This window comes from Nicotiana tabacum, chromosome 11 (genome assembly GCF_000715075.1).
Source record: "Nicotiana tabacum cultivar K326 chromosome 11, ASM71507v2, whole genome shotgun sequence".
In the NCBI taxonomy this organism is placed as follows: domain Eukaryota; kingdom Viridiplantae; phylum Streptophyta; class Magnoliopsida; order Solanales; family Solanaceae; genus Nicotiana; species Nicotiana tabacum.
Genome location: NC_134090.1, coordinates 128,675,001 through 128,819,179, shown reverse-complemented (window position 1 = coordinate 128,819,179; position 144,179 = coordinate 128,675,001). Strand labels below are relative to the sequence as shown.

At 38.7% G+C, this 144,179-nt stretch overlaps 2 protein-coding genes and 1 long non-coding RNA gene across 12 annotated transcripts; 1 reads left to right on the top strand and 2 right to left on the bottom strand.

The window, feature by feature from the left end:
- Positions 1-24,348: 24,348 nt before the first annotated feature.
- On the bottom strand, positions 24,349-26,487 carry LOC107818226 (aspartyl protease family protein 2). The gene has a single exon (XM_016644179.2). The coding sequence runs from the start codon at positions 26,236-26,238 to the stop codon at positions 24,577-24,579; it is 1,662 nt and encodes a 553-aa protein (XP_016499665.1). The 5' UTR covers positions 26,239-26,487; the 3' UTR covers positions 24,349-24,576.
- Positions 26,488-63,230: 36,743 nt separating this feature from the next.
- Positions 63,231-106,412, bottom strand: LOC142166368 (uncharacterized). 2 transcript variants are annotated; one of them, XR_012696740.1, is made up of 5 exons: positions 105,768-106,412; positions 100,233-102,058; positions 99,121-99,308; positions 66,185-66,248; positions 63,231-63,408 (listed from the first exon to the last, which is right to left on the bottom strand). It is a non-coding gene; the product is annotated as an uncharacterized LOC142166368 (long non-coding RNA). The 2 variants fall into 2 exon arrangements; XR_012696739.1 differs by lacking the exon at positions 63,231-63,408 and having other exon boundaries at positions 63,425-66,248; positions 105,768-106,410.
- A 10,906-nt stretch (positions 106,413-117,318) lies between these two features.
- Positions 117,319-122,799, top strand: LOC107810044 (oxygen-evolving enhancer protein 2-2, chloroplastic). 9 transcript variants are annotated; one of them, XR_012696346.1, is made up of 7 exons: positions 117,319-117,728; positions 118,419-118,651; positions 119,728-119,778; positions 119,882-120,146; positions 120,721-120,754; positions 121,406-121,504; positions 122,669-122,799. XR_012696346.1 is itself a non-coding variant. In XM_016634773.2 (6 exons), the coding sequence occupies exons 1-4, from the start codon at positions 117,476-117,478 to the stop codon at positions 120,140-120,142; spliced, it is 798 nt and encodes a 265-aa protein (XP_016490259.1). In that variant the 5' UTR covers positions 117,319-117,475; the 3' UTR covers positions 120,143-120,146; positions 120,721-120,754; positions 121,406-121,693.
- Positions 122,800-144,179: the final 21,380 nt, after the last annotated feature.

Sequence of the window (144,179 nt, the reverse complement as noted above, 5' to 3'; positions counted from 1 at the left end):
AACCCTAGCTATAAAGAAATAGTAAACTAAAGATGAAAGAAAAGAAAGGAATAAAATTAACACAAGAAATCGAGCATACCAGTTGTGAGATGTATAGTTAAAGATTGACTCCTGAGTAATTGAGATTGAAATAAACAATATGAAGATGAACACTACTTTTAGGTTCAGTGAAAAGAAAGGGTGCAAAAAGAGTAAAAGGTCTAATGACCTATTTATACTAAAAGTACAAGGACCCACAAACTTTACCTGGTGCGGCCACTGAATTCCACTGCAGTCTACGCTTTATCTTTTAGAAGGGCTGTTAACATGGAGGAACTGCTGTGAGCAGAAAAGTGGGCGCGGCCGCGAAACAAGTTCCGCTGACCGCAGAAATGCCACCTCGGACGCGGTTCAAACTTCAGAGAGTTCACATTTTGGATTTTTCAAGTCCGTGCACCCTACCAAATTATGCCCCCGCAAAAAAGCTTCCGCTGACCGCGAAATTTTGAGCGCGGTCAGCGGTCCAATTGCATACTTAGCCACTTTTTTAGTATTGTCCAGCACTACATAAATATTTCCTACACAAGTCTCACAACCAGTTAGTCCAAAACAAATCCTACACTAAGAAGAAAATAAAAACAAAGAAAATGAGAAAGAAGAAAATGAAAAACGCATGGGTTGCCTCCCAATAAGCGTCTGATTTAACGTCGCGGCATGACGCATGTTACCATCATCATTTGAAATTGATCAAGGCCACCACGTGGCTGTCAGCAAATTTTCCCATGTAGTGTTTGACTCGGTGCTCATTAACTCTGAAAACTTCACCATTTTTATTCTTCAAATCAAGAGCACCAAATGGAGTTACATGTACCACTTCAAAAGGGCAACTCCATTTTGACTTGTGCTTTCCCGGAAACAGTCGTAACCGGGAGTTGAATAATAGAACCAAGTCACCCTCCTTGAATTCCTTGCTCTGAGCATATTTGTCATGTAAGTACTTCATCTTGTCCTTATACAAGGAGTGCTGGAATAGGCATGACACCGGAACTCATCTAGTTCATTAAGTTGCTCTACCTGGAGATTTGCTGCAACATCCCACTCAAGATTTAAACTCTTTAGCGCCCACATGGCCTTGCACTCTAACTCAACCGAAAGATGGCAAGCCTTCCTAAATACCAACCGGTACGAAGACATACCAATTGGAGTCTTATAAGCAATCTTGTAAGACCACAAAGCATCATCTAGTTTCCTTGACCAGTCAGTCTTATTTACAGTGACAGTCTTTGACAATATGCTCTTTATCTCCCTGTTCGAGACCTCAACTTGTCCACTAGCATGAGGATGATAAGGGGTTGATACCTTGTGTTTGACAGCATACTTTGCAAGCATAGTGTCAAATTCCTTACTGCAAAAATGAGAACCTCCATCACTGATGATTGCCCGAGGAGTGTCAAACCATGTGAAGATATTTTTCTGGAGAAATGCCACCACACTCTGGGCTTCATTGTTGGGAAGCCATGGCCTCAACCCACTTGGAAACATAATCAACGACCACCAGAATATAAGTGTTTCCACACGAACTCACAAAAGTCCCCATGAAGTCTATGCCCCACACGTCAAAAATGTCAACCTCAAGAATAGTGGTGAGAGGCATTTCATCCTTCTTGGAAATTCCACCAGCTCTCTGACACTCGTCAAATTTCTTTACAAGCTCACTAGCATCTTTATATAGAGTAGGCCAATAAAAACCACAGCTAAGAACATTTGAAGCAGTTCTCGCCCCACCATGATGATCACCGTAGGGCGAGGAATGGCAAGCATCAAGAATAATCATTTGCTCCTCTTTCGGAACACAACTCCGGATCACACCATCATTAAAAATATTGAATAGACAAGGCTCGTCCCAGTAATAATACAAGCTTTCCCATTTAAGCTTCTTCCTTTGGTTAGAAGAGAGCTCACTCGAAACAATGCCGGTCACAAGAAAATTGGCCACATTGGCGAACCAAGGCATACTATTCAAAGAAACTAAGAGGGGTTGTTCATTCGGGGATGCATCATTAATTTCAAGACCATATTTGGGTCTCCCCTCCTCCTCCAAGCGGGACAAGTGGTCCGCACTTGATTTTTACTTCCTTTCTGATCAACAATCTCTAGGTCATATTCTTGAAGCAACAAAACCCATTTCATCAATCTAGCTTTAGAGTCCTTTTGGTAATCAAGTGACGAAGTGCTACATGATCAGTGTGAACAATCACCTTGGCACCCATGAGATAAGGCCTAAACTTCTCCATTGCAAACACAATTGCTAGCAACTCTTTCTCTGTCACCGTATAATTAACCTGGGCATCATTCATAGTTTTGATTACATAATAGACCAGATGAAATATTTTATTGATCCTTTGCCCCAAAACCGCTCCTACCACAACGTCACTAGCATCACACATGAGCTCAAATGGCAAGCTCCAATTGGGTGTGGTGATGATGGGAGTGGTAGTCAATCAATACTTGAGAAGCTCAAAAGTCACTCTATTGATACCCAATTTTTTCTTATATATTTTTAATATGCATAAATATTTTCAAAATAGCATATATATGCATATATAAGCATGCACAAGGTTTTTATAAGTTTTCTATAATTATAAAGATTTTAAATTGATTTATTTCCTCCCCTTTTACTCATAAAATCCCCGATAATTACCCCTCAAATTATTATTGTGGTAATTTAGTCATCTAAATTCTATGTTTATCCCAAAATATTGTTAAAATATTTTTAATGCATTTTTATAATTACATTTTTAAAGCTAATTTGCATATAATTGTAATATTAGCCTTATTAATGTATAATTACGTTTTATATGCATAAAATTGATCTTCTATATTTTTAAATGTTAAATATATATTTTAAATCATTTTAGAATACAAAATTATTTTTCTAGGAATTATCTATTATTTATTATAAATTATATGGGGATAAATTGGCTATTTAAAATCTAGCTAGATTGCATTTCAATTTTAGCCTCAATTTTAACCCAACCCCAGCCCAATTTCGGATTAAATAACCCGACCCATGCCCTAATTACCCCTACCTGACCCAAAACCTATCAAATCCTAGCTGTTGATCTAAAATATCAACGACCCTCGTTCGTTCTTGCCTTTTTAATTCCAAACGACCCCCAACCCTAACCATTTTTCCAAATCCGCCGCCCTAAGATCATCTCTTCTCTCAGTAACTCTCAACCAAACCCTAGCCCTTCAACCGCCAACCTCTCCTCTCTGGTCATCTCCGGTGACCTCTCATTATCTCCTAAGCCTCCAATGGATTCTCTCATGCCATGCCTGCCTTCTCTAAGGTCTTCAAGGGCCTAGGGCCATGCCGACTTGCATCTAGTGTTAGTCACTTGTCTGTTCTTGGCTACTCCGGTGTGATTTCGAGCAAAATCATGTTGTATCTGTTACGATCCATGGGATTCTAGACAAGTTGTTTCATCTCTCTATTGATTTCTTCTGAAACCCTAATTTCTTCCTATATCTCTTAGATCTGTACAGATCTAAGATGATTTGAGTTTGTTTCTTTAATATTTTACACTGTACTTGGAACTCTTTTGCAAGAATCGTTGATTTCAAGTGTTTTTTACATTCTTCTAAAAATTAGGGTTTCGGAGCTTCTTTTAAAATTTTGTTTAACTGATTCTTTGTGTTTAAACTTCTACTTCTTGCATATTTTTGACCGATTCTATGATTTTACTACCTCTTTAACTCGTCTATGTTGAAAGCCCTAATTTTCTAGGTTTCTTCGTTTGGTTCTGTGTATTAGCATGACTGATCGTTTCTTGTTTGAGTTTCTATGACTATCTTGCCTCGATTATGTTCCTACTGAGTTTTTAGCCTAACTCATATCACTTCTATGTGCTTGTGTCCATCTTGACTATTCAAGACTTGCTTCTTTCTATCAGTGTTGTTTAACCTTCGTGTTTGCTATGTCTGGTTGTTCTTATCTTACCCTATTATATGCTAAACACTAAATCATGACTTTCTCTTTGAATGATTGTGGATTCCCTATTTTCATGGTTTGATTGGAAGACCTTCCTTTAAACCTTCGATTCCTACTCTTTCTATTCAGATTGATTGATTTTCTTACCTTGTCTGCATTATTATTTTATTCCTACTTATTACCTCCTTAATTAGAGTTTTCTAAACTTAGCCCTAATTGTTTACCCTATACTTACTGAATTTGAAATCTTTCCTTATTGGTCATATATTGATTTCTTTCCTTATTTGTTACTTGTTCTTACCGTTTGAACTGATTCCCTTAACTTATGGGAATACTATACTGATTTTGCTCTATTTGGTTCTGAGTCCCATAATTACTGTACTATTATGATTCTTTCCTTATTGTACCTAGTTTCGAACTACTATAGATACCTACTTTCTCATTGACACAAACACGAACACATTGATTCAAAAAACTTGCTCTTTCATACTAAAAGCTTTCTGCTCTCTTTTGTGTTACTTACTACTGTATAAAGTCAGCCGGTTGCAAGCCAAGGCTAACTACTGGTTTCTCTTTCACTTTGTGCTTACTATCCCCTTACTGGTATGTTCCAATTTTCATTCAAGTCCCAAAACAATATGTTTCTCCTATTACTTCAATTTTTCATGTTTCTAATATGCTTCTATCTATGGTTTTGTTGTTCAACCTGCAATTAACATGTATATTTCACTGCCTTCTTTGTTGCATGCTATATACCCCTTAGGATCCCCCTTCTAATATGACCCAGTGTGACTATGTTTCTTTGATCCCTGGCATGCACCTTCCTGTATGAAGTAATTGGCTATCCTAAGCCTATTGATTCTATATTAACTCTATAGTTCATGATATACTTTAAAAGCCTTGACCCTTTTTAAGGCTCCTCTGATTCTGTACCTATGTGCATTTGTGCTTACTATGTGCCATATGCTTACCCAAAATCCCCATTACCCCAAAGTGGATGTGTGCACCTATTTGACTCCATGTATTGAAGTGCTGATGAACCTCTTTCTGGTTCTGTATTTGATTTGACTTATTGTTAGCACCTTACCTTTTTAAACTATCTTATTTAGTAACTCCCTATGTGTTTTCTTACAAAACTATTTCAAGCAAATCTCTTTTTAACACTGTTTTCCCACTAAAACATTTCAAACTATGTAAGCACTCTCACTCTACTCCTAAGTCACTAGGTTATGCCCCCTCCAGTGTGTGTACTGCCTTAGGATCCTCTTGAGAACCCTCTAAACTCTGGCACAATGAGGCTTGCCCTTCCACTGTACTTACTCATTTGGTTACAAAGTCTGGGTGTGAGCACTGTCCGGGATCCTAGATATCCTTAGGGAACTCTGACGCACCTAGACAATGATATTGTCTATGAAATTGGCATTTGAGGCTATTGGAGGTCTTGAGAAACCACTTGGGCCTGCTTCAGGCTCCCTATAGTGTAGCTTCTTCTTTTCTTTTTATCTATTTATGTAATTCATTCATTTGATTTGTAATAATTTGTAAATGAATATTGGGGTAACTAGTGAAAAAGGGTGGGTAGTTACATATTTGTGGGGTAATATGGGTAGAAACCATGCCTATAGGATGTTATATTTGCTATGTTTGCCTTACCATGTTAGAAATCATGCTTATATGTTTCAAGTGGTTCCAATAATAGAAATCATATTTATAGGTCTTAAAATCAACTTCACAAGTAGATGGCATGCCTATAAGATATGATCCAGTTCAACTTCTGTTATGACGGGTATTTACATGTGTTTTCATTTGTTATCATGCGTACAAGTTTCTAACATCAGCTCTTAAACAATTAGATGTCATGCCTATAGGAAACAACATCAGAAGCTCCACCTAGATCTAAAATCAGTTTTGTTTAAATAAGTCAATCCAGTTCTTGAGTAGTTTGCTTCGATGTTGGTCTAATTAACGGTTTGTTTTCCTGAAATGAATTATCTCAAATACTTCTTTAATTCACTATTAGAAAGTATGCCTATAGAGACTCAAGAGTCATTTTTAAAATCTGCCCACTGTTTTACTATGTCAAGCGTAATTATCATGCTCTTAGGACGCCACTATTCAGTTTGTAGGCAAGCCTATAGGACGTTTTCAAATCCTGCAGCTCTGAAACTGTTTCTGCTACTTAATGTTGTTCTAATTTTAACAAACTTAAAATCAGTAAGCAAATGGATAGGGCCATCACTTTTGAGTTAATAAAACAAAAATTGCATATCTCATGTGTTCTGATATTCGCCTAGACATCATGTCTAAGGATAGTGTTTAACAATATTTCCCTTATTTTTGTTTGAGTCGTGCTATTTACATGCATTATCTGTGGAGGTGAACTTGAGCCTCTAGTTACTTCTTTTCTGCCTTATGTGCTAAGGTCCTATTTGTTCTTGCTTGTCGCCTTAGAATTTTCTCCTTTTAAGCACCTTAGGGGTCATCTAGAACTGCCCAGATTTAGAGGTCCTAAAATACCTCCAGGGCCACAAGGAAGGGACGGGTAGTGCACGCATAGGCATCATCAAGTTTACTAGCATGCTTTAGGCTATAACCACGGGGTGGGAAGGGTAGATATGGGATATGATGACTACGCGCTAATATCACGTGTAGCCCCTCATTGATGAGTGTTTACCTGACATTGTGTGGGGTGATCCTGTAGGCTAACCAACTAAGGACCCCTCCTTTCCCAAATCCTTTCTATTTAAAACTTTGTTTTATATACAACTTGTTCAAAATCTTTGTCATATTGTTTGAGTTATACAACGTCCAACGGGCTTTACTTGCAAATTATTTGATTCAACTATTTATTTGTTAATGGACTAATTTGTAAAGCCGGGACCCACCATTGTGGACCGAGATGGGTGCCTAACACCTTCCCCTCAAGGTTATTTCGAGCCCTTACCCTAATCTCTGGTAATGCAAACTAGTCTAAGAGTTAATCGCTCTAGGTGCCCTAACGCACCATAATCCGTTAGGTGGCGACTCTTCAAATACCCAATTCCCAAAAGGAAATGAGTTATTACCCCCATGAATGTTGAAACTCAGACTTTCTCAGCGGAGGAAAAAAGGGGGCGTGACACTCATCATTAAACACAAACTTTGCATCCATTTCCAACAATTTGCACAAGGTATTCACCACTTTGGAAAATCTTTGATGAACCTTCAGTAGAACTTTGTATGCCCAAGAAAGCTCCTCACTCCTTTGACGGAAGTAGGAGGAAGAAGTTTTGAAATCACTTCAATCTTCACTTTGTCTACTTCGATACCGTTCTTTGAGATCTTATGGCCGAGGACAATGCCCTCCTCGACCATAAAGTGGCACTTTTCCCCATTAAGCACTAGATTTGTCTCCTCACATCGGGTCAATACTTTGTCAAGATTACCCAAATATTCTTCAAAAGAGTCACCCACAACACTGAAATCATCCATGAACACTTCCAAGAAGTCCTCCACCATGTCAGTAAATATAGCCATCATACACCGCTGAAAGGTAGCCGGTGCATTACACAAACCAAATGACATCCGGGAAAATGCAAAGGTGCCATACAGACATGTGAAGGTGGTTTTCTCCTGGTCCTTTAGTGCAATCATAATCTAGTTGTAGCCTGAGTACCCATCCAAAAAGCAATAGTAGGAACGTCCAGTAAGTCTATCCAACATTTGGTCAAGAAAGGGCAATGGAAAATGATCTTTGCGGGTCACTTTGTTCAGCTTCCGGTAGTCCATGCATACCCTCCATCCGGTGACAGTCCTAGTGGGAATTAACTCATTTTGCTTATTTGTGACCATAGTCATTACCCCCTTTTTCGGCACACATTGTACCAGTGAAGTCCATGAACTATCCGAGATGGGATACACAACCCCTGCATCTAGCCACTTGATAACTTCCTTCTTGACGACCTCTTGCATAGCCTTGTTCGACCTCCTTTGATGTTCCACGGAGGGTTTGGCATCATCCTCAAGTATAATCTTATGCATGCAAAAGGCAGGGTTTATCCCCCAAATATCAGCTAGAGTCCATCCAATTGCCCTTTTCCTTCTTTGAAGAACCTCAAGGGTGGCATCTACCTGCACGTTAGTAAGGCGCGAAGAAAGAATAACAGGTAAAGTTGAATAAGGTCCCAAGAATTCATACCTCAGGTGTGGAGGCAAAGGCTTCAAATCCAATACGGGAGGTTCCTCGATTGAGGGCTTTGTTGGTAGAGCCTTTCTGTTCTCAAGATCCAAGGAAAGTTTACGAGGCTCATAGGAGTAAGAACCCATTCCTTGCAAGGCATTGACATACTCTACCAAGCCTTCATCCTCGGTCACATCAACAATACCGCTTCCAAAAGATCCTCCATATTGATCATGGAACTCGTTTTAACAACTATCACCTTCTTCACCAGATCCATAAAGAACAAACCTCAGTACTATTTGGATGCCTCTTTGATTTGCACACATGGAAGATAACTTTTTCGTCACCCACTAGGAAGGTGAGCTCCCCTGCTTCCACATCAACCAATGCCTTCACCGTTGCTAGGAAAGGCCTTCCCAAAATTATCGGCACCTCATAGTCAACTTTGCAGTCGAGAATCACAAAATTAGCAGGCAAAATAAACTTGTCAATCCAGACAAGAACATCATCAATAATACCAAGCGGCCTCTTCATTGTTCTATCAGCCATTTGCAATCTCATTGAAGTAGCTCTCAGTTGATCAATACCCAAAGTTTTGAATACGGAGTAAGGTATAAAATTTGTACTTGCTCTCAAATCACATAAGGCCTTTGCAAAATCCGCACTCCCAATGGTACATGGAATGGTAAATGCGTCGGGATCTCCAAGCTTTGGAGCCATCGAGTGCACAATGGTATCACTTGATGAGTCATTCTGATGGTCTCACACTCCATAGATCTCTTTTTAGTTACCATGTCTTTCATAAACTTGGCATATAGGGATTTGCTCAAGAGATTCTACCAAGGGCACATTGATCGATAAATTGTTCATCATCTCAATAAACCTCTTGAACTGATTTTCATTCTTCTGCTTTGTAAGTCTTTGAGGGTAAGGTGGAGGAGGCCTTGGCAAAGGAGCCTAGGCTTTAGGCATTACTATTTCCGGTATGTCTATTATGTGTTCCCTAGATGGATTCACATCATTTTGAGTCTCCTCCTCATTGTCATGAATATCAATTCTTACCTCACCATTCACATTCTCTACATCCACTTGCTCAACAACTATAAGATCATCTTCATTTTGCACTTCGACATCATCACTCACAACTTCCTTTTGATTGGAGGTACTTTCTTCACCACCTCTACCGCTCCTAGTGGTCATTGCCATTGCATGCCTGATATTGTTTCCAATCTTCGGATTTACTACCGTGTCACTAGGTAGTGCCCCCTTAGGGCGAGTGTTTAAAGCTTGTAAAATCTGACCAAGTTGGACCTCTAGATTGTGGATAGAAGTATTATGGGACGCCAATTGGGCATTGGAGTCGGGGTTCTTCTTCATAATTTGCTCAAACATTGACTCAATCTGCCCCATCTCATTATTGTACGAACTAGGACCTTGGGACAGAAATGAAGGCAAGTTGTTTGGTTGTTGAAACATTGGAGGCCTTTGAAAACCCGGCCCCTAATTACCTTGATTACCGTTATTCCAACCCCCTTGGTTGTTGTTGCCACCCCAATTGCTATTGTTACCCCAATTCTGGTTGTTGTTCCCTCAATTATTGGAGTTGTTGTTATTATTATTCCAATTTTTTTGTCCTTGGTTTCCCCAATTCTGATCATACAAAACCTCTTCACTTTGCTCACAATACCCATCATCATGGTTGTAACCACTACTACCTTGCTCATAATGATCTTGATTGCCTTGAATTTGTTGCCCATGTTGTCTCCTCTTGTTTACCAATAGATTAACACCTTCCAGTGCATTTACTTGCTTTGGTCCTTGAATCTACTAAAGTTGTGCTTTGGCTAACTGGTTCATGATTGTTGTCAACTCAGTTATGGCTTGTCGGTGGTCTTGAAGTTCCTTGTGAAGATTTATGACATGAGGGTCCCACCGCAGAACATTCGCCCCACTCTGCCAGGCTGAGGAAGTGTCAGCCATCTCATCAAGAATCTCACAGGCCTCAACGTAAGGTAGCTTCATAAAATTACCCCCTGCTAGCTGGTTTACCATACATTGATTGGTTGTGTTTATACCCCGATAAAATGTATGTTGGATCATTGCTTCAATCATATTATTGGTGGGGCATTCCTTGACAATAGTTCTATATCTATCCCAGATTTCATGAAGGGGTTCATTTGGTTCCTATTTAAATGCTAAGATCCCATCCCTTAATGCAGTCATATGTCCTGGTGAGAAAAACATGGCTATAAACTTGTCGGCCAACTCATCCCACGTAGTGATGGAATGGTTGGGGAGTCTTTCGAGTCAGTCCAAAGCTTTCCCTCTAAGTAAAAAAGGGAACAATCTTAGTCTCAATGCATCCTCCGACATATTTGTTTGTTTGCTTCCCCAGCAGGTATCCACACAGCCCTTTAGATGTTTATATGCATTCTGATGGGGAGCGCCTATGAAGTACACTCTTTGCTCCAATAAGGTCAACATCACATTTGTAATCTGGAAATTTTCCGCCCGGATTCGAGGTGGGACAATTGCACTTGCGTAACCTTCATTTGGAAGCACCCGAGGAGCTACTCGCGGAGGAGCTGGGGGAGGGTGTGGAATATTTCCACTGGCCTGGTGGCCTCTTCTTTGAGCTTGAGGTACTAGAGGCGCCTCATCTTCACCATTATCATCTACCTCCTCCCCCGGGAGAACGCTTCCGATAGGATCATTATTTGCCATTTTGTACTTGAATCGATTAACTCACACAAGTTAGTAAAACAGAAGGAAAGAAAAACAAGACATACAACTAGTCAGATAGATGGCCAAAACAGTTTAACTCCCCGGCAACGGCGCCAAAAAGTGATCGGTTCCAACCCTACACCACTATATAATGACAAGGAGTGGTCGATGCAACTTTTACCCGAAGGGTCGGGATCGATTTTGTTAATATTGGTTGGGAGTTGGGTTTCTATCTAATCTAGCTCTGTGTATTGCTTTTAGTTGCACTTCTAACCATGTTTGGATTTGTTACTATTCTATTTTTAATGCTCCTGATTGCTGAAAATAAACTAAGTACAATGTTTTTGTAAAGTTTTCTCAAGTGCTAAAAAGCACTAGGGAAGTGACTTACACCTAGGCGAGTTTTTAATGAGATCTAAAATTTAGGACAAGCTTATTATATTTGGGGTCGCGATATAACCATTACACAAAATTACTCTCTCTATACCTCTCGGTACACTACTAAAAAAATCTGGTTTTAGCAACGGCCAAATTCTGTAGCTAAACAGAAAAATCCATTGCGAATCTCATTTAGCGACGGATTAGCGACATATTATCAAAAAATTCTGTTAGCTACGGGCGATTTAGCGACAGATTAGCAACGACGTTCGTAGCTAATTCCATTTTTTTTATAGTGGTAGTTTGAGTGACTTTGCCCTAATTGGCTTTCTCGAGCTCAATTGGGTGTTCAAGCAATACAAGTAAAATTGCTCAAGTCGGGTATTAATATCTCTAGGTTTAACCCTTTAATTGGGGCTATCAATCTCTTAAGTACACACCAATTCCTTGTTAGCCTAATTTTCCTTGACTTAGTCCCTCTTTCTCAAGAAGAGTCTAAGTCATAAAGGCATAAATCAGTATTTCCAAACACCAATTCTACAATTAAAGCATGAATTAAGCTACATATCACTAACCCATAAATAATTAAGCCCTAAAATAGAAGACCCATTAAATACCCACACTAGGGTTGGATCACAACCCTAGCTAATTGGCTTAGCTACTCATAATAAAGGTAGAAATCAAAGATGAAGATGAAATATAAGCCATAAAACTTGATTACAAGAATAAAATATAAGAATAATAGCTAAAGCTACTCTAAAATTACTCAAAGTGGTAAAATACGGTTATCCACGAGCTCTTTAATACAAAAGATGAACTAAAAGTGTGAACAAGATCTATTTATACACAGCTGAAATTACTAGACAAAAATAACCCTACAGAGGTTCAGTTGTCAGCGCAATACTGAGCGCCTCAGCACTTGAACTTTCGCGGCCACGCAAAAGCAAGTGCGGACTGCGTTTCTTCCATTTTGGACTGGGACTGGGCTTGATTTTGTTGGGAGCGTAAAAGAGACCGCCTCAGCGTTGTCTTCAACCACGGCTACGTAAAATGTTCGCGGACCGCGCTCTTCATTTGAGCTCAAATTTCCAGGCCTCTAAATCTCTATTTTGCCCTCAGCGGAATTTGCACCGCATCCGCGTCGAGTATTCTACTGCTGCGCTATTTCACCGCGGTCAGCGTATCTTTTTGCATCCAAAACACCTTCTCTGAACCTCAATTACGTTGTGAGCGTAATTATGGCCGCATCAGTTGTGGACCTTCCGTGGCCGCCCTTTTCCTTCGCTGTCAGCGCTTTTATCTCAGCTTTGAACTTGTGCAGATTTAACTACTTTATGAGTTGGTTATGACTTTATTGCTTCATTTTGACCAAACCTTGAAAATAAGCACAATAAGTTAGTTTTCGGGAATACTTTTACACATTTTTTATCCAAAACCTAAGCAAAAGAGAGCATAAGATAGGGTAGAATCCGTAGTTATCACCCGGTACCCACACTTAGAGAAATTAGCGCTTGCTTTAATAAGCGCCTCTAGGAAATTAAAACCATATTTTCAATGTCAACCAATTTGTGTTGTAACCACCTACCCCTTTGCAACATTTTGCACAAGCCCACTCTTGGGCCGATTGGCCAAATGGGATGTCGAGATCAGCGGGTACTATATTGAGTATCAACCCTGAACGGCCATCAAGTCTCAAATCTTGGTAGACTTCATAGCTGACTTCACGCCACCCCTAGTACCCAAGGTCAAAAAGGAACTATTATTAAAATCGGGTACATCATCGAGGGTGTGGACCCTCTTTGCGGACGGCGCTTCGAACGTGAAGGGGTCCGGGATAGGCATCGTTTTGAAGCCACCCACAGGTAATATGATTAGACAGTCTATCAAAACTTTGAAATTAACTAACAATAAGGCCGAGTATGAGGCCATGATTGCAGGTCTCGATTTAGCTAAGAGCTTGGGAGCGGAGGTCATCGAGGCTAATTGCGACTCCCAACTTTTGATAAATCAAGTCAATAGAATTTCAAGGTCCGAGAAGATCAAATGCAGTGGACAAATTGCAGATGTCTCTATATCAATTTAAAGAATGAAACCTAAAACATCTACCTCAAGAACAAAATAGCGAGGTCAATGCCCTTGCAAATTTTGGGTCGTCGATCGAGGATGATGAACTTAGATTGGGACTGTCGTACAACTTTCAAGGTCAGTAATTGAAGAAGGACACGCCAAGATAAACTCCACAAGTCTAACCTGGGGTTGGAAGAATAGTTACATCGAATACCTAAATAACAGGAAGCTTCCATCAGATCCTAAAGAATCAAGGACTCTACGTAAGGCCGCATGGTTCACCTTGGCCGAGGATGGAACACTGTATAGGAAAACATTTGATGGAGCGTTAGCAAAATGTTTGGGACCAGGAGACACCGATTACGTTCTGCGAGAAATTCACGAGGGCACTTGCGTAAACTATTCCGGTGCCGAATCATTAGTTTACAAAGTCATCAAAGCAGGATACTGTTAGGCCGATATGGGAAAAGACACTAAATAATTTGTTTAAGAATGTGATAAATGTCAAAGGTATGCGTCGATGATCCACCAACCCAGAGAGCAACTCCAGTCAGTCCAATCCCCATTGTCGTTCATGAAATGGGGGATGGATGTCGTTGGCCCTCTACCATCGGTCCCAGGTAAAGTTAAATTCATTTTGTTTATGACTGACTATTTTTCTAAGTGGGTTAAAGCACGGGCCTTCAAGAAAGTCAAAGAAAAAGAAGTTATAGAATTCATCTTGGATCACATTATATACCGATTCGGAATGCTTGCCGAGATCGTATGCGACAATGGAAAGCAATTCGTCGGCAGCAAAGTGACAAAGTTTTTCGAAGATCACAAAATAAAAAGGGTCTTGTTAACACTATATCATCCTAGTGGTAACAGAGAGGACGAGTCGACAAACAAGACCGTCATCAAAAATTTGAAGAAAATATTGAACAAAGCCAAAGGAAAATGGATAGAAGTGTTGCCCGAGGTCCTATGGGCGTATCGAACAACGTCTAAATCCAGTATGGGGGCAACACCATTCTCTTTAGTCTATGGTGCCGAAGCTCTGATCCCGATCAAGGTCGGGGAACCTAGCTTCAGGTTTTGGTATGCAACGGAAGAGTCAAACGGCGAGGAAATGAATACGTGCCTCAAATTGCTAGATGAAAGGCGGGAAGCCGCCCTCGTTCGAATGGTCGTGCAAAAACAACGGATCGAGAGGTATTACAACCAAAGAGCCAATCTCCGACACTTCTAAACCGGGGAGTTAGTCCTGAGAAAGGTCACCATTAATACTCGGGACCCAAATGAAGGAAAACTTGGCCCGAACTAGGAAGGATCGTATCAGGTCCTCGATGTTGTCGGAAAAGGATCTTACAAACTTGGCACGATGGGTGGGGAGCAATTACCAAACAATTGGAACATATCACTCTTCAAACGATATTACTGCTAAGGTACGACCATATCCATTTTCATTTATATTTTATACTAAGTGATTGCAGGTGTTCGACCGAAGATATCGAAGGATCCTTCATCATAAAGTCCTTAGGTCTGAAAGCTCGCGTTACACTATTTTTCCCTTAGACCGGTTTTTGTCCCAAATGGGTTTCCCGATGAGGTTTTTAATGAGGCAACCATTGTTCATGCTAACTTAGAGCAACTCGACAGTATCCGAGGCTTCGTTACAATCAACCTCAAATGCTAGGGGGGGCGTCACCCTCAGATGTTAACTTTGTTACAAGGAAGGTACTTCATGTCAACAGGGTGTCGATAGGTAAAACTTTGTGAGGGCCAAACTGTCAAACTAACTGTGCCCATGTAGATTACTCGAGCCCTAAAGACAAACATGTACTCATGTATAATCTATTAAGAGAAGTATTTTTCCTTGCCGAATATTTCATGCCTTAGAGAAAATTTTACTTTACAATTTCTTACTTTTGGTTTGTTGTGGAAACAGGCTTAAGGGCTGATCACAACTAAAGTTTGAACAACTTACCCCGTACTCGGGGACTACCGTCCGAAAAATCAATGTAACCAAACTTCTAAATCTTGAGATCATAAGACCTTAAAAGGGCAACCCTCGTTTTTAAAGGCCACAGCCACCCTACTCGGGGACTCACATTTCGAACAAGTTCGAAGTATAACTGGGAGACAAGCCCAAGAGGAAAATACCAAGTCAAAGGCTACGGCCAAACCAACACAGTTCGGAGATGTTCGAATTCCGTAATAAAATATGCCTTTAAATATTTTCATTAAACCGATTTAAAAGGCTACCCTCGGCAAATTTATAAAGGGTTTCGAACACATCAACCCTCGAAAACCCTAAGGGGTACCGGATTGTTCGAACTACTGAACGAGCTTATTTCACACTAAGGCATAACGAATCAGAGGGTTTCGATAACACTAACCCTCAAAAACCCTAATGGGTAGAAATTTATCTCGTGCTAAGGCATAACAAATTTTTACATGATTAACTTTCTAAGCCGAAAAGAGGGAAAGCCATTCTTTTTAAGGCCATATCGGCCTAATTCAAAAGCCTAAGGGCCATTTTATTTTTGAGTTCGAGAAGTCAACCTCACTCAACTAAAACTTAAGGGTCATCCTACTTTGAGTTCGAGCAAGTACTCACTCGATTATAAAGACTACATTAGTCCGACTTCGACCAAATTGTCTAAGCTTTGTACTCGTGAACAAGGCATGAACGAAATAGAATTATCACTAGGTAGAAATTGAAATAAAGACAAGTCAGAAAGCAAAGAGATCTTTTATACATATGAAAATATTTACAAGGACCGATCAAGGTCCTTCACAAAAATTCAAAAAAGAAAAATCCTAAGTGCCTAATTTTCCTTGGGACTACATCCTCGCCATCGGGATCTCCTTCGCTCTCAGATCGACTCACACTCCTGGAATCATCTTCATCAGAAGAGAGCAATGCTTTGGCTTCGGCCTCAAGCTCTTTTTCATTCTCGATTTCGACATCAAGGTTAAATCCACGAGCATGAATCTCCTTAAGAGTCTCTCTTCGAGATTGGCATTTGGCATGCTCGGCAACCCAGTATGCTCGAGCCCAAGCAGCATCGGAAACTTCTTTTGCTCTAGCTTAAGCGGCCTCGGCATTAGATCGGTAGACAGCCACGATCGCTTCAGCATCGGCCTTAACCATCTCAGCCTCTGATTTCACCACTGCAATCTTTGTGTCCAACCGAGCCTGTAGCTCCTCAATTTTTTTTTGGTTTATTCTAAGCTCTTCTCTTTCATGCCTTGGAGTTGGCTTTTGGTTGAGGATAACTAAGCTCGAGCTACCTCTTTCTCCAAGGCAAGGCGATCCATCTTTTTCTTCCACATTGAAGTCTCTACCTTCACCTCATCTACCTCTCCTCAGAGTTGCACAATCGTTTCATGCAGCCGTTGGACCTGTGAGATCGAATCATTAGCCATCACTCCTAAACCGAGGCCATAAGCATCTAAGACTTTATTTACCTGCTCGGTCAGTTCAGTTTGCTCTTTCTGGGCCACGGCCAACTCAGCTCAGAGACCTTTGATTTCTTTTTCTTTTTACTCACTAAGAAGCTTGAGAGCATTTTTCTCCTTGGTAAGCCCTCGAATTTCAGCTTCATATCGGCTCAACTCTCTTCATGACTTAAAGAAAGCCTCATGATGAAGTACCGAGGCCTACACAGATAGAAGGGAAAGTATTAGGCAAAGTGAGAAAAACACAAGTATGAAGATTGGCGTCAACAGAAAAATTTAGGGCTTACATGATTCAAAGCTTGTTGGGCCTCATTGAAGAGGCATGGTGCTCCCACCTCGTCCATCAGAGCTTGATCCTCCTCTGTGACCAGACCTTAAATGTAACTGGCCACCCTTACGAGGGCGACAAAAACTTGTGCATCCTCCAGGACCGTAATAATAATGGTCCATTTGCACTCAGGATCAACACTAGGGGCTGGGAACTGACTGTTCAATCTGAAACTCGAGGAAGATTCGCCCAAGTTCCTCCTCTGTACGTCCAACTCATTCAATCCAGCGACATCATCGACCCTAACAAAATAACTTTGGAAAAGGTCCTCCCCTCCGAGGGCACCTTCTAGTTGAGGGGCCTTCATAGCCTGAGCCTCCCGAACTTCCCCTTTTGAGAATAAAGGAAGCGGTGGGGAGTCTCCAATCTCTATTTTTCCCAAGAGAATCACTTGGGGCGTTCTCTTCATTTTGAAGGGCGTCAGAGCCGGCCTCTTTGGATATACCTGCCAACTACTCATCTCGGTGGGAGGCATCTTCAGTCTCTAATAACTCGAGGACTTTGCCCGGGTCCTCTTCCGAGACCCCCTCGGTTTGAGGCTAAATTTCTCCAACCCTCGCCGACTCAGAGGCCTTTGGGGCCTCGGTATTCCTCTTCACTCGGGCCACCATCTCGGAGCCATCGTCCTCATTTTCTTCTTCTTCTTCTTCCTCTCTTAGCCGCTGAACTACCTCCGCAGGAAGGACGGCAGTGTCTTTCCTCGGCTTATAAGCCTTACTTTTCTTGGGCTCTGGGTCCTCGGAGGTCGAAACTCTTTTCCTCTTCTTATCCTTCGCCGATTTCGGGGCCGGGGTGACACCTCTTCCTCCCCGGACAGGGGCCTCATGACAACATTTTCTCCGAGGCCTATATGAAAGGCAATCAAATGAGTATAAAAAGAAACATTTCAGCGAAGATCATCAAATATATGAAAAGGGGCTTACCATGATTTTTGGCCTCCCATCGGCCCTTTGCCAAATGACGCCATGAGCGCTCAGCATACAAAGAGGTCGAAGCCGGTTTCCTAACCCAACTCTCGAGGTTAGGAATTGCACCAGGTATCCAAGAGACTGCTACATCATAGAAAGGGATGTTGATGAGAAGAAGTAAAGGAAACGAAATGATAAAGGGAAGCTATAGGTGGAATTGTACTTACGCTTCATATTCCATTTCTCGGGAAATGGCATCTTCTCAGCCAGGATTAGGAAGTCTTCACTCAAACGAACTGACCCATCCATCCTCGATCCTTGTCCTCATCTATGCTCGAGAACAGCAACTTGGTAGCCCGACGCTGAAGCCTTATTAACCCGCCTCGATAGAGACGGGGGTTGTACAACTCGATGAGATAGTCTAGGGTGAAAGACATCCCTTCGACTTTGCTCGCAAAGAATCAGAGCAGAATAACAATCCGCCAAAAAGAGGGTTGGATTTGACCTAGGGTATTTGATGTTGACGGCAAAAATCGATGAAGACGGGATCGACAAGGGTCAGTGTAAATACTTAGAAATCCTTTCACATGGGTAGTTGTGAGCACCTAATTTTTGATAATATTTAATTTTTTATCACTTCTTCTATGTAAATATTTTAGGGGTTTTAACCAACAATTTTTAGATTTGTTACACTTTTTATTATAGGGTAAAATACAAAATTTAAAAGGTGAATTATTACTATTAATATTATTTTATTTTTATTTTTATTTTAAAATAATAAAAAAATTCCGAAAAAATAGTAATTTTTTTTTAAATTTTCAGGAGTGATTTAAAAATAAGAAAAAGGGAAGTATTGAATAAAAAAAAGTAAAAGTAGGTGGAATTCTCTTTTTAAAAGTAAAAGAAAGTTGAAAATTTAAAAAATAAAAGTAAAGTTTTTGGAAATTTAAAAAAAATAAAAAGTAAAAGAAAGTTGAAATTAAAAAACAAATATAAAAGTATCAAAAATTTAAAAATATTTAAAGTAAAATAAAGTAGCATTTTTAAAAGAAAAGCAAAAGAAAGTGGATTATTTTTTTAAGAAAAGTTAAATAAAGTGGAATTCTCTTTTAAAAAGTAAAAAAAAAAGTGGGATTTTAAATAAGATAAAAGTAATTAAAGTTGGAATTTAAAAAATAAAATTAAAGAAAGGTGGGATTTCTTTTTATAAAAAAAATAAAAGCAACTTGTAAGTGGGATTTCTTTTAATTAAAAAATAATAAAATAATAAAATATTTTAAAAAATAAAAACTGAAAAATCTCGAAAATTTTGCTATAAATAGAAGAAAAAATTTGAGAAGAAAAAAAGAAAAAAAAAGAAGAGAGGGGGAGGAGAGAAATTTAGGTTGAAGGTTTTCATTAAATATTTCTTTCAATATTTTGGTCCTTGAATCTTGGGTTTGAAGAAGAGTTGATAGAGATTTTGTTGTTGTTGCTGTATTGACTCTACAACTTTCAGATTTTATTCATTTGAATTCACTCTCTTGTAGGTATGTAATTCAAGCTCTTGAGTTAAAAAATGTCGGAGCATCTTTATTGAAGCAGAAGTAAATTGATTTGGTTCTTTTGATAAAGTTTCTTTCGTATTGGATCTGTTCGCATGAATGATATTTCTTTGATTGAGTGAATTGAGATTTGCAAATGTTAACGTTATTTTAGTATGTTCATGACTCTGTCTCGTTTTTGTTTTTTTTTTTACTTTTTTTTATTTTTCTTGGCTCATGACTTGTAACTAGCAGGTATTGTTTTGTTTATATTTAGATTTCAAGATCATGTAGCACCATGTTCATATTTTGAAATTTAAAGAAGTATGTGAAGTTGAACAATTTGTCAACGTTAAGATGTAAAAAAAATAGATTGCGTTAGTGGAATGATCTAATCTTCAATTTATGTTATTGGCTGCATATTTTCTTAAATTAACCATGTGAAGATTCAACTTCTTTTTCTTCAAAATGGTACTGTAGAAGTTATAGTGGTGACACTACAACTTTCTCTTTAGCATAGTGTTAAATAAATTAATTACTTTACGTGTTCTTTGTTATAATCAAGTTTAAAATGCATTTTTGTATGTCCATGTTTGTTTTGTTCCTTCTGGTTCATCCGAATAGTTCTCAGCATGATTTCTTTTTCTTTTTGTGCTCATATGGTCATTTAAGATTCATTATTTTGCAATAAAATTTTGTTAGTTTCTTTCTATAATTTGAAATCGAAAGTCAGTCTTTTGAAGATGATATGGAGATGAACCCAAAGCTGGCACCTATCTTTTGTTATTTTCACATAAATGTCAACTCCACCTTTCTGAATTGTAGTATGCTATAACAAAAGGCTCCAGTGATATACATGTAGCTAACCCATTTCTTTAGGTCTTTTGTACTTATTAATTATACCACTCCATCCACAATAAAACCTCAAAACGCATGGCCCTCATTTAATTAATTTTAAATCCATAGAATTCGAGGCATGCTATTTAGCGTATTTTCTATGGCCCTCGCAAAGTTGAAAAATGCGTAGTTGCTTTAGGCGCGTAATTTAAAATTACCTTCCTAAACTCGGGTGTGCATTTCATGTGACCCAAATCCAAATCCCAACAACGTTAAATAAAATGTGTCGTGGACCGCGGGTGCATTTATGTGACGTGGTTCAAGACATATTTTAAATGACGTTGCAATCTTCCTAAAAATGAATAAGAGCGGTTAATAAGTTAAAATTTAACCATAGGCTAAAACATGTATTAAAATCAGATAATAGGCCAATTATAACAGTTGAGCGACCATGCTAGAATCACGGAATCGGGGAATGCCTAACATCTTCTCCCGGGTTAACAGAATTCCTTACCCGAATTTTTGTGTTCGCGGACTGTAAAACAGAGTCAATCTTTTCCTCGATTCGGGATTTGTACCGGTGACTTGGGACACCATAAATTATCCCAAGTGGCGACTCTGAATTTTTAATAATAAATGAATCCCGTTTCGATTGTCACTTTAAGTTCGAAAAAACTCTCTTATACCCTTTCCGGGGTGTAGGAAAAAAGGAGGTGTGACAGTAGTGATGTCTTCTTCGGGGGCCGGAATCACCACCTATTTATCTTCCCAATGGTAGTCTTTCATCATCTACTCAAGGTCATCCTCAGTTATCGAGCATATATATCTCGACATTGGCTCGCATCTACCAAGGAAGTTTTCTCGAATTTAAAGTCGGAAGTAAGTTCACACCCCCCGAGAACACACTCCTCAAAGCGTGGCTCCACCGATGTTTTATCGCCGGCCGACTGCGATGAAGAAGCTTTTTCTTTTTGAGGAACAGTTTTTTACATTTTTGTATAAGTTTAAAGAAAGAATAAGACTTGGTGTTTTGAGGGAAGGTTGATAAAGAAACCTAGAGATTGTGCAGAACGGAAAAGCTTAAAGGATGTAAAAGCTTTGAAGATTAGAGCAGAGATCAAGAGTAAAGTTTGGGCAAAGATAAAGAAAGTACATTTATAGGATGAAGATGGCGGTTCAGAACCAATAATGGCATACCATCAACTGATGCTCATTAATGACTTCGGGAACTGTACCGATGGGACATTTCAGTCGCTTCCATCGCTTATATCATGAGTATGACGTCATGACAGGTCGAGGTACAAAATCGAAGGCTTAATTCATTTCTTCTCGTTACACCCCAAGAAACGAGGGGACTATCTGTCTACGGTTAAAATCGGACCTATCTGATTTTACTCTTTGATCGAGATGAGGGAGTTGCATCGAAGGTCGACCTCGCAGTGGATCAGACCACAGCACGAAGACAAGGTACCGAGTTCGAGAATCGAAGTACCTGTCGAGTTCGAGGCCAGTGGCGATCGACACCAAGTAGGGCAAACTTCGAGCAAGGTGCAATAATAGAAAACCAAGATATCCGTGACCGGTCGAAGATCGTGGCGGAAATCCCGGAATGGATCAAATCAAGGGCGGTTGTTTAGGCTAATCATGGAATTTACTTTCGTAATTAAAATTGTATCATAGATAGGATTCCTCTATTATATAAAGAGGGTTCTAATTATTTTGTAGACATCTTACACTCTAAGATATAAAAACAATATAACGCCTTTTCTTTAGTTCATATACTTGTTCATCAGTTTGTTATATTTTAACTGTTCTTGCACAAATCATTTCGAGGGTATTCGGGCTCGAGGGCTGAATTTCGTTCAAACGCTGGTTTGCTTTATCCTATTGTTGGTTTCTATTACTAATCTTTACATTTATCAATTGGTATTAGGTTAAATCACATGTCCTTAAAACCATATTATAAGTTTAATTGTTATCCATTTTTAAGGATAAACGCACCCCCGGCTCACGATCGATCATCTGCTTCATCTTTATAATCCCCGAATTTTCCGAGAGGGACTAGTCAAGCTCGTTCGTCGGGAGAAGAAATCTCCATTCTCAAGCATTGACGAAGATAGGGACCGAGGCTGGCAGGGGAGATTCGTTCGAGTCAAAATTGAGGATCTCATTCCTTCCGAGTTCCTACCGTTTCCTGAAAAGTGAAACCTAGCCCGTAAGTTCCTCTCCTTCTCGAGTATCTATAATTTCTTGTGAATTTCTGTTCTTCTTTTTCATTGACCGTTTCTATCATCATGCAGCAGTTGCTCGAGTCCCCAATGCAGTTCCCCGCTTCAAAAAGTGGGTCGAGGGGATCTGCACACAAATATCGTATTTCGAGCCCAAATGACGCAAGCTCTCGAAGGGCAAGTGGGAGGCCCATTCCCATGGTGAGTGCTCTTCTCGACCAAATTTACTTACATATTCAACTGTTTTTCTCTAAATCCCTCGTTTTCTTTATAGGTTTTCCCAATACTGCTGTCATGGAGCGTAAAACTCTTATTCATCAAAATTTAGCATTTTTTGGGAGAAATAAGGCTTCGAAATTTGGTAGAATAAAAAAAGGCAAAATGGCCTCTGGCCACTTAAACTTGTAGCTGTTTGTTATTCCGGTATATAAACTCACACTTTTCTCATTTTAGCATCTTTACTTGATGAACTGAGTACTAATAAACACGTTTGACCGTTGACTATGTTTACACGGCGACTACATAGTTGACATGGCCAAAATGGATGCAAATCATGTTAATTAGGTACGTGAATGAATTAATTTGATTAAAAAAATAATAAAATAAAAAAAGAAATATAAAATCATGGGAAAAAATAAAGAAAAGGTAAAAAATGAAGAAACCCTCCCCTGTTTAGTTCTTCATCCCTGTTCCGTTCCCAGCGTCCTCTCCCCTCCCTCCCTTCTGTTTTCCCACACCCTCAAATTCCTTCACAACCAGAAAATTATATCGATTTGGTTATTGCTCGTCTCTTCTTCTTCTTCCTTTTTTTTTTTTAGATTTTGGTGACAAAGAGTATTGAAATGGTGGCGTTTCAGATCTGTTTGGTCTATTGTTAGTGGGCTTGTTGAAAAGGAGGTGATGAAGATAAAATGGTAAGGAAGGTGGCAGGCCGGTGGCAAAGAGGTGAAGCAGTGACGATTTTGGGTGATTCTTTGTATGGTCGCCATTTTTTCAGGCAGCAATCTCGCCGGAGTAATTTTGCGGGTCTTTTCGAGAGTGTTATAACCCATTTTTAGGCTAATTTTTTTTACTGAGGTTTGATTAGAATATGAAGGATCAAATTTGAATTCTTACGATTGAAAATGGTGGATTCACCGAGAAAAATGGTGGCCCGGTGTCGTCCTAGACTGAGAGAATGGACGGCAAATAAAACTTTTGTGAGTAAACTAATTTTTTAAAAAGTGGGGCCCTTAAATTACACATGGCAATTAATAAGAGGATAAGTATGTGACATATCATTTGTGTCATAGCGCTTGAGGACCAGGCATAATCATATGTGTTTATTAGTGTGCAAATATATGAGTTAAAGGTGCTAAAATGAAAAAAAGTATAAGTTTATATACCGAGATGACAAATGACTATAAGTTTAAGTGACTAGGACATCAGACAAAACAAAAAAACATGACACCACTTTCAACCAGAAAATGATGCATGCTTCTCATTATGAGTCTGGCCTTTGTAGCATTCAGAAGATGCTATCCAATTTGACTAACAAAAGTACTACCGAAAGAGAATTTGGGCTATTGTAAGCGGCTGCATGAACTACAACTTTACCTACAAGCCATTTTAAGTACCCATATTAATTCTATGATTTCTGAATTGACCATTCAATCTCTGGGCTGCAACTCATCAGTAATTAAATGCAAGTTATTTTTTGGAGACATTCCTAACTAGAATAACCAGGTTTAGATTGGAAAAGTGTAGTAGTAAATTGTAAAAGCAGTCATTCAGATATGCGAAAAGCTCTTAAAAGTTTCCTTATATAAATTATAATCAGTTTCTGTCAAACAACATATAATCATATAATCATCTAAACACCTAAAATTAAAGGGGAGAAAAAGATATAACCTACATATTGTATCTATACTAGTTCAAAAATCAGCAAAAAAATAAGCACAAACCTTAACCCCCAACTATGTTTACAGTTTTCCACCTTCAACCCGAAAAAGCTAAACAACACTATCAGGCATCAGCACATCTTCTTGGTGCAAATCCCAGCCTTGACCTTTTGGTGTCATATAAGATATGAAAATTCTGCTGTTGGTAGTTGCCAATTATCGACATGGCCGAATGAGGAGTTCCTAAAATTGCCAAACAAACAATGTCCTCTGGTTCAAGTTTGATGAAGTAGTTCTCTACTGGAAAAGTCCATATAGCTCCATCACCAAAAACTATCCCAAATGAAGGCAATTCAAGTTTCTCCACTCCAGAAACATTGTAACATGGTTTCAAAATTGGAAAATCATCTAAAATAGGATAGCGCTTCACCTTGTTAACAAATGCCTGTTTTATAATCTCATATGCTGGTTCTGCAAAATAGCTCAAAGTGGTTCCTGAATCGATGATCGTTCCACCAACACCTTCTGTAGACAAATTCCATGTCTCCTCAGGTATATTCAGCACTTCACCTCCAACTATAACTGATTTTATCTGCACATAATAGAATGTTTCCAAATGATTTTCTTTCCCACCAACCAATGAAGTGAAATTCAAATTCAGGTGTTTCAAGAGTTCCTTATCTTCACCAAAAATCAACTTGCTGCTTACACTAGAATTGCTGTTCCTATTAACCAAACAATACGAAAAGGAATGGCCATATAAAGATTGAAGCTGAGACGAAAACGAAAGAGGTCCTCTACCAAGTCCTAACAAACCAGCAGCACCATGAAATAAGCCTCTATTCCAATGTCCACAACCAAACATCACATTTTCCACTTTCTTGATCTCTGAATCCCCATTAGGGGTTGTGAGATTAACCGTGAACGTCTCAAGCGCGAAATCACCAGTCGTGTTCGAGCTGTCTCCATACCAATAGTAATAAGGGCAAGTCTGGTTTTCAGACTTGCAAGGCTGTGGAGGGTCAGGAGATGAAACAAGGTGACACCTCGGATCATCGCAACTTATATTCTTGAAAGAGATAGAATCCTTAGGATCATAATGAGGACCATTTTGTTCAAAACAATCATAACAAGGAACAGATTGAATCCAATTAAGATCACTACCAGTATCAAGAATCAAAGAGAAGTGTTTAGGAGGTGTACCAACAAAAACATCCATGAAATACTCCCCTGAACCATGACTCACACCTGACTCTAATGTTGCCATGAGCTTACCTGAGAATTCAAATGAAGAAGATTGTGTAGTTTTTTCACTATTTTTTGTTTGCCTTGAAATAAAGTTCTGATTCTTTTTCTCTACAATCCTTGTATGCAATGTCTGAATTCTACCCAAGTCCCTTGTTGTGGACTCAAATATTGAGTCTTTGGCCTCTATATTTTGACCAGCTGATCTGTGCCTTAAGTGAAACTTGACTGCTTCTCTTGGCTGGTTTTCAGATACCATTAAATCTTCATCTTCTTTTTCATCAGAATTATTTTCTTCTTGAGTTATTACATGGGTGGTTGTTGATTTCTTGGATGTTCCATAACTGCAATCTGAATTTCCAGAAGCAGTAACAGAGTTGAAGCTTGGATGTTGAGGGAATTCAATACCAGAAGCACTAAAATTCAGATTAATACCAAAATTGTGAATTTCTCTTGAGGCTACAAAACCAAATGAAAATAACCTCAACAACACCACCAAAATAAAAATACTAAACTTTGTCACCATTACTAGTCGGAACATTTTTCTTTCAGATTATATAAATAGAACTGTAGCTACAATAGAACCAAGAAAAAACTACATAAAAGAATTCAGCTGCTTGATTTTGATACAGTTTGTCTAAATCAAGAAAGCCAAAAAAAATGAAGGATTGGATAAAAATGTTGTAAAAGTTAAGGAACAAATGGTATTTTGGTAAGAAGAGAAGTTGGGTTTGGTCATGGAACAGACCAAAAGTCAGGAGAATTGGGTTCATGTGTGTTGCTTTGCTATAGAATATAGAGCTTTTAAAAGGAGTTTGATTCTTGAAAAACGACTTTCAACGCTGGCTTTTCAATTGGCCAGTTTCCCTTACGCGGTTTCTTTCGTTGCTCCGATAATTTTAAAATAAAAAACAAATTCGTTTAAACTAGTTCTCTCTCCGTTTCAATTTATGTAAATATGTTTGACTTTAAAAAAAATGAAGACTTTTGGAATTTGTGGTCCTAAACAAGTCAAAAAGAAGTCCAGAGTATTTGTCTGGTTATAAAAGTATTTCATTAAGGGTAAAATTGTAAGTTTAAGCTAAATTGTTACCAAATTAAGAAAGAGGTCATTCTTTTTAGAACAGACAAAAAAGGAAATAGGTTCACATAAACTGGAAGGGAGTAGTACTTCTAATTACTCCTTTTCTCTAAAAAAAATTGACACTATTTTTTATTGATCCCTTCAAAAAAGAATGATAGTATATTTTTTTTAAAATATGGAGAAAGTTTAACTTGAGCTTTCTATTTTACCTTTAATCGCAAGTTTTTATAGCAGCATAAATATTATTCTTCGGTTCATTATAATTGATTTTCCACCCTTATATATTTGGTCCAGAATAAAAAGGCAGCTCCTGCCATGCGTAGGGTCCGCGGAAGGGTTAGACCACACGGGTCTATTGTACGTAACTTTATGCTGCATTAAGTAATTTTTCAAAAATTAAGAAGGTACTCTTTCCGGTCCACAATAAGTGACCAATTTGCTTTGGACATATCCATTAAGAAAATACTAAATTCTAGACGAAAATAGTTAGTGTGATTAAACTACCCTTCATTAAATGTTATACCATAGTTATAGTAGTGCTTACTTCTCTTCTCAAATGTGAGGAGTAAATGACTTTTTAGGGATACGTATATAAGGGTAATTTTGAAAAAAATATATTAATTTTTTTTATTATATAAATGGACACTTATTTTACACCAAAATTAATAAGCAAATTGGTCACTTATTGTGGACCGTATGGAGTATTAGACATATTATTTTCTAAAATTTACTCGTCTAGTAAATGATGTGAATAAATTTCTAAAAGAAACTTCAATACTCCTCAATTGATGTCGAGGAAAGATAAATGGTAATTTAGTCAAATAATCTTTTTAATTAATAATTTAAGTAATGTTTTGATGGGTGTGGAAAAACTAGTTGTTGTGGATTAGATGGAGTATATCATTTTCAAAATCATAAATTTTAAAAGTCCTTATTTTATTTATTAAACAAGTCAATTATGTCAAACAGAAGGAATATATTTCCACCTTACAAAAAAAAAAAAAAAAAAGAACTAATTTTTAAAAACTTCTTAGTGGAGAGTTTGGATTATTTGACGGGATACCTCATTTTGGACTTAATTATCATTCTCATGGTTTGGAGTTCAAGGTTCAAGATTTAGGGTTCAAAATTCAGGATTCAGAGTTTAGGGTTCAACATTCATAATTTGACTCATATTCTATCTTACTTATATTTCTTTTTTTTTTTTTTTTTTGAGGGGGAGGGGTGGGGGACGAATTATATTAATTTATTTATTTACACATATGGAAAAACTGCATAAATCATTACTCATGAGATTAAATTACTATTACTCAATAAGTTTAAGTGGTTACAGACTTCACCTTGAACCACTTTGGTGTATATATTTTTCACCTGAAGTTTATCTATCTTCCTTTTATGCACAAATCATAAAAAACTCACCTAAGAAATATCTAAATATAAGTGGGAAAAGTTCAGTTGCTTTTACGACGTCTAATTACTACTCCCTCCGTTTCATATTAAACGAGGTAGTTTGACTCGGCACGGAGTTTAAAAAAAAGACTTTTGAAACTTGTGGTCTTAAAAGCTTAAGAGGTAAAAAAATTGTAGGGTCATGATATTTGTGAGGCTATCAAAGCTTCTCATTAAGGGTAAATGAGTAAAATGAACGAGTTTAAAGTTGAATTATTTCCAAATTTAGAAATGTGTCATTTATTTTGGAACAAACTAAAAAGGAAAGTACCTCATTTAATATGAAACGGAGGGAGTACTACTTAATTTTAGAAATTTAATTAAAAATGCTTTAATCAAATACAAGAAAGTAATTAATCAAATGATTCTTTTATAAAGATACATCTTTTAGGAAATTTTCACTTTAACTAAATATAGCCATCTTTATTTTCATGGTTTTCTTGTGTTTATATCTCTTATTGGATAGTCCCTTCTGTCCAAAATAAGTAATTTTTTAACTATTTTTCTGTGATCCAAAATAAGTGATTTTTTCAGATTTCAAGAATGAATTAAATTTTTTTTCAACATTGTCCTTGAAGTTAATAATATTGGAGTATGTGTTAGGAGTGTTTATGTGAAGAGATAGTAAAAGTTAATATGGTCAATTTTATTGTTAATTAATGTTAAAAGGTAGATTTCTTAATCTGCCTGAAAATCGCTAAAAATCACTTGTTTTGGATGGGAGGGAGTAAAGAAATTGACTGCATTAACTACGTGGGCGTATTTAATATCACAACTACTTTTACCGTCCACTCAAAGGAATTGGTGTCATACTTGTCTAAAGATGCTTTTAGTTAATTTTTTTCTTTGTTATTCTTTACTTCCAATAAGGCTTTTGACATGTTAGTCACACAACACGTTGTAAATGGTTCTAAATTTTGGACTTTCTTCTCTTCAAAATTCCCATTAGCACACATTCTTTTACAAGAAAATTTTGCTCATTCTGCTATTTGACAATTGTAGTATATATGAATAAATTTACTTTCCAAAGATGGAAAATGCCCTTTTAAACTTAGATACATTTAAAAATGAAAGTCATAGGGCATATAGTACATTTTTAATATTTGTGTTGTCATCTTACTTTATATGTATTCCAATTTAGTTTTCCTTGAATTCTCTTACGTACTGTTTAGACAAAAAATTAATCTGTTTCCACTTTTCCATTCTTTTTTTTCTATTTTCGTTTTGCAAGTGGAACATTGTTGTAAAAGGAAAAATGGGAAACAATATTAATTACACATTATCTTGATACCAAATACCATTAAACTAATTTATAAAGAACGGGAAAGCCACAACTAGATATCTAGATTGTTATAGTTCGAATGGTAATCTTTTGACCAACTGGACTATTTTCTTGGAAACAGCCCTTTTATGGCAATTATTCTTGTATAAGGTATGATAAATTAGGTGCACTTACCTACTAGTAACATTCTTTATACTCATACTTGTTTTTCTGACTCGGCCGTTGATAAAAGAAGAATAAAGTAAGAGGGAAAAAAGGGAAGGGATAATACAAGGTAATCATATGGTGGGCACAATTTCAGAAAATACAACTAGTAGTCAACCAAAGAATAATTTAATTATTCTGTTTTAATCTTGAGGAATAAATTACTTTTATATGTACTCTTAACTAACACCAGCAGGATATGAATTTGACAACTTTAAATAAAATCCTTGTTGAAATATTTAATTGAGGCTCGTTTTACACTCAGTGAGATTCACTTTTGTGAAGATAAGTGGAAGCTGCATATGTTTCAAGCGGTTTGAACATGAAAATTTCATAGTGGGTAAAGCAGCATTTGGTCTTGACTTAAAATATTTGAATTCACCTCTATTTAATTAAGATATAAACTTCCAAAAGATATTCTCAATCGTTTGCAAAAGTACTCAATCACAATAAATAATAATTTTATAAAATTTGGTTTCAATTTCAAGCATCGAAGCTTTTTATTGATTGTTAATGAAGCTTTTTAATAAATTTTATGTATATTAAAAAGTTAAACTTAATTCAATATTAAGAAAACTATTCTGGTCAAATATAAAAATTGTATATGTATAGTATAAAAATTTGGAGACATACCCTTGAGTCCAAAGGTTTCAGGTTGAGCAGGACGAAGACGGAATACCTTGAGTGCAAATTTGGGGCAGAGCCGACGGAAGCGGGAGTGGAAGTGAGGCTTGATTCTCAAGTCATCCCTAAGAGTGGTAGTTTCAAGTACCTGGGGTCGTTTATTCAGGGGTCCGGGGAGATCGACGAGGATGTCACACACCGTATAGGGGTTGGGTGGATGAAATGGAGGTTAGCGACGGGAGTCCTGTGTGACAAGAAAGTGTCACTGTTACTGAAAGGTAAATTTTATAGGGCAGTGGTTAGGCCTGCTATGTTGTATGGGACCGAGTGTTGGCCGGTGAAGATCTCACACATCCAGAGGATGAAAGTTGCAGAGATGAGGATGTTGAGGTGGATGTGCGGGCATACAAGGAAGGATAAGATTAGAAATGAAGATATTCGAGAGAAGGTGGGGGTGGCCCCATGGAGGACAAGATGCGGGAAGCAAGACTCAGATGGTTCGGGCACATTCAGAGGAGGAACACTGATGCACCGGTGAGAAGGTGTGAACGACTGGCGGTGGTGGGTACGAGGAGAGGTAGAGGGAGACCTAAGAAATATTGGGGAGAGGTGATCAGACAGGATATAGCGCGACTTAGGGTTACTGAGGACATGACCCTAAACAGGGAATTGTGGAGATCGAGCATTAAGGTTGTAAGTTAGGGGAAATTGTGATGTCTTTTTTACAGCGCACTAGAGTGAGACTAGCCAGTTAGAAATTAGTCTTAGAATGTTATTGATCAACTACTGATGATGTGCTTTATCTTCTGTGTATTAATACCTTACATCTTTCTCGTATTTCCTATATCTCTTATATTGCTGTTACTTTGTTTTTTATGGTATTTATGTTATGTTATGTTTTTTATGGTATTTTATGTTGTTTTATTATGAGTATATTGATAGTACTAATATAGTGTCTCTTGTTGCCTCTTCGAGCCGAGGGTCTCCTGGAAACAGCCTCTCTGCCCCTTGGGGTAGAGGTAAGGTCTGCGTACATATTACCCTCCCAGACCCCACTTGTGGGATTACACTGGGTTGTTGTTGTTGTTGTATATGTATAGTATAAGTCATTCTCTACTGCAGGGGCGGATGTATGTTTACCCAATCGGTGTCGGGAAATTCTATGCCAAACCTCAAGTACCTTCTATGGAATATAGCAACCTTCGGTGTAGTGGTGAAGCGTTCGGAGGAGCGACCTCAACAAAAAACATTTTTTGTTTTTAAATTTTTTAGCTTGGTCCTTTTGAAAAAGTAGAGTTTATAGAGAGTTTGAACCCTCAATCTCATCTTCAACAAAAGTCAATTAAACTTGACGACTTCCACGTTCTTTAAATGATAAAAAAATATTTGACTGCATAAAGGAAGTTATTTAAGAATATATGACATAATTTGAAATTACAGTTTGAAGATTATTCTACTTTTGCAATTTGCAAATTTTGGAGATGCATGCTATCGCCGTTCTAAACCATATTTTTGGCTATTTCTTAATTAAATACCGATACCACTTATAAAAAGTTGTACGTACGCCTCTACTCTACTGAAGCTTCACCTAAAAATTGAAGTTTAAATAGCACCTGAATTAATCATCGTCGTTTGATGACAGGGTGAGAGCCATGGAAATAGAGGATAAGAAATAGTATTGTTGTATAGGTCCAAATTTGGACGACCACGGCTACTGACAAATACGATAAGAGACGAGATCTTCATGACACAACGTCCTGTGGCCGTTGAAGATAGCGACAATCGACAGCGGTTAAAGGACGCATGACCTTTGCAGTAGTATAGGCCCAACAGGAGTCAGTAAGAATATACTTTCGAATATTCTCTATGATATGTTTTTTAGGGTTCAGGAGGGGATTGTCCCCTATATATAGTGCATAAAAACCTTTATAAAGGTGGGAGGAACTTTTGGCTAAGAACACGAGATCAAGAAATACTATCCACCTTGTTCATCCCTTATATCTTTTATTCTAGAACTTATTATACTTAACTGAGATTTGTCTCTTCATCTTCTTTAATTGATTTAATAAAAAAGATCTCAATATCTTTTGGGTCAAATAATTTGGTGCCGTCTGTGGGAATTTCTTTAGCTAGGATTATAGTTTCATCTGGACTCCTGAAAGGGATAATCACTTCTTCCGAGCTTGGTGCAAACCAACAATGGCAGAGAAAGGAGATGCGAGGCAAAAATCAATAGTAGGCGTCACAACCAACCTCCTAGACACCATCAACGAAGACAACAGAGAGAATAACGAAAATGAAACACCAAACACCACACCCGGGGGAGACACTTCACCTCCCCTGCACGAAAGCGTGACTGCTTCACGCGAAAGGGGAGCCTCCACATCTGCAACAGGAGAGGCACCACCGGTAGTAAGAAGATTGCTAGAAGAATGGCTAACAAGTGCTCTAAACACCATACTTGACAAACCCGCCCAAAGGGATGATAGGAATGTGGCACATGCAGATGTCACGATAAATGAGGGCGAGCAAGACGCCCTCCGTATAGGTAACACTTATGTTGCTAATGACGCAGCCAATTGTCACACCTCCCTTTTACCTATACCCTCGTAAAGGGGCATATAAGAGAGTTCTTTCCAACTTAAAGTGACAATCGAAATAGGATTATTTTATTTAAAAATTCAGAGTCGCCACTTTGGAATATTTTATGGTGTCCCAAGTCACCGTTTCAAATCCCGAATCGAGGAAAATATTGACTTTGTTTTACAGTCCGCGAACACAGAAATCCGGGTAAGGAATTATGTTAACCCGGGAGAAGGTGTTAGGCATTCCCGAGTTCCGTGGTTCTAGCACGGTCGCTCAACTGTTATAATTGGCATATTATCTGATTTTAGTACATGTTTAAACCTATGTGCAAATTTTAACTTAAACCGCTTTTATTCATTTTTTAAAGAAAATTGCAACGTTATTAAAACACGTCTCGAACCACGTCACATAAATGCACCCGTGATTTTGACATATTTTAACGTCGTTGAGATTTGGATTTGGGTCACATAAATGCGCACCTGAATTTAAGAATGTAATATTATTAAACTAACGCGCCTAAAGCAATTACGAATTTGCAACTTTGCGAGTGCCATGGAAAATTCGCTAAATCGCGCGCCTTGATTTCTAAAAAATAAACAAGTTAATTAAACGAGGGCCGTGCATTTAAGACTTTTGTTTGTCACGGCACACCTCGAATTTCCATACAAAATGTGTGCCAAGAAACCAATAACGAGCATCACCAAGCAAAACAGAGTTGAGTCATTGAAACTTGATACACGAACTTCAAACAAGTATAATAGGGAATTGTGGCAAAAAAAATAAATAATGGCACACCAGTTGATCTCCAATTTTCTCACTACTGCACAATCAACTAATAGCAAATAATAAGCTAAGAACTATGAGCTGCTAATTTACATGTAAGACACCGTACAACTTAACACATTAAATACTAAAAATAAGTAATCCAGTACGCTAAATACTATGCTAAATGAAAACAAGGAAGATAAATTTCTTATCACCTCAATTTAATATACATCCAATGATGAGTTCAAAACAGTAGCACCTAAAGTTAATTTGACAACAAACTTAAATATACTCCAAAAGAACATTCGGCACATGCTGTACATTTGTTTAAGCTAAAGCAAAAGCTAAAGCTAAAGCTAAAGCTAAAGCTAAAGTTAAAGTTAAAGCAAAAGCAAAAGCAAAAGGGTACTATTATTTTAGTCGTTTTTAATATTTCGGAAAAAATTCAAAGTTATTTAAAACACGTCGTAAGCCACGCTACATAAATGCACCCGCGATCCACAATATATTTTATCTAACGTTGAGATTTGGATTTGGATCACATAAATGCGCACCCGAGTTTAGGAAGGTAAATTATTAAATAGCACGCCTAAAGCAACTACGCGTCTTTAAATTTGCGAGGGCCATGAAAATTCAACTAAATGGCACGCCTCGAATTCTAAGGATTCACATGTTAATTAAATGAGGGCCATGCATTTGAGATTTTATTTGGCACTCAAGTCTAGCTAATTGAAACCATGGTACCACCAGCTTCACTCTCAGCGGATACAACACCTAGCTAACTTTTATTTTTAAGGTAATTCTAGAGCCTACATTTTATAGAAACTCTCACATGTACTGAACAACTGAACCTAATGCATAACACTTAAACCGCGTGAAATCAGTCATAATTGATAAAAACCTTAACATGACGAAACCCAACAAATAATAGTGCTTCTGCTGCAAAATTGTTTATTCCAAAATGACAAAACAACTAATAATCTAGTAATAAACAATCAAGACATAACAATATAAAATTAAAAGATAACAAATATATTACAACTACTAAATTTTACAAAGGCAAGATGTTAAAGCTAGAAAACAAAACTGATCCAAACGAAAATGTATCAAGAATACTCACGTTTACAGCAACATCGAGTTTCAACAGCTCGAGCTCGACGGAAAAAATGGACAGCGATAACCATAGACCGGAACCAACGTACGGCAACTTCCTCACGACTCAAACTCATAAATGACTCCAAACTTCAGCTGCCTTACGCTCGTTCCCTCTCTCCGTTCATGTGCGTGACTGTGTGTGCGAAGGTGAAGCTCGCCGGTTATGGCGTCGTTGGCAGAAGGTTCGGCGGGTCAAGGTCGACGAAAATGGGTGGTGGGGTCTGGTTGTTGGGTGTTGCGGCTGTTTTTCGGCAGGTTCAGGCTGGCCGGTGGCTTAGAGATCTAGAGTTGTTCGAGAAGTTCAGCGGCTATGGAGGATAGCTGTTTCGCGGCGGCGCTGGTTCGATGAGGGGTGGCGACTGGTTTTGTGTTGTGGTTGTGGGGCGTCGCTGGCTTAGGGTGTGGAGGAAGTTCAGCGACGATGGTGAGCTGAAGGGTGGTCGTCGATGGCGTTGCTAGGCGCTGGCTGTTACTGAAAAAGAAGAAGAGAACGATAGTGGGGTAACGGGGAAGATGATGATCAGGGGGCGGGGTCGTTTGTGTATGGCTGAAGACCAAGCAATCCGGTAGGGAGGGGGGTCGTCTGTATTGCGGCGCTCACCTCATGAAGAAGATGAAGTTCTCAGGGGTTCTCCTCCCTCTCCCTCTGTGTGTGAATGGATCTAATTCTTATAGAGGAAGAAATGTGTGAGAGCAAAACCGTGTGGGCCCTCTTGTGTGTAGCTGAGTGGAATTGCCATTATGCTCATTTTCCACAATGTAAAGAACAAGAGTCCAGAAAAAGCATCTCTGGCATGTCAAAACAATTCAAGGGAAGTAGGCCCCACTTGAAAACAAAGGAGAAATTAGAGGCACGTGAATGAGACTTAATAATTAGACAAATTTGATTTTCTTATTTACACCCATTTTCTTCTTTTTCAAATCATTTTCTCTTTCTTACAAACTAACAACCAAAATAGCAACATAAGCAATGACAAACCTAAAAACTTGAAATTGCTACTCATTTTAATCTTTAATTAGACACTCTTTAAAAAGAACAATCTAAAATTAAAAGAAGGCATATTTTATAATAATTTTCTTGGCCAACAAGTCAGAATGTCACTGCTAAATATATATATATATATATATATATATATATATATATATATATATATATATATATATATATATATATATTTTGTATTTTTATTTCTAATAGAAAAATAAAGTAAAAAAAATTAAAATAGTTAAAATAGCATTGTTAGACCTAAAACCAATATACAAGTAGTAAATGATGTAAAATTTTGGGGAGGGTTAAAAATTACATGTCTACAGCTGCCCCTCTTTGACTGAAAATACGAAATATTTTCAGACAAAGAACGACTAGACATGTTTTTTGACCCGACCCTTATTTGGAGAAACTAAACTTAAGAAGAAAAGGGAATATGACCGAGCCCTAGTATCTGAGCTGCCTACATATCCTTGGCTATAAAGGAATCAGGTCACGTGTAGTTCAGAAGTGGATGAGGTGATGGAGTATACCGAGGTGGAGAGCAAGTCAAGGTGCCGTTCCGCCGAGGTTCCTGTCCGCAGTCCTGTTATTACATCAAAAATCAAAACATGAAAAAGACTAGTTAAGCCTATCAACTACGAGTTACAAGAATCTATAAGTCTTATGAAACTTGATCTTGACTGGTTCTTCATACAGACTTTAGATTTGAACCTTAACGATTGCTAGTTGTAGGTGCTAGCTCGTTCTTCTTCAGATTTTCGGACCAAGACCGGACATGTAGTGCTTGTGACCTCGGCCATGTCTTGATAAGCTCACATCCTTCATCAACTTCTGCATTTGGATTAACTTGTTGCCTTTCTCTCTTTTCCTTTATTGACTAACTTCTGTTGATCATCTAGGACTACTGAATCGCATTCTTGACGCGAGCTTCTTTTGTTACTGACATGAATTGCATTCTGAATTGAATTCTCTTTCGTCGAGGTGGGCGCCTGATTGCTGAACTTGAACCGTCTTCTCTTGTTACTTGACACTGTTTTCCCTTGCACCTTGAACCATTTTCCCCTGAAACTTGAACTGTCTTCCTTCGAAATTGCTTTCCCTTGAAACTCGAGTTGTCTTCCTTCGACACTGCTTTCCTTAGAAACTTGAGTTGTCTCCCCTTGTTCTCTAGGTGGGCGCCTGATTACAACAAAACAAGCAAAACAAAGAAATTTTCCTATTCTCCAGGCGGGCCCCTCTGACTGCTAACTTGAAATGTATTCCCTGCTCTCCAGGCGGGCTCCTAACTGCTAACTTGAAATGTATTCCCTGCTCTCCAGGCGGGCTCCTGACTTCAACAAAACAGGCAAAAATAAAGAAAATTTTTCTGCCCAGTTTGGTGGCTGGGCACAGATGTAAGTGTAAAATGGATCACATTATCAAATATCAATAAGAACTTGAAAGCTAAAACTTGAATTGTACTCCCTTGTTCTCCAGACGGGTTCCTGACTGCTGACTTGAAATGTATTCTCTGCTCTCCAGGTGGGCTCCTGACTTTAACATAAACAAAGAAAAGAATTTGAAAGCTAAACTTAAAATTGTACTCCCTCGTTCTCCAGGCAGACTCCTGACTGTTGCGCTTGAAAGTATTCCCTGCTCTTCAGGCGGGCTCCTGACTGCTGACTTGAAAGTATTCCCTACTCTCCAGGCGGGCTCCTGACTTCAACTTGAAATGTATCCCCTGCTCTCCAGGTGGGCTCCTGACTTCAACATAGACAAAGCAAAGAATTTGAAAGCTAAAATTTAAATTATACTCCCTTGTTCTCCAGGCGGGCTCCTGACTGTTGCGCTTGAAAGTATTCCCTGCTCTCCAGGCAGGCTCCTGACTGCTGAACTTGAATGTCTTCTCCCTGTTCTCCAAGCGGGTACCTGATTTCAATAAAATAGACAAAAACAAAGAAAATTTTGGGCACATATGTGAGTGTTAAACTGAATCATATTACCAAATATTGAAAGTTAGGTCCCATTATGCAGGGGGTCCTGACAACTCTTAACTAAACGACAATTTTAAATCTAAGTTATATCTTGTACAGGTGTGACTTCTGCTAAATCTTGCTATCTAAGAGAATCTTTAAATTACTCCCCATTATCCAGGGGGTCCTGAAAATCAAAGGTCAAATTTTATCTTAAGGATGACAACTTTCATGTCTGAATTATACTACCCTACAACAGAGTTTATGCTAAATGTTGTTATCTAATCGAAATCTTAAAGCTTTTATGCTAAATGTTGTTATCTAATCGAAATCTTAAAGCTAAGTCCCATTATTCAGGAGGGTCCTGGAAACTCCTAATTGCGTCCTATCTCGAACATGCAAATTTCTAAGCTAACTTATATTCCTTTGGGATACATTTATGCTAGATTATACTATTACTAAACTTTTAAACTAGGTCCCATTTTTCAGGAGGGTCCTGAAAATCAAAATCAAAGAAAAATCTTGTTAGTTTAAAATGTGGTGGTTGGTTTGTGGCCTTGACTTTGAGGGCGATTGCTCCTTCACTTCTTATGATAATCGATTTTCACTCGAAGACCTTGCTTGTTCCTTGACTAATCACTTTCTTTGTCATCCTTACCACAGAAAATACCTCTTCTCCGTTCAGACCCAATACCCTCTATCTGTTGCATTACTCATGAACTGATATTTACCAACCTTTGTGTCTCCCATGAATCCCAAAGCACGTCAATTACTGTCCACTCAATGTGCATGCTATTCTTTCCTGACTTAACCCACTAGCATTGGCCTTGAGGTCTATTGCTCCTTCACTTGCCATGATAACTTTGATTTCTACTTGGAAGACCTTGCTTGTTATTGGTTAACCACTTTCTCTGTCAATCTTATCACAGAAAATACCCTTAATCTATTCACCTAACACCCTCCATCTGTTGCATTGTCCATGAATTGATATGTACCAAACCTTTGTATTTCATAAGGATCCCAAAGCATGTTGATTATTACCAGCTCAATGCGCTTGTTGTTCTTTTCTGACTTATGACATTTCGATGTGTTAGCCATACCCCGTTTTGTGCAATTGGACAGCCGATGGCAAATTTTGAAGTCATTTCTCACTTATTTTGACCAAACAGACTCAGGAAGAGGAAGTAAATAAGACAAGAGGAACAGAGTAAAGGACAAAGGAAAGAGATGATTCCTAACAAGAAAATTACAAAGTAGAAACCTATTAGATGTGGATACCAACTCTAATGACCATGAGATGCACTTGTGGCCTATTCTGTTGAGCAAGTCTAATGTTCAACTCCTGTTATACCCCTAAACCGTGAAACCGGGCTTCAATGCTCTAATTATCCAATCTGATTCACAGTCCTTATTCGACTTGTAATGCCCGAAGGGTTTTCACCATCAAGCCTCTGTCATTTTGTTCTTTCTCTCAACTTACTGTCGCCTTACGGTGCCCGCGAGGGTTTTCACCAATAAGACTATCTTATTTTTATTTCTCTCAGCTCCCGTCGCCTTACGTTGCCCGTGAAGGTTTTCACCTCTAAGACTCTCATTTTATTTCTCTGCTTGGACCAGAGTGCTGCCCCTGATATGATTCACCTCTACTCGCTTGACTTGGCATCTCTCGAAAACTGGTCGGAAGGTCTTTCTTTGGACCGTAATGTGGGCTTTTGGATGGGGTTAGGAAGAAAGGGTATCAAAAGGCTTAAAACAACTCATCATGGGTTCAAAATTATAACTTTCGGAACCAGATTTCTTACAACAACCACAACTTCTGCCCCTAGTTTCTTGTTTGGGAACTTTTGGATTTTTATTTTGTCGGGACCGAACCGTGAGGCTGCCTACGTATCCTTAAAAGGAATCAGGTCGAACGTAGTTCATGACATAGGGATTACTTTGTTGTTGTGATTTTCTCTTTTCTCTTTCTTTCTTTCTCTTTTTTGCTTTCTTTTTCTCTTTTTGTTGTTTTTCTTCTCTCTTTTTTTTCTTTTCATTCTTTTCTCTCTCTTTTCATTCTTTTCTTTTCTCTTTTTCTATTTTCTTTCTCTCTTTTTTTTCTTTACTTATCTTTTGCGCTTGCGTTTCTGATCTTTGCTAATGATTCCAAAAGAGGGGTATGAAAGAAAATAAATGAGGCTCAAAGGGGTAACGAAGGATAAAGTGTTTAGATAGCAGAACAGAATGCATTCGTCATTCCAATCTCCAAAACATGCCAAGTGCAAACTACACAATTAAACAGACCAAGGAAAATATTTGTAATATCTTTTGATTGTACTAGACTTGATAACCATATCCACATATTTGCCTTTTACATCTGTTAATTACCCAACCCCATTGGACAACACCCTCACTCTCATTACCACGAACGGCCCATGTCAATTTGGGCAAACTTGCCTTTATCTTTAACCCGATGTGACATGATGCATTTTAGTAGGGTTTTCTTTATGTTCTACCTGCTTCAGTTTCACACAATTCGGGCTTGAAGTGATCTCAAAATGCCTTTACTTATTTCCCTCAAATGTCCTTACATCTTCAACATTGTTTCATTGCTTCGTGATTAAATTGACTTTTAAAACCATGCTGAGAATTACACGTGCATGTCATTTCACTAGAGTCAATCACGAAAAGAACCATAAAAAGAAAAGAGAACTAAATGAAAATGACTAGAAATTACAGAAAACAGAAAATTGCATTAGACAGATGGTGAAAGGGTTTGAACAACAAAACAAACAAACTAAATTGGGGTCACAAACCTAGAGCAAACCTAGACGACACTAGACGGGCTATTATGACTAAACAAACTAAGCAAAATAAAAGGATAAAAGGGTTTGAGCCACGAGACAATGTCTGAATTACAACCCTGAGATAACCCGGACAACAGAAATGACAACAAAATAAACCACCAAAACTCCTCCCTGGCTAACCAAGACAGGAGCTTCTTCCCAATTGCCAATTTCTTTTGGGTTCCCTTTGCCTGCTCTTTCTTAGGATAAACCTCTAATAGCGCTGAAAGCTTTGTAGCATGTGGACCTATGAGGTTCTCAGAAGAATTCTCATATTCCTTTTCGATATAAATCATACCCATCATATGCGTCTCATTTTTCATAGGCGATGAACTTTGGCTAGTGTCTGCTGCATCTGGATTTTGCACAACAATGTCGCCTGCATCAATAAGCTTCTGAATCGCATTCTTCATATTCCAACACTTCTCTATGTCATGCCCCGGGGCATCTGAGCAATATGTGCACCTTTGAGAAAAATCAAACTTCTTTGGAAGAGGGTTTGGCATTTTTATCTGGATCGGCTTCAACATGTTCAATTGCTTCAACTTTTGGAACAAACTGGCGTATGACACTCCCAATGGGGTGAAAGCCTTTTCTTTTTTCAGCAACCTCTCATTCTTAAATGCTTGATTGGGCCGGAAAGCTGATCCAAGGGGTTTTCGATAGGTTCGTGTGGGTGGATAGGCATTTCTTGGAGCTAGGTACTGAGAGAGCGATGTACGATTTTAGGAGTTCCGGGGAGAGAAGTAGCATTGGGGAGGATCATCTGGTGCGTTGATATCCCCGGGGACGATGTCGAGGCTGGAAGTGTTGATCGGAAAAGCCCATCGGATCATCTTTTCTGTTTATCTTTCTTCCACCCAAGCTTACTGGGATGTTTTGAATGTCTTTCGAACAACTCATGATTTTGACTGACTATTCCCTCTTCTACTAGCTCCCCCATTTTTAACACATCTTTGAAAGGCTTTCCCAAGGCCGGGATCAAATGACTGAAGTAGGTGGGGCCCTGGGCTTGTAGGAAAAGCTCAACCATTTCTTCTTCACCAATCGGGGTATTGACTCGAGCAGCCTGCTCCCTCCATCTGAGTCCAAATTCTCTAAAGCTTTCCTCCGGCTTCTTTTCCATTCTGGATAGGGAGGAGCGGTCTGGGTTAACGCCCGATCTGTATTGAAAGTATCGAACAAAATCTTGAGCCATGTCACCCAATGTAGGCTAATTACCAATATCTTGACGATTATGCCATTCCAAAGTTGCCCCAGTCAGGCTCTCACTGAAGTACGCCATCAACAAATCATCTTTCTCGCCAAAACTTCTCATTTTACTGCAATAATCCCTCAAATGGGCTACTGGATTTTCACACCCATCATACAAGTTAAACTTTGGCACTTTAAACCCCGCGGGCAGGCGAACGTCAGGGGACACAGACAGTTCTTTGTAGGACATGCTGCCCTGATCTTCCCTTCCTTGTTTGTTCTTCGAGGATTGTTCTATGCCTTTCAGCCTCCTGGGTATCCCCTCTTTCCTTTCTCTTCCTGTGAACATCATTTTCAACATGCAACTTATCCCGAGGGCTCTGTTTGTATGAGTTGGGAACTTTGTGGGCAACCTCTAAGGGGTAATATCGGGCATCGTGAGCTTTGAGTGGGTGCTCATTATTGGGGATGGTGGAAAAGACAGGAGGGCAATTTTTAGGAAAGGTAATTGGAAGATGAGTGAGCTACTAGGGTGGTTGGGAAAGCCATGGTAAGCGGGTGAATCTGGAGAGTATGGGGGATCATCTGGCACTGTGACCGGTGTTTAGATAAGGGTAGCATTTAGGAAGCTAGTTAGTGGCGGGGGTGGTGCCCTCCCAGTCATCCAGGCCTGATACATGTCCGTCATGTGTTGTCTTAACATCCTCACCTCTTCAACCAACCCCTTATCCTGTTCAACCAACTGCGTTCGGGCACCGGTATTAACCAACTCAGTTCTGTTGTTGTCTGCCATTGCCTTTTGACTTTGTGTTGTGGAGAAGAGTTACCACTTTAAAAACCACAAACCAACCACCCTTCTGCTATGAATATAACAAAAGGAAACCATCACGTTAGCGTTAGGGCATTTAACATAAGATAATCTCACTTCATGTGCAATGCACCTAGCCACAGTTATCGGTTCTAAAATGACTTCGAGGGTACAAAGGTCAGTTGGCATCATCTCATTTTGTTCATTTCAACCTCTCTTTTCTTTGTTTTTCTGGTACTTCTTAGCTCGCTCATTTTCCTTCCCCTTTTTCTTTCTGATTATCGCTCTTTTTCTTCCTTCTCATTTCTCACATCCCATGACTTCACCTTTTTTTTCTCTCTTTTTCAGTTTCCCTTTTTCCTTTCTTTTAACAGTAAAAAAAAGTGATTCGATCGAACCCTATGTAGGTTGCCTACGTATCATGACCCCGCATGAATCAGATCTTTGCGTAGTTCTGGAAGATCAGGAATAAAGGAAACAAACTGACGTTCTCTGTTTCTTTTTCTTTTTCTTTTCTTTTTACCTTAATGACTACTCTACTGAGAAAAGAGAAATAAATGAAGAAAATCTTTTTTTTTTGAATTTTATAAACTTAATGTTCTATAACCTATTTTAAACTCAAGCTTAACAGATTTTTTTTCTTTACTTTGAAACAAATACTCTATCAAGGAAAAACTCTAGAAGAGAACGATATTTTTGATTCCTTTTTTTAGGAAGAAAATCTAAAGAGTGAACCACAGGAAAATATTTAGAATTTTCATTTATATTCTGATGCAAGGTTTCGAAACAAGAAATGAAAAAGATAAAACAAAATATTTTTGAATTTTAATTTTGATTGCCTAAAGAAGAATTTCTAATGATAAACAAAGGATAACGTATGTTTTTTTCTATGTACAATATCCTAAAGTTCTAATGAAAATAAAAAGAATTTTTTTTTCATTTTTCACTAATTTCCCCAAGAAACACCTCAAAAGAAAATCTTTTTGGATTTTGGAATTAATACCTTAAAGAAAGATTTTAAAGAAGTACTAAAAGAAAAGTCTTTTTTTTAATTTTGGTCCTAATATAGTAGAGGAAATATAAAAATAATTCATTTTAAGTCTTAGATATTAATTGTCTAAAGGAAAAACAATCTCAAAGGAGAATTTTTTTTATTTCATATAACAAAAACGCAAAGTTTCTTTTTTTTTCTTCTTCTGGACTTTCGACTTGTAGCACATTTTCACATACAAAATAAGAAATACAATAACAAAAGACTCGGCAAACTTAACCTGACTATTACAATCTCTAACATCACCTAAAAGACTAAATACTACTATACAAGACTGGAAAATAAAACAAAAACAATTGACTCAAAAACATAAAATGGCTCCTCGAGCAGCTCCTGAATGCAGTGATCCTAAGGTATCTGTCATGCTCAAACTCTGGTAAGTAAATACACACCTGTATAAGAAAACTTAAACAAACACTATGTGAGACAATAACATTCCCTGAGCATGATTGACGCTTATTTGGCCAAAAGGTGGTTGAAAGTGCAAAATTTGTCTAAGACCCCGCAAAGCCAAGAACCTAATATTTACTAGGAAGACTGGACCCTATGTGGGATGCCTACGTATCACGCCCTGAAAGACGAGAATCAGGTATGCGTAGTTCGGGCAGATAGGATACCGGCGAGAAGTAAAAATAACAACTAATTTAGAGAAAATATGTTTTTTTTTCTTTCTCTTTTTTTTTTTTTGAAAAATGATGAAACATGTAAACTCTTTTTTTTTAATTTTCTTTTCCCTTTTTTGATTTTTGATTTTTGAAAAATGATGAAAAAGTATAAAAATCTTTTGAATTTTCTAAGCTCTCGTTTTTTTTTCTCTTAACAAAATGTAACAGAAAACATAATTAGGCTCCACTCGTTTTATCTTCACACTTCACCCTCTCTCTTTTTTTCTTTTTTTTCTTTTTTTTCATTTGCCCTCAACTATCATTAGTCCGCCAAATGACCCTTTTACCCTCGAAGAAATGCAACATGTAGCACATAGGATGCATCAAGATGGTCTGTTATTTTGGGTACACCTGTCCTAGACGGACCCAACCCATGTGTTGAGTCCCCAAAGTCAAAATGCACATGATGCAAACAAGCGTTCCTGCTAGGGATCCAGCATAAGGTATTGTTATACTAGGTTTAAAACCTGGGTTTATTTGTTCTAGACCTGGCTTACCCGAGCGGACAACTCGAGCCGAGAGGGGGCTGCGTACCGGTAACCAAAGGATCATCCGGCTTTGCAACTTGTCCGAACCTCGTCCTATTTGGGATATGACACTAACAGAAAGAAGTCACGACCAGCGTGCACTCCTCAGGAGAGAGAAGAGAGGGGTTTCGTAGCAGTTTATATATACAGTTCAGATAATATCCAGACGATAAAAAAGCAACATTTAGCACATTAGGCCCAAACATGTAACAAAATCAGATAACGCCAAATATAACAATGCATCCAAGCTCGAATTCTGAACCCTGAACCAGAGATTCTGGGTCTAGTCCCCAGCAGAGTCGCCATAGCTGTCACACCTCCCTTTTACCTACACCCCCGTAAAGGGGCATATAAGAGAGTTCTTTCCAACTTAAAGTGACAATCGAAATGGGATTATTTTATTTAAAAATTCAGAGTTACCACTTGGGAATATTTTATGGTGTCCCAAGTCACCGGTTCAAATCTCGAATCGAGGAAAAGATTGACTTTGTTTTACAGTCCGCGAACACAGAAATTTGGGTAAGGAATTCTGTTAACCCGGGAGAAGGTGTTAGGCATTCTCGAGTTCCGTGGTTCTATCACGGTCGCTCAACTGTTATAATTGGCATATTATCTGATTTTAGTACATGTTTAAACCTATGTGCAAATTTTAACTTAAACCGTTTTTATTCATTTTTTAAAGAAAATTGCAACGTTATTAAAATACGTCTCGAACCACGTCACATAAATGCACCCGTGATTTTGACATATTTTAACATCGTTGTGATTTGGATTTGGGTCACATAAATGAGCACCCGAATTTAAGAATGTAATATTATTAAATTAACGCGCCTAAAGCAATTACGAATTTGCAACTTTGCGAGTGCCATGGAAAATTCGCTAAATCGCGCGCCTTGATTTCTAAAAAATAAACAAGTTAATTAAACGAGGGCCGTGCATTTAAGACTTTTATTTGTCACGGCACACCTCGAATTTTCATACAAAATGTGTGCCAAGAAACCAATAACGAGCATCACCAAGCAAAACAGAGTTGAGTCACTGAAACTTGATACACGAACTTCAAACAAGAATAATAGGGAATTGTGGCAAAAAAAAAAATAATGGCACACCAATTGATCTCCAATTTTCTCACTACTGCACATTCAACTAATAGCAAATAATAAGCTAAGAACTATGAGCTGCTAATTTACATGTAAGACACCGTACAACTTAACACATTAAATACTAAAAATAAGTAATCCAGTAAGCTAAATACAATGCTAAATGAAAACAAGGAAGATAAATTTCTTATCACCTCAGTTTAATATACATCCAATGATGAGTTCAAAACAGTAGCACCTAAAGTTAATTTAAAACCCAAACTTTGATTCATGAGCTTCAACCAAATGATAACAAACTTAAATATACTCCAAAAGAACAATCGGCACATGTTGTACATTTGTTTAAGCTAAAGCAAAAGCTAAAGCTAAAGTTAAAGTTAAAGCAAAAGCAAAAGCAAAAGGGTACTATTATTTTAGTCGCTTTTAATATTTCGGAAAAAATTCAAAGTTATTTAAAACACATCGTAAGCCACGCTACATAAATGCACCCGCGATCCACAATATATTTTATCTAACATTGAGATTTGGATTTGGGTCACATAAATGCGCACCCAAGTTTAGGAAGGTAAATTATTAAATAGTACGCCTAAAGCAACTACGCGTCTTTAAATTTGCGAGGGCCATGGAAATTCAACTAAATGGCACGCCTCGAATTCTAAGGATTCACATGTTAATTAAATGAGGGCCATGCATTTGAGATTTTATTTGGCACTCAAGTCTAGCTAATTGAAACCATGGTACCACCAGCTTCACTCTCAGCGGATACAACACCTAGCTAACTTTTATTTTTAAGGTAATTCTAGAGCCTACATTTTATAGAAACTCTCACATGTACTGAACAACTGAACCTAATGCATAACACTTAAACCGCGTGAAATCAGTCATAATTGATAAAAACCTTAACATGACGAAACCCAACAAATAATAGTGCTTCTGCTGCAAAATTGTTTATTCCAAAATGACAATACAACTAATAATCTAGTAATAAATAATCAAGACATAACAATATAAAATTAAAAGATAACAAATATATTACAACTACTAAATTTTACAAAGGCAAGATGTTAAAGCTAGAAAACAAAACTGATCCAAACGAAAATGTAACAAGAATACTCACGTTTACAGCAACATCGAGTTTCAGCAGCTCGAGCTCGACGGAAAAAATGGACAGTGATAACCATAGACCGGAACCAACGTACGACAACTTCCTCACGACTCGAACTCATAAACGACTCCAAACTTCAGCTGCCTTACGCTCGTTCCCTCACTCCGTTCATGTGCGTGACTGTGTGTGCGAAGGTGAAGCTCGCCGGTTATGGCGTCGTTGGCAGAAGGTCCGGCGGGTCAAGGTCGACGAAAATGGGTAGTGGGGTCTGGTTGTTGGGTGTTGCGACTATTTTCTGGCAGGTTCAGGCTGGCCGGTGGCTTAGGGGTCTAGAGTTGTTCGAGAAGTTCAGCGGCTATGGAGGATGGCTGTTTCGCGGCGGCGCTGGTTCGATGAGGGGTGGCGACTGGTTTTGTGTTGTGGTTGTGTGGCGTCGCTGGCTTAGGGTGTGGAGGAAGTTCAGCAACGATGGTGAGCTGAAGGGTGGTCGTCGATGGCATTGCTAGGCGCTGGCTGTTACTGAAAAAGAAGAAGAGAACGACAGTGGGGTGGGTCGAGGAAGACGATGATCAGGGGGCGGGGTCGTTTGTATATGGCTGAAGACCAAGCAATCCGGTAGGGAGGGGGGTCGTCTGTATTGCGGCGCTCACCTCATGAAGAAGATGAAGTTCTCAGGGGTTCTCCTCCCTCTCCCTCTGTGTGTGAATGGATCTAATTCTTATAGAGGAAGAAATGTGTGAGAGCAAAACCGTGTGGGCCCTCTTGTGTGTAGCTGAGTGGAATTGCCATTATGCTCATTTTCCACAATGTAAAGAACAAGAGTCCAGAAAAAGCATCTCTGGCATGTCAAAACAATTCAAGGGAAGTAGGCCCCACTTGAAAACAAAGGAGAAATTAGAGGCACGTGAATGAGACTTAAAAATTGGACAAATTTGATTTTCTTATTTACACCCATTTCCTTCTTTTTCAAATCATTTTCTCTTTCTTACAAACTAACAACCAAAATAGCAACATAAGCAATGACAAACCTAAAAACTTGAAATTGCTACTCATTTTAATCTTTAATTAGACACTCTTTAAAAAGAACAATCTAAAATTAAAAGAAGGCATATTTTATAATAATTTTCTTGGCCAACAAGTACGGAACTGTACTAAACTCTTTTGTGATTTTCAATTTATATATAGCTAGACAGAATGCCAGCTGCTAAAAATATATATATTTTTTTTTTGTATTTTTATTTCTAATAAAAAAAGAAAGTAAAAAAAAAATTAAAATAGTTAAAATAGCATTGTTAGACCTAAAACCAATATACAAGTAGTAAATGATGTAAAATTTTGGGGAGGGCTAAAATTACATGTCTACACCAATGATACGCTTGTAGCCGTTTTCAAGAAAATGGAGGAGATGGAAAATGAGAATAAGGCACTCCGTGACCAAATGAAGGAACACCAAGAGAGAGTTGACAAAATACCAGGCGCTCCAAAGTTGATACCAAAATGCGATGTTGGTCGATTCATCGAGCAACCATATAGTGAAGAAGAGTCCCCCTACACCATTCCAAAGACCTTCAAAATGCCGCCCTACTTAAAGATATATGATGGTACTACCGATCCAGAAGACCACATCATCCACTACGTTACAGCCGTAAATGGTAACAATCTCTCAAAAGAGCAGGTACCATCGGTGCTATTGAAAAAGTTTGGCAAAACCTTAACAGAGCCTTGACATGGTACTCTCAACTACCAGCATTCTTGATAGCAACATTCGAGGAAATGGCAGAAAAATTCGTCATCGCCCATACAGGAGCCAAAAAGGCAAAAGGCAGAGGCTAGGGTAAATGATATATTTGTTGTAAGACAGATGCACGGCGAGGGACTCAGGGACTTCTTCGCTCGGTTTAACAGGGTACGAATGATCTTGCCAAATATGTCAGAAGGAATGGCAGTATCAGCCTTCCAGAATGAATTAAACAGAATCGAGCCGAGAGAGACCAGAAAATTGCTAAGCAGGCTCATGAAATACCCTCCAACTACTTGGGAAGAAATCCATAATGCCTACTACGCCGAGGTACGAGCTGACGAGGACGATCTAAATGGACCGACCCAATGGTTGACATCACTTCAAACCGAAGCCAAGAAAGATCGTCGCAATGACGGTCGAAGAGATTAGTTGGGGTCCCACCCCAGTCGGGAAAGGCATCAACCCTACGTCAAGACGTCTTCCCCGCCTCCACTACGGCGCACAGATGCTCCTCCTCGACATATGACACCATATCGACACGAGAAAGGTATGCCTCCACTCCTATCCACTCACAATTTTTATGTGTCTTCTTCAGAAATAGTGTACGCCCTAGAGAAACTTGGTCCAAAGGTGCAATGGTCGCAAAAGATGAGGTCAGACCCCAGCACTCGGAAGTCAAGCGCTTTCTGTGAATTTCACCAAGAAAGGGGTCATAAAACCAAAGATTACATAGGACTGCGACATGAAGTAGTACGAATGCTAAACCAGGGTCACCTAAAGGAGCTGCTGAGCGATCGAGGGCGGACTAACTTCGCCCGCGGACGCGAACAACCCCAAGGACCTCCAAAATCTCCTTCTCCCGCTCGCACCATACAGATGATCATCGGCGGGGGCGATGGCGCAGCGATCAATCATGTCAAGTTCACCACCACACATAAACTCAAACGATCAATCACCCACAACGGTATGATGACCTCGAAGACAGTATCATCTTCGATAAGTCAGATGCCGACAGTTTGTCTTTCCCTCACTATGATGCTCTTGTTATCACTTTACGTATCTCGGATACTGATGTAAAAGAATAATGGTAGATGACAGGAGCAGCGCGTGTATTATCCTTCCTCGAGTCCTTGTGCAGATGAGACTCGAAGATAAAATAATACCGTGTTGTATAACGCTAACATGTTTTAATAATGCAGTATAACGGACTTCTGGAGAGATAGTGCTACTCGTACTGACCGGAGGACTCACCCTAGAAATGACATTTCATGTCATGAACCAGGAAATAGCTTACAACTCCATCATAGGGCGCCCGTGGATACATGTCATTCGAGAGGTCCCTTCCAGTCTCTATCAAGTGATCAAGTTTCCTACCTCATAGGGAATATTCAACATTCGAGGGGAGCAACACACCGCACAAGAATGCTTTCGCATCGCCCAATATTGTACATACACCCAACAACTCAAAGGAGCAAATGTGGAAGCATAACAATCAGCGATGTCGGGTGCCAAACTTGACGTGCGAACAGACGTTATCAAGGACCCCGACATCGTGGAAGCATCTGAATCAACGATAGAAAATCTTGATCCCATCTTGCTAGATGGCAACAACAGCACAAAAAAGGCTTATATCAGGCACAACCTCTCGGAACCAGGTAAGTTTCATAAGTTCTTGACTGACCATGCCGATCTGTATGCCTTATCCCATGCATATATTCCACGCATCCCAAAATATACCGCCACCCACAAGTTAAACGTCGACCCCTCTACCCATCAGTGCGGAAAATTAGAAGGAACTTCAATGCCGCAATCAACGAAGCCGTCAGCGAAGAGGTCAATAAGCTGCTCGCAAATGGCTCCGTCCGGGAATCGAAATATGCTCAATGGGTCGCCAATGTGGTCATGGTGAAAAAGAAAAATGGAAAGTGGCCGATGTGTGTAGATTTCACAGACCTAAACAAGGCATGTCCGAAAGATTCTTTTCCATTGCCACATATTGACCAGCTCATCGACGCAACAACAGGACATGAGTTGCTAAGCTTCGTGGATGCCTATTCGGGTTACAATCAAATCCTCATGGAAGAAGAAGACCAGGAGAAAACCACTTTCATCACTCACCAATGAACATACTGCTATAATGTGATGTCGTTCGGACTAAAGAATGTAGGGGCGACATATCCGAGATTGGTCACCAAAATGTTCAAAAACCAACTCGGTAAAACAATGGAAGTCTACTCGACGATATGCTAGTTAAGTCGAAAAGGAAAGAAGATCATATCGGTCATCTGAAGTAAGCCTTCGACATATTAAGACGGTACGACATGAAACTAAACCCCAAAAAATGCGCCTTCGGCATAAGCTCGGGAAAGTTCCTCGGTTTCCTAATGTCACAAAGAGGCATTGAGGTTAACCCATAATAGATTAAGGCCATCGAAGGAATACCCGAAACACTGACCAGCAAAAAACAGGTACAAAAATTGACGGGACGGATAGCTGCCCTGTCGAGGTTCATCTCATGGTCATCGGATAGATGCCATAAATTCTTTAATGTATTAAGGAAAGACAATGGGCTCCAGTGGAATGCAGAATGCGTCGATGCCCTAAGGAAACTAAAAGTGTACTTGTCTTCGCCACCCTTACTCGCCAAAGTAGACCCAGGCGAGTGCCTCATAGTCTACCTAGCCATATTTGAAGTCGCGGTAAATGCAGTTCTAGTCCGAGAAAACCAAGGTACACAATCTCCAATTTACTATATTAGAAAAACCTTAATTGACGCCGAAACAAGGTATCCTCACCTTGAAAAACTGGCTTTGGCGCTAGTCGTAGCTTCATGAAAGCTTAGACCATATTTTTCGTGCCACCCCATAAAGGTGGTGACAACCTTTCCTCTCAGGAGTATCCTTCACAAACCCGAATTATCGGGTTGGCTGGCCAAATGGGCCATAGAAATAAGCGAGCACGATATAACATATCAACCGCAAACCGCAATAAAGTCGCAAGTGCTCACCGACTTCGTTGCCGATTTTAGCGCAGAGATACTGCCCGAAGTCGAGCAAGAAGCGCTTTGCACTTCATCTGAGCGATCCGACCTATGGGTCCTCTACACCGATGGCGCGTCCAATGTGTTGGGATCGAGACTGGGACTCGTACTCGAAGTCCCAATGGGCGAAGTGATTCGTCAATCCGTACAATGCCCTAAAATGACTAACAATGAGGCCGAGTATGAGACCGTAATCGCAGGATTAAAATGCCCTCAAGTATGGTGCTCAGTGGGTAATCATCCGCTGCGACTCTCAACGCGTTGTGAATCAAGTTACTAGGACTTTCCAAATTAAGGAGCAAAGGTTATAGAAATACCAAACCGAAATCCACAAACTGCTGCCAGAATTTGACGAATGCTGATTCAACCAAATACCCCGAGCACAAACCATCGAAGCAGACGGTCTCGCCAAGCTGGCCGCAGCAACTAAAAACATCACCAAGGAGAACATGGTCACCTTCCTCCACTCATCAATAGACCAAGTCGAGGTATATTCTATAAATTTACCTTGGGACTAGCGTAATCGCATCATATCATATCTACAAGAAGGAACACTCCCACAAGATAAAAAAGAAGCCAAAAAGCTCTAAATACAAGCGGCCAAATACAGTCTCATAAACCACGACCTTTACAAAAGGACGTTCGGCGGCCCGTTAGCCAAATGCCTCGGACCAAATTAGATAAGGCGTGTGCTCGAAGAGGTAAACGAAGGCTACTGTGGCACCCATACCAGCAACCGAGCTCTCGTTAGGTGTCTTATTCATGCAGGAGACTACTGGCCCACTATGAAAAAAGTGGTTGCGGAGTACGTCAAGAAATGTGAGTAATGCCAGAAATACGCCCCTATGATACACCAGGCGGGGGAACTCCTACATTCCATCACCTCTCCATGGACATTTATAAAATGGGGGATGGATATCGTCGGGCCTCTCCCAGCAGGGTGAGGTAAGATACGCTTCCTTTTGGTTGTAACTGACTATTTTTCCAAATGGGTGGAAGTTCAAATACGTGAACAAGAAGTCATCGCGTTCATCTGGAAAAAACATCATATGTCGCTTCGGCATCCCCAAAGAAATCAGTTGCGACAACGGACCGCAGTTTGTCAGGAAAAAGATGACTGAGTTCTTCGAAAAATGGCATATCAAGTGGATACTCTCTATGCCATATCATCCTGCTAGCAACGGTCAAGCGGAATCCTCCAATAAAACAATATTAAACATATTAAAGAAAAAGCTTTAAGATGCCAAAGGGCTATGGCCGGAACTGCTACCGGAGGTGCTATGGGCCTACCGCACAAGACCGAAGACCAGCACATGTGAGATGCCATATTCACTGGTCTACGACACCGATGCAGTCATACCCATTGAGGTCGGGGAACCTAGCCCGAGATACTCCAATGAAAGTGGATCAAGCAACGATGAAAGCAGGTTACAAGACCTGGATGAGGTCGAAGAACGAAGGGATATGGCACACATAAGAATGGTGGACCAAAAACAAGCAGAAAGGTACTATACCAAGAAGGCCAAAGTACGACCACTCAGAGTCGGGGACTACATACTAAAGGCCAATTAAGCAAGCAGCGAAGGACCCGAATGAAGGGAAACTAGGAACAGATTGGGACGGGCCGTACAAAATCACAGCAGCAGCAAGTAAAGGAGCATTCCAACTAGAAACAATGGAAGGAAAACTATTACAAAATAATTGGAATGTCGCCCACCTCAAGAACTTACACTTTTGAAAAAAGATGCCGACCAAGTCATACTCTTTTTCCCTAGCCCGGGTTTTGTCCCAATCGGGTTTTCTTGGGGAGGTTTTTAATGAGGCGACGAGGGGGACGTCTCAAGGTTCGAAGTATTGTTCATTGCCCCACCTACCGATTACATCTCCAGGCCGAGCAATTAAGGGACTAGATATAATGTCCATTACATGTACGAAATCAACATGTATATCCGACATATGAATAAAATCACTCCATTATGTGTATGAAATCAACACGCATCTCCAATGTATGAATGAAACTGGCATCCACGATACTCCAACAAATAAAATAGAATGCCACATTCATGACGAGATATTACTTTGGCGCCAGCTCGAAAGTAACATCCCAATGGCTAAGGGCATCGACAGAAAAATGAGTTTGACATCACTCGAACCACGACGGGATATTACTTCTATGCCAGCTCGAAAGTAACATCCCAATGGCTAAGGCCATCGACAAAAACAAATGAGTTCGACATCACTCGAACCACGAAGGGATATTACTTCGGTGTCAGCTCGAAAGTAACATCCCAATGGCTAAGTCCATCGACAAAAAAAATGAGTTCGATATCACTCGAACCATGACAGGATATTACTTCGATGCCAGCTCGAAAGTAACATCCCAATGGCTAAGGCCATCGACAAAACAAAATGAGTTTGACATCACTCGAACCACGATGGAATATTACTTCGGCGCCAGCTCGAAAGTAACATCCCAATGGCTAAGGTCAACGACAAAAAAAAAGAGTTCGACATCACTCAAACCACGACGGGATATTACTTCATCGCCAGCTCAAAAGTAACATCCCAATGGCTAAGGGCATAGATAAAAAAAAACGAGTTCGACATCAGTCGAACCACAACGGGATATTACTTTGGCGCCATCTCAAAAGTAACATCCCAATGCCTAAGGCCATCGACAAAAAAATGAGTTCGATATCACTCAAAGCACGACGGGATATTACTTCGACAGCATCTCGAAAGTAACATCCCAATGGGTAAGGCCATCGACAAAAAAAATGAGTTCGATATCACTCAAACCACGATGGGATATTACTTCGCGCTAGCTCGAAAGTAACATCCTAATGGCTAAGGGCATCGACAAAAAAAATGATGAGTTCAATAACACTCGTATGACAAAGGAATATTACTTTGGCACCAGCTCGAAAGTAACATCCCAATGGTCAAGGCCATCGTCAGAAAAAATAGTTCGACTTCATTCAAACCATGACAGAGCATTATTTCTGCACCAACTCGAAAGTAATATCCCTACGACTAAGGCCGTTGCTAATGAAAAGAGCTCAAACTAAACTCAATACAATATGTTTAGCATTTCAACAAAATGTCGGAGTGACATAACTGCGGCAGAGTGATCGTCAAACAAACCAAAGAAAGGAAACGACTCAGAGATGTACGACCAAAACGACCTTCATTTATAGAAAATATGTTACAAAAATTTATCTTTACAAAGGGCTCAAAGATGCCCTTACAAAAATCGCGAAGCCAAAAAGTAAGTGCAAAACAAATACTACACATCATTTCCGGTGGCATACACGTCTTCGTACCAAGAGTCGGAGGCAAGCACGAGCCTTGGTGCGTACATCTCGAAGCTACACTTTGGACGCCCTCCCATCAACATGAAGAGCCTTGTACACATCAAGCTAAGCCTCGGCATGAACCCACAACTCATATAAATGTCGAGGCACGACAGGATCAGCTGGAGCAAAAGATGTAGAAGGTTGCGACTGTCGTCATACGTCCTCTACTTTCAATAAATCCACTTGCTTGTTCAATGCGGACAGTTCCACCTCCAACCTTTGAATACGCCCCTCAAGTTCCGATGTTTTAAGCGCAGTCGACTCCATCTCCTTAATCCGCTCTAACCTTCAAACACGGAGGGCGTCTTCTGAAACCACCGCCTCAGAAATGGTAGTCGCCCTCTCCCTCTCAACATGGGCCAATCTATCAGCATTCACACTCAACTCACCCTTAAGCTCATTGACCTCAGTCGTCTTCATATCCAGTTCGGTAGTTAAACTGGCTACCTTTGCTTGAAGGTCGGCATTTTCGGCCACTACTCCCCTACTTAGCTCGAGATCATCTTCCCTGGCTCTAAGGGCTTCCTCAAGCTCACTGCTACGGGCAACGGCCTTCATAAAGTCCTTATCTTGTTCCTTCAACTCCTCGACCTTACGCTCCAGTTGATCATCCTTCTGCTTGAGCCCTTCACGGAACAGTTGGAAGTCGCGAACCTGAGTATAGATATTGACCATTGCACGATGCTTGATGTGATATTCTTGGTACTTGGAAGACATATTTCCATAGATGGCCGTCCTCCTCCTTTCACGACGCTCACGCTCGATCTCCATGATGAGGGTCTAGCACGAGAAGCAAAGTTAGAACAAATGAGCCAAAAATAGTAACGCAGATCCAACGACGAAATAAAAATAAAGACATTTACCCGTAGAGCCATTCCAGAAACACTCCGGCACAACTCTACATCACTCGTCGCTTTAAGTGCCTCGCTCTCAGGGGCAGAACACAAAGGGGCAAAAATGGATGCAACCTGATCACTGTCCGACAATAAGTCGTAGTCCCCAAGAACGACTATGTGTTGATCAGAACCCTCCATTATGACCTCTACGTGAGTGTGATGCTAAAAAAACTCACAAATATCCCCTGGGTCGATGTCAGAGCCCAAGCCGTCGCCCTCGGCGAGTAAACTCTCGCGGACAATGGATGATGCACCACCCTCGGCGGAGCGCGCAGACCCCTTCCTTGATAAACCCCTTCTGTTTGGGGAGACCTCCCCGCCAAGGTGGCGTAGGCCATAAACGTGGGCACCGGTGCCGTCTCCAATGCACCCGTCCTACGCTTACAAGTATCAACGACCACGCTCTTTCCGAGCTCTATCTTCAACGAAGATTTGTCCCCATTAGAGGACTCATCCACGAGGTGATAGATTGGTAAAGAAAGGATCTCCCCCCTCACAACCATATCCCGAGAGGGTTCCCTCGCCTGTACCGACTGAGCATGACCCTCCCAAGCAGACTCATCTAAAGTGAATTGCATTCATGCGGAGGCAACAGCCTGACAAAATGCAGGGACTGGGGCCCTCCTCCTAGAAGCCCCGCGACTTGTTATCATAAAGAGTCGTATCAATAGACGGTGTTATATAGCCAAAGAGTGATACAGAGGAAGACACTTACCAGATGAAACTTTCGCCCCAAAATATTTCATGAAAGCGAGCCAGTCTCGAGTCTCCGCTGCATGGGGCAGAAGATGGGCTACCCAATCCCTTACACCTGCAATGGGATGGGGTGGGCGCCCCATAGCTGCAAAAGAGAGCCGCAAATAAACACTGAGGTGAATGAAGTAGAAAAGAAAGAGTAAACAAGTGGCGACACTTACGATTCTCGTTCCATCACTCCATGAATCTAGCGGGGTCAGACACGATGTATTCAGTTCTGACGAAGAAGTACTTATGTAAAATATGCGACTCGCCCGATCATCGGTTCCGATCACCAGCCCTTTTGTCCCACGATGCCTCAGATGCACATAGTGCCCCTATGATATCTAGGTGAAAACGAGTGTAGGAGGTGGTGAACGATAACTTTGCATCCCGCCAACTCTGCATATTTTGTCAACAACAGGAGTATTTTGAGCGTGTACAGGGAAAGTTGCGCCGGGCAAACCTGATAAAATCGGTAGAATTCTTCCGCTAATGGGAGAAGGGGGAAGGAATGACCAATCACAAAGGGATACTCATAAAAAGCACAAAACCCCGGTCTGTGGACTTCCACGAAATCCTTTCCCGCTGGAACCATCTCAATATGAGCGGGAATATTATATTTTGCACGGAGGGCATCGATATAGACTTGCTCAGTTTCGGAGAATACTGAGGCGGGAGTAGGAGGAGGATTTTTAAGAAAGTCGCTTCGAGACATAGGGTGTCTCGGCAGTAACTCCTCCACGGTGGGAAAGCTATCCCCTTCTTCCACCATCTTGTCCTCACCACCAGAGGGGAGCGCCATGGATAACGGGGTGGGGTCAGAAACCCCCTCACGAGATCGGTGTGTTCTAGGCATCTATATGGTGGAAAATGTGTTAATGTAACAGAAAAAGCTAAGAACGGAGAATGGAAGAGAGAAAGCAAAGAAATCATTGGAGCAAACACGGGAGGGATAAGAAATAATAACCACAGACGAAATGGCCAAGAGTTTTTGAAAAAAACCCTCCACCTATTTATAGGATTGGGTGGCGCCAGAATCGAAGCGGAAGGATGCAAAATGGCATCGAAATCGAAGCGACAAACCATCAGCCCCTGTCTCGATAACACGCATAATGATGACGCACGTGGAAGTGATGTCATTGCCTGATAAGACACACCACCCAGGGTATCGTTGGGCATGCTAATCTTCTGTTGTTAGCCAAACCATGGCGATTCGTAAAACCAAATTTCTCCACAGGTGTGGGCGATGTCCGCTTATCGAGGACGCACCAAGCCACGACCTCGACAAACTGAGGGACTAACTGTATAGGTCCAAATTTGGACGACCATGGCCACTGACGAATACGACAAGAGACGAGATCTTCGCGACACGATGTCCTGTGGCCATTGTAGCGACAAGCGACAGCGGTTAAAGGACGCATGACCTTTGCAGTAGTATAGGCCCAACAGGAGTCAGTAGGAATATACTTTCGAATATTCTCTATGATATGTCTTTTAGGGTTCAGGAGGGGATTGTCCTTTATATATAGCGAGTAAAAACCCTTGTAAAGGCGGGAGGAACTTTTGGCTATGAACACCTATTGTAATATCTTTCTACATTCAAGGTTGACATATTTGACGCTTAATCATTCAGTTTCATGAGATCAAGAAATACTATCCACCTTGTTCATTCCTTATATCTTTTATTCTATAGCTTATTATACTTAGCTGAAATTTGCTTCTTCATCTTCTTTAATTGATTTAATCAAAAAGATCTCAATATCTTTTGGGTCAAACAATTGTATATAATGGAAATAGAGGATAAGTGAACAAGAGGAAAAAATAGAATACTGCTAGTCGAAATTTACCATAAGCTCGGTTGAATAGGGAGAGAAAATGGGTCATATACAATATATTATTTTATATACAATTGACAATTATATAGGAGTATAATATCTAATTAAATGAGAACATATCTAATAGTGGTTCTCTTGAGCAGGACAGTTCCCCACTTCCCATTGCATGCTCTGCCTTATTTCAAGGGCAGTTGGTCAAATCAAAGAGCTCCACCAGCTGGTCTTTTTTTGTGAACCTTTTCTTTTGCATATACTGTTTAGAAACTAGGACGAATCTTCCTTTATATAAAAAAAAACCACTTAAGTCAATTAAAGGATTTGCACTTCGTCTTCGTTCTTTTTTATTTTATATTTCCTGGTCTTGGTTTTGATTTTGAAAATGTTGGTGAAAAAATGTGTTTGGAGAATATTTTCAACTGTACGTCTGTCTGGATTAGATTTTGCATTGCGTTTCAATTAAGTTGTTTATTAAAAAAAAAATAGTAGCTGGATTAAATTGTTTTTGAAAATCAAAATTTTTCTGAAGTCTGAGTTTAAGTACGGGTTCCATTTCATGGAATGAAGAAAACGTAGTTTTGCAAAACAAATTAATTTTCTAAAATAAATAAACCACTTATTATAACCCAATCAGCACTATGAAACTCAAGTTTAAGTTCGTCTAAATCAATATTTATAAGAAATTTTAGAGATATTCGAAACTTTGAAGATACTTTGGGCTTGCACTATGGATATATAGTTAAGTAAACAACTATTAATTAGCAGAAATAAGATTTTACTAACTTTTCAGAAAATGTACAGCCATATAATTTCAGAAGACAAACAATTAAAAGTAAAAACATATAACAAGAAATATGTAACAACTAATAAAGTATATATTTTCAAATTTCATGATTAACTTTTCTTGCATTCTAGACATATAAAAATGGCCCCTAGTTATGATTTGAAAATTGAAAACGCAATAAGGAGTAAAATGAAAAAAAAAGTAATTATAGCAACGTCTTCAAAAGAGGAGTCCAATAATATTTAAAGAGAAATAACTCAAACTTCAATAATCAAGGAGTGTGATTAGATGAATGGGATATATGCGTTTTTAATAAAAGGTGATCTTGGGTTTGAGTTCTAGAAAAGGGCAAGCTTCTAGTAAGGAACATCTCTCCTTCTTTAATAGATTTTACGTAACACAAATTTGAATTATTTGAGTTATCACATAATTCAATCAAAAAATGAAAAACAACTTGAACTGTAACGTTTCAAGTTCAAAGAGAATAACCTCAGATACAAACCAAAATTTGTTTCAAACTATATAAAGTTTTAAAATAAAAAGAAGTTATTTCTTTAGATTTATCCTTGGCACTATTTTAATTCGTGAAGTATTTATTGAGTGATAATTAGGGAGAGAAGATAGTAATTTAGATAAATATTCACATAATTAAGGTTATAAAATGTCATTTTTCTTAGAGGAGTACGAATACTTTAAAAGATATTTCGTATTTCAATTTATATAATATATTTTTCTTATTAGTTTGTTTAAAAAAGAATGATACATTTTTATATTTAAAATAAAAATTATTTTTATTTATTTTACCTTTAATGAGAAACCTTATAACTACACAAGTTGAATACCTCACAAAAAAATTTAGCATTTAAATTTTTAAGAACAGAAGTGTCAAAAGTCTTTCCTTTTTTTGTTCTCAAATTCCTTATTGAGTCCAATAAATTGAGAGGGAAGGAGTTGAAAACATGAACGGGTGGAGTACATCGTATTTTATAAATGAGGTGATAAAAAACGAAGAATAGAAGTATGAAAATAGGGGATGTTTGTCTGCCATTAACATGTCTAGAATGTTCAGAACCCTAAGTCCCATAAAAGGAAGATAAAAGTAGGAACAAGTACAATATTAGACAAACAGAGGAAAATTGGTTGAGTTAGGAGCAGACAAACTTGTCATTGCCGCCATTTAGATTCTCCACTTTCATGTAGATTAAATTACAAGAATAAAAATTATTAAAAAGCATCGTAGTGGTGGAGTCGGACCATATGGCTAAATGGTTTACAACCCCCCCACCCCACCCCACCCCACCCCCAAACAACAACAAAAAAAGGAAAAACAAAACAAGAACTTAAAAAGTTTAAAGATTTTTATATGTTAAAAAAGATTAATTTGACTATTGGTTTAGTCAAGAGGGAGGACTGTTCCTACTACTGCTATACGTTTTTTTTACAATTTGGAGAGTTATTTGTCATTTTAATGACAAATTTTTGAGTTCTCAATATCCAAATCATTGTGCCCATTTATATATACACATAAACGGTTCAAATTTGTTGTTGGAAAGGTCAATTTGGTATTAGTTTATTTGAAATAGAAATTTTTATAAAGCACTATCTTTTAGTAGTAATTAGTCATCTATAGATACCATTTACTATATTACAGATTATATATACATTTTATGTGGTTATAAGATGTATTTGATGTATTTAAGCTATTGTATTCATGAATACAGTAGCAAAAATAGGCGTGAATCAGGGAAGTCCAGCTAATCAGTTGTTGTATTCGAGTGTATTCGACTGTATTCATGGAGTGAAACATGGGATTACAACTGGACAGATTATTGTATTCGACTGTATTCACGGCGTGAAATAGGGGATTACACTGTTTTTAAAATGGAAAGTGAATCAATTAACATAATAGACTCATAATATAACTCAACAAACTCAATTATAATACACAAAATTTGTATTTTCAGTTATAAAAAAAGATTCTCAACCAAAAAATACCCCAAAAACATAGCAATCTTTAGAGAAATTATATAATACATCTGAATACATAAATTATATTAATTAAAAAAAACTTATGAATACATTCATGGCATATAGCGAGACAGTGAATACGATAAAATACATAGAATACAATGGAATACATTAAAATACAATGGAAAAAAAAGTTAGAGAATACAATAAAATACATGGAATACAGTGAGATACATTGAATTACAATGGAAAAAAAGACAATGAATACAATGAAAATCATGAAAATACAGTGTAATACGTTGAAATTACATTGAAATATATTAAAAGAAATGTTCTTCTTCATCTCGAAAGAAAGAAATCATCGCTCAGTGGATCTCCGAAACCGAATCCTCTTTCCACGACCGCCGCCATCTCCTCGTTGGACTTGATGTCACTCAGTCTTTGGAGGAGGCGCCAGCTCCGAGGAGTCCAAAATCTATTAGATGTTTAGCGGAGCCCCGGATGGTTAGAAGAATGAGAATTGTCGCTGAACAAACTCCAGTTCGCCATGTTCTCCAGCCTCCAACATTTGTTAAATTGTTGCCTTTTATTGTTGGAATGGTTCCTCCCATTAAATCTGTTGTGTATGGTAACACTGGTGTAAAAGGAGGGGAAAGTGGGAAGGGATAGAAAGAAAATCGGTGGAAGGGGGAGGAGATCGGAAATTTTAATGGGATGGGGAAGAGAATGGGATGTATCAAAGTAGAGAGAGAAAGAAAATAGTATAACTGATTAGCGCATTTAGTGGCTTAGGGCTAGGAGGTAACCAAAATTAAATATTTTGCTATAAACCTTAAAAGGTATCTATAAAATATAATTTTTTTAAATGGTATTTATTTAAAATAAACAAGGTGTTAACCTTTGCTATAGGAGGTAAAAATTCCTATTTGAAATAAGACGATATAAAACAATATCACCACCTTTTAGGGCCTAATGTAGCCAACTTATACCAATGATTTATATTAAGAAGATAATTAAGAAAAGAAATAACAAGCTATTGGATGTTGGGTTTTGGTTTTAGGCCGCTCTATGTCGGCTGACCCAACCCATATAAAAGAGATAAAGGAAATTATCTGTAAAAAAGTTATTGCATAATAAATAAAAAAAGGAGACAAATATGGAAAAGTGGAGAGTTGGTATTTTTAGAAGAAAACCACTTCTTGTTTTTTTTTTTAAAAAAAAAAAAGAAAATCATGTATATATTTTTTACATAACTTCAAGACACAAAAAACTTCTTCTGGGATGCTCTCATAAAACATATAAAACAAAAATATTAAATTCATGGATAGATCTCCGTTTCCAAGAGAGACGAAATCAACTTAGGAGCAATTTGTTGCTTGTGATTTTTACTCCGCTACATTATAGGTACACAAATTTATGTCGATACTACTGAATTTACTAATAATAGTATCAGAGCTACGTAAAATTGCATCCTAGTTTGGATCTCCTCTGTTGAATGGTATCCCCTTATGTGTATTTTGTGTTGGTTTCTAATATGTACTCCATATATTCTAGTTCTGTGTAATAGATAATAATTTATTGGCGGTGATCTAAAGATTAATGTAAAGTGTATAGATGTAGTTATCACGGCCCAAAATCACACCTAGCCGTGATGACACGTAACCCAAATCTACTAGGTAAGCCAACTAACATCTAACAATAACCAAATCAAAGTCAAAAAATAAATATAGAAATAAGAGTACAATTTCAATAAACTATCCAAAGATTTGAAAGTACAAGTCATTAGCAGCTAAGATTTAGAATTTATAACGTTGGAAGAAAAATACATCATTTGTTTGGAAATTACATAAATAGAAATACAATTCCTATACTATTATAAACAAAATGATAGTAGATGACTGGAATGCAGTAGTCTTCAATGCACGCCCTCGAACTTCATAGCTGCTTAGCTCCAAATAGTTGCACACAAGGTGAAGAAGTATCGTATGACTACAACCGACCCCATGTATTAAGTAAATATCTTAATTAACTTCGGTGAAGTAGCGACAATATTTTTAAGTTAAAAGATACCCATTTCATATACATGTAGTTTATAAGTGTAGAAATAGCAAAAGAAGTAACAATAGTAATAACAGGAATGTATGTGAAAAATAATAAATAGATTCAATAAGAGAGCTAATAACCACATTTCTCGAATGAAGCAACCAAACTCACCTCAACAGTTCAAGTCTACAGTATAAAACGATATCCAAAAATAACACAGCCAAACCACAAAGAAGGAGATCGACACAAGTCAAACACCAAATTCATAACATATATGTTGGGGCGCCAATCCGATCCCAAACACAAAACTGCTCTGGCGGCAACTCGATCCCATCATAACATATCCTACAGCGGACACCCGATCCAGCATACCAACTCATATAGTAATGCCCAACAAGTAACCAAGTATGACAGAAATCAATATCATAATAGAAAAGAGAACGGATACACATAATTCATTAAGGAAAAATGAACACAAAGAAGATGTGACAGACATTCTAATATATTAATGCTAGACTTAGACATATATCCCATCAAGGACTCGATCAAGTCTTTAACACGTGAATAATCAAGCAGTCACACGATCCAACATAGTATATGAGAGTCATGCATGAAACAAGTAAAGGCATAGAGCATACCAAATTAAAGTCATGAAACAAGTATAGGCATGTGATAAATAAATGCATGTAACAAGTAGGCATGTGACAGGTAGAGGCATGTAACAAGTAGAGACATGTGACAGGTGAAGACATGAAACAAGTTTAAGTATTGATAAGTAAATACATATGACAAATAGAAACATACACTAAGTAAATATACGTAACAAGTAAAGACATATGATAAATGAAAGCATGAATCACATAAAGGCATGTAACAAACATGATAGTAAAATATAGATGCAACAATAGCGAGCAAATAGAGAATATGGATGTTGTTCATTAACAAGTACCATAAATATGTAAAAAAATATTTGAAGAGCATATGAAGATTGTGCATGTAGGTTACATAACAAATGTATAACTATATGTTTCACATGTCAATAACCTAATTCAACAAATTACAACACTGTTGTGGCGAGCAACCCGATACGGCCATAATATTTTTACGGTGTGTAACCTGATCCAATATAATATACGGCACGGTGTGTGCCTCATTCAGCATAATATATGCACAAAATAATAACAACCAAACCATCAACCTAACCGGATAACCTTAACAAACAAGTCGAAAGGCATATATGTATTAACAACAAACAGGATAGAAGGCATATACGTAACAATAACAAATACGATAGAAGGAACAAGTATTACGATAATAATCAAGATAGAAGACAAATATGTGACATGATAGTTCTTCTCAAGAATGGGAAGAACTTTGCGGTAAGAGTATGCCTGTAAAGTAGCAGTGCAAGCACAGTTAGCTAACTATCAACCAATTACATGGTAAAGTAACAGGCACAAATTGGTGATATAAACTGAAATTAAGTAGCCAAGAACAAGAAGCTGGTCAAGTTAGAAGGAATACAAGCATCATATAGCATTTGACTGGCTGGGTCAGTATTTTAGTTCTTTCTTGCATTATCCTCCTAATTTATTTGGAATCGTTTCCATTGTCAATGCTAGCATTCATACCTCCACTGCTCCACATTTAGATGAACTGATGAAGTAGTGTCTTTTAATGTGTTTTTATTTCTAATGCTACTCTACAATTTTAACAGTATCGCCATATTATCTTCCAGTAATGAACCGAGTAAAAAGCAGAGACATAATGGTAACAAATCAAGTAGGAAACATAGATGTGATAATAATAAACAATATATGAAAGCATGTAGGATCAATCAAGGTCAAGTGTATGTATGTAATAATGAACAACCATAACATAATGTCAACCTCCCGATCCACTCCGTATGGAGATAACTAATGTACTAATTTCATATCAAACTTCACGAAAATATCTATTGTGCCAATATCATAGCAACCGTACGGAAATACCCATCATGCCAAATATCGCCCTAAGGCCCCAATCATGATCTTTCATATGGATCTCAAGTAACACAAGAATAACAGATATAGATATGTTTTCATGGCATAATACATGACTATAATCAATTCAAGTATATCAAGAATTTCAAGATTAGCCTATGATGCTCATTTAAGATGCCTTATGTCTGAATATAATTTCTAGCATGGATAATTATACTCATATAATATTAGAAGCAAGTGAAATATAAGTCAAGAAAATTACAATGTTCAGCAAGGCAAAAGAAGCATCTAATCTACCCCGAGCATAGATAACCCTGCACATGTATATACGCTCGCCGCTGCGACTGACCAATTTCTATCATAGGCCATGATGGTGCTCAACACTATCGTTAGGCAAGTCAACAGTAAACCACCAACGCAATCATCCGTTCATAACACTTTTAAAATCAAGAATTTCATTTAATAGAGCGGAATTAAGTTTAGAAACCATGGTAAAATACTTTCATTACTACTAAGTCATGAAGTATGAAAGAAACATAAAGCGTAATAATATAAATATTATGTACAATCATGAATATCTACTAAAATTTCCCAACATCCGGTATCACAAGTGCATGAGCATCTAGTAGAATATACAAAATTACTATAACTATTCTCTCGAATGAAAATAGACAGAATAAAATAAACATAGGGGAGGGATACTCTGGGTGCTAAAAATCGAAGTATGGAAAGCAGCTCACCACTAAGTCTCTGGCTGGTGCGTCTACGTGTCTGAGTGACCACCTGAAGTACCTACCTTAGTACCTGCACAATTAATGTAGAAGTGTAGTATGAACACATAAATATACCCGATATGTATCTAGTCTAACCTCGAAGAAGCCGTAAAGAGGGGTCATCGACACTTACTAGTGGTCCAATAACAAAGTACATAAACGTAGACATGCATGAAGCCCAACAAGTAACAACAAAATAGATAAATATAAATAACATGATTTTCAATATAAAAATAGTTGTGAAATTATCAAGTACTATATGCCTCCTCGAAAGAAACAAGGGTAACTAAGATAATGTCAAATTTCAAGTAATGAATAACACATGTGTACTCTGACACCCTATTAAATATTACGCACGAATTCTGTCGAAGTCGTACGGTCCGATCCATTATGCTCATTCATAGCACTGCCGAGGCGTACCGCCGATACCCGAGGAATAGAGAAAACTTTCCCATCCACGAAAATACATACGGGTCAAGAAGACACAAAACTACTAATCACATAAATACAACACGAGGATGGAAATACAAGAAAATATCACATATCCCGCAAAATTTCAAGGTAAAGAGGCTCGGTCAATACGTAAATTATAGTCTAAATCTCATTTATGAATCCAAGTATTCAAACAAACAAGTGTAATTCAAGTAGTACAGTTAAGGCATGTTGAAGGTCTAAATCTACCTGGACACAAACATAGATCTAACTATGTACAGACACCCGTCACCTCGTACATACATAGCACCCATAACACGTAGCACACAATAAATTAAATGCCGACAGTTATAATGCTCTCTTACAAGATTAGGCAAGAGACTTACCTTACTTTAAAGTCCACTACTTGGCTCTCACAACTCACTAATCAGCTCAAATCAATGCCGAGCAACTCGAAACTAGTCAAAGGATGTACAAACCAATCAATGTATGCTCAAAAATGCATAATTCAACTATTAGAGTCAATTCCCAACCCCACTTGAAAAGTCAACATAAGTCAATCCTAGGCACACGTTTCCAGATTCTGGAAATTTTCGAAGATAAATGTTACCCATGGCATTAAAACTCAAATATATAATTTATACCCAATTCCATAACCAATTTCGTGGTCAAATCTCATATTTATCAAATTCTAGGCTTTTCAATAAAATTCTACTAATTTCCATGTTAAAATCCACACCTAATCCATCTATTTAACTTACAATTGGTTAGAATCTTTTAACTTATGACACTTGATGAAAAAGCCCCTTCAAAAAGCTGCCAAATTGCCCAAGCTAAGAGAAAATTGGATGAAATGAGCATAAGTCCCGTATTAATATCACTTTTTGCCCATGTGTTCTTCATCACAATCATAGAAATAGCCTCGCGATAGTGAAGACCAACCCGCCTCCTACCCAAAAATATTTCATTGCACTCGCAATTATCACAAAGCGTTCGCTATGCACACTGCCCTCAACGTTCCGCGTTCGCGATTCCAACTTCTACATTCGCGAAGGCCAATGCCTACCTGCCTGTGCAAATCTTCCGTTATTGCGACTGCCTTAACTCGATCGCGTAGACAAACTGCCTTCCCTGGCCCAAGCCACTAACTCATCGCACTTGCGACCTCAGCAACGTGAATGCGAGGCCCTGCCTAACCACCATCCGCGATCACGATACCCCATGTGATTTCGCAAAGAAAAACTCTTCCTAAGCTCCATACAGCACTTCGCAATCATGATGCCTTCTCCGCAATCGCGATACACACCAGATCAGCAAAATCTGACAACTTCAACCTTGCTCCGGGTGGTCCGACACTCACCCGAGCCACCCGGGACCTTGTCTAATAATACTAACAAGTACATAAACAGAATCTGGACAACTAGAGGTCTCGGAACACATAAAATAATATCACAACCAAGAATCACACCCCAAAACCAAGTCAATCAACTTCTAAACTTCAAACTTCTTTCAATTAACTCCGAACGTGACGAATCATACTTAAACAACTCGGAATGAAATACAATTTTACACACAAGTCCTATATGGAAAAACGAATCTACTCCCAAGCTTGGAATGCCAAATGGAATCCGATAATACCAAAGTCCACCTCACGTCTTACTTACAAAACTCTAAAACCTTCAAAATGCCAACTTCTAATGATAAGTGCTAAAATACTTCCAGTTCACCCGAAGCTCAATTCGAACATACGCCCAAGTCCAAATTCCCCATATGAATATATTGGGGCCTTCAAATCCCAATTCTGAGGTTATTTACTCAAAATATTAACTTAATTCAAACTTGGCCACCTCATGTCACTATTATGGAACTAAGTGTTACGACTTCAACCAAGCCCTTCCAAAACCAAACCAACCTACCCCACAGGTCATAAAACGGGAAATGCACTTATAGGAAGTCTTAAATATGGGAACGAGATTCTAGAAAGACAAACAACTGGTCGGGTTGTTAAAGTCACCTCGCATGTGCATTACCCATGGATGTAGCAAACAATATCATGTTTAGGAAAAATTCCTCAACAAAGCTAGGCAAGACCTTTTGTGATGACCCAAAAAGTCATTACTTATTTTAAAAGTAAATTCTGCATTTTGAGGCCTTGAAAACCTCTTTTTGTCTCACCTTGTATTGCGTGTGCAGTCCGGGCGCATTTTCGGAAAGCTTTTATGTGAAATATAAGAAAATTTATGAAATTGTCATTTAAAATTAGTTAAAGTTGTCGTTGGTCAACACTCTTGGTAAACGGACCCGGACCCGTAATTCGACGGTCCCGTAAGATCCGTAGTAAAATATGGGACTTGGGCGTAAGCTCGGAATCGAATTCCGAGGTCCAAGTCCGAGAAAAGAATTTTTAAAGAAAATTATTACTGGAAAATATAAAGGCTTTTCGAAATGAAATGATGCATGTTATTGAGGTATCGGGCCCGTATCTTGGTTCTAAAGCCCGGTACATATTTGAAATATTAATTAAGTTGAATCTATGCAATTTGGTAAGAGTCGGAAGTGGTTTGGTATGAAACGAACCTATAGTTGAGGAAAGGAAATTTTCAATGTTCTTGATTAATTTTATGAAATTGAGGTTGAATCCGTGTTGTTGATGTTATTTTGATGATTTGATCGCTCGAGCAAGTCCATAGAGAATTTTTTAGACTTGCGTGCATGATTAGTTTGGAGACCCGAGGGCTCGGGTGAGTTTTGGATAGGTCACGGAGTGAATTTAGACTTAGAAAATAACTGTTGCAGGTTTAGAGAAGTTGCAGGTCTCTGAACTAGGGCTCGCGATTCGCGGTGGGATTTTTGCGGTCAGTGGTGGGCAAGGCCATGTCTTCGCATCCGCGCTCGATATTTTGCGGTCCGCGGTGGAGCTCCGCAGCCGCGGTCCTTTTTATGCGGTCAACAGTGAGGGTCTGAGAGGGGTATATTTAAACAAGACTTTTCAGCCATTTCTCATTTTTCAAAACACTAAAACATAAGAGGCGATTTTTGAAGACACTCTTTGTGACAACCCGACCCGTCGTCTCATGAGTTACTGTCTCGTTCGTCCCATTTTCTTCTTCCTCATGTTTCATTATCGGTATTGGGTGCATTAGAATTTATTTGGAGCGATTTTGATAAGAAATGAGACATTTAGTCTCTTTTAAGAAGGTTTAAGTTGGAAAAGTCAACCGGACGTTGACTTATGAGTTAGAGGGCTCGGATGTGAATTTCGACGGTTCGGTTAGTTCCGGGAGGTGATTTGTGACTTACGAGTAGGACCGGAAGTAATTTTGGAGGTCCGGTGTTGAATTAGATTTGAATTGGCGAAGTTAGTATTTTGGCGAATTCCGGTTGATAGGTGAGATTTTGATCCGGGTATCGGAATGAAATTTCGAGAGTTGTTGTAGCTTCATTGTGTCATTTGGGATATGTGTGCAAAATTTCAAGTCATCGGACATCGTTTGGTCGGGTTTTTGATCGAATGTGTGTTTTAGAAGTTTTAAAAGAACTTAGGCCTGAATTCGATATAATTTGATGATTTTGGCGTTAGTTGAGGTAATTTGACGATTGGAGCAAGTTTGGATAATGTTTTAAGACATGTTGGTGCTTTTAGTTGAGGTCTCGGGGGCCTCGGGTGTATTTCGGAAGGTTAACGGATCGATTTAGGCACGAAAAAAATAAAGTTGTTGCTTTTTTTTACAGCACTGTGAACAGTAGTTATGAACAGTGCCCCGTAACAGTATCGGTAAATAGTGCCATGAACAGTACCCCACAACAGTATCCGTGAATAGTGCCGTGAACAGTACCCCGTAACAGTATCCGGGGATTGAAGGGAGTTTCAACTAAGATCGATTGGAGGTAAGTTTTATGAGTTAAATACATGATTTTATTGAAGAATCAACCTAGAAATCCATGAAAACATAGCCAAATTATAAGAAATTAGGGTTTGAGATTGAAATTCTAAATTTGGGATTTGAAGGGTCAAATGGACTCCGATTCTTGTGAATTTGGTATGTATAGACTCGTGGCAAGATAAGGAACATTTTGATGTAAAAATTTCTGGATTTCAAGACGTGGGCCCGAAGCTCGGGTTTTGCAAATTTCGTGATTTTTGATATTTTTCGAGTCTTTCGATTGGGTTATATTCCCTTAGCCTATTGTGATGTATTCGTTGTGGTTTTGGCCAGATTCGACGCGCGAGGAGGTCGATACAAAAGGAAAGGGCATCGCGGAGTAGTATTTAACCGGCTAGAGGTGAGTAATAGATGTAAATGTTGTTCTGAGGGTTTGAAACTCCGGAATTTCATATCGTAACGCTATATTGAGGTGACTTGCACGCCGGATAACGGGCGTGGGGTAGAGCACCGTTGGGGATTGTGACTTGTTCCGTCCCGAGAGATATTTTACTACATTTTTGGTTGAGACGTATACTTTATTATTGTGAATTGGGCTTGTTGCCATGCTTGGGGCCTTGTGCCGCCCTGTAGAACCCTTAGGGGACTTTTAACTGGTTTTCCTCACTTATTTTGTTAAAGAATTTATATCCTCAGTCATGTTTCCAATTGTAGGCTTCTTGCCAATTATTTGAATCCTTTAGGGATTGATATCACTGCTTTCGCATATTTTGCATATCATTTGACCTCAGTCCAAGGTTTTAAATACTTTTTTGCAAACTCAGCCATCTTTCTAAGATTTGAAAACTTAAATGATATTTCTAAATGATATTTCGGGCTGAGAACTACTGTTTTACAAATGCCCAAGGGGCTTATGATGATTTCTGAACTGAGCATGGATCGGGTTGCGCGCTGCAGCAGTGTTATATTGATATTGAGGCCGAGAGCCTGGTTGATTACATTGATATTGAGGCCGAGAGCCTGGTTGATTACATTGATATTGAGGCTGAGAGCCTGGGTGATTATACTGAGATTGATATGAGGCCGAGGGCCTAGATTTAATGTCACGAGATGGCTTGATATTGCGCTTGGGCTGTAGGAGCCCCTCCGGAGTCTGTACACACCCCCAGTGAGCGTCGTCGACGATAAATAAATATGGATGGCTCGGGCTGCACGCCGCAGTGGGTACCATAGGGTACCGTCATATGCATTGCATTGCACTCGTGCATTTATTATTTATCTGCATTATCTGCCATAATAATTATGTGCTCTTATTTCATTGACTGGTTGCTTTATACTGTTCTGAGCCTGAGGGGCTGATACTGTTCTGAGATACTGAGTCTGAGAGGCAGATTTCTACTTATTATTTTGATACTGAGCCCGAGGGGCAGATTTCTAATTTTTATTTTGATACTGAGCCCGAGGGGCAGATTTCTACTTATTATTTTGATTCTGAGCTCGAGGGGCAGATTTCTAGTTATTATTTTGATACTGAGCCCGAGGGGCATTTCTACTTGTTTTGATATTGAGCCGAGGGGCAGATTTCTACTCGTCATTTTACTGCCAAATTACCTGTTTTACTGGTTTAAAAGAAATTTCACATGATGTTTCACTGAATTGTTATTTTAAATGATTTCACTGCTTCTGTATAGAATGTTGTGTGCCTTAACGTGTTTTTTTACCTTCAGTCATTATTTATATTTATTACTCACTGGGTCGGAGTACTCACATTACTCCCTGCATCATGTGTGCAGGTACAGGTATTCCTGAGGCATAGAGCGAGTTTTCTGCTGTTCAGTTTTCATCGGAGTTATCGAGGTAGCTGCATGGCATTCGCAGACCCGTTTTCTCCCTTATCTTCTGTTATTTGTGATATCTTCAGACTTTGTTCCTAATTCCATACTTTGTAGATTTTTAGTAAACTTTGTAGTAGCTCATGACTTGTGACACCCCGGTTAGGGCTGAGTTGGGTTGGATTTCAGTATTTTATCTATACTTTCCGCTACTGGATATTATTAAACCATGTTTATACTATAATTGTGTTAATTAATTGTCTTAAAAGGATGAATTGGGTTGAATGGCTGGCCTTGTCTTCATGAGAGGCGCCATCACGACCAGGTTCGGGAATTGGGTCGTGACAAGTTGGTATCAGAGCCTAGGTTAATTGGTCTCGCAAGTCCTGAGCCGGTTTAGTAGAGTCTCGCGGATCGGCACGGAGACGTCTGTATTTATCCTCGAGAGGCTGCAGAACCTTTAGGAAAACTTCACATTCTTGAATTCTTATCATGCGTCCTTGATTCAGCTTGAAAAGTAACTCTTACGATTCCTTCCACATGTTCGTATGCGCGAACGAGCACTCAGTATTCGATTTACCTTGATGGCTTGTAATTCCCCGATAGAAGGGCGAGACGTGATTTCGGTGAGTTTGATGTTAGGCCAGTCTGGAGGACTTGAGGCCGGATCTTGCCTATGGCTTGAGCACTGAGGTGCTGATTGTGCGAGCAAGTGTTTTGAATCTTTATGTTCGGTATTGTCCCTATTAGTGGGAATCATGGCTGGATAGCTACGTGAGGAGTATGATAGTACTGCGAGATGTATCTATATGACTTGGAAGTGACGAGGAAGGTCTACTGGATGATAGATGAACTATTGAGTGTATGATTTCCATTGTGATAGGATGTGTAGTCCCAAGTTATGGGTGCGTGAAGAATCTTTTTATGTCTCCTATTTGGAGTGAAGTAAATTTCATGTTACAGTATGAGTTTAGACTCAGGAAGATTAAGTGATTGTGTAATGTGTATGGCAGTGGAAGGTATACAAAAAATATTAACTAAAGGTAAAGCTAGTGGGTAATTGGCTTATGAGGGGAATCTATTTGTCATACTAGTTAGATAAGTCTGGGAGCTGAGATCGCTTCTGTAAATGTATTATGACGAAATCGTTGAGTCAAGGAGACCACCTTGAGGGTCGAAAACATTAAAGAAAGAATATGTTCTTACTCGGTTGAATAGCCCAATAATGGAGGATCGAAAGGTATTTTCTATGTGTTATGATTCAAATAGGTGCAACGCATGTCCATGTATCAATTTTGATAATATAATACATGTAATATTGAGATTAATGTTGTTGATATACATTGTGATGCTTTGTCAAGTTGTGGACGTGTTGTTAGGATGGTTTTGGTGATTCTCTGGCAGGTGGATAGGCCCAATTACAAAGGAAACTCTGCCGAAAATTTTGAAAAATTTGGGACTTTGTAAAAAAATTTGTCGCCTAAAGAGTGGGCTTAACAGTTGTGTGAGTGAATGCAAAAATTGCAGAAGAGTTAAAATTTCCGATGATTCGTGTTTCCGCAAGCTTATGAAGGAGTGAGTTTAATCTCACCATGGTATTACGGCAGCAATAGAGTATATGTGTTGTGATCTATGGCTTCGAGCCAAGTTGGGGAGCTTGCTATTGGTTAGCGGATTGTACGGTTATGTACTATGTTAGTTCCGATTTGATGCATGCTGGTGAATTAGTTCTGGTTGTGGAAATTAGGCCGAGAATGGCACGAGTGAAGGAAAGTTTTTGACAAGATGTCATGAGCTCGGATGAGCAGGAGATAAGTTTCGATGTTTACGGTAAGTTGGAATTGTCTTCAGCGTCACCTAAGATCGGTGTTTTGTAAAAAGGGTTTTGCGTCCCGGTTAATGACTCTTGATCGCTCTTCAGCGTTAGTGCGATCGATGGTTTGGAGGTACGCTCCAGATATTGTTGTGGTAGGTTGTGGGAGTGTGTCCCACGGGAAGATTATATAAGTGTGGCATGTGATCACTTGATTGATTAAAGATGTAAACCAAGTATGAAGTTTGTGATGGTGTCGTTAAATTAAAGATTCATGCCTGGAGGGCACTTGGCATATTGGGTTGTGAACTGGGGAGGATTACCCCGATTGTGATGGTTGTTCTTGTGTGTTATGAGAAAAATGGGAGTTATTATGGACCTTTGAAAGGTTATCAGACTAGTTCAGTGTGATCAGAATCGGCTTGAAGTCGATGGATAGATTTAATGTGAATAATGGCTCTATATCAGGCCAGATGTGTGCATTTTAGTAACGCGGTCCTCATGGAGGAGTAGTTAGGTTGATGTTTCATTGTCAGATATTTCGCGTAGTGATACATTGCGTCGTGTGAGTTGTGAGACGACTTGAGAAATTGCTATGTGTTGAGAATCTGTGTAGGAATGACGTTATATGAGCATCTTGGCTCTTGAAATTCAAATTGTACATCGCACCTCAGTTGTGCTTGAGTTTTGTAGCTTATAACGCTATATGTCCCTCAGAGATATTATTATGCACTTAGCATGCTTACGACCGATACTCGGTATTTTGTTGTAATGAGCAAATTTGGCTCGATGTGCATCTCCTTATGTGAGATCTATGTGTGGATCGGGTGGCACGCCGCCATGGGTATGTTATCTGGATCGGGTTGCACGCCGCAACAGTGTGATGTTGAGTATAGTTTTCTATATGCTATTTTGTATGCCTTGCTTCCTGTTTTCTAAGGAAAGTGTGTATTAGTGTGTGAGATTGGTAATTCCTTCCAGAGTTTGTTTTCCTTTTGTACCGCGTTCGAATTGGTAGCTTATTGGCATATTGAGGCATCATATGCGACTTTTGATTATGTCTGGGGTGGCTTATTGCCTGAGCAGTTCGTACTGGGTGAGACGAGATCATTGAATTTGTGCAATCTGAGTATATGAAGTAAATTAAGGAGCTAAGACCATGATTTTGCTCAAAATGAGATGATAGTTCTTGCCAGGAGTATAGAACCAACGAATCGTTGTCTCGACAGTGGTCATGAATTTATGCATACCTCATCCGTCATGTCAATATTGTAAGAGTTAGAACAATACCTATGTACATCATGCAGAACATGAGATGTGTAGCGATTTTCTTCTAGGTGATTAGAGAAAAAAGCTTCAGATGATTAAGGCGAATGATCTTCGGATGATTGGGGAAATAGTATTGCTAATTGAAAGTGACTTGACGAGAGTATATGTCTCATAAAAAGGTAATGTTATTAAACTAATGATATTTCGGTAGTATTGCGGCATGTTCTTGTTGGGTCCGCTGATGGTACTGATGAGCTTGAGGTACGGCTCTTTTGTTTGAGTCATTTTTCATGACTTGAGTATGTTCAGGCCATTTCTTATTGGTGCGCGTATTATGAAAGTTGTGGCTTAGGATTGTATTGAGGTGTCATATCACCAGAGTGGTGTGTTGGATTCGAGGTGATCATTGGGGTCATTGATGAATACGAACGGATTTGATTTCAGCATGTTTGATGGGTAAATATCGAGGTTCGGTTTTAAAAAAAAAAAATTGTTACTATAATTGCTAGAGGAGAAATGGCCTCATGAATGGTTGATCTGAGCAATGGTTATGATTTATTGCGTGTTTCAATTATCATTGGCAGTATATGAGAGTGTTGGAATGAAACATTGGCTAATAAGAGATTTCTATCGGTATTTGGTTGTTGTGGGCAACTGCTGTGAATGGAAGTTATTGCTGCATTTGTTTGAGTTATTGGTATATCATACAATTGCACCTAAGGTTGCAGGCATGGTCTATTACAGCTGGTTCAAACTTATTCTGAATGTAGGTGTGAGGTTCTGATCTTGTGTATGATTCCGAAAAGGTGAAATGTGGCTCTATGATTTATGGGCTAGACTAGATTGTGTGATCTTAGTTACAACGCGTTATCGGACCCATGTGAGATAGGGTGACGTGGGATCATCCCCGGGTTTATGCTTGATAAGGTCATTCAGCTTTTGGTTGGCTTCTAGGACAACTCTAGGTACGCTCGAGGACGAGCGTTTGTTTAAGTTGGGGAGAATGTGACGACCCGACCCGTCGTCTCATGAGTTACTGTCTCGTTCGTCCCATTTTCTTCTTCCTCATGTTTCATTATCGGTATTGGGTGCATTAGAATTTATTTGGAGCGATTTTGATAAGAAATGAGACATTTAGTCTCTTTTAAGAAGGTTTAAGTTGGAAAAGTCAATCGGACGTTGACTTATGAGTTAGAGGGCTCGGATGTAAATTTCGACAGTTCGGTTAGTTTCGGGAGGTGATTTGTGACTTACGAGCAGGACCGGAAGTAATTTTGGAGGTCCGGTGTTGAATTAGGCTTGAATTGGCGAAGTTAGTATTTTGGCGAATTCCGGTTGATAGGTGAGATTTTGATCCGGGTATCGAAATGAAATTTCGAGAGTTGTTGTAGCTTCATTGCGTCATTTGGGATATGTGTGCAAAATTTCAAGTCATTCGGACATCGTTTGGTCGGGTTTTTGATCGAATGTGTGTTTTAGAAGTTTTAAAAGAACTTAGGCTTGAATTCGATATAATTTGATGGTCTTGGCGTTAGTTGAGGTGTTTTGACGATTGGAGCAAGTTTGGATAATGTTTTAAGACATGTTGGTGCTTTTAGTTGAGGTCTCGGGGGCCTCGGGTGTATTTCGGAAGGTTAACGGATCGATTTAGGCACGAAAAAAATAAAGCTGCTGCATTTTTTTACAGCACTGTGAACAGTAGTTATGAACAATATCCGTGAATAGTGCCATGAACAGTACCCCGCAACAGTATCCATGAATAGTGCCGTGAACAGTACCCCGTAACAGTATCCGTGAACAGTACTCGTAACAGTATCCATGAACAGTAACACGGGTGAACAGTAATTCCGAAAAATTCTGGGCAGAATGTTTACATTTCATTCGCGAAAAACACCCCATTTCTCCACCATTTTTAGTCATTTTGAGAGTTTTTGGACGGGGATTGAAGGGAGTTTCAACTAAGATCGATTGGAGGTAAGTTTTATGAGTTAAATACATGATTTTATTGAAGAATCAGCCTAGAAATCCATGAAAACATAGCCAAATTATAAGAAATTAGGGCTTGAGATTGAAATTCTAAATTTGGGATTTGAGGGGTCAAATGGACTCCGATTCTTGTGAATTTGGTATGTATAGACTCGTGGCGAGATAAGGAACATTTTGATGTAAAAATTTCTAGATTTCAAGACGTGGGCCCAGGGCTCAGGTTTTGCAAATTTCGTGATTTTTGATATTTTTCGAGTCTTTTTGATTGGGTTATATTCCCTTAGCCTATTGCGATGTATTCGTTGTGGTTTTGGCCAGATTCGACGTGCGAGGAGGTCAATACGAAAGGAAAGGGCATCGCGGAGTAGTATTTGGCCGGCTAGAGGTGAGTAATAGATGTAAATGCTGTTCTGAGGGTTTGAAACCCCGGAATTTCACATCGTAACGCTATATTGAGGTGACTTGCACGCCGGATAACGGGCGTGGGGTAGAGCACCGTTGGGGATTGTGACTTGGTCCATCCCGATAGATATTTTACTATATTTTTGGTTGAGATATATACTTTATTATTGTGAATTGGGCTTGTTGTCATGCTTAGGGCCTTGTGCCGACCTGTAGAACCCTTAGGGGATTTTTGACTCGTTTTCCTCACTTATTTTATTAAAGAATTTATATCCTCGGTCATGTTTCCAATTGTAGGCTTCTTGCCAATTATTTGAATCCTTCAGGGATTGATATCACTGCTTTCGCATATTTTGCATATCATTTGACCTCAGTCCAAGGTTTTAAATACTATTTTGCAAACTCAGCCATCTTTCTAAGATTTGAAAACTTAAATGATATTTCGGGCTGAGAACTGTTGTTTTACAAATGCCCAAGGGGCTTATGATGATTTCTGAACTGAGTATGGATCGGGCTGCGCGCCGCAACAGTGTTATATTGATATTGAGGCCGAGAGCCTGGTTGATTACATTAATATTGAGGCCGAGAGCCTGGTTGATTACATTGATATTGAGGCTGAGAGCCTGGGTGATTATACTAAGATTGATATGAGGCCGAGGGCCTAGATTAGATGCCACGAGATGGCTTGATATTGCGCTTGGACTGTAGGAGCCCATCCGGAGTCTGTACACACCCCCAGTGAGCGTCGTCGACGATAAATAAATATGGATGGCTCGGGCTGCACGCCGCAGTGGGTACCATAGGGTACCGTCATATGCATTGCATTGCACTCGTGCATTTATTATTTATCTGCATTATCTATCATAGTAATTATGTGCTCTTATTTCATTGACTGGTTGCTTTATACTGTTCTGAGCCTGAGGGGCTGATACTGTTCTGAGATACTGAGCCCGAGGGGCAGATTTCTACTTATTATTTTGATACTGAGCCCGAGGGGCAGATTTCTAATTTTTATTTTGATACTGAGCCCGAGGGGCAGATTTCTACTTATTATTTTGATACTGAGCCCGAGGGGCAGATTTCTAGTTATTATTTTGATACTGAGCCCGAGGGGCAGATTTCTACTCGTCATTTTACTGCCAAATTACCTGTTTTACTGGTTTAAAAGAAATTTCACATGATGTTTCACTGAATTGTTATTTTAAATGATTTCACTGCTTCTGTATAGAATGTTGTGTGCCTTAACGTGTTTTTTTACCTTCAGTCATTATTTATATTTATTACTCACTGGGTCGGAGTACTCACATTATTCCCTGCATCATGTGTGCAGGTACAGGTATTCCTGAGGCATAGAGCGAGTTTTCTGCTGTTCAGTTTTCATCGGAGTTATCGAGGTAGCTGCATGGCATTCGCAGACCCGTTTTCTCCCTTATCTTCTGTTATTTATGATATCTTCAGACTTTGTTCCTAATTCCATACTTTGTAGAATTTTAGTAAACTCTGTAGTAGCTCATGACTTGTGACACCCCGGTTAGGGCTGAGTTGGGTTGGATTTCCGTATTTTATCTATACTTTCCGCTATTGGATATTATTAAACCATGTTTATACTATAATTGTGTTAATTAATTGTCTTAAAAGAATGAATTGGGTTGAATGGCTGGCCTTGTCTTCATGAGAGGCACCATCACGACCAGGTTCGGGAATTGGGTCGTGACACTCTTTCTTCCCCAAAACACAAATAACTAATTTTTAACTCATTTCTTTCACTCCTTAACTTCCTTTTACAAGATTTCATCCTAGAATCTAGGGTTTTCATGGTGGAATTGAGAATTTTGGGTAGAACTTAGGAATATAGAAATTTGGGGATTTAGACCTCAAATTGAGGTCGGATTCCAAAAATAATTGTATATCCGGGCTCGAGGGTGAATGGGTAATCGGGTTTTGGTTCAAATTTCGGGTTTAGACCAAGCGGGCCCGGGGTTGATTTTTGACTTTTTGGAGAAGTCAATGGGAAATCTATTTTTCATGCATTGAAATTGGTTTATTTAGCAATTATTAACATTATTAAGTAAATTGTGGCTAGATACAAGCGAATTGGAAGTGGAACCAAGAGGTAAAGCGGTAGTTGAGGCTTAATCTTGTCTGTGGATTCAAGGTAAGTGTTTGACCTAACCTTAGCTTGAGGGAATAAGAGTTGTGGTCTTATTTTCTATGTGTTAATTGTTGAGTGCGATGTATAGGTTTGGTGACGAGTATCTATACGTTGGTGTCAAGCATGCCCGTGAGTCTTATTCTATGATTGTTGTTACTCCGTTATGTATTGTCCATGCTTAATATGATAACTTCTAATGTTGAACAAGGCTTGTGGAAGTGTTCTTTGTAATTGAACATGATAGAGCATTGGCTCAAGTTGAGATGTAAGTTGTAAAGTAATTGCGGAAAGGAGAAGATATGTATGATATTGTTTTCCCTTGCTGGGGTGTTATTGCTTATAATATTATTTTCCTTGGCGGGATGTTATTGCATATGATGTTGTTTCCCTTGCCGGGATATTATTATTACACTATTGTTCCCTTGCCGGGATTCTATTCTGATTTTATTGATTTCATTGCCCGAATTGCTTTGTGATTGTTGCTTGGGTAAGGAAGAGTGTAAAAGCACGAAGGGTGATGCTGTGCCGATATTGTAAATGTAAAAGCACGAAGGGTGATGTCGTGCTATGAGATGAGTGATAATGCATGAAGGATAATGTCGTGCCATGATTATGTGAGGTAAAAGCACGAAGGGTGATGCTGTGCCAAGTATATTGATTCTTATGGTGAGGACGAGAGTAAAAGCACGAAGGGTGATGTCGTGCACTTGTTACTGTCTTTCCTTATTCTTGCACATAATTGATTTATGGTGTTCTTTATGCCTCTTTTTACAGAAATTCTATTTGTAATGATATTCCCCGCAACATGTTTCCCCTTCCCATCTTTAACTGCTAGTTTTTGTTGTTATTATTTGTTGTATATGATATAACTGCACAAGTTTATTTGGTAGTCTTGTCCTAGCCTCATCACTAATTCGCCGAAGTTAGGCTCGACACTTACCAGCACATGGGGTCGATTGTGCTGATACTACACTCTACACTCTGTACAGATCCCGGTACAGGAGCATTTGGACCGTAGAGAGGTTGCTGCCTTCAGTCCATCAGGAGACCCGAGGTAGTCTTGCAGGCGTCCGCAGGCCTTGGCGTCCCCTTCCAACATTTCATTCTGTTTTTATGTAGTTCAGAGAAAGATTTGTATTTTTCTTTCAGGCCATTATTTGTAGTATTCGTAGATAGTCCGTGACTTTGTGACACCAATTTTGGGTAGAGTTGTATTGTTGGATTTCTCTTGTACTAGTATTGCATTAAACTATTAGATTTTGTCTTCCGAATTTCTGTTATTCTGATTATTCCGCTGTTGATCACATGTAAATTTGTAAATGTTAAAAAGCTAAAGAAAAAGGGTAATAAATCTGTAATACTCGACTTGCCTTGCTTTCACGAGTAGGCGCCATCACGACTCCCGAGGGTGAGAAATACGGGTCGTAACACCATTACCTCATTCGGAAATAAATTCAACAATCCAATACTACTTTCCGAAGTAATAGTCCTCAAAACAATTAAAACCTTGTCAAATATCATCTAAGAAAGTTAAACAATGCTAAAGGAAATATCCCCAATCAATAAAGGTTCAACCTTTGATGAAATCCCAAATTCAAATAAAGTGAACCCGACCCCATATAATCTAAATACGAAATCGAGACCAAATTCTAACGACCCTTAACCCCACAAGTTCAGATATATAATCGGTTTCAAGATCCAACCTGAAATTGGGCTCCAAATCCCCAAAATTAGCTCTCACGAGTTTTACCCCAAAACCCCAATTTTTACACTATGAAATTTTGGTTTAAGAGTGAAAATTTATGAAAAATCATGAAATTAAATCAAAACTAAGTTAAAATCACCATCCTTAAAAGTTGGGGAGAAAATTCCTCCAAAGGTCGGCTCCTCCTGAGGTCTAGGTCTCAAAAATGATGAAATGGTTACATTCCTGATTTTCAGCATTTAAGTACTTGTTGTCAGGGCCTTCATCGCGATCGCGACCCATCTCTCGCATTTGCGAAGGCCAGCTTCTGGAAGCATTGCGTTTGCGACATTGGTGTCGCATTCGCGAAGGTCATTTCCTCTTAATGCTTCGCGTTCGCATCAAGCCCATCACGTTCGTGAAGGTCTTTCTCTGCAGCCTTCACGTTTGCGACTTTCTCTTTGCATTCATGACAAATAAATTTTCCCTGTCCCAAAATGCTCTTCGCGAATGTGAGACTAGCTCTGTGTTCACGAAGCACTGCTGCACATAGTAGATCAACAACTGCAATATGGACCAAAATGGTCTGAAACCGCCCCGAAACTCACCCGAGCTCCATGAGACTCCATCCAATCATCCTAAAAAGTCTATATACGTAACACGAATTTGATGGAAATCTAAAAAGATCAAATACAACATCACAACGAGAAATCATGTATCAAACCAAATATTTAAAAAGTTGTAAAGTTCAAATTTCTTACTTTCAACTATAAGTGTTGAAATGACCTCGGGGAACCCGAGACCCGAACCAAACATATGTACAAGTCTAAAATCATCATGGGAAGCTAACAGAACCATCAAATCACCATTCCAGTATCATTATTACACAAAAGTCAATCATTGGTCATCTCCAACAACTTAAAGCTTCCAAAATGAGAACTCTTCTTCTAAAAATACTCCCAAAACTCTCGAAAATTAAAACCAACCAAACGCGCAAGTCATACAATATCTAACTAATCTATTAGAAGCCTCTAATCACAAAATAAAATGCCAGAACTCAAAACGAGCGTTCGAATTGTTACAGTAGCGTGATTTGACGTGGGATTTTATAATAGAATCCACGTTATTTTGTCAATTATCATTAATGGACAAAACTAATATTCCCGTTGAATCTTGAAGGAAGGTTTTTAAAAACATTTAATGTAAATGGAATTTAATGACGCTATTTTACGGAAGTCTATATTTTCTTTGTAATGGCATTAACTTTTAGTGGACAAATTGAAAAGAGGAAACCTTTATGCCAGTACATCAAATACACCGATTTTTTTTTGGTTTCCACCTAACAGTGGTGCTATTATTATGAGAGTGCGAAGGACGGTGTCTATTTCAGACAACCAGTTCGGGTTCATGCCGGGGTGATCTACCACAGAAGCTATCCACCTTATTAGGAGGATGGTGGAACAGTACAGGGATAGGAAGAAGGATCTCCACATGATGTTTATTGATCTGGAGAAAGCGTACGATAGGGTTCCTAGGAAGGTCTTATGGAGCTGCTTAGAGGATAAAGGGGTCCCGGTTGACTATATTAGGGTAATTAAAGATATGTATGCTGGAGCTAAGACTCGGGTTAGGACAGTAGGAGGCGACTCTGAACACTTTCCAGTTATTACGGGATTGCACCAAGGGTCTGCGCTCAGCCAATTCCTATTTGCCCTGGTGATGGATGCACTGACTCATCACATTCAAGGGGAGGTGTCATGGTGCATGCTATTTGCTGATGACATTATTCTAATTGACGAGACTCGAGGCGGCGTCAACGAGAGGTTAGAGATTTGGAGACATGCTCTTGAGTCTAAAGGTTTCAAGTTGAGCAGGACGAAGACGGAATACCTCGAGTGCAAATTTGGAGTTGAGCCGACGGAAGCGAGAGTTGAAGTGAGGCTTGACTCTCAAGTCATTCCCAAGAGGGGTAGTTTCAAGTACCTTGGATCGGTTATTCAGGGGATCGGGGAGATTGACGAGGATGTCACACACCGTATAGGGGTGGGGTGGATGAAGTGGAGGTTAGTGTCGGGAGTCTTGTGTGACAAGAAAGTGCCACCGTTACTAAAAGGTAAGTTTTATAGAGCAGTGGTTAGGCCTGCCATGTTATATGGAACTGAATGTTGGCCGGTAAAGAACTCACACACCCAGAAGATGAAAGTAGCAGAGATGAGGATGTTGAGGTGGATGTGCGGGCATACAAGGATGGATAAGATTAGGAATGAAGATATTCGAGAGAAGGTGGGTGTGGCCCCCATGGAGGACAAGATGCGGGAAGTAAGACTCAGATGGTTCGGGCACATTCAGAGGAGGAGCACTGATGCACCGGTGAGGAGGTGTGAGCGACTGGCTGTAGTGGGCACACGGAGAGGTAGAGGGCGACCTAAGAAGTATTGGGGAGAGGTGATCAGACAGGACATGGCGCGACTTAGGATTACTGAGGACATGGCCCTTGACAGGGAATTATGGAGGTCGAGCATTAAGGTTGTAGGTTAAGGGAAAGTTGTGAATATTTCTACAGCACAATAGAGTGAGACTAGCTAGTTAGGAGTTAGACTAAGAATATAATTGGTCGTCTATTGATGCAGGGCTTTACCTGCTAGTTTTACTATACCAGCCATTTATTTCGTATTTCGTATTCTGTATTTCATATCTCTTATATTGTTGTTATTGTATTATGCATTTTTATGGTACTAATATATCGGCTCATGTTGCTTTTTTTTTAGCCGAGGGTCTCATGGAAACAGCCTCTCTACCCTTCGGGGTAGGGGTAAGGTCTGCGTACATATTACCCTCCCCAGACCCCACTTGTAGGATTATACTGGGTCGTTGTTGTTTGTATATTCCTAAAAACTAGAGCTTTTTCTTCTTTTTTTATTCTGCATATTGGTGTTAGAGTCTGAAGGAATTTGGTTAAAGTTTTAATCAGTTCGTTTACTGATACTTTATGTGGTCCTGAAATGGTCAAACCTTTTAGATAAATTTTAATTAAGATAATCGCCCTTGAATTAATTGCCTTTTATGTGTAATTGTGACATATATTGTCACATTGAATGGTTATAACCATTCTATGTGTTTCTTGATCCTATTTAGACATGGCTGGATGGAGTTAAGCTCGAATTATTCTAAGTGGGAATTCTCACAATCGAGAAAAGGGACAACGTAAAAGGATGCATCGTTCCTAGATTTATTTTATAATGATTCAGACTCAGAGCATGAAGTTATCATGAATGTCTCAATCAAATGAATTAGGGATTAAAGGCTGAGTGAAGGGAAAGAGAAAAAGAAGTTTAAAGAGTTTTAAGTAATTCAAAATGGCTCCTATTGTTTCCTTACCTAATAAAATTCAGATATTTGAGGCGAAATAAATTGTATTGTCTAATTATATAGTTAGTTTGGATTGGAAAGTGTTAGCCATTTAAATCCCAGATATTTGAGGCATATGGCAGTACAATTGTGACTCGCCTTAGATATCTGGCAAACAAGTATGACACGTACAAGAAGCGTCATAATCATAGTAATGAAACATCTAAGGGTGGTATCAAGTATGATTGCTTAACTCAAAAATGATGGTCATGTTCTCTTTGATATGCAACATGTTCAGGTAGTGAATTGGTCTCTTCCCAATAATTGGGAATATATAAATTTTAACTAGACCTACAATAACAACATCAAAACTTTTGTTGATGTTGCCTGTCATGTGAATTTTGAAGACGGATGACTTGGTGGTGCTAAAGCTATACTGAAAATGTTGGTTTATGTTTAGTTAACAATGGCATGCTGAAAATGTTGGTTTATGTTAAGTTAACAATGGCATGCTGAAAATGTTGGTTTATGTTTAGTCAACAATGGCATGTCAATTGGAAGAGTTGGTGGAAAGAGTTGGTGTGGATGCTAGGAGGAAGCTTCCTCCTTTGATGTCACCCATGACATCAAGAGGAGGTAGTTTGATGTCACCAATGACATCAAGAGGAGGTCTTTACCTCTATAAATAGATGCACTCCTTCACTTGTAGAAATCATCCCAAAAATAATACAACACATTGTAGTGAGTAGAGAGTTAAAGAGAGAAATTCTCTTAAGTGTAATTGGGAACTCTTCCCTTCCTTTGTTAATATTAAAAAGGCAACTGTTCTCTGGTGGACGTAGGATTATTTTGATCCGAACCACGTTAAATCTTGTGTTCTTTCTTTTACGTTTCCGCTAACAATTGGTATCAGAGCGACGGGATTCTTTAACGATCCAAGGAGGAAGAACAAGCAAATATGAGTTCCATGAAGTTTGAAATTGATAGATTCAATGGACGCAACAACTTCAATATCTGGAAGATCCAGATGATGGCGTTACTGCGGAGGGAAGGTTCAATCCATGCTATTGACGGAAAGTATCCTACGGATATATCAGCCCCCGACAAGGAGAAGATTGAAGGGGATGCATTGAGTGCAATCCAACTATCCCTTGCACCTAACGTGCTTTGTGAAGTGAGTACGGGTACCGAAGAGACGGCCAAACAGTTGTGGGAAAAGCTAGAAGGGCTATACCAAGACCGATCAGTGACAACAAGAATGTTGTTACAACGGCGTCTTCACACATTTAAGATGGGGTCAGGTACTTCGTTACAAGATCATTTAGATGCGTTTAATAAACTTGTCATGGACTTACAGATTGCAGGAATTAAAAGGGAGGAGGAGACGCTTGCATGTGCTTTGCTATTTTCATTGACTTCAGGATATCGTGATATTGAGAATTCAATGATGTATAGCAAGGAGCCTATCAAGCTTGAGCAAGTGCGGCAGGCACTTAACTCTAGTGATGTGCGGAGGCACATTGAAGGAGATAGAGATGACCAGGCAAGTGGCCTCTTTGTAAGAGGCCGGACTAGCCAACAGGGAAAGAGCAAATCAAAGCACAGATCAAAGTCTCGTGTGAACAAGAAGAATACAGAGTGTTGGGGTTGTGGCAAGAAGGGGCACTTTGAACGAGATTGCCCAATGTCAAAGTCCAAGGAAAAGGCGAGTGCATCTACAGTTGAACAGGTACATAATTTTGATAATGATTATGTACTAACAACATCGTGTAATAATAATAGTAGTTATGAAAACAAATGGGTGTTAGACTCTGCTTGTACTCTGCATATGACGTTCCGAAAAGACTGGTTTAGCAGCTACGAGAAAAGTGGAGGAACCGTAGTAATGGGCAATAATGCAACTTGTGCAATAGTTGGCATTGGCTCAGTTCGGGTTCGCTGCCATGATGGAATCGTGAGGACTATTACACAAGTCCGTTATGTTCCTGATCTGAAGAAGAATTTGATCTCCTTGGGTACTCTGGATGAACAAGGCTACAGGTGCATGAGCGAAGCAGGAACTATGAAGGTGACTAAAGGTTCTTTAGTCATGCTGAAAGGCAAGCTGGAGAACGGCCTTTACACATTGGCCGGAAGCACCATTGTTGGCTCTGCAAATGCATCTACAATGCAGTTATCTAATGATGACAAGGCAAGACTATGGCACATGAGACTGGGTCATATGAGCGCATGTGGACTGGAGATGTTGAGCAATCGTAAACTTTTGGAAGGTGAGAAGATCAGCACGCTTGACTTCTGTGAGCACTGCGTTCTAGGGAAGCAGAAGAAGGTCAGCTTCAGCACTGGCAAACACAAGACAAGAGGTGTGCTAGACTACATCCATTCAGATTTATGGGGTCCTTCTAAACTTCCATCGAAGGGCGGAAAGAGGTATCTTCTCATTTTTATTGATGATTTCTCACGAAAGGTTTGAGTGTATTTTTTGAAGGCAAAAAGTGATGCTTTTGAAGCATTTAAAGAGTGGAAGATTTTGGTTGAAAATCAAGTATCTTCGCACAGACAATGGCTTGGAGTTTTGCAATGAAGAGTTTAATGAATTCTGCAAGGTTCATGGGATCTCAAGACATAGGACTGTCAGGCATACCCCACAGCAGAATGGAGTTGCCGAGAGAATGAACAGAACTCTTCTTGAAAAGGCTCGTTGTATGCTCCTACAAGCCAAAATGTCCAAAGTATTTTGGGCTGAAGCAGTTCACACTGCTGCTCATATTGTCAATCGATCTCCAGCATCGGCAATTGACTTTAAGACTCCGAATGAGGTATGGTCAGGTGAACCCTCTAACTATTCATACTTACGAGTATTTGGGTGTCCAGCTTATTATCACGTTAATGAAGGAAAGCTTGAACCAAGGGCTAAGAAGGCCATATTCGTAGGGTATGTGGATGGAGTAAAATGGTACAAACTTTGGTGTTTGTCTTTACTCAAATTTATAGTTAGTAGAGATGTCACCTTCGATGAATCCTCTATACTTGATCCTCGTAAAGTTTCCGTGGAGTTTTCAGGAAACAAGAACGAGCAGGTGGAGCTTCCGGTGGAGCTTGCCAAGGAAAAGGATCAAGAGACTCAGGTTAAAGATGAGTCAGAAGATGTAGGCCTTGAAGAACTTGCTGTCAATGAACCATACACAATTGCGAAGGGGAGGGAGAAGAGGCAGACACGAGAACCGGAACGCCTTATAAATCAAGCAAACTTGATTGCATATGCGTTCGTAGCTGCACAAGAAGAGATTAAAGATCTGGAGCTCTCCTCGTATATTGAAGCAACTTCTTGCAAGAATGCCGCACAATGGCGGTTAGCCATGACTGAAGAGATGGAGTCTCTTCACAAGAATCAGACATGGGTCTTAGTGAAAAGACAAAAGGGGAAGAGGACAGTTGGATGCAAGTGGGTCTACCGAAAGAAAGAGGGAATTCCTGAAGTGGAAGATGTTAGGTTCAAGGCGAGATTGGTTGCAAAAGGTTTCAGCCAAAAGGAGGGAATTGACTACAATGAGATTTTCTCTCCGGTCGTGAAACATAGCTCAATTCGCGTGCTACTAGCATTGGTTGCACAATTTGACTTGGAGCTTCAACAGCTTGATGTCAAAACTGCTTTCTTACACGGTGATCTAGAAGAGACAATCTATATGGATCAACCTGAAGGTTTCCTAGCTGAGGGAAAAGAAGATCACGTATGCCAACTAAAGAAGTCTTTGTATGGTTTGAAGCAATCCCCTAGACAGTGGTACAAGAGGTTTGATGCATTCATGACTACACATGAATTCTCAAGGAGTGCATTTGATAGTTGTGTGTATCACAAGAAGATGTCTGGTAACTCAATGATTTATTTACTTTTGTATGTTGATTATATGCTTATTGTTGCTAACAACATTACAGAGATAAATGCTTTGAAGAAACTGTTAAGTAAGGAATTTGACATGAAGGATTTAGGAGCTGCAAAGAAAATCCTTGGTATGGAGATTTCAAGAGAAGACGATGTTGTACATCTTTCTCAGAAGAGGTATATTGAAAGGGTTCTCGAGAGATTCAATATGCAAACGTGCAAGCCTGTAAGTACACCATTAGCTCCTCATTTTAAACTTTCAGAGTCACAAATGCCTCAGTCCGAGGATGAGGTGGAGCATATGTCAAAGATTCCTTATGCCAGTGCAGTTGGTAGTATTATGTATGCTATGGTATGCACACGTCCAGATATTGCTCAATCTGTAAGTGTGGTAAGTAGATACATGTCCAACCCAGGAAAGAGGCATTGGGAAGCTGTCAAGTGGATATTGAGATATCTCAAAGGAGCTTCTGGTGTTGGTCTTACCTTTCGAAAAAGTGGTACAGGTATTTCAATTCTCGGTTATGTGGATTCTGACTATGCAGGAGATCTTGACAGAAGAAGGTCCACAACTGGATACATCTTTACCCTCGTTGGCAGTACCGTCAGTTGGAAGTCGACTTTGCAGTCGATTGTCGCTTTGTCTACGACAGAAGCAGAATACATGGCAGCAGCGGAGGCGGTAAAGGAAGCTATCTGGTTGAAAAGTTTAGTAGCGGAATTGAGTTTGGTTCAGCTGGAATCAACTCTTAGATGTGATAGTCAAAGTGCTATTCATCTAATGAAAAATCAGAGATTTCATGAGCGCACTAAACACATTGATGTCAGATTTCATTTTATTCGAGATGTTATTGATGAGGGAACTATCAAGGTCGTGAAGGTTATCACAGACGATAATGCTGCAGACATGTTGACCAAGATAGTCCCGCTCGCTAAGTTTGCACACTGCAAGGACTTGGCGGGGGTGTGCATCAACTGATGCAACTCCGAAGAGAACAGTTGCTAGGTGGAGGTGGTATGTTCAACAATGGTTTGATTCTTTTTGTTTCTTACAACGGGGTTGCCCAGTAAGCTTAGAAATTTTGGCCAGAGTTGTTCACACGCTCGAAACGCAAACCAAGGTGGAGATTGAAAATGTTGGTTTATGTTTAGTTAACAATGGCATGCTGAAAATGTTGGTTTATGTTTAGTCAACAATGGCATGCCAATTGGAAGAGTTGGTGGAAAGAGTTGGTGTGGATGCTAGGAGGAAGCTTCCTCCTTTGATGTCACCCATGACATCAAGAGGAGGTAGTTTGATGTCACCAATGACATCAAGAGGAGGTCTTTACCTCTATAAATAGATGCACTCCTTCACTTGTAGAAATCATCCCAAAAATAATACAACACATTGTAGTGAGTAGAGAGTTAAAGAGAGAAATTCTCTTAAGTGTAATTGGGAACTCTTCCCTTCCTTTGTTAATATTAAAAAGGCAACTGTTCTCTGGTGGACGTAGGATTATTTTGATCCGAACCACGTTAAATCTTGTGTTCTTTCTTTTACGTTTCCGCTAACATATACCTTATGCTTGTTTGGCAGAATCAAGTGGCAAAAAGAGTTCAAGTTTTAAGCGTAAGAGAAACTGGAAAAATGACGGAAAGGGTAAGGAGATCAGAGAATGATCCTCCCAAAAAAGAAACAAGCCAAATTCCAAGAAGGAAAAATGGTTCTACAATAATAAAGACAAGATAAAGATGAAGTGATATATTTTCCAAGTCACAGGGCATTTACTCGTGAGTGCATTGAGCTGAAAAAGTTAACATTTCAAAACACATCTTTAAGAGCTATATATGTTTCTAGTACTGTTTACTAACTGAATCTTATCCTGTATGGATTGTTGACTCAGAGGCCACCGACCATGTGAGCCATGAGAGAGAAGCATTTATAGAGTTTCATGGAGTTTCACCTAAATCAAAGGCATGTATATATGAAAAATATTGCAAAGCTTGGCATCAAAAGGATAGACACTTGCAGAATGGATATGCGTGGTGGCCTATCTTTCATGTTGCATGGCTTCCTATATTTTTCATAGATTCGACGAAACTTAGTCTCTGTGTCTGTTCTTCTATATATAGGTTTTAATTTGAACTTTAACCGCAATGGTGTTAGAATTACTCTAGATAATATTTTTAATAGTTTTGAACATCGTTATAATGGTTTTATTGTTTTAGATTATAATCCTTCTATGTATAATTATTATATTGATTGTTGTATTATGCTATGTTATTCTAGTAACAGTGATGTTAATATTATTAGATGACATGCAAGATTAGGTCACATAGGGTAAGATCGAATAAATAGATTGGATACGGAAGGACATTTATGTTCTTTCTCTAAATTGAAATGCCAACATGTGTGACGACCCGACCAGTCGTCTCATGAGTTACCACTCTGTTTCTCCCATTTCTGCTTCTTCATGCTTCGTTATCCGTGTTTTATGTGATCGGGTTGATCAGTTTGAGTTCGGAGAGGATTTGGTAAGAAAAGAGACACTTAGTCTCTTTTAAGAAGGGTTAAGTTGGAAAAGTCAATCGGATGTTGACTTATGTGTTAGAAGCTCGGAAGTGAGTTCCGATGATTCGGTTAGCTTCGAGAGGTGATTTATGGCTTAGAAGTGTGATCGGAATTGGTTTTGGAGGTTCGGAGTAGAATTAGGCTTGAATTGGCGAAGTTGATATTTTGGCGATTTCCGGTTGATAGGTGAGATTTTGATATAAGGGTCAGAATGAAATTCCGAGAGCAGCAGTAGCTTCGTTGTATCATTTGGGATGTGTGTGCAAAATTCCAGGTCATTCGGACGTGGTTTGGTTGGGTTTTTTATCGAAAGCGTATTTCAGAAGATTTTAGAAACTTAGGCTTGAATCCGATGTGATTTGGTAGATTTGATGTTGTTTGAGGTGTTTTGATGATTGAAACAAGTTTGAATAAGGTGTTGACTTATGTTGGTGCTTTTGGTTGAGGTCCCGGGGGCCTCGGGGTAATTTCGGATGGCTAACGGAAAATTTTGAGACTTGAGAGATTGCAGATTTTTGTTGCTTTTGGTGTTTTCGCACCTGCAGTTTGGGGACCGCAGGTGTGGTGCCGCATAAGCGGCGAGTTGGGCGCAGAAGCGGAAAGGGGTCAGGTGAGTTGGACCGTAGAAGCGGCTATTGAGATCGCATCTGCGGAATCGCAGATGCGGAGGGAGTTTGCAGATACGGTTGTGGTTGGTTTAATGAATTCCGCAGAAGCGGATCGAAGACCGCAAATGCGGTACCGCAGAAGCAGTTCTTGAGCCGCAGATGCGATGACTGGGCAGAATGTTTTAAGTCATTTCATCCGCGATTTTGGGACTCATTTCCTCCATAGTTGAGCATTTTGAGAGCTTTTTGAAGGAGATTAAAGAGGGATTCAAGGGGGAAACGTTTGGAGGTAAGAATTTCGGACCTAAAACTCGACTCTATTGTGAAATCTACCTAGAAAATCATGGAACTTAAGCTAAAAATGGGAGAACTAGGGCTTGGGATTTTGGACTTTTGATTTGGGATTTGAAGGACCATTAGGTCGGATTTGAGAACTTCTTATATGTAGGAACTCGTGGGGTGATAAGGAATCTAATGATGTGAAATTTTTTGAGTTTCGAGAAGTGGGTCCGGGGCTCGGGTTTTGCTAATTTCGGGATTTTTGGTATTTTTCGATTGTTTTCACTTGGGCTCTGTTCCCTTAGCATATTGTGACGTATTCGTTCTGATTTTGGATAGATTCGACGTGCGTGGAGGCCGATTCGAGGGGCAAAGGCATCGCGAGCTAGAGAGTTAGCCGGTTCGAGGTGACTAATGATTGTAAATGATGCTCTGAGGGTTTGAATCCTCGGATTGCATATCTTAGTGCTATATCAAGGTGAGACACGCGCTTGATGACGAGCGTGGGATCGTGCACTATTGGGGATTGTGACTTTGTCCGTCCTGATTGATGATTTTACCGCGTATTTGACTGAAACTTATTTGCTATCATCATGTTTTGGGTTGATTGTCATATTTGGGCTTTGTGCCAACTATTTGAACCCTTCATAAATTTTTATCACTATTTCCTTACTGTTTTGACTTATTACTTGAACTCAGTCATGCTGTTTTCCACTATTTTAATACTCAGCCATTTTTACTCAGTTTCGAGACTTGAATGATATTTTAAATGATGTTTTGGGCTGAGAACTACTGTTTTACTAATGCCCGAGGGGTTTCGGACTAAGTGCAGCCGAGGGCCAGATGTGAGGATAAACTGATACTGATATGAGGCCGAGGGCCTGAGATACATATATACGCCACGAGGTGGCTTGACTGATATGAGGCTGATGGCCTGAGATACATATATACGCCACGAGGTGGCTTGACTGATATGAGGCCGAGGGCTTGAGATACATATATACGCCACGAGGTGACTTGACTGTTATGAGGCCGAGGGCCTAGATTTGATGCCACGAGATGGTTTGATATTGCTTTTGGGCCGTAAGGGGCCCCTCCCGGAGTCTGTACACCCCCAGTGAGCGCGGGTACCCATTGTGATGTGAGATTGAGCCCGAGGGGCTGGTATTGTTCTGAGATTTGAGCCTGAAGGGCTGGTACTGTTCTGAGATGTTGCCCGACGGGCGGTTTTGGTTGATACTGTGCCTGAGGGGCGAACTTTTACTTGTTATTTACCTGTTAATTACTTGTTTTACCTGCTGAAAAAGGGATTTTACTTGATTCTTCACTGATTTACTGATTTTAAGTGATTTTACTGCTTCGTTATAGAATGCCTTATGTTTTATGTGTTTTCTTACTTTTAGTCATTATTTATATTTATTACTCACTAGGTCGGAGTACTCACATTACTCCCTGCACTGTGTGTGCAGATTCAGGCATAGCAGGTCCCGCTCCTAAGTGTTGATCCTTCCAGTCCAGGCAGTGTTTCGGAGACTACGAGGTAGTTGTTGGCGTCCGCAGCCCCCGTGTCTCCCTTATCTTATTATTTCTATGTTCTTCAAACAGTTGTACCAGATATTGTGTTTAGTAGACTCGTATTAGGATCCTTAGTTGCTCGTGACTTGTGACACCCCGGTTAGGGCTGTGTCGAGTTGGAATTCCGCCTTGTTATCTCTATTTCCGCTAATTGTGCTATTAAATCATGTTTGAACTATTCTTATGCTATTTAACTACTTAAAAGGACGAATTGTGTTAGACTGGCTGGCCTTGTCTTCACGAGAGGCGCCATCACGACCGGGTTCGGGGTTAGGATCGTGACAAGTTGGTATCAGAGTCTAGGTTACATAGGTCTCACGAGTCATGAGCAGGTTTAGTAGAGTCTCGCGGATCGGTACAGAGACGTCTGTATTTATCCTCGAGAGGCTGCAGAACCTTTAGGAAAAACATCATATTCTTGAAATTCTTGTCGTGTGAACTTGTTGGTCCGAGTACTAAACTTCTATTATTCCATTTTCTCACAGATGGTGAGGACGCGAGCTACCGAACGAGGTGGACAACCATCAGTGCCACCAGCTGAGGCCACCAGAGGTCGTGGACGCGGTCTTGGTCGTGGCAGAGGCAGAGCAGTGAGGGCAGCACCTGTAGATCCACCACCTGCCCTAGCTCAGGATCAGGCTCCACCTATGGATGCTCCAACAGCACCAGTTCAGGCACCAGCTATGCCCATCGTGATTCCGGGACTTCAGGAGGTCTTAACATAGATCTTATCAGTTTGCACAGGCCTGGTTGAGGCAGTTTCAGCCATTACACCAGCAGCTACTTCACAGGCCGGGGGAGGCAATCAGACCCCCGCTGCTCACACACCTAAGCAGGTAGTGCAGGGACTTCAGACGCCGGGGGCACCTCCAGCCTAGCCGGTTGCACTAGCTCAGGAGTTTGTTGTGTCAGTTATGCCGGATGATGAGCATCGTCGTCTTGAGAGGTTTGGTAGACTCCAGCCTCCGACATTCAGCGGAGCAGAGGGCGAGGATGCCCAGGGTTTCTTGGATAAGTGCCAGCGAATACTCCATACCGCAGGGATTCTTGAGTCTAGTAGTGTGGCATTTACTACCTTTCAGTTTGCTGGGGCTACCTTCACTTGGTGGGAGACGTATGAGAGGCGTAGGCCTGTGGGAGCAGCGCCCCTCACTTGGTAGGAGTTCTTCGTTCTCTTCCTGGAGAAGTATATGCCGCAGTCCAGCAGAGAGGAGCTGCACAGGCAGTTTGAGTGGTTGCGATAAGGGGATATGACTGTGTCACAGTATGAGTCGAGGTTTTCTGAGTTGGCTCGTCATGCCGTCTGGATGGTTCTGACAGATCGTGAGAGGATCAGGAGATTTGTTGATGGCCTTACTCATCATCTCCGTCTTATGACCAGAGAGAGTGATGGGTGCTACGTTCGAGGAGGTGGTTGATATCGCCCGTGAGATTGAGACGGTTCGCCGTCAGGAGCGAGAGGAGAGGGAGGCCAAGAGGCCTCAAGGATCGGGCAGTTATAGTGGTGCTCCTTCGAGGGGTCAGTTTTAGCATAGTAGAGGACGTTCTTTTAGGCCTGCTCAGTCAGCCCACCCAGGTCATTGTGGGGCATCTTCAAGTCATGGTTATCATGGATCTCAGCAGGGCCAGTCATCAATCAGCGCCCTCCCAGCTTAGAGTTCATCTCGTGCCCCATCAGCTCATGGCTCTTCTATGCCGAGTGCTCTGCTAGTCACTCCGGTGCGAGGGGTTCCCTTCAATCCCCTTTTCCAGCACCTGGAAGTTGTTATGAGTGTGGCGAGATGGGCCACATGTGGAGGCAGTGTCCTCGTCGGGTTGCTAATTCGTCTCAGCAGAGAGGTCAACCCTCGACTTCCGCTCCAGCTACTTCACTGCCCACCCAGCTAGCTAGGGGTGGAGGTTAGGCAGCCAAGGGTCGCCCCAGAGGGGGAGGTCGATCAGGCGGTGGCTAGGCTCGTTTCTATGCTATCCCAGGCAGACCAGATGTTATTGCTTCAGATGCTGTCATTACAGATATTGTTTCAGTCTACCACAGAGATGCCTCTGTATTATTTGATCCCGGTTCCACCTTTTCTTATGTGTCCTCGTATTTTGCTCATTATTTGGGTACACCCCAGGAGTTTCTTGCTTTACCTATTCATGTATCTACCATGATGGGCGATACTGTTGTTGTAGACCGTGTGTACCGGTCATGTGTGGTGACTATTGGGGGTCTGGAGACCTGAGTGGATCTATTGCTATTGAGCATGGTGGATTTTGATGTCATTTTGGGTATGGACTAGTTATCTTCGTGTCGTGCTATTCTGGACTGTCATGCTAAGACAATCACTTTGGCTATACCGGGTGTATCGCGGATCGAGTGGCGTGGTGTGACTGATTATGTCCCTAGTAGAGTGATATCTTTCTTGAAGGCCCAGTGTATGGTTGGGAAGGGTTTCCTTTCATATCTAGCATTTGTGAGGGATGTCGGAACTGAGACTCCCAATATTGATTCTGTTCCAGTTGTGAGGGATTTTCCCGATGTGTTTCCTGCAGACATGTCGGGCATGCCACCGGACAGAGATATTGATTTTGGTATTGATCTGGTGCCGGGCACTCAGCCCATTTCTATTCTACCGTATCGTATGGCACCAGCGGAGTTGAAGGAATTGAAAGAACAGCTTCAGGAACTCCTTGATAAAGGGTTCATTTGGCCCAGTGTGTCACCCTGGGGTGAGCCAGTTCTGTTTGTGAAGAAGAAGGATGGCACAATGAGAATGTGCATTGATTATAGGCAATTGAACAAGGTAACAATTAAGAACAAGTATCCTTTGCCTCGCATTGATGATTTATTCAACCAGCTTCAGGGAGCGAGAGTGTTCTCCAAGATTGATCTCCATTCGGGTTATCACCAATTGAAGATCAGGGGTTCGAACATTCTTAAGACAACCTTCAGGACCAGGTATGGTCATTACGAGTTCTTGGTGATGTCTTTTGGGCTGACCAATGCCCCAGCAACGTTCATGCATTTGATGAACAGCGTGTTCCGGCCTTATCTTGATTCATTTATGATCGTCTTCATTGATGATATTCCGGTGTACTCGCATAGTCAAGAGGAGCACGCGAAGCATTTGAGAGTTGTGTTGCAGAGATTGAGGGAGGAGAAGCTTTATGCAAAGTTCTCCAAGTGAGAGTTTTGGCTCAGTTCAGTGGCTTTCTTGGGGCACGTGGTGTCCAGCGAGGGTATTCAGGTTGATCCGAAGAAGATAAAGGCGGTTCAGAGTTGGCCTAGACTGTCCTCAGCCACAAAGATTCGTAGCTTTCTTGGTTTGGCAGGCTATTATCACCGGTTTGTTTAGGGATTCTCATCCATCGCGTCGCCCTTGACCAAGTTAACTCAGAAGGGTGTTTCAGTTGTATGGTCGGACGAGTGTGAGGAGAGCTTCCAGAATTTCAAGACAGCTTTGACCACAGCTCCAGTATTGGTTTTGCCATCAGCTTCAGGTTCATATACCGTATATTGTGATGCTTCGAGAGTTGGGATTGGTTGTGTATTGATGCAGGAGGGTAGAGTTATTGCTTATGCTTCTCGTCAGTTGAAGCCTCATGAGAAGAACTACCCCGTTCATGATTTGGAGTTGGCTGTCATAGCTCATGCATTGAAGATTTGGAGGCATTACTTGTATGACGTGTCTTGTGAGGTGTTCACCAATCATCGCAGTCTTCAGCATTTGTTCAAGAAAAAAGATCTTAATTTGAGGCAGCGGAGATGGTTGGAGTTGCTTAAGGATTATGATATCACTATATTGTACCATCCGGGAAAGGCCAATATGGTGGCCGATGCTTTGAGCCGAAAGGCAGTGAGTATGGGGAGTTTGGCATATATCCCAATTGGGGAGAGACCTCTTGCAGTTGATGTTCAGACCTTGGCCAATCGGTTTGTGAGGTTGGATATTTCGGAGCCCGGTCGGGTGTTGGCTTGTGTGGTTTCTTGGTCTTTTTTATATGATCGCATTTGTCACACCTCCTTTTTACACCCCGAGATGGTATAAAGGGAGTTTTTTCCAATTTAAGTGACAATCGAAACAGGATTAATTATTTAAAAAATCAGAGTCGCCACTTGGGATAATTTTATGGTGTCCCAAGTCACCGGTTCAAATCCCGAATCGAGGAAAGAATGACTCTGTATTACAGTCCACAAACCAGAAATCCGGGTAAGGAATTTTATTAACCCGGGAGAAGGTGTTAGTTATTCCCTAGTTCCGTGGTTTTAGCACGGTCACTTTGATCATACTTAGCTTATTAAATTGTCTAATTACTAATTTTAGAATCTATGTGCATTTACCTTTCACCGCTTTTAACTTAAGAAAATTATCTTGAAATGGGTCACGCGTACGTATACCCATTTGTTTGGCGCGTCAAAAATCATGTCACGCGAACGTGTCCACAATTAATAACGCTTTATTTATTTATTAAGAAAGTTTGGTCGAGGTTGCGCGAACACATCCCTCGAGTCTTTTTTAGAGTTAAATTTGCAATTATGTTACGCGAACGTATACACAATCACAATACTAGTCTAAATCGAGCCTAAAGCAAACTACGCTGTTCATTAACTATTTTCCTAAAGCTAATTTGAGATTATTGTGAGGTCAAGAATTATGAAATCGTTGTGGAAAAAATATAGTACTCCAGTAGTACTAAGAATTTAAAGTTGTATAAATCAAGATTGCAACCCACATTGTGCTTAATTTACTAACACATAGCTAGTTGGGTCCAAAGCCCTTGCAATTCACTGCCAAAAGATGTAGTGACTGCATTAATTCTTAAAGCTCAATCTCCATTATCTAATGTTAAAGGCTTACTCATTATTATTATAATTAGGCCCCAAATGCTATTTTTATCCCCAATTAGCAAATATGCTCATTTTTCCCTTGCTTTGTCTCAAACAAAATGAGACAACTCCGTCACCTTCCTACCACTACATATGATTTTAAATCCACAAAAAACTAAAATACAAAAAAAATATCTAAATCAAAACGCTAAACATTCAAGCTAACTGATAATGGAAATTAAACCAACAACAAATCCTCAAGAACAATTGAACACATAGTATTATAAATAAATTCATACCCAACAAAGCCAACAAGGAATATACGATTTAAAGAAATACGATTGAATCATGGCAATAAGCATTACTGAAACTTAAAAATAAAAGGAACGAACCTTTGTATCAAATCTGAATTTTTGAGTTTTACAGCAGGAAAATCTCAAAACAAACAAGATTCAAAAGAGACCTCGAAGAACCCAGCCCTCGGTCGAATCTGGACCCGACCCAGTTTCACATTGTTTTCAATTCTGGACGCAAATTTGTGGATTGGAACGCTGCAGTTGTAACTGGGAATGCGCTGGAACTGTGAGAGAATACGAGTGTGAATTCGAGGGTGAAGAGAATGAGAAATCGAGAAAAGTGCTGAAGCTTTTCGTTAGATTTCAAGTGGCAGCCATTTTTGTATTTTCGTCTATTTCTCTGTTTCTTTTTTTACTCATTCATCTCTATTCAATCTCCTTATTTTCGTTTTTCACTTAGGAATTAGGAATTGAATCAAAGATTGTCTTCGATCTCCTCCCTTTCGAAAATGGCCGTTCTTCACCTTTTAAAATGGTGCTGTCGTTTTTTGTTTTTTCTCGCGTTTAGGTCCCTAGGTCTAGGGTGTTAGGTACTATTGCAGAGGGTAGAGGGGTAGGGATTAGGTTAGGGGTATGGGCGTAGGAATTATGGGCTTGGGAATTATGGGTTAGGTTCAAAATTAGGCCTAAAAATGGGTTGCTCGAACCCAAGTTTTATTCCTTCTCTGCGAACGGGACTAAAATACGACCATATTTATTAATTAATCCTACTTAAATAAAATAAGACTGACCGTTAAAACAAAACTATTTTTTTTGTATTTTTCAAGATTAAAAATGACTACAACACATTAATGAAACTATTTTTTTGTAATTTTTATTTTCTTGTAATAAATAAAGTAAAAAAGTAAAAATTAGTTGAAATAGCTATATTAGGCCTAAACTAAATATTTACATGCTAAGATATGGAAAATCTTGGGGAGGATCAAAAATCACATGTCTACAGCTGTCTCTATTTGACTGGAAACGCGAAGAGTTTTCAGATAAAGAACGACTAGATAGGTTTTTTGACCCGACCCTTATTTAAGGAGACCAAACTAAGGGAAAGGAGAATGTGACCGAGCCCTAGTATCTGAGCTGCCTACATATCCTTGGCTATAAAGGAATCAGGCCACGTGTAGTTCAGAGGTGAGTGAGATGATGGAGTATACCGAGGTGGAGAGTCGGTCGAGGTGCCGTCGAGGTGACTAACTTCTGTTGATCATCTCGGACTGCTGACTCGCATTCTTGACGCGAGCTTCTTTTGTTGCTGACTTGTATTGCATTCTGAGTTGAATTCTCTAATTTTCCAGGCGGGCGCCTGATTGCTGAACTTGAACCGTCTTCTCTTGTTACTTGACACTGTTTTCCCTCGCACCTTGAACCATTTTCCCTTGAAACTTGAACTGTCTTCCTTCGAAACTGTTTTCCCTTGAAACTCGAGTTGTCTTCCTTCGAAACTGCTTTCCCTTGAAACTCGAGTTGTCTTCCCTTGTTCTCCAGGTGGGCGCCTGATTACAACAAAACAGACAAAACAAAAGAAATTTTTTCTGCCCCAGTTTGCACGAGGAAGATTTGTGAGTTGTTAGCAAAATTGTAAACCACTTGTAATATTGATGCAATGATGAGAGTAAACTAAAGAATAAATTAGGAAAACTATAAACTAAGCTTGACTAAAGTAAAGACTGACCCTATTCTCCAGGCGGGGCCCCTGATTTCAAGAAAACTAGATATTGATAACTAAAAATTGACCCCTCCTTTTCAAATTCAGACTTCCCCCTTCTTTTTTTAAATTATTATCCTAGGAGAAAATTCGTCAGACTAGGTTTTCTATCTTAGGAGAAATATTCATCAGACTAAGACGTTAATCCTAGGAGAAAATTCATCAGAGTAGGTCCTTTTTCTCTCTTTTTTGGGGTATCTTAGGAGAAAGATTCATCCGACTAAAACGTTTATCCTAGGAGAAAATTCATTAGACTAGGTTTTCTATCTTAGGAGAAAAATTCATCAGACTAAGATTGTGATCCTAGGAGAAAGTTCATCAGACTATGTCTTCTATCTTAGGAGAAAAATTCATCAGATTAAGATTTTGATCCTAGGAGAAAATTCATCAAACTAGGTCTTTTTTTTGGTATCTTAGGAGAAAAATTCATCAGACTAAGATTTCGATCCTAGGAGAAAAGTTCATCAGACTAGGTCTTTTTTTCTCTTTTTTTTTTGGTATCTTAGGAGAAAGATTCATCGGACTAAGATTTCTATCCTAGGAGAAAGTTCATCAGACTAGGTCTTCTATCTTAGGAGAAAGATTCATCAGACTAAGATTTTGATCCTAGGAGAAAGTTCATCAAACTAGGTCTCTTTTCTTTTTTGGTATCTTAGGAGAAAGATTCATCAAACTAAGATGTTTATCCTAGGAGAAAGATTCATCAGACTAGGTTTTCTATCTTAGGAGAAAGATTTATCAGACTAAGATTTTTATTGGAAGTAAAATCCATCAAACTAGGACATATTACCCTAGGAGGAAATGTAAAGAGCAATGGCATGATTTTATGCATATTAACAAGACAAATAAAGACAAAAATTTGAGAAACTTCCCTTCGTCGGCTCTTCTCTTCTTTTCTCTGTCTTCTTTTTATTTTGCTTTTTTTTTCTTTCTATTTTTCTCTTTCTTTTTTTTTTCTTTTCTTTTCCCTTCTTTCTTTTTCTTTTTTTTTGGAACCTCTTTCCTTGCACTGCTTTGTTCCTGTTTCAAACAAAGAAAATTTTGCCAATTTTTAAAGTGATGGTCAGTTTGTGGCCTTGAGTCTTGAGCAGCTTGGCCTTTGCTCGATCAGCCTGAGTCAGTCTCAAGAGACTTTTGTTCTACACCAACTCTGATTGTTTCACACCTAGTACCGTTTGTATTTGCAGCTCAAACAGCCTTATCCCAACTGGAGATCTTTGCTTAGGTGACATTTTCTGATATCTTGAATGACTTCCTGCTTTTTGAGCAATTTGTCTGTCAGAGAGAATCACCAGTTATCTTTCTTGTGCAAAGTAAGCTGACAAGAGTCTTTTTTGGGGGAGCCTTTACATGAATCTTCAAGGCATGTTGACAATAACAACTGAGTGTGTTGGCCAAATTTACTTTATGTAACTGAAAAGTTGGTAGCAGATTTTGAAATCTTTTCTTGCTTGTTTTGACAAGGACTGACTCAGAGTGAAGGACAGAATGATGCAAAGAAACAAGTATTAACAAGAAATGCCCTTGTCGGAAGAACAGAAGGACGAGTTTTTTTTTCCTTTTTTTTCTTTTCATTTTTTTTTTCAATAACTAGCCTTAATGGTCATGACATGCATTTTGGACTCAACGGCCTGATCTATCAAAATAATCAAATCTTCCCTTTTGCCATTCTTATGAGCTTTGAAGTCGGGCTTGTTCGTGTCGATCCTTTGCATCAACTTCACGACTAACTTTCGACTAGTGGTGCTTCGAGGGATTTTTACCAACAAGCCTCTCTCATTTATTCATCTCTACTTACCGTCGTCTTACTGTGCCCATGAGGGTTTTCACTAATAAGACTCTCTCATTTTTTTATTTTTTTTTTGTGAGCAACTTGACAGTATTTTATGTCGCGTGACAACCGTTGATCATCTCATGCTTATCCTAGCATTCTTAAAGGCATATCAGGAGGTCTTTATTTGGAAGGTTTTTGGATATGATTGGAAAAAAAGGTCGGTATGAAGGCTCAAAGTAGACTCAAATGAAGGGTTGTACACTTACAACTCTTGGAACTGACTCTTTGAAAAACTAAAACAAACTCATGCCCTAGTTTTGGATACCGGGGATTTTTAGATTTTTTTAATTCTTATTTGGTTGGACCGAACCGTGAGACTGACTATGTATCCCTTTTTTTTAAGGAATTAGGTCGAACGTAGTTCAAACATGTGACCTAACTATTTTTTTCATTTTTCTTTCTATCTTTTTTGTTTCTTTTGTTTTCAAAACAAGTTGCCCCAGCTTCTATTTTTTTAGGGCATGGACCTTTGATAATTCTTTTCTTCTTTTTTTCACTTGAACTTTCTAAAAGCTTCCCAGTTTGTACTCATGGGGCATGGACTTTTCTTTTCTTTTTTCATTTTTTTTCTTTTTTCATTTTTTTTCTCGACTCTAAACTTGATTCCAAAAGAGGGTGGTCAAAGAAAATAACACAGGTTCAAAAGGGTGACAAAGGGTATAAAGTATTTAGGCAACAGAAAAAGGGCCTCCCAACCTCGAGAACATCAAACATAGTATCTTTTCGCCAGCACAGCATTGACGAACATGTCTGTCTTCTTGGTGTGTCGTGGTCACAAGGCACTTTCAATCCCTTAATGTCAAACTTTCCAACAAACTTCAATTGATTAAACATCTTCAAGCCCGATCTTCACAATGATTTGAAGGTGAATTTTACTCGACCTTAGTTCCAAAGTACTTCAACTCTTTATTCATCCTCAAAAGTGTTTTTTTTGTTATTCAATTCCAGATTAAATCAGATTCTAAGATCTGGTCAAATTTCCGCATGCATGTCATGTCATTAGAACTAGCGAAAGAAGAACTAGGAACAAAATGATACAAAAGGACAACCAGAATTCATTAAGCCGGTCAACATGTAATCCGAAGAAAATAAATGCACAAGTAGCAAGTAGAATGCATCAGGATGGTCTTTTCATTTCGGGTACACCTGTCCTAGACAGACCCAACCCATGTGTTGAGTCTTCAAAGACAAATGCACGTGATGCAAACAAGCGTTCCTACTAGGGATCTGGCATGAGGCTTTGTTATACTAAGTTTAAAACCTAGGTGTATTGTTCTAGACCTGGCTTACCCGAGCGGATAGCTCGAGTCGGGGTGGGGGGCAGCATACCGGGAATACAGAAGCTTCACCGGCTTTGTAGCTTGTCCAAACCTCGTTCTAAAGTTGGGATATGACTTTAACAGAAAAGAAGTTACACGAAGTGTACACTTCCCAGATGATTTAGAAGACTCAAAGAAAAGAGGGTTTCGTAGCAATTTATATACAGTCCAAACAATATCAAAGCGGTAAAAAGCGGTAATTAGCATATTAAGCTCAACATGTAAAAATCAAATAAAAACAAGTCAACTATAACAGTTATTCTAAGCTCGAATTCTTGAACCCTGAACCAAAGTTCTGGGTTTTGAATCCCCAGCAAAGTCGTCAGAGCTGTCACAGCTCCTTTTTAACACCCAAAAGGGGTATATAAGGGAGTTTTTCCAATTAAAGTGACATTATTCAAAATGGAATTATTTTATATAATTTCTTCAGAGTCGCCACTTGGGATAATTTATTTTTGGTGTCCCAAGTCACCTATTTATTTTTAAATCCCAAATCGAGAAAATTTGACTTTATTTTAAAAGTCTACGAACCAGAAATTCTAAGTAAGGAATTCTGTTAACCCGGGAGAAGGTGTTAGGCACTTCTGGGTTCCGTGGTTCTAGCACGGTCGCTTAAACTATTAATAATTGGCCTATTATCTGATTTACTACATGTTTTAAACCTACTGTGCATTTTTAATTTTATAACCACTTTTATTTATTTAAAATCGCTTTTTAGGATTTATGGAGTTTATTTTCTTGAACAAGTTACAATTTTGGTAAACTTGTTTGTTTCTGAACACACCACAAACCACACTACATGAAATGTACCCGCGATTCGCGATATGTTTTATTAAACATTGTTGAGAAATTGAAATTGGGTTACCTGAAATGTACACCCGAATTTAAAAATCACAACTACGTCATGGGAATCGTACCCATAGCTATGATTGAATTAATTAAAGAACGCGCCTAAAGCAACTACGAAAGTTTAAATCAACAACATTTATGAGGGCTATAGAGAGTTTAATTGATGGCACACCTCAATTTTTACAAGGACTGAATTAATTTCATGAGGGCCAAGGAATTTTGTTTGGCATGACACACCTCAATTGATTTCAAAGGGTTTTATTATTCGAAATTATTATAATCGGGTCATATGAAATGCACTCCCGAATTTGGAAATTAGGTATCATGACTATGTCACGGAAACCGTACTCATAGGCACGATGATTTGTGGTTTTATATCTATGTGATGAGTTAGACAGTTGTTGCAGATTTAAAGAATGGGTAGAGTTTATTCTATTAACAAATTAAGTTTTACATGAGATAATTCATAATTTAATACAATACTAAAGTAGACAAAGGTTCTGACTTTGGAATTTCATCGCCACTAGTCAGAAAAAGATATTTTTCATGTGTGTTTCAAGTGCCAAATGCACATTACTATCATGAAAATAAAAGTCATGGCAATAGGCACTCATGCTCCTTCCAAAAATTTAATCAAAGAAGTAGAAAAATATAAAGCCTCAATTGTCCCAAAGAAGATCACAAAGCAAATTGCGAGGGGAGCACTCTAGTGCCAGCACAAAACAATTACCAATGACATCAAGCAAGTGGTGACCAACATGACAGTTATGATAGCTAAACCTGATGCGAAGGGAAAATTTTAGGGATAAGGAATATATTAGACCACTTCATAAACAAGTGGAAAAAAGAATTTCTAAACAAACGAATATATGCATGCACAAGAGATAGAGAATCCATAGCAAAATTAAACATGAAAACCAGTCCAAATGATTTCAACCCAAAAGAATTTTTCTATCCTTTTTGAACATGATTAAAGCCATACCTGCAGTGTTTCCCATATACACAAGAATAAGTGATGGATAAACTATAGAGGTAAATGCAATCTTTATTGACAACTGGGATATGTGTCTGAGATCAGCAAATATTGCTTCTGAACCTCGTAAGCCAAAATCTTTTCAATAGCGAAGAAAAAATCCAAAGGTACAGCAGCACTTGACAGTGGCGAAACCAACAAAATTCACCCAAAGAGAGCTTCAAAACATGAAAATGGAGCCCAGCTACTTTGCAACAGCAACAACAACGAGTTTCAACTTTAGGCGACTATTCCTCTTTCGTTTTCGGTGAGTTCGCCGGCGATAAAATTTTCAGGACTGGTTTTGCCAGCTTTCATGGTGATTAGCGAAGAAAATGAAAGCAGAAAAGGGAAGGAGAAATGGCTACTGTTCTTGTTCTTTAGAAGGAGTCCGATTATTATCTCCCTCTTTGGAGAAGAACGAAGTGTCGTTTGCTCTCAAAGGGAAGGGTCTATGATCTGATGTAATTTTTCTCTTAGCTCTAATGTGTTTTTATATGTAGGAGGTAGGGTAAAGGGTAATGGGTATTTGGATGGTAGTATTGGAATTGGGTTGGGGTTTAAAACTAATTTGGGCCTTTAGAAATTGGCCCAATTTTAAAAGAAACAAGACCAAAAATAAATTCTTCCTATTTTTTTTCTTTGTTTTTCCTCCCTTTTTTTTCTTTAATTAATTAAAATCCTAAATTAATCTATTTTTGTAGAAATTAAAATTCTTTACTTATTTTTATCATTAAAACGACTAATTAACTTAAAACTAAAGAAAAATTCTAATTTTAAAAATTAAAATCTAAATATGTAAAAATGACCATTTTGTGATTTTTTTGTTTAATGAAATTAATTTCACATGAAAATTGAACCAAAAATGGTATGAAATTAAAACCTGACAATTTTATGATTTTTTTATGATTTTAAAATCTTAAAAATGCATGAAATGCAACTTAATAAAGAAAAACTTCTAAAAATCAATTAAAATTATTTTTTGTCTATTTTAGGAGTTATTTTCATGTAGGGCAAAAATTAGGTTCTCACAGATTCTACAACAACCAGTGTAATTGAATTAATTTCAAAGTTTCACACCTAAATATGGAACTTACTGTTGATATAGAGGTAGAAGGAAATTAACTATTTTATTCTTACCTACTACTAATTTAGAATAATTGACAATGGGAAATTTTATATACCTGAGTTCAAGAATTAGTGGTTTGTAAAGAATCCTAGGATTTTCCGTTGCCTCTGTGAGTAAGTAGCTCTGTTTCGTGGCTCTTTGTTTCGTAAGCAACAGAACTGCGTTCTATTTTTCGTCCAAGGCTTTGGCCTTTTGCCTTTTACGTGAATGGCAGTGCTTTCTTAAGGCTTGAAGACTTTGTTTTCAAACAACCCATTTTATGGGCTTTAGGCCCCTTTACCCTTTTTTTTTTAAAATTTAACTTAACTAATAATTAATGATACCCACTTTTAATAATTAATAATATTAAAATTATTAATATTTTCCTAATTGTATATCCAATTATTTAAGAGAGAGTGTGTGTGTGTGTATGTGTGTATATATAATTTTTTTCACTATAGGCAAGAAAAATAATAATAATAATAATAATAATAATAATAATAATAATAATAATTTAATTCTATAATTAGCGTGTCTCGAAACTTTTATAAATTTGAGGAGTGTTACAAATAGTTACACTTCTAACAAAATTTGAGCCATCATTCTAGCCTAAGGGTAATGATTCAAGCCTTCAATTTTAACTGCCATTTGCTTTTTGATCTCCCTTGTATGTGCATATGTATTGTAATTTCTCTGCAGATCGTGTCAGCATCATAGTTCCCGTTATTGAATTTGATCAAATTCCTTTTACGCCAAATACAGTATATTACCATGGCAAATACTGAGGTGGTGATGGTTGCTATACCAGTTTTCCTCTTAGCTAGAGTGCTTACCCAGTCTAACTTAGTTTGCCAGCTGCCTATTCTTCTGTGATGTCCCAGTCAGTTAAGCATTCTTATCCATAGTATGGCAGTGCAGGAGCATTCAAAAAATAGATGACTAAATGTTTCAATATTCCGTGCACAGAAAGCACAGTCCAATGACACTTGGATCCAAATTTTCTGCAGCCGATCCACAGTAGCTAACCCCTAATGGATAGCCAGCCACATATGGAATTTGAATCAAGGATGAATCTGTGGGTGCATATGAATACTCTTCCAGGCAACTTTGGGGAGTTGAGGTAGCAGTTGAATATATGCCTTCTTTATCTGAAATCTTCCCTCAGTCTCCATTGTTGTTAGCTTGGCATTAAGGTTGGCTTGCATTGTGTTCATCAACATCAATACTTGCTTTGAGTCTATGATCTTTCTAACCACCCAAGCAGCTGTCTTAAGTGTAGTCACAATGTCTATATCTCTTAGCTTTATGTAGTAGCAGTGTGCCCATTTGATCCAGAGTGTATCCTTTTTCTTTACCAGTGCCTATAATTGCTTTAAAGATTGCTACTTTATTCCATAGTCCCATGTTGATAATGTTTAAGCCCCCAACAGCCTTTGGTTGGCAAATTTTGTCCTATGCTATTAGTGCTTTCCTAGATGTAGCACTTGTACCAGTCCACAGATAGGTTTTACAGATAGTTTCAATCAGCTTCATAATCCTCTTGGGCAGTAGGAAGATTTGGGCCCAATAAGTTTACATATCAAAGATCACCGACTTAGATCAACTGTACCCTTCCTGAATAGGATAGCATTTTTGTTGACCAACAGTTCACTTTTTCTGTAATCTTCTCCACTAATGGTAGGCATTGTTGTGTATTTAGTTTCTTGGCAAACAAGGGAACTCCCAGGTATTTGAATGGTAAGAATCCCTCTACATATCTTAGCAAGCTTATCAGTGTATCTTTAAGATCTCTGTGAACACCAGCAATGTAAATAGAGCTTTTGTCTGCATTCATGGTGAGTGAACTAATATCTGCCCTGCAAAACATAAGTAAATCATAAGCAAAACAAATATGTGTCACTCCTAGTTTTTTGCATCTTGGGTGGTACTTGAACTCTTTGATCATGGGCAAGTGGTTCATCTCCCTTTACAGGTATTCCATTGCAATTACAAAGAGATAAGGTGACATTGGGTCCACTTGCATGATTCCTCTCTTAGCCTGGAATGGTTTGGTAAGGCTTCCATTGAAAACCAATGAATAAGAAACTGTGGTTACACATTCCATGACCCAATGGATAAACTTTTGAGGAAATCCAAGGTCTGCTAACATGCACCTCAGAAAATGTCAATCCAATGAGTAATATGTCATTCTAATATCCACTTTCAACACACATCTGGGAGATATACCTTTTCTATTATAGCCTTTAAAATAGTTCATGGCTAAATATGATGTTGTCAATAATAGTTCTTCCTTCAATGAATGTTGATTGTTTCCCAATAATCACCTCTATCACTTTCTTGAGTCTATTGTCCAGTATCTTAGAAACAATCTTATATAATGTAGTGCAGCATGCTATTGACATGTAGTCTTTCACATGAGTTGGTGCTGGAATCTTAGGGATCAATGTAATAGCAATACAATTCCATGATGTCATCATTTTTCCTGTATGAAAGAAATGCTTTACTGCATCATAGATGTCCTGCTTCACAGTCTCCCATTGCTTAGTGAAAAGCTCTATAGGGAACACATCCACTCCATGAGCTTTATCATTTGGCATGTCCTTGATGGCTGCATCAATCTCCTCCTGTGATATGTCATGTATTAATCCTACTGGTGCTTTAAGGTGAGGCAATTTCCATTTTTAATGATGCTTGAGTTTGGGCAGGGCATGAATCCATTTGCCTTACCCATAAGCCTTGTAAAGAATGTAAGGAATTCTTTTTCCATAGCCTTAGGATCACTATTCTTTATTCCCACATCATTATATATAGAAGTGATGGCATTCTTGCTGGCCCTGATCTTCATTTGTGCATAGAAGTATTTTAAATTTGAGTCCACATGTTCAATCCAACTCGCTCTAGATTTTTGGGTCAATATTTTCTCTTCTATTGTGCTCCACTTTTCCAGCTCACTAATACTTTGTTTTTCCTGTTCAATCAACATTTGATCAAAGGGAGTAATGACAAGTGCTGCTTGTATACATTCTAGGCTTTGTCTGGCTTGTTTCAACTTTTGCTCATAGGCTGCCATGGACTTCTTCAGTCCCTTTGTTTCATCTTTTAGTCGTTTGAGCTTTTGCCATATATTTGACATTAGATCCCCTCTCCTATGTATTTGCCATACTCTATTCACCAGTGGTGAAAAATCTTGGTGTTCCATTGTCACCATGTAAATCTTGAATGACTTGGGGTAAGTAATTATTCTTTTACATAACTGAATCACAATTGGCGAGTGATCAGATACTCCAGGAGCTAGATAGTCTGCTTCAATGTGCCCATATATCTGAGTCCAGCTAAAGTTCCTAAAGGTCCAATCAATTTACTGTACACTTGCTTGTTGTTTATTGCACCAGGTGAAGAAGCATCATTTTGTTCTAAGTGGTGTTAGCTGCAAGGAGTCAATATATTGCTTGAAATTCTGCACTTCTCCCAATATAACTGGTTTTTCTATTCTATCATCAATGCTCAGTATATTATTTAAGTCTCCACTAATAAGCCAAGGTGTTTGTATCTGATTTCCTAGCATTTGTAGATCATGCCATAGGACATCCCTTTCCTGGGGTTTATTCCTAGCATAGACTGCTGTCAACAAGATCTAAACGTTTGCTGCTGAATCCTCCACTGAGCAGTGTATAAATTGTTCATGGGATTTGAGGACCTTGACTATTAGATGTGATCTCCATAATAGCCATATCTGCTTGGACATAATTGCAGCAATAGCCCTAGTCTCTGGCTACCTTGTTCAAGATCTTTTTTGTCTTCCTTTCCTTTACTTTAGTTTCTAGACATCCAATGATATCTATTTTATTCTTATTCAGAAAATGCCTCAGCTCCTTCTGTTTATAGGACTTGTTCAGCCCTCTAATGTTCCAAGTACACACGATCATGGGGATATGGATGCAGGATCATTTCCAACCTCTTCCACTCTAAAAGTGCTTGGCACACACTCTTTTAGAATCATAAATCTATTTGCAATGATGTCTCCTTCATGTTGAGACTGTTGTCCTATTTTAGTATTGTGCCTATGTTGAGTTCTCCATTCACCATTCCTCCTGAACATTTGCCTTGGAGACTCAGCAACAATTGTTTTTTATTTGCCATTTCCAACTTCTTCATGCGGGTCTCCCACCTTTATTGTATCTTCTTCATTTCTATGCTCTATATGTTCCTTTGGTTTCCATTCCTGCACTAATTTTTTCTCCCTTGCCCTTTTCCTTCTTTTTGGTGCTTGGAATTCTGCCTCATCATTGTTCTGTTGATTGTTCCTCCAGCACTCAAACTTATCATGGCCAAAGTGATTACAATCTATGCAGAACTTTGGTTTCCAATCATAGGCAATTTGTTGTTAAATAGTTCCTGAAGGAGTGTCAATTTCTATACTCTCCAGCATTGATTTTGTGATATCAACCTTCACTAGGACTCTAGCATATGAAATTTTGTTGAGATCAACTATATATCTATCAGTGAACATAAGGGATCCAATAGCACTAGCCACTTTGATAAGTGCATCTGCAGTCCAGTACCCAATAGGAAAACCTAGGAAATTCACCCACAGAGGGATGATAGTGATGCATTTAGGATCAAAATGGAAGTCTCTTTCCAAGTTTTGTAAAATAAACGGCTTATTGTGGTACGTATACGGGCCTGCTTGCATCACTAGATCTCTATCCTCAATTGTTGAGAATCGAAACACATAGTATCCATCACTGTGATACATTATTTGTGGCTTTGAAACAAAATCCCAGACAGACATAATAAAGTTTTCCACAAATTTTTCATACGGATTATCACCTAGTACATTAATGTAGTAGCCCTAGCATTTGGACATCTTCCTCGACAATTTGAACTACAATCTTATCATCTCGATGACTAGGAGGCACATAATCCAGTCGCATTCCCATCTGAGAGCTACGATTTAGTTTCCTTAGATCCTTTGCATGTTGATTCATCGAGTTTTCTCCTTGAGCTGCTGCTTTTGTTCTTCTAGGGTTGGGGAAGGCTACACAAGCCTCTGAAAATTGTAGTCTCAGAGGTATTGTTGGCCCTTGGATTTTACCCTTTTGGTTCTCCTTCTCTGCAATTTGATCTGCACTGTTCCATTCATTCTCACTGTTACATTCCTTTTCAGAGCTATTTTCACTTTCCTCTCTAATTGGTTGAAATTGAGCTGGGAGAAAGCTTCCAAACGTTAATGGAGTGAATGCATGCTATCCAGTGGTTGCCCGAGTTACGGTTGAGCTCATCGTTGCAGATCTTTTTCACCGCCTTGCTATCGTTGGTACAAGTTAACCTTCCTTGGCTAAACGTGTACTGAGAGAGAAGTCATACAATCATCACATTTGAGCATGTTTTACCGGCCTTATCCCTTGGCCCAATAATCCATCCGAAAATGGCCCACATTTCAAGTCCTTACCTGATATGGTCTAGGTTGTACATAACCTGAAAATTACTTTTCACATGTTAGCACACCCCTTTTAATTGTTTTTTTCATTCTTCTTCTCTTTTAGTATACGACTTTGCACGCCCAAATTCCTCTACCAGTTATTCTTCTTCAATTCTCCTTTCAAATTCATTGCTGATAACTTATTTGGATGAAGAAGAAAAAGTAGTACATAAAGGAATTAGTTATTTGGATGCATATGAAGATCATTTTTTCCATTGGACTGGAGAGAACTATGTTTACATCATACACTAAAGTAGGTTTTTGGATCATCATACTAGAGAGAAGGTGTTGGCATTGTCCTAGTGTTATCCTTATTCCACATGTAATTTCAATCCCAATGGTTTGATTAAAAGCTAAAAAAAGAAGTCACCAGTAAAGGTCGTTCAAAGTTTAGATTTCAAAAATTGGATTTTTCGAGTTTGTTAGTTGTTTGGATTTGGTGATGTCCCAATTGATTGGAATCATCAAGAGAAGTTCAAAACTTAAATTTGAAGTGATTTGGAGTAGATTTGAGTTAAATTTCAGAAGAGACTCAGGGAAGAGGAAGAGATCGTGAAGCTCTATTGATAGGATTCATTTGTATAATAGTGTATAATATTGTATAAACACCTCTTATACACAATATTAATATATTAATTATAAGTATTTGGTGGATTTCTTACATTATCATCATCTTCATCATCATTTTCTTCTTCCTCTCATACACTTATATACATAGTGTATCATGAACATTTTCATTACTGTACTTATATATTTTAATATAATTTATACAACTATATACATAATGTATCTCTCTATACAAAAGTGTATAACATTGTATAAGCATCTCTGATGAACTTTTTATACGATTTTTACTTGCAATTCTTGTTCAAAACTAGTCCAAATCTCCATCAAATGACTTCAAACTTTGTATACACCCTCCTTAGACTATTTCTAATAAGTCTATATAACACCCCTCCAAATTTCTCATAAAATTATATTCAAAATGTAACAAGATTAACATTGAAGAAGATGAGATTTTAGGTTTCTCGCGTCTATTTTTGTATTTTTATAGCTGGGATAGGTATGTATAAACTTGAGAAAGAAGAAAAATGAAAACTCATGGATAGTTCAACCTTGAAGATCAGGAGAATAAAAATATTAAAATTTCTTTTTTCGAATCTGGGCTTATTAAAATTGGGCTACACATTTGCAAACTTATACTGGGCTAAATGTTAGCTTACAGAGTGATTTATTGTATAGTTTTTTTCTTGATTTTATTGTTCTAATCATTTTTTGTTTAATGTATTTGTTTAAGTTGGGAATAAATTTAGTTATATTACTACATTTACTTTAGGTTCAATTTCCGCTAGAAGTCTTTTAATCTTGGGAGAGACTTACATATCCTAGGGTAACTTTTGAAGAGTGCATGAAGGGCAGGTCTGGAGTGGCTCATGAGGTTACTTAATATCTTTTTTAGGATGGAAAGAATGCCCGATGAGTGAAGGTGGAGTACAATGCTTTCATTATACAATAACAAGGGTGATATTCAAAATTATAATAACTATAGGAGTATCAAGCTACTAAGCCACACTATGAAAGTGTGGGAGAGGGTGGTGGAGATGAGGATAAGGAGGGGTGTGTCTATCTCTGAGAACCAGTTCGAGATCATGTCGGAGCGTTCGGCGACATAAGCCATTCATCTTGTTAGGAGATTGGTGGACAATATAAGGAGAGGCAGCAAGACTTACATATGGTGTTCATCGATTTGGAAAAGGTATATGACAAAGTCCCAAGGAAGGTTCTGTGGAGATGCTTGGAGGCTAGAGTACATGTCGCATACACTAGAGCAATTAAGGACATATATGATTGAGCGAAGACCCGGGTGAGAGCAGTGGAGGAGAATCAGAGCACTTCCTAGTAGAGGTGGGATTGCATCAAGGATCAGAACTTAGCCCGTTTCTATTTGCTTTGCTGATGGATGAGTTGGCACGACACATTCAAGGGGAGTTATCTTGGTGCATATTATTTGCAGACGACATGACGAGACACGAGGCGGTGTTAGCGCTAGGCTGGAGGTCTGAAGGCAGATCCTAGAGTCTAAAGATTTTAAATTGAGCAGGACTAAAACAGAATACTAGGAGTGCAAGTTTGACTTGGGAGGCTGATATTGAAGTGAGGTTGGACACACAAGCCATACCGAAGAGAGAAAGTTTTAAGTATCTTGGGTCTATAAGCAATGAAATGGAGAGATAAAACATACATCGTATTAGAGCGGGATGGATGAAGTAGAGGCTTGCATTCGGCATTTTGTGCGACAAGAATGTACCACTAAGACTTAAAGGTAAGGTTTACAGAGTAGTCGATAGACCGACCATGTTGTATGAGGAGGAGTGTTGGCCAGTCAAAACCTCTCATGTTCAGAAGTTAAGAGTTGCAGAGATGATGATACTGAGATAGATGTGTGGTCATACTAGGAGGGATATGAGTAGGGATGAGGATATTCGAGATAAGGTGGGAGTGGCCTGCATAGTGGATGAGATGCGGGAAGCTAGGCTAAGATGGTTCGATCACGTGAGAAGGAGAAGTAGATGCCATGTGAAGAGGTGTGAGAGGTTGGCTATGGCGGGTTCAAGGAGAGGGCATGGTAGGCCGAAGAAATATTGGGAAGAGGTGATCAACAGTGTGAAGGTCGAAGATTAGGGTTGTAGTTTAGTTAGTAGTCGAGTATATTTTGTTCCCACACTTGTACTTTCTTCCTTAGCTATAGTACTAGTGTTACCCCTGTGTTCCTCATTTTTAGATTGGTATTTTTTACCTGAGATTCTCTTTGCTTCGTATTATTTTTCTTGATATTGTTAATATTTCGTTTGCCGTAGTTCTCTATCATAACTGCCGTGATTTTGTTGTATTAAGTCGAGGGTTTTTCGTAAACAACTTTTCTATTTTCACAAGGTAGGGGTAAGGACTGTATTCATACTATCCTCTCGAGATTCCACTTGTAAGAGTGTACTGAGTATGTTGTTATTGTTATTGAGAGACTTATATATCAATTGAAACTATAGAGAAACTGATGCTTTATTATATTGGAAAGACACAAACTTAAATGAAAAAATACAACAATCAGAATTCATGTAACCGAACCTTCAATTGATTTTAGATAATATGTGGAGTAACAACTTGTTTGGATGGTTGTTACCTGATGTATTGTATTATATTGTTACTTTAACTATGATGTTTATTTTGATTGTTACTTAAATTTTATTGTATTGTATCGTTAAATCTGTCGTTACATAAAGATAAAATGTGTCACTTTATGTAACGACTGATTTGGTGCGATTGCGTCGTTACCTTGTGTTTTTCTCATAATCTCGCCCTTAATTATTGTTAAATAATTTTATTTTATCATTTATCCTGCTTTTATACAGTAATTTTACCTCGTATTATGATTTTTCTTTATAATATTGCAAAATTATTCATCATATTGCTGGTGCGTGATATCATGAAACGATGACAAACGACACAATTTTGTCCAAACATTTTATTCATCAAACAATATAATACAATACAATATAATACGATGCGATACATTATAAAACGATATGTAACAATCATCCAAACAAGCTGTAAATTCAAAATAAACGGCACACCAAAGTATCTGATTGTATCTCTCGAAAAAAAAAAAGGTTTCTGATTGTAGTGTTGATTAACAATCTAGAGATGACTTACCTGTTGCTTTTGTCATTTGGGATAAGTGAAATTTCCGACTTCTTATAGCTCAATTCAATTATGTAGGCTGCCAATGTTTCTGATGATAGTCCAACTTTTGGAAGAAAATATAGTAACCCCCCCCCCCCCCCCCCCCCCCAAACCAACAGACACACACGGACAAAATCAAAATTAAACGGAAACTGTAAAAGAAAATGAAAGTAATTTCTTGGCTTCACCTTCGTATCATTGTGTTTCATGTAATTGTGTAGATTTCAATCAGTTACATCGCATTTGGTAAATTCCGGATAATGGGGCAATCATCTATAGTTTTTTTGGTACACCAATGGGGGTTCTCTTTTTCATGATTCCATGGCGATTCAACTCTCTATTATGGCAAATTTAGACGAAGATATGATAGGAACTATAAATACGACAAAGAATGAAATTTGGGAGTGAAATCAGAAGTTAAATAAGGGACTTTAAAAGCCGCACTGTTGCACAATTATTTCTTTATTTATTAGAAGGGGTTGTTCAAAGAATCAAAGTTAAAACATCACAAAGATTTTGGACTTGTTTTCAACGTAAACTGGATTATTTGCTAATTTCTAATGCGCTTTCTTGAGAATAATTTGAAAATAGAAAAACATTTCAAGCTAAATATTGGGATCCAAAAAATGAATTCTCATCCCTTAAGAAGTTCATGATCAGGGGCGGATTTATAGGCAAAATTATGTGGTATGTGAACCCATTTTCTCTTCGCAAAATTAGATATTTTATGTACATATTTTTTTTTAAAATTGATATAATATTAACTGTTGACACCCATGTTTCAAAAAGGCTGAATGATGCACTTGATCGAAGGTCTGCCTGCTCATTATCCGCTCCAATGACAGGTAGATGTATATTCTTTATATTTGCTAGTCATATGAAAATAATTAGGCCCAAAAGATATAAATCATAATGCCATAACAGGAAGATCTAAAAACATTATAATTAGACCCAAAAGATATAAATCATAATGCCATAGCAGGAAGATCTTAAAACATTCTTAGTACTACAACGTTCTACTATATATGTTGGTAGGAAAATGTTACTGAAAACAGGCTTTACTCTAAAATAAAAAGTATATTGCACTAGAACAAATTAGAGCTGTAATCTGCATGTCCACTTGGCACCAACCACAGCCTCAAGAAGCTTATCCTCCAATCACAAATGTAATCTTCCCGATATCCACTTTTTTTCCACATACAAATCATCTCTACCAATTCTCCTTCACATATAACAAAATAAATCCAAAAACATTCCCACATCACCATTTTAGCAGAAAAAAATAACAAAGTAGGTTTCAAGCCCAAAGAAGAAAAAGAAAAAGGGCAATAGCAGCTTTGAGAGAGATCAATGGCTTCCACACAATGCTTCTTGCACCATCATGCATTGTCAACTCCAGCTAGAACTCCCTTAGTAAGGAGTATTGTTCCATCACTCAAGCCTAACCAATTATTGGTGTGCCGTGCCCAAAAACAGTCTGCTCCCCAAGAAGATAATGTCAACAGCGTCTCTGTCTCTCGTAGATTGGCTCTCACAGTCCTCATTGGTGCTGCTGCCGTTGGTTCCAAGGTTTCCCCTGCTGATGCTGCTTATGGAGAAGCTGGTATTTTCCCCATATATCTGTATTTAGCACTCTCAGTTTCAATAATTTAACTTTAAATTTTCATTTTATCCTTAATAAAAGCTTTGACTGTTAGACAAATGCTTACTTTTACGCTTTAAGTTGTTCAACTTTTTTTCCTTTTTAAATTTCGTGCCGAGTCTACGTTACATAAATTGAAATGGAAGGAGTATTTTATCTGAATATACATTAATAGTTTAAAGAACTTATACACTATCAATGCAATTTAATTAGGTATAACATGTTATTACTATATTTTTCAAGTTACCATATCAGTTTAAGTTATAATATAGTGACTGTAAAAATCTTTTATACAGTGCAATTTAATCGGCCATATGTAGCAGATCACTACTTTATTTTGGGTGTTACGTATTATATTTGATCTAGAGATTACATGTTGTTGCGAATCAAATTAACTTCAGAGCGGCCGAGAAATATAAATGTCAATGCACTAAATATAAACTTTTAATAGAATGCACGCTGGTAAAACTATCTCCAGAGGAACGTAATTTGGTACAAATCAGAGTTCAAATGTTCCTTGTAATTATTGGAAATGCTTCTTAAGTATTGACAAAGTTGAGCGCGGTGGTTATTTAGAAATTAGTTGCGGGTGATGCATAATTAAGATGATGAACTAGCTCAGTAAATGATGTTGTTGTGAATGTGATGCAGCAAATGTTTTTGGGAAGCCAAAGACAGACACGGATTTCCAGACATACAACGGAGATGGATTCAAGCTGCAAATTCCATCAAAATGGAACCCAAACAAGGAAGTAGAGTACCCTGGTCAGGTTCTTAGATTTGAAGACAACTTTGATGCCACCAGCAATGTCATTGTCGCTATCACCCCTACTGACAAGAAGTCTATCACTGACTTTGGTTCCCCTGAACAGTTCCTCTCTCAAGTATCTAATTCTCTCTCTTTCTTTCTTTCTTTCTTTCTTTCTTTCTTTCTTTCTTTCTTTCTTTCTGACTTTACAAAGATATTAGTATCGTATAGCTACGGAGTTTAAGAAAAAATGAAGATTTTTGAAATTTGTGGTCCTAAGCAAGTCAGAAAGGGGTTCAGAGTATTTGTGTGGTTATAACTTCTCATTAAGGGTAGAATTGTAAGTTTAAGCTAAATTATTTCCAAATTTAGAAAATGATCATTCTTTTTGGAACGGACCAAAAAGGAAATAGGTTCACATAAACTGGAACGGAAGGAGTATACGGTTCCATAACCGAAACCTTACAATTGCTTTTCCGTGAACGTTTACTTGCATCACATACACAAGTGCTCTTTTAACCACACAAAAAGATCGCATATAATATGGCTCTTCCACTTGAGTTATCTTGCCCCTGGCACATGCTTTTCCATAAAAAAATTGCAGCGAAAGGTAACAACTACTATGGAAAGCAGAGAGTTTTAAGTAACTTTTCAAGTAGGAACTTTTCTAGTAAAAATAATCTCTTTTAATTCTGACTCTGAGTCAAAATATTCTACTACAAAATAGGGAGGGTATCAAAAGGCAAAAAAAGAAAAAAAAATTATTCTTCGTTGTTCTTGAAGATTGCTTTAGCAAGGCCACCCGCTACCTAGTTGCGCTCCCTATATATATGCTTCATAGTAGGTTCACCAAGTCTAGTAATGAAGAATCTCATAAGCAGCGGCGGACCTATGTTGTAAAGAGAGGAGTCACTGGTACCGGAAAAGTTCAGCAAATTTTTTGTATATATTGTATATGTCTTCAGAAAATATTGATATATTAGTAGTGGCAACCTATGTACGAAGCAGATTTTGGTTAAACGCAAAAAGTATACCTCCCCGACCTTCAAATCCTAAGTCGGCCTCTGCAGTCATAAGAACAGTATGGTTATGCATTGTTTAGAGACTCATCATTCCCTTTGTTAAGTATGCATTTTTCTCTTTGATTGACTTGAATGCAAGAATTCACTTTGCTCACAACCAATTGAGCGTTGATTTGGCTTTTCTGTGCAGGTGGACTATCTGCTAGGAAGACAAGCTTACTCTGGCAAAACTGATTCAGAGGTGAGACTAAAGTTCTTTCCATATATAATAATGTGCTAGAATTATCGGATATGTAGGCTAAATTAAGCATCACCTGAAGTTGTATATTGTGATACAAATGCAGGGTGGATTTGAATCAGATGCAGTGGCAATTGCAAACGTATTGGAGACATCTAGTGCAGAAGTGGGAGGGAAACCGTATTACTACTTGTCTGTATTGACAAGAACTGCTGATGGAAATGAAGGTGGGAAGCACCAGTTGATCACAGCCACAGTAAATGATGGCAAACTTTATATTTGCAAAGCACAAGCTGGTGACAAGAGATGGTTCAAGGGAGCTAAAAAGTTTGTGGAGAATACTGCCACTTCTTTCAGTCTTGCTTAAGAATGTAAGCATAGGGTGCTGAATATGAGTTGTGCTTTTTATGCACTCTGCAAAATTTTCAGAGATGTTAATATTGTTGGAGGAAGCTAATGTACTAATTTCATGTTTCCTTGTCGATCACACTTGCTGAACTTTTACTACCATCTCCTACTTTCCCAAAATTTTATAGAATTTTTACCTAACTATGCTAAATTATAAACTTATTTACTCAATCATACAAATCTATATATATATATAAAGCTGTGCAATCAAAGAGCTTATGTGGCAGGCCTCACAAGCCAGAAAATCTATTTTCCAATTTTCTCAGATTTTAGCCATTTTCGATCTTTCTCTTCCTTCAAAATCTACCACGTCTCTTAAATTCTGAAACGGTCCAATAATTCATTTGTAACTGTTCACTCATTCTCTTCAACTTCTCGCATCTCTTTGTATTCTAACCAACTCGCACCTCTACATGTACTGATGAATTTCGACGGATTCTATTGTTCTTTCTATTCTATTCTATTCTTTTTTCTTCCTTCTTTCTCTAGCTCTTTCTCTCTTCCTGATTTTGAAATTTCGTTGTCCTATTCTTGCAGATATTTACTAATGTAAATTTGCTACCAAGTCAAGGTAATTATGCATTACAGTGATTTTAGTTGTTACTTAAAATTTTATCATAACAACTTCAATGAAAATTTATGATTGTGTAAATTTCTACTGATGATTTTTGCTTTTTACGGAAGTTGGTAAGATTCTTTAGGATATAGTATCCTTTTCAGAACTCAAAAAATTCTTTTATATATGTACATTACTATGACTCTATATAAGTAAGGAAGTAATAGCAATTTGGATCTCAATGTGATCTTTCCCTCTAGCTACTTCTACCTATTAACGATTTATTCTTTCCATGTTATTACTACTTATTGACAATGTTATCCCTTTCTTAAGAAAAGAGGTTTATGATTTGTTTATTGCCATGCTATTTTTTATTTATGCCATGTTAGTTGGAACTTCTCTCTTCATTTTCGTTGCATTGTATTTACCAGGAAATTGAATCTCATTTCTAATTTTATGCTCTGATGGAGTACGCGAGAAAAGAGATTTGGTGTTTATCTTTACTTTTATTTAATTGCATTTTTTTCTCCTTTGTCCAAAAGGCCTTCACATTTTTTTTCTTTTCAAAAACAATATTGAATAGAAATACTGTGCAAGTTAATTTTTCAAATTCTAAGGTTTTTGTGCATTCTTACAGGTCTTGATAACACTAAATGAAAATTTTAGGTACATGAGTTCCTGCTAGGATTTTAGAGTAAGCACGTGGAGTCGGAGCATGAGATTTTCAATTAAGCTTTTACATAAGGTGACTGGGCATATTCTAAGGTCTGTTTCCTTTTGTTGCTTAGCTTTATCAGATAAACTTTGTTGTTGTTATCAAATATAATTTGCTGCTAGGATAAGATGTCAAGGTTTTTTCATATACTGGTATATATAAAAGAGAGAATGAAAAAGCTGAGGTGGCACAGTTCATATGAGCATTGCCATTTATCCTTTTTCCTATTTTTTCCAGCATTTTCCCTATTTTTTTTCCATTTATTGGTTTTATTATGATTGAATTAACAACATTCATTTAAGATTGCTATTTATGTTTCTGAAAAGTCATGCTTTCGAAATTCGAAAGAGTGAAACTGTTGCACTACTAAATTAAAAAAAACGGTTGCAATTTCAAAAGACACCAACCTAGGTATCGGTAAGGTTACTACACATTATTTCACTATTTATTACACATTAATGCAGAATTTTCTTACAACTCTTGAGGTTATTTAATTTGATGTTTATGGAAGACAAGAATTATGCTTTTCATATCCCACACTCCTAAAATTTCCTTTGCCTTTCCTTACTTGTAAATCCATTTTTACGTAATGCAAATAATATACCTCTGAAAAGATTCAATTCTTCCAAGGCTATTATTCTTGCCATAAATTTATCTCTCTAGGTAAACTGGATGGCTTGATCAGAGGGTTATCTCCATTCCAGCATTCTATTGTAGTTTTCTTAGTGAAAGAAGAATATATGGCTATATAAGGGAAGTGATGATAAAGTTGTGGAAAATGAAAAATGATCCAACCTTCTAAAGAATTTCATGCTATTTTTAATCATTAAAGTAAGCACTGTATTTGAAAGTGGTTCTGAAGTGGCTAGCTAGCCCAAGAATAGTTGGGGCACTCTACATGGGTGTGTTTCGGTACTCCAAAATGATCATTATGTGTTGCCATTTCATCACATGGTACATTGGTATATTTAACTCTATTTTTGGTATCTTTAATAATTTGAAGGGGGGAAAATATGATTACTTTGATCTTAGTTAAAATAGGTGTTACTAACTTCTAATATTGGTGTCATCAATATATCTCATCGGCTTGACCGTAAAACAAGAAATTCCAGATGAACTCACAAATCTAGGTATCCTAATCATTTGTGTTTTCTCTTTATCTTCGAAAACATCGAATTTGTTAATTATGCTCCGTTGTTTTTGTCCCTTTTCAGGTTTAATCAGTTTTTTTTTGTATATAATCATCATTCCATGTCACAATCTCTGTAAGCAAGGCAAATAACTCTTTCCATGTGGATTCTCAAGAAACTAAACCAAAAATAGATTTCCATTCTCTTTTTTCCTACAATGAAGTTCAATCATGAGTATTTCATGGATTCGTTTTCAGTGATTTACCCTATGAGATAGCACGGTTAATTCGTGATTTTAGATGAAAAAGCCATAACAATAGAATATAAAGGGGAACAGAAGGATACGGGTAGTTACTTTTGCAATCATAGAGACAAAGTTATTGATTTGGGTTGCTGGAATTGGAACAAGGGAAGAAAATAGTATAGAGATATATAAAGAAATTATTAGAAACTCAGAAATTTAGTCCTACCAATAACATGATACATTTAATTGATTTTTTTTCTTTTTCTATTTCTTTTGTTTTGGTTTCCTTTCCTTTTTAGTTTATTCTTTTATTTTTATTTGAGAGAACTTAAAGAGTTTATTACCTTGCTTCCGAACAAAATTCTAAAATAAAAACCCTTACAAGAAGAAGAAGAATAAGAACCGGATGTATCTTATGATTATCTCCCCAAATTTTTACTATTCTTTTCTCTTTTTTATTATTTTTTTGTTTTTATTCTTCATGTTTACATATACTGATTTAAATGGGCCGGGCTATTTCAACTTTCATATTTAACTTGGATTACAATTTGACGTGTTATTTCTGACAAAGAATTTTAAGTAAATATTTAAAAGAATCCAAAAAGATGATAGTTTCCTTAAATAGTTTTTGCTCGGTAAAGATTGAGTTTTTTATTAAAAATTATACTGTATATATTAATATTTATCATATTTATCGCGCGAAGCGCGGATAATTACACTAGTTAATAATAATTGAGTGCCCCTTAATAATAGGGCATTTAATTGGTAATAACCGGTACATACACCTAGTCGCCTACCGTTACTCATCCTATCCACGTCGGTCATCCACGTACGCCTAATCGGTTGTTTAAGCAACTCAATCAATTGTTTAAAGCAACTCAATCAATTGTTTAAACAATTATTGAAGTTGTTTAAACAACTCAATCACTTATTTAGTTCAATTACTTTTTGACCTCATCCGTACGTGTTTTCTGCGTATTTTTTTTCTGAAACAGAAGATATTATTATTGATGCGTGCTGGTTACAGATATTAAAAGGTAATAAACAGTTGGAAGGAGTCTCGTCCTCAAGAATATATAATATTGTATCCAATTAGTTTTGATAATTAGCAAAACATAGTAAGAGTTAAATTATAAAAGCTCTAGATAGGCGGATCTAGGAACTATAATTAGCGAGCGCGGTACTGGTATGTTTTATGATACATACATGTAAAACATATATACGTATATATCTTGCTACCTAATCAAGGCATAGTTAAGTTGATTTCAATACCAAAAAATTCTCAATTTATTTGAAAGACATGTTTATGATATAAGATGGCAAAAGGCCTTGACAAAAAGCATGAGGAACCTAATGAATGTGTGACATTTTTTCACACCGACATTTGTGAGTCAGATAATTAACAATACTTATGTGAGTTTTAAGCATAAAACAGAAAAGGGAATATTAAAGTCCACATTTTTCCTTAATTAAAATGCTTAACTAGAAACAAAAAATAAAAAACTGAAAGGAATTACAAAGGGGTTTATTTATTTTGTAAGTCGTATAATCAACACTACTTATGTGAGACTATTTATTACTCTCTCCGTTTCAAAAAGATTATCTTAGTTTGACTTGATATAAACTTTAAAAAAAAAAGAATTTTTTTTGAGATACGTCATCTTAAATGAGCCATAATCATTTGTGTTAAGGGTGCACATGAGCCGGATTGGTTTGATTTAGAAAAACCAAACCAAACCAACTATATCGGTTTGGATTGATTCGGTTTTGTCGATTTTATCGGTTTTTTGAAATTTTTTGTTACATGAATATTATTTCAATCTTACTTTGTTAAAGTTATAGATAAAGTTTTGATAAGTGAATATATATTTAGTAAAAATTGAAAAACTGACAAACTTAATTTATTCATATGGGAGAATCTTTTTTAGTACACATGATAGTTATTTTCTTAATCATCTAACAATAATTTTTCATTGATGTGTGCTTTCAAGGTTAATCGAATTTAATAATTAAACATAAAAATCAATATGAAACCTAAATAATAATATGTTCTATTTAATTTTTAAATTACCGATAATATATCATTTCAAATTCGAAAAAGATATAAGAGTTTAATAGATCTTGACATATGAATATAGAAGAACAAAGAAATTGACGCATTTCAATAAGACTTGATAAGATAGTAATGATATAAACTATTTGTTAGATGGTTAATATAATTGTAAATAAGTGTAGTCCTACGTGGAATACGATTAGTGTATGTATTGTGTATTGTTCTAAATAGGGGTTCTTGTATTATAGTTAAACACATCAATAATAATATATTCTTTTTCGTGCTTTCTCACATGGTATCAGAGTGATAAAGGGTGAAAAGTACAAGTTTTGAGTGTGTTTTATATTAATTCTTGTGTAAGTTGCGAGAGTTCGCACTATTTTTGAAGTAAAAAATGCACATTACGTGTTTCTTATGTGTAGAAATGAACTTTCATGGAAAATGATCAAATAGAGAAAAATTGACGAGAGAAAAGCTGAAGACAGTAATCTGGGTCACCAGACCGAGACTGGAGCAGAAAAAATCAGCTTCTCCAATTCGAGTCAGGAGAAGCCAAACTCACCCCAGCTGAACTTTAAATCATATAAATATGATAGTTAATCACTTTTTGAAGGGAGAGAACATTAGGGATGTCACGACCCGGAATCCCAACTTCGGGGTCATGATGGCGCCTAACATCTACTTGATAGGCAAGCTGACGTGAAACAAATTTTTTTTACTGATTTTAACCATTTATAACAAGATATTAACAATGAAAACGATATAAGTCTGAAGTATAGTAAAATAATACTGAACAACGAAGTCTAAACATAATCCAGAAACTGACGTCACGAGTACATGAACATCTAGAGTGCTACAAACATGGTTTGAAATAATTACATTGTTTTGGAAATCAATAAAATAGTAAAGGAAGGGAGGAAGGGGACTCTAGGGCTGCGGACGACGTGCAACTGCACCTCAAGTCTCCATCAGCGACTGAATCAGAGCAAAAGCTACTGAACGCCGCAAGGACCAACTCCGGTATCTGCACAAGAAGTGCAGAGTGTAGTATGAGTACAATCGACCCCATATACTTTGTAATTGTCGAGCCTAACCTCGACGAGATAATGACAAGGCTAAAGTGGGCCACTTACATTAACCTGTACGTGGTAATAATAATAATAACAGGAAAGGAAAAGTAGGAAATATAAGTAAAGCAATTAGTTAGTGAAAATGAACTCGAACCTCACTATTAAAAAGTCCAGAATAACAAGTCTCGTAGTCTCATATAAAAATGCTGAAACCAACACAACAAAATCAATAAGTACAATACACGCAGTCCGTTGTGATGTGCAACTCGATCCCACCATACCATCCTTTATCAATATCAAGTACCATGTATACATTCCATTGCGGCGTACACCTGATCCCACTATATCATTATTTATCAACATCAAGTACTACATATACAATCTGTTGCGGCGCAAAATTCGATCCCACCATATCATCATTTATCAACATCAAGTATCCACCCTTATTTCACCATTTCAATTCACTATCTCTCAATTTCCATCGCGGCGTGCAACCCGATCCCCAAATAATTGCAATTAACAAAATAATTCAATAACTCAATTGACAAGAATTTCTACATCAAAGAGTAAAAGTATAAGACAATAAAGGACTACATAATAATCAAAGAATCTTTAAAAATCGAAGTTTCTACTTTACAAGTTCATCGATGTCTAACACACTCAACGACTCACGCAAATGAAACTACTTCTTAGAATGCAACAATATTACCAAAAATAATAAGATAAGTAAAGCATGTAACAATTAAGGTGTGAAAGTAAAACAGTTAAGGCAAATAGCAAGTAAGCACGAAGTCATGGAAGGGACGAACATTTTAATACAAGAATAATTAAATGACATAATAATTACGGAATAAAAGTCAAATAAAGCATGTAACAATTAAGGCGTAGAATAGGATAATTCATAAAATAACGAGAAAACATGAAAACAAATATCTTGACGGTGTATATACACTCGTCACATCGCATATACGCCGTTTCCTTACATAATCCATACAACACATAGTTCAAAAATTCCTAATTTCCTTAAGTCAAGGTTAGATCCAATAGTTACCTCACTCCGCAATGAAATCAAAACTTAACAAGGGCCTTTGCTTTAGAATTAGCCTCCAAACAAATCAAATCTAACCAAATATAGTTCAAAAAATTCAAAATAAAATTTAGAAACTACTCATGAGTGAAAAAGCTTCAATCTTTAATAATATTGAAAAAAGTCAACAAAAATTAACCCGGGGCTCGACCGGCCAAAACCTAGGTCCGATGGTAGATTCCAACTACCCATGACTCCACGAGTTCATATATGTGATTAATTTCAAAATCTGAGTCCATATCGACTCTCAAAACTCAAATTTCTATTTTTCAAAAACTTGACAAGGTTTCACAAGTTTTTCACTTTGATTCATATGATTTTGATGTTAAAATCTAACATATATTGATGAAATATGATTACAAATGGATTAGAATCACTTATAAGTTTGTAAGTGAAAATCTCCTCTCCAAATCGCCTCCTACCGAGTCTAGGGTTCAAAAATGAGAGAATGTTTTTAAAAATCCCGTCTCCCAGCCCTTTGTACCCGTTGCAGATGTTGCATTTGCGACATGCAAACCCTCGCAACGGCGGACCAGGGCTTGCATTTGCGAAACCTGACAGCTTAAGTCATCATCGCATTTGCGAGAAAAGACATCGCAATTGCAAAGCTGGGAACTTCGCAAAAGTGAACAACTGTTCGCAAATGCGAACTTAGTTCAAATTCTGCTAGCTTCACAAATACGAAGGGGAAGTCTTTATTACGACATCTGAACCCCTACTGTCACCTTCGCAATTTAGAGGCTGGTGCTCGCAATTGTGATAACTGAGCACCGGCAACACCAACAACATATTTTCAGGTCAAAATCATTCCAATACATGTACGGAACTCATCTGAGCCCTCAGGTCTCCAACCCAAACATCCACACATGTTTAATAATATCATACGAACTCGCTCGCACAATCAAAACACCAAATAACACCTAGAACTATGAATCAGATATAAAAACGTATGAACTTTTCCATGAAACTTAAGAACTTTAAAATTTACAACCGAGCGTCCGAACCATGTCAAATCAACTCCATTTTGAATCAAATTTTGCAGACAAGTTAATAATAGCAAATTGAACCTATACTATGTCCCGGAACCAAAATCCGAAGCCGATAGCTATAAAGTCAACCTACGGTTAAACTTCGGAATTCTTTAAACCTTCAAGTTACTAGTTTTTTACAAATTAAGTTAAATCAAGTTAGGCACTTCTGAATTTAATTCCGGGCTTACACCTAAGTCCTAAATGACGACACGGACCCACTGGAACCGTTAAAATACTGATCCGGGTAAGTTTACATAAAATATTGACCATAATCAACTCAAATCATTTTTAATTCGCACTTTCTTCAATTTTTTCACATAAAGACTTTCCGGAGCAAGACACGGACTGCACTTGCAAATCGAGGAATACTAAACGGAGCTAATCGAGGTGTCAGAACACCGAAATAAAGGCTAAAACTCAGAATGAACTATTAGGTCATCACATTCTCCACCTCTAAAACAAACGTTTGTCCTCGATCGGACAAAAAAAGGTACCTGGACTGGTGAAAAGGTGTGGGTATCTACTCCGCATGTTGGACTCGGACTCCCACGTGACTGCCTCGATCGGATGACCTCTTCACTGTGCTCTAATAGAAGAATAACTCTTAGACCTCAACTTTCGAATCTACCATGCTACAATACACGGGCTCCTCCTCGTAAGTCAAATTCTTGTCCAATTGGATTGAGCTGAAATCAAATACGTAAGACGGATCTCCGTGATACTTTCGGAGCATGGACACACGGAACACCGGATGGACCGCTGATAAACTAGGTGGCAATGCAAGCTTTTAGGCCACCTCACCCTCTCCCTCAAGAATCTCAAAGGGTCTGATACACCTGGGGCTCAACTTTCCCTTCTTCCCGAACATCACCACACCCTCCATGGGTGAAACCTGAAGCACAACCCTCTCCCCAACCATGAATGCAACATCACGAACTCTATAATTGGCATAACTCTTCTGCCTAGACTGAGCTGTGCGAAGTCGATCCTGAAGCATCTTGACCTTTTCCAAGGCATCCTGAACCAAATCGGTACCCAACAATCGAGCCTCTCCCGGCTCAAGCCAACCAACTGGCGAATGGCACTACCTCCCATATAATGCCTCATAGAGGGCCATCTGAATACTCGATTGGTAGCTATTGTTGTAGGAAAACACTGTAAGTGGCAAGAACTGATCCCAAGAACCCCTAAAATCCATGACATAAGCGCGAAGCATATCCTCCAATATCTGAATGGTGCGCCCGGACTGTCCATCCATTTGGGGGTGAAATATTGTGCTCAACTCAACCCGTGTACCTAACTCACGCTGTACGACCCTCCAAATGTACTATATGAATTGTGTACCCCGATCAAAAAGATGAACACTGGCACACCGTGAAGATGAACAATCTTGCGAATATAGATCTCAGCCAACTGCTCTGAAGAATAGGTAACTGTTACTGGAATGAAGCCAGCTTGGTCAACCTGTCCATAATGACCCAAACTGCGTCAAATTTCTTCTGAGTCCGTGGGAGTCCAACAACTAAATCCATTGTAATATACTCTCATTTCCACTCAGGAATCTCTAGCCTCTAATGCAAACACCAACCCTCTGATGGTTGTACTTTATCTGCTGACAATTCAAACACCGAGCCACATGTGCAACTATATCTTTCTTCATTCTCCTGCACCAATAATGTTGCCTTAAATCCTGATACATCTTGGCGGCACCTGGATGGATGGAATACTGTTGTTGATACCCAATTTTTCCCTATATATTTTTTAATATGCAAGATACTTTCAAAACAGCATGTGTATGCATGTATAAGTGTGTCCAAATGTTTTATTATTTTTCTTTATTTTTTTAAAGATTTTTTAACCAATTTATTCCCCTATTTTATTCATAAAAACCCAATAATAATTCCCAAAATTATCATTTTTGGTGATTCATTTATTGGATTCTCATATTTGTACTAAAATATAGCTAAGATATTTTTATAAATTTATTTAGTATTTTTTTTAGCTAAATTGCATATAATTGCAATATTAGCCCCTTTTAAGATCTAATTGTGTTTACATTTATAAAAAAAATTAAGTACAGTATTTTTAAATTGATAATTATGTGTTATAAATCATTTTAGTACCTTTAATTTTTTTCCAGAAATCAATTTGCTATTTTTTATAATTTTAAAAGGGGAAATTATCTATTTAAATAATAGCCCAAATTCATTTCAATCATAGCCTAAATCCTACCCCAATTTTAACCCAATTCTTGACCCAATTGAACCCATAGGACCAGGACCAAACCCAGTTTCATAAACCGCCCCACTTACCCATTTTAATCCATGTCGTTGATCACTCATTAAATAATAGCCCAAATTCATTTCAATCATAGCCTAAATCCTATCCCAATTTTAACCCAATTCTTGACCCAATTGAACCCATAGGACCAGGACCAAACCCAGTTTCATAAACCATCCCACTTACCCATTTTAATCTAGGTCATTGATCACTCAGATCAACGGCCAATAGTCGCCCTTGCTTTAATTAATTCCAAACGACCCCAAACCCTATCATTTCTCACTTACCGCCGCCTTAGAATCCCCTTCCTCTCAAACACTCTCTGCAACACCACTCAAACCCTAGCCGCCGCCACCCTAATATGCCCTAATCCATGGCCTTCCGAGGTCATCGGAGACTTGTACCAGCCTTCCCTAGCTCCTATGTGTTTGTCCTTATGGTTTCAAGGCCAGACTATGAAGAGCTCTGGTCCAGTCTTCGTTCGATTTTAGTTTATGGCCCTTCTTCAGTCATCTTTGACCTTTCTCCGGCCGACAAAGGTCATTCGAGTTAGACCTTTAACTTTCCTGGTTAGATCGGTAACTTTCGAAGCCTTTCTCATCTTTTTTGGGTTTTCTGAAACCCTAATCTCTAATGTCTTTCGATTTCTTTCAGATCTACTTTAGATCTATGCTTGCTCTGAACTTTTAAGCATCTTCTTGAAGTTTCTTCAATTTTGCTTTCAAAAACGACTCTTTGTCTTTTTCCGATTAAGGTTTTTCCTGTTAAGTTATTTCAAAATCTCTTCTCTGACTTTTAATATGTTTAAGATGTGTGTTTGTTTGTTTAAAATCTTGCTTGACTCGTCTGTTTACCATCTTTCGAACTCGTTGTTGTTGAAAACCCTAAATTCTCGTGGGTCTCAGTCAAGTTCTAAAAGCTGTTTGTTAGATAAGTGTTTGTTTGGTTAAGTTGTGTTTGATCTATTTTAGGGTTCGACTATTGTTGAAAACCCTATGGCTTTGGGTCTGAAACTGTTCATTTAAATTCCTAACTCGATTTGAAGTTCCTCGTTTCAGAATCCCTTTTCCTTTATGTGATTCCTCTGACTCTGGGTTTCTACTATCTTTAAAACTTAACTATGCTTGAAACCCTATCTTTTCAAAAGGTTTCTCATTTGTTACTGTGAGACTTTTGCATGCTTCTGATACTCTATTTTTCTTAACTATTGATTCAATGTGACTTGACCTACTTGATTAATATGCTTCGAATGTTTGCTTTACTACTAGCTTATTTCTGCCACTATTGCATGTTTGTGATTATCTCTTTTGTTTGGCCTCGCATGTCTGATGACCATGTTCACTTTATTTATTGCTGAAATTTCTTCCTTGATTAATCTTCACCTTGTGACTGATTTCTAAAGTTTCCCTTTTATGAACACTGATTTCACTCGCCTGTTCAAAATTGATTGATTCTTTTCCCTTTATTCTAATATTTACCTTGCTGAATCTATTTCCAAAATAAGTATATTCTGTACTTAGACTTGATTACTTACTGAATGCTTGTACTACTTCTTTTATGGAAATAATCAGTCTGTATCTAAACTAATCTCTTTCCTTATTTGAATCTGTTAAAAAATGATTCCTTAATTAAAATGTAATTGATTCTGACCTTTGATTGTTTCCATGTTTGTATCTTATTACTTTTCCTTCACTCGATTTCAAAAAAACTATAAATACCCTGCACCCCTATTCTTTCAAAGACACGAACCAATTGAGTTCAAAAATACACACTTCACTCAAACCCTCTCTCTTTTCTCTGTTACTACTTGTGTTGCTACCTTGTCTAGCCGGCTAAAATCCAAGGCTAGGCTGTGGGAAACTTGCCTGCTTTTTCTTTCTGCATTTGCTTTCTTTACTTGTATGTCCTAATTACTCTTCCAACATCAACAACAACATATTTCTTTACTAATTCCTTCACTCTTACCTGTTTCCTGCTTATGTTTAATCGAGTTTCGTTATCAAGCATGCTATGATCTGCCCTTTCCTTTTTCAGAATTAATATTTTCTCATGTATGAACCCCAATACCCCATACCCCGTATGTGTTTGTATATTGGTTTGAGGGACATGTCAGCATCATACATTGTTGTGCATGACCTAAACCTGACCCTCCCTGGGTCATATGTTCCACATCCCCTATGTGTTTGGTATCTTTGGTTGGTTTGGGGCATGACAATATTGAACATTGCTTTGCATGACCCGAACATGATTCCTTGGGATTATAACCTCCATATCCCCTCTACATGTTGTATGTTCTGGTTGGTTTATATGCATGACAGCACCATCTATTACTGTGCGTGCCCAAACCTGGTCCCTGCCTAAGGATATATGCTCCTTGCAATGTATTTCCCAAACCCCTGACCCCTTTGTGCAATTGCTGATTCTGTGATTTTACCTTTACTGCTACTGTTTTCAGCTCACCCCTCTCCCCTCTCCATTTTCCACTCAGTTCTAAATCTCTACTCCTGCACTTCCACCATATTCTTAGACTTAAGTTCTGCCCCTCTTGTGTGAGCCTTGCCTTGGGACCCATGAGCTCCCTATGAACTTGGACACATAAGGGTTGGCCATTCCACACTGCACTCACCTCTATTTGGTTATGCAACTTGAGTGTGAGCACTTCCCGGGGGTCCTCTTGAGACCCTTAGGGAACTTTGACACACTCAAGTTTGAGAAAGGTTTTGAAACAATGGCACTTGAGGTGGTTTATTCCATAACTCAGAGAGGAAGTGAAGAATCAGGATCCCTCTGGTTGTAACTTTTCTTTTCTGCTTCCTTGATGTAATTCATTGTCTAGTCTGTAATAATTTTGTAATAAATATTTGGGGGCTTGGCTAATGAAAGGGACTGGGTAATTATGCATGCTCAAGTGTCTCACGTCTATAGGATCTAAAATTCTGCATGTTCAATTTTGCAATTTAGATATCATCTGTTGTTCTGCATGTTTAATTCTGCATCTAGATACCATGCCTATAAGATCCAATTTCATTAAATTTCTGAATGTTCTACATTTAGAGAATATGTCTATAGGACCTAAGTTCTGCATATTAAATCCCACGTTTAGAGAACCTGTCTATAAGACTTGTCTTAATTTCTGCATTACCACACTTAAACACCATGCTTAGGAACTAACGGGCTAAAAATCAGATATCATTTTCAGTACCCCCTTTCGTAGAAATCATGCCTATAGGGATACTGCATGCTTCAATTCACGCTCGACTAGATATCATGTCTATAGGAATTAAAATGAGCAACACTAGATATCCTGCCTATAGGATCTGAAACCAATTTAAAATCAATTTGACTCTGAATCAGTTTTAAACAACCTTACTCTTTACTTTAACGCGGTTTAGAAAGCATGCCTATAGGATCCAAATAGTTCGCCTTCAATTGTTACTATTTCGCTTCATTCTGAATAGATACCATGTCTATAAGATCTCTCATAAATGTTGAGGCAAGCCTTAGGTGATAACAACCAAAAAATTGAATCCGCCTTTGTTAATTGCTACAACCAGCAGGCAGGCCTGATTCAGACTTCTTATCTGAGTTATGTAATAAACTGGCCTGCCTTAACAATTGAAATTTCCCTTACCTTAGTATGTTAAATTCAGACCTTAGATGTATGTTTAAGTCATGCTATTTATGTGCTTTGTTTGAGGAGGTATACATGAGCCTCTTATTTGTTATATGTTTCCCATAATGTGCAGCCCATATATGTTTTGTATGTCGCCTTAGCTTTTTCACCTTTAAAACCTAAAATCAGCCTAATATCCCTCCCCTTTAGGAATAGTAGTCCTAAAAATCCTCTGGGACTGATAGGAAAGGACGGGTAGTAGCATGCAATACACATCGAGACCAATCCGCGCTTTAATTCCTTAACGAGGTGGGAAAGGTAGATGTGGATATGATGACCGGTGTGCTAATGCCACGTGTATCCACTCTTCTGAGGAGTGTCATATCGGGTATCGCATTGATATGATCCATATTATAAATAAACCTAGGACCCCCCTTCCTCTTTTATATTTTCAAGTATTTGTAGAAATTATAACCCTTTCTTCTCAAAATTCGCCTTTAATTGTTTTCAAACTCTTATGTGTTTAAACGAAATCCCCTACTATTTGAGCCTATATTTGTCTATTTGCTAAATTGTACAAATTCACAATAAACTATCTGGCTGGGAACCACACTAGTTGATCCTGAGGGGTGCCTAACTGTCACACCCCGACCTCGAGAGGCGCGACCGGCGCTCAATCGAGTGAACCCAACTGAGCAAGCCTTATCAAACACTACCCATCCTACTCAATATGAATAAGGAGACCATGCTTTCATTTATTTAGACCAGGAAAGATAGTGCATTCAACATTTTAGTTCATTTTATATCACAACATTAAATCGTAGTTAAGTGTCCAGGATTTCATACAGTTATAGTTTAAAAGAAAGCAAGAGTACAAGGTTGCAACATGGTTCATTGACCTATCCAATACTCGTACATAACCCACACAAACGTCTACGGAGCTTCTAAGGATACAAAAGACAGTGATGACAACGCCGACAACAAGGCCCCGGCTATACCTCAAAATGGATATTTATAACAAAAGGCGTACAACATGACCCCTTGAAGGAGGAAGGGGCTCACCAAGATTTTGAGAAAAGGATGCTCTGCTACACACGATCAGCACTATCCACTATGGAGCCACCTACATTCATTTAAAAATATAGTGCCCCCGACAAAAGGGACGTTAGTACCATAGAATAGTACTAGTATGTATAACTAAACACCATCTAGTTAGAAAGAACTATACAAGAACAGGAATTCACAAATATAACTCAATACTTCAAACTATCACCACATTATCAATCAAAAGAATCGTGCAACTTCCACATTGTTTTTCCTTAGCTTTTTAGTTTGGGGCATTCCATACTACTCATCATTTGTTCACAATATCAGTCCGATCTCGACCCGATTGGCTAGGTCGCCTCATTTGAGACATATACTTCAATCACAATCTCATTTTCCTTCTTTTCCGGAATTCATTCACAATACCACCGCTATCTTGAGCGGAGTCCGATCTCGGCCCAATCGGCTAGGCCGCCTTTCCAAGGCATTGTTCCCATCGCATTAATCACTTTGTTTTACATATATCATTTCATAGGTACTTGAGTCCACAACTTATCACATTATCCTTGTCACTAGGCCACATATTTTTACATCGTTCCCATATTCAACATTAGCTTTGCCACTTAGGACAGTAGGTACACACAAGAGCAGTTTAAATCATAAGCATAGATAAGACTTCACGTAGATGGCACAACAATGCAACTTCAATATAAATTTAAGGTCTAAGCATTCAGTACATTATTCATATTCCATAATTCACATTTCACATTGTTCCCATTTTCAATATTTACTTTGCCACTTAAGATCATAGGCGCATACGAAGGCAATTTAAATCATAAGCATAGAGAGGAATTCGTCAAGTTTGGCATATTAGTCCCAAAGTAACCTTGGCATGACATTTAGGCATTAGCACATAGACCATGTTCTCCACACATCCTCCATATACAAAGAATAACACATTAACACATAAAGAAGTACCTACTACGTACATTTTCACAATAATAATCCACCCTTAATCTTACCGCATTTACACAACACTAACGTAGCTCAATTTCTAAAAGAGGGGTTTTTAGACATACATACCTCAACCGAGTTTTCCTTAATCCTACAACATTCCGGAATATTTGCACTTCAATCTATTTAAGCAATATAGCACAATTTAACTCATAATCAAGGAAAGATCATAATCTAAGCTCTCTTGAGCATTTTACCGAGGAAATAGTGATCATTAAGACCTTATGGTTCTTTTTATGAAAGATTACACTAGCCCATTACCCATGCCTCCTCTTTTATAATTCCCCATACTCTTCAAGAACATATGCATGCAATGAAAACCCCCTTACCCCCATGAATTACCTCACTAATGACCCTTTATAGCTATGTGTAAAAATGAGAGCTAAGGTGATGAAGCCTTACCTCTTGGGATGAGGGTTTAGGTCCCTCACTTGATTATCTTCAATGTTTTAACAAGGATTTTTGGATCAATATTGATGAAAGTCACTTCCCCTCTCTAAGACTCTCTCTCTCTCTCTCTCTCTCTCTCTCTCTCTCTCTCTAAAAGCATCAGGAAAACAGGCTCAAAATGAGCTATTACACCGTATATAACGATAGGAGGTCGAGTTTAAAATTTAGAAAATTGGAGCCCCAAGTCAGATCTGCAATCGCAAAGCTAACATGCGGCCCGCATAATGGACCGCAAAAATGCTCCCCAAAACCTGAACACACTGTCTGGGTATGCGGCAGAAATGCGGTCCGCATACCCGTTCTGCGGTCGCATAATGCACCGCAGAACTGCCCCTTACAAAATCCCAAGGGAGATATGCGATGACTATGCGGTCCGCATATTGGTTATGCGATCACATAGTTGACCTCAAATTTGACCAACACACTGACTCATTTTGCGGCGACTATGCGGTCCACATACCTGATATGCGACCGCATTCTCGACCGTAGAATCACACTTTTCTGGAAAACATTATTTCTTGACTTTTTAGAGCATAGATCAGTCCAGAAGAATTTATGAATTTCTAACACATGTTCCTAACTTAGCACCACGAGATTCGGGTTTTTGAGCAGAAATCTTCACGGGGCCTTACACTAACACCTTCCCCTTAGGATAATTTTAAGACCTTACCCGATCTTTGGTTATCAAACAAGCTTAGGAGTAGATCTTAAAGGTGTTCTAATGCACCTTAAATCATTAGGTGGCGACTCTTCAAAATGCAAAACCCAGTTCCTAAAAGGAATGAGTTGTCACATACCAAATGTCACAAACCCGATCTCCCGATTGCACCAAGAGGGAAAAAAGGGCCCGCGACAGTTGCAAACTGTGGGCCTCCTCAAGAATTAACTCATGAAGCCCATCCACATTGGGCACACAAATCCGACCCTGCATCCTTAACACCCCATAATCTACAATAGTAACCTGCTTGGCACCACCATGACGCATCGTGTCCTTAAGGACAAGCAAATGGGTGTCGCCATACTAACGCTCTCTAATGCGCTCATACAAAGAAGACCAAGAGACCGTGAAATCTAGAACCCGACTAGGCTCCAAAACACTTAACCTCACGAACTGATTGGCCAAAGCCAAAACATCTGATGCTAGTGGCCTCTCACCAACTCGAATATACGTAAGGCTACCCATACTCACAGCCTTTCTACTCAACGCATCGGCTACCATATTGGTCTTCTCGGGATGATACAAAATGGTGATATCATAGTCTTTCAACAGCTCCAACCATCAACGCTGCATCAAGTTGAGATCCTTTTGCTTGAAAAAATACTATAGACTCGATGATCCGTGAACACCTCATATGACACGCTGTAGAGGTAATGCCTCCAAATCTTCGATGCATGAACAATCACTGCCAAATCTAAGTCATGAACATGGTAATTCTTCTCATGACCTTCAACTACCGCAATGCGTATGCAATCACCCTGCTATCCTACATTAATACTGCATCGAGCCCAATACGTGATGCATCACAATACACTGCATCCTGAACCTGTGGGCAACACCAACATTGGGGCTATAGTCAAGGTAGTCTTGAGCTTCTGAAAGCTCAACTCACACTCATCAGACCACCTGAATGGAGTACTCTTCTAGTCAATCTAGTCAATAAGGCTACTATGGATGGAAACCCCTCCACGAACCAGCGATAATAACCCGCCAAACCCAGGAAACTCTGAATCTCAGTAGCTGAAGTAGGTCTAGGCCAGTTCTGAACCACCTCAATCTTCTTAGGATCCACTTTAATGCCCTCGGCCATTACAACATGCCCAAAACGGTGATCGAGCCCAACCAACCAAAACTCACACTTCAAAAACTTGGCATATAATTGACTATCTCTCAAAGTCTAAAGTACAATCCAAAGATGCTACTCATGCTCCTCTCGACTACGGGAGTAGATCAAGATATCATCAATGAACACGATCACAAAAGAATCCAAATAGGGCTTAAATATCGGGTGCATCAAATCCATAAATGATGCTAGGGCATTTGTCAACCCAAATGGCATCACTAGGAACTCATAATACCCATACCAAGTTTAAAAAGTTGTCTTAGGGACGTCTGATGCCCTAATCTTCAACTGATAGTAGCTAAACCTCAAATCAATCTTCGAAAATGCTTTATCTCCCTGAAGCTAATCAAATAAGTCATCAATCCTCAGTAACGGATACTTATTCTTAGTGGTGACTTTGTTCAATTGCTGATAGTCTACACATCCTCATCGAACCATCCTTTTTCTTCATGAACAACACGGGTGCACCCCAAGGCGAGACACTGGGTCTAATGAATCTCTTATCAAGTAAATCTTGAAACTACTCCTTCAGTTCCTTCAACTCAAGCGGGGCCATACGGTATGATGGAATAGAAATGGGCTAAGTGCCCGGAGCCAAATCAATATAGAAGTCAATATCTCTATTGGGTGGCATCCCTGGCAGATCCGTAGGAAACACCTTTGGAAACTCACACACAACTGGTAGCGAATCCATAGAAGGAACCTCCGCACTAGAATTACAAATATAGGCCAAATAAGCTAGACATCCCTTCTCGACCATATACCGAGCCTTCACATAAGAAATAACCTTGCTGGTAGAATGGCCAGGAGTCCCTCTCCACTCTAATCGAGGCAACCCCGACATGGCTAAGGTCATCGTCTTGGAATGACAGCCCAGTATAGCATGATAAGGTGACATCCAATCCATGCCCAAAATATCATCAAAAGTCTACCATATCACAAAGTAGGAGATCTATACTAGTATCAAGACTCCCAATAGTAATCACACATGAGAGATAAACACGGCCTACAATAATAGAATCTCTTACAGACATGGACACATACACAGGAGTATTCAAAGAATCACAAGGCAGAACTAGATATGAAGCAAAATAGGATGGCATATAGGAATAATTAGATCCCGGATCAAATAAAATTGAAGTATCTCTATGGCAAATTGGAACAATACCTGTGATAACGGCATCAGATGACTCAGCCTCAGGTCTAGTTGGGAATGCATAAAAATGGGGTTGGGCCCCACTACCCTAACCTCCGCCTCTCGGACAACATCTAGCTGGCTGGCCTCCACCTCTAACTGCCTGACCTCTACCTCTAATGTCCTGAACTCCATCTCTAGAAACCTAACCCTCGCCTCTAGCTGGCTGAGCGGGTGGTGAAGCAACCGGTGCCGAAACCATGGTACGAGCTGTGGCATGCTTCTCAACAATCTAGGATAGTACCTCCTGATGTGACCTGTATCCCCACACTCAAATACCCTCTTGGCTTTTGTGGTTGCTAAAATTGAGATTGACCAAAACAGCCCGGATAACCACTGTGGTAGCTCTGGATTGGAGGTGCACTAATAGGAGATGATGGTGTACTATAGGCTAGCTGCCTAGGATGAGATACATAAGGACCAAGACTACTTGAAGCACCTTGGGATGCCTGAAGTGCTTACTGAAATTAAAATGAAAGGTAAACAAAAGAAAGAACAAATGCGACAGAAAGCATCAGAGCTTCAAAAGAGGCCTAGGAGGATGGCCTCTACCTAAAGTACCCATTCCTCCGGATGAGGCGCCACTGTAACCTCCAAAATGACGAGGCCTTTTATTTGATACCGGCCCCCTCTCCTGACTACATACCATCTCAATCCATCTAGGAATCTCTACGGCCCTCTAAAAAGAAATATCATCTCCAGTCTCCTTAGCCATCTATAGCCTGATACTGAAAGTGATCCTATCAATGAATCTCCTCACTCTCTCCCTCTCAGTAGGGAGAAAGTCAAGGGCATGGCGAGCTAAGCCCATAAGTCAAATCTCATACTTGGTAACGGTCATGCCACCCTACTGAAGGCACTCAAATTGCATGTACTTCTCTCCCAGAGTGAAAGGTATGAACTTCTCTAGAAAATAGCTGTTAAAATTGATCCCAGGTAAGTGAAGGCAAACCAGCTGGTCTAGTCAACATATAATCTCTCCACCATCTCTTGGCAGAACGGGTCAACTAGAACAATACAAAGTCAACCTAATTAGTCTCAACAATAGCCATGTTATGTAACAATACGTGGAAATGGTCTAAGTAATTCGGTGGGTCCTCAGAAGTTGCACCGCTGAAATGAACATGAAAAAGCTTGGTAAACTTATCCAGCCACATCAAGGCCTTAGAAGACATAGTGGGTCTAACCTTGGCCTGTACCAAAACAATCCGCTGGACTACCCCAACTGGCTGAGCTGCTAGGGTCTAATATAGGGGAGCCATCTATTTTGGAGTGTGAGTAGCGGGAGTCTATGCTCCTCCCCCAACTTGAGAGACCGCTGATGCCACCAGAAATGTACTGTTCTAGGCCACACTCTCCATAAGGCTGAAGCAGTTGAGTGGCTAAGAATCCCTCTGGGACCTAAGCTGGTCCAAAGGGTACGGTCTGACTAGGATTTCTTCCTCATGATCAATCTGAGGCTCCACTATGTGTGGTTTTGCTCGAGCTCTAGGCTGAGGTTTACCTCTACCTCTGCCTCTGCCTCGGCATCTGGCTCGACTTCGGCCTCAACCTCTGCCCCTGGTAGCAGCTGCAACAGGGGCTCTAGCTCATGCCCGACTGTAGATATTGTGCGTATTTTCGCCATCTGTGGGAGACAAAGAATGGAATGATTCAAATGTCAATGATATTTTGCTATGTAATTCCACCACATATGGAGCTGTAAAGGGATTTCCTTAAGAACTACGAAGGGTTAACTTTCAATTGTGCTCATCCTGCATATTTATTAGGGTGATTGGTTAAGAAATCACAATTTATTTTGACTCAAGAGAAAGTTATCAATTTTTTCCTCATAGGATAGAACGAATTATACACTGGTGTAGTGGTACTTCAAACCCCAGTGTTTCAGCGAACACATTCTGAACCTGATCGAGTTCTTCCTGGAATTTCAACAGCTTCTGTTCAAGTTGTGACACATTCTCATTAGGAACCCGAATACCCTGGCCATTAGTGGCCTCTACCCGTTCAGTCGTGTTCTCCTTCATGATGTTGTTTAAGTCTTTCATCTTGTCTTTGTTCTAGCCTTTAATAGGACTAAGATGAGGAGTGGGTGGAGGGATCCTGGATCTTATGAAATAAGATGATGATGTCAGAGTGCACAAACTAACCTTTGGGGAGGGGAGTAATAAAAACAAAAGGTAATCAAGTCAGTGAGGATTATAAAAAGTATTGCAATATTTAAACACATAGTACTTGAATGTAAAGCGTGTCCTAATTTGGGAACCTCTTTGTGCCCGAGGTAGGCCTGGCGACATGAACCCGCAGTGATGACCACATTAGTTATTGTGCTGTCCGCACTAGTGACTGTGCGGCCGCAGTCAATTTTGTGCGGTCTGCATAGGTTCACTGGTCCGACTTCGGAAGCTCATATCTTTTGATCTACGAGAAATTTGGGGATGATTTCAAAAACAAAAAGTGTAGATCCTTGAATCTAGTTTTCAGAAACATATTACAATAGGTATTTGGACATCTGTAGAGAAAGTTATGGCGAAACCCGACCTTAATCGGGTAAAAGCTGCTTCGACCCTCTCTCGCTGCTCAATAGTAGTACAGGGTTGGCTTCGATCAGCTATAAGAATCATTTCCATATGACAAAACTAAGTTCTTAAGCAAAAGTCAAAGAGTCAACCTCGGGCCCACGCCTCAAAATCCAACAAAAGTTACAAAATTTGAACACTCATTCAACCACGAGTCTAGCCATACCAAAATTACCAAATTCCGACTCAAAATCGTCACTCAAACCCCCAATTTTTACTCTCCAACACATGGGTCAAAAATCCCAAAACCTTGCGGTCGGCATAGCTCTTTTTCCTGGACTGAGCTATACGAAGCCTATCCTGAATAATCCTGACATTGTCCAAAGCATCCTGAACCAGATCCATACCCAACAACTGAGCCTCTCCCGGCTCAAACCATCCAACCGGCAACCGACACCGTCTACCATACAAAGCCTCATAAGGAGCCATCTGGATACTCGACTGGTAGCTGTTGTTGTAGGAAAACTCTGGTAAAGGGAAAAACTGATCCCACAAGCCTCCAAAGTCAATGACACAAGCTTGAACAAAATTGCATGATAGGTAAAGAAAGAAGTGAATTTTTTCCTAAAACTCCATAGCCTCTAGAAGATAAGTACAAACGCCTCCGTACCGATCCTCCAAACTCTACTAAGCTTTCTCATGACTTGTGGGACCTAGGCAACCTAGTGCTCTGAACCTCGCGGTGATGATGGCTCCTATCATCTACTTGCTAGACAAGCCGACGCGAAATAGAAAATTTACTGATTTTAACCATTTATAACAAGATATTAAGAATGAAAACAATATAAGTCTGAAGTATAGTACAATAATACTAAATAACAAAGTTTAAACATAACCCAGAAGCTGATGCCACGAGTACATGAACATATAGAGTGATACAAACATGGTCTGAACAAATACACTATTTTGAAACTCAATAAAATAGTAAAAGAAGGGAGGAAGGGGACTCCAGGGCTGCAGACGTCATGCAGCTGTACCTCAAGTCCCGATCAACAGCTGAATCCGAGCAAAAGCTACTGAACGCCGCTAGGACCTACTTCGTATCTGCACAACAAGTGCAGAGTTTAGTATGAGTACAACCAATCCCATGTATTCTGTAAGTGCCGAACCTAACCTCGACGAAGTAGTGACGAGGCTTAAGTAGGGCACTTATATTAACCTGTAAGTAGTAATAATTATAATAGCAGGAAAGGAAAAATAGGAAATGGAAGTAAGCAATTAGTTTGTGAAAATGAACTCGAACCTTACTATCAAGAAGCCCAGAATAACAAGTTTCGTGATCTCATATAAAAATGTTGAAACCAACACAACAATATCAACATGTACAACACAAACAATCCTTTGTGGCACAGAACCCAATCCCATCATACCATCCTTTATAAATATCAAGTACCATATATAAATTCCTTTGTGGCGAGCAACTCAGTCCCACCATATCATTATTTTTCAGCATCAAGTACTATGTATACAGTCCATTGCAGCGCGCCAACCCGATCCCACCATATCATCATTTATCAATATCAATTATCCGCCCTTATTCTACCATTTCAATTCACTATCTTTCAATTTTTGTTGCCGCGTGCGACCCGATTCCCAAACAGTTTCAATTAACAAAACAATCCAATAACTCAATTGACAAGAATTTCTACGTCAAAGAGTAAAAGTACAAGGCAATAAAGGACCACATAATAATCAAAGAACCTTTAAAATTCGAACTTTCTACTTTACAAGTTTATCGGTGTCTAACGCACTCAACGACTCATGCAAATGAAACTACATATTAAAGTGCAACAAATATTACCAAAAATAATAAGACAATTAAAGCATGTGACAATTAAGGTGTGCAACTAAAACCGTTAAGGAAAAGTAACAAATAAGCTCGGAGTCATGTAAGGGACGAACAATTTAATACAAGAACAATTAAATGATAAATAACAACTAAGGCATAGAAGTCAAATAAAGCATGTAACAATTAAGGAGTGAGATAAGATAATTCATTAAATAATGAGAAAACACGGAAAAAAATATCTTGACGACGTATATGCACTCGTCACCTTGCATATGCGCAGTTTCCTCACATAATCTACACAACACATA

Excerpts from the sequence above, each read along its gene's own strand:
- LOC107818226 (XM_016644179.2), bottom strand. The coding sequence starts at position 26,238 with ATGTTCCGACTAGTAATGGTGACAAAGTTTAGTATTTTTATTTTGGTG.
- LOC107810044 (XM_016634776.2), top strand. The coding sequence starts at position 117,476 with ATGGCTTCCACACAATGCTTCTTGCACCATCATGCATTGTCAACTCCA. Across the intron at positions 118,652-119,727 it reads CTGAACAGTTCCTCTCTCAA|GTGGACTATCTGCTAGGAAG; the intron begins GTATCTAATTCT and ends TTTTCTGTGCAG. Across the intron at positions 119,779-119,881 it reads CTGGCAAAACTGATTCAGAG|GGTGGATTTGAATCAGATGC; the intron begins GTGAGACTAAAG and ends ATACAAATGCAG.